The following is a 144,179-nucleotide window of genomic DNA, read 5'->3' on the forward strand; positions in this document are numbered from 1 at the left end:
AATTCGAGTTTAGTATGCCTGAACTCAGAATGATAAAATGCATCTTTTAGAGAAGTTGGTTTTAACATTCTGTGTTTGAAAATACCACTTTTAGAAAGTGGTTATTTTCTTGTCTAACTATCCAAGCCTGCCTCTGCTAGGTTGTGTATTCCTTGTCTGGAGTTTGAGTGACAGGGGCTAGGGGATTCCAGGAGACAGGGTGAGTCACCACAGGGCTGAACAGAGAGATCTGCATGTAGATTGGTGGGAGGAGTTGCACCTGGGACCTGAATAGGGCTGTGCCTTCCCTCCACAATGCTGGCTCCACCTCCTGTGGTGCGTCTGATGTCCCTGCCCTGCACTGTGAAAGGAAAGAAGGAGTCAGGTAAACAGAGTGCTCCAGGACTGACCAGCACTTGTTTGGACTAGGCCAAGGCCTCTCTGCTTTCAGAGAACAAAGATAAACTGTTTATAAAAAGGGGGACCCAGACCCCAGAACTTTAGATCACTTTTGGGAAACAAGAAGAAACCAGAGAGGAACCAGAGAGACTGAGTAGAGACTATCCCTAAGCTGAAGTGCTGCTTGGGGGATTGGCCTGCAGTGGTTGCCTGACTGCCGAAGAAAGGAGAGAGGAACTTTGTGTGTATGTTCATCAACTTTTGAAGAATCTCCAAGGGCTTGGGAAAGAGCTTGCCTCCTGCTGAATCTCAGGGACAACAGACTTCATTCACCAGCTCCCCAAGAGTTCTTTGGAAGTGCCTGCAGTTGTGTGGGGCTTTCCGAGGGACTGTGTGTCGCAAGGAGCTGGAAGCGCAACGCACGAAGAAGAAGCGTGTCAGCGATCTGCCGCTGTCGCTCCACAAAGCGAAAGCGCAGCGCCGGAGAAGAGGATCGACGTCACACCAGACGCTGCCGCATCATCAGAGAAGCGTGTCGCAGCCACAGCCACTGTCGTTGCTAAGAAGAATCGTTGAGTCGCCGCACGGCCATAAGGCATGCACGCATCGTGTCGCATCAAGAAGAAGACGCCATCTTTGTTTCATTGCACCGGATCTTCATCGCATCACGGCATTGCGGGTCGCATCGCCACGGAAGCGCAGTAACAAAAAAAATGCATCATCTCCCCTCGCAGAGAAGAACCAACACATCCCCTACGCATCAGTAGGGACCCAACGCATCACCGTTCTTGCGTGTAAGGAACCGACGCATCACCTTCCCTACAACACTTTTGTTTTAATAGCGTTACGCATCCTAAGGTACATTGAACTCAAAGTGTCGCATTTAACATCTTAAGAGAACTAAGCTATTTCTACCATTTTTAAAGTACAGTATTGTGGATTTTTGTCGTTTGTGGTCTTGTGTTAAGTCTATATAAAAATACTTATTTTTATACTACAACTTGTGTGGTGTCCATCTGTAGTGTTGTCACTGGGTTACTGTATGTGTTCACAAATGCTTTACACACTGCCTCTGAGATAAGACTGTCTGCTCGTGCAAAGCTACCAAGGGGGTGAGCAGGGGTTATTTTAGGAGTGTACCCCCTTACCCTGACTAGAAGCAAGGGTCCCTATTTGGTCAAAGGTACCTACCTCTGCCAACTAGAGACCCCCAGTTCTAACACTCTTTCACTAGACATGCTCTTTATGATTTGTGGATCAGAAAATGTGTTGTTTGTTTAAAACCTTTACCTTCTTTTATAGTCAGCTTTTACATATATTCTGCTACTCACTTCTTCAAACAGAAACACTAGCAGGAGAACTCACTGGACAGGTGAGCAGTGATGCCAGAGGATTGCCTACCTGGAAGGAGAACCCACCTGGCTCCACTCCAAGGATGAACTTAAGTACTTTGAATCCATGTTCAATTTGCACTCAGGACCTGGGAGTTTTCTCCAGAGCCAGTGCCCCCTCATACTTCCTGAGGGATAGAAGAGGGATTTACCTCCTTGAGGAAACCCTGAAGTGTTCCCCTGGATCTTTCGTGGACTGGTCATGGAGATGGTAACCCCATCGAAATGAGACACTGACTCTGCTGCTGACACACAGATACCTTGAAAAATGGCAAGAGCCTTCGGGCCTGGGGAGAGTGGAGATTAGAGTACCTCAATGGTAGGGTGCTAAGGAGCTGTTAAATAGGTCACTGGGCAATGGTAGGTATCGGATAACCGAGAAAAAGGCAACGCTCTGAAAGTAGGAAAACGATGCTCCAAGAAGAACAGACCAATTTAGAGGCCAGGAGGCCTGAAGAAAATGCTTACCCCCTCCTCCCCAGGAGCAAAATGACACTTTTCTTGAGATCCCTACCCATGGTGGGACCAGTGTACCCAAACAAGAGAAAACAAAAAGAATAGGTAGCAGTAGCATCATTAGAAAAGCAAAATTGCAGCACAAGGCCCCTTATTTATTATTGAAGCTACCGGATATCCATTTTCACTGATTTTTACAGATTACTACAGACATAAATTATTTTCCTTTCTCTATTTTATTTTAATGTAGATAAAATCTGAAATCAGGTTGTTTTTTGAGTGATTCTAAATGCTGTCGGTCATGACTGGCAGGCCAATAACTGTGCGGTTTCACAGGTATGGGGGTTAAAAAGAAAGGAATTTTAGTAATGCGGCTTAACCAGCAGTAGAAATGCACGTGGTTGATACTAAAATGTTCATGTTTTCATATAAGTTCATTGGTTTAACATTTGAGGGTGTTCATATCTGTGAAACCTGTCAGGCATTCAAGTATGATTGCACGTTTATTGGTTAAATAATAAATGTGGAAATATACTATTTTCAGCTTCATTTTTTCACAAAACCCAAAATAAATATGGATACATTCAGATAAAAATTGCAAAAAAATAATATGAATAAATACAGATGGAAATGTAAACAAATAAATACCATAAAACCGAAATACCTTTTTATTATTCACAGCCCTGGGCTAGTGAGTGCTCCATAAGCCCTTAGAAGGGCTTTAAATTATCATATTTTCATTTTGTGGTGTCCTAAAAAAAACGAGAAGGGGCACCACCAATGGTTCTAAAGTGTATTTGGGGGACTGCAGGAGGTGCAGCAGCCTTCCCAAAAGGTTGCTCTAAGTTTACCTGGGATGTACTTTATTGCCTCTGGCAGAAGTGGTCAATGTTTGCATGCAGTTCTGCAGTATGTGATTTTACATGTAGGATCTGGAGTGTGGGGATCTCTGTCGTTGGGCCTATGGCTTCAGAGGAAGCCTTTTTAAAAATAGAAATATGTCTTTTGCACATATTTTATTAAATGTATATGTTTTTCATTGAGAATGAGAGGTAGATGTTTCAAGGAATATTACTGAAAGTTGGCACACCCCCATTGACTTCAGTGATGTTGTATTGGTTGTTTCTAACATGGTTTTCCCTTTTCAATAATGTGTTGACACTCTGACAAAGCCAGTAGGCCTCTCTTTTTGATAATGGTGTATATTGTGTGTAGCATGGATGAGGGTATTTTGGCTACAGGGTTCAGGGCTTGCTGGGGGTGTGAACTGCCCTGATGGTGTCACCAAAGGTATTTCCATCCTCCTAAATGTACATATTTTCAACATAATGTGCAGCATTTATAAATATGTGCGTGATTAAGTACCTTTCCTTTTTATGGATTAGACAATGATTTATTGAGTGTTTTTGCATACTTGCAAGTTGCAGGCACTAGCCCACACCTCCTCCCGTGAGTAGGCCTTAAACTGCTCAGTTTCGCTGCCCTGGGAGGGCCAATCGCTAAAATGGGACACTTGCTTCTCAGTATGGAGAAGGCTGCGAACTGATTACTTGTGAGGATGAGCATCCTTTCTAACTAATGACCCTGGGCAGATTTACAAGCCTCTTGCGCCGTCATTGCATCACTTTTTTGACGCAAGGACGGCACAAACAATGCGGCCTACTTACAACAAAAATGCATCTAGGGAGATGAGTCACGTTGGAAAGCCCTGCATCACATTATACCTGTGTCAGGTATAATGTATACAGGGTGGGCGTTCCCACGCAGGTAGGCCTCGTAAAAGTGACGCAGTGAAATCTACAAGATTTCACTGCACCACTTTTAGGACTCTACTGCGTCAAAACCTTACGCCTGCTTGAAGCAGGCGTAAGGAGTGACCCAGTACCGTAAGTATAGGCATTAAAAACACATTGCTGGAGTTGCGTTCTCCTTCCGACACAACTCAAACCATTTGTGACTTTTGGGCCAAAAGAAGTGTCAGAATTTCTGACGCATCTGTTAATCATTGCGCCATGGAGCACTGTATTGTAAATACAGCGCATCCATGGTGGCGCAAAGACATTTGACGCTGGCGCAAGGAAACTGACGCATACATGCAGATGCCTCAGTTCCTTGTAAATCTGCCACCATGTTCTTACAATCGGGTTAACCGCGCACAATTCCCACCGTTATTCCCCATTTCTAAGTATTTCACCCAGACATTTTGCCTGCGTTCATCAACTGAAGTATTTGACTGATACTTTTCTGACCTATAGTGTTCTCGCAGGGCTTGTAACCCCATTGAGGTTGGTAACACTCGTTACCAGCCCCATCAGGGTTATCTTCCTACACCCCGGAATTTGAAAAACGGGTCGGAAGCCTCATTCTGCACCTGCTTCTGTTTATGACATAGCCTCCAACATTCCTTTATATTCTACGGCTGCTGTTTGGAGCTGTTGGGGAAAAAAAAGTTTGATGAAAAGGTGGCTTTTCTTTAACCCACTCACTTTCAAAGTTTGGCCTTTTCAAGTCAGCGTTTACAGAGCTTCAGTCCCATGGAATCAAGCACGGCACATCCGTTTGGCTTTAAAAAGAGCACATCCAGGCCTCACAGCCGTTCAATGCCGAGGTCTAAAAGTCTTTATTCATAATCAAGCGGTAGGAGAGCCCTGACTCCAAAGGCGCGGCCGCCACCGAGCTGTCCTGAGATGGCAGGCTGCTTTAGCTTTCAACATGAACACAGGGGCTCTAAACTCGGGGCTGGCGGATCAGCGCTGGCGGTGTGCGGCGCGCGCACAAGTGAACCCGCCGCTGCTTAAAATGTTCCGCTCCGCAGGGAGGAGGTGTCAAGATGACGAGCCGCGGAGAGGATGCTGGCGCCCGTCCAAGACCCGCTCCAGGAGGGAGCTGCTCCCGGCGACAGCATCGTGACGCACTTCCTTCGGATTTATCGTGAACTTAAAGTCTTTTTTGTTCCTCTGGAGAGATGAAAGCGAGCACATAAACTTAACACAAATGAGGTATACCGTCCAAAAAAGTTTAAACGCACCCGGGACTGACAAGAACAAAACACCACGTGAATAGCAATGCGTTTCTTATTTTAGCGATCTCTGTCAGTGTGCCGCTTGCTACCTTGCCATTGGAACTGCGATGTTCTCTTTATTTTTTAATGCCCTTTGAATTTATTAAAAATGATATCATTAATTAATTTGGGGTTTTGCATGAGTAGACTTCTGTCATTTATCATTCCATCAATCGCAGTCGATATATTTCCCGCGTCTCACCTCTCTGAGACCCGGCTAGTTTACATGCTAGGCCTGCCACTCTCCAGACTCACCTCCCTTGCACCTTGTTATATCACTTTGAAGAGTTACTTAAACCTAAAATCCCATTGGGCTGCTGTTTCTGTGTGATGCAGTGTGGGTTGGCATTGGCGTATTGTGTGCAGGATAATGTTTCGTAATGGAAACATCCTATTTTAGAATGAATATGTGTGTAGGTTCTATTATTTCTCTAGTAAACCAACCTGAGTTTGTTTATGTTACATTGCGTTACGTTGTGTTATGTTACATTATGTTATGTTATGAGTATTTATATTGAACATGACTCATCAGGTAGGGTATCCTGGTGCTGAAGCTGTAGCGGCCGAGCCAGCAGGGTTGGGTGAAGAAACAGGTCTGCCGTGGCTTGTGGAATTCAAGAACGGAGGAGGTGGCTCTGATGTCCAGGGGCACAGGGCCAGCTTTAGTGCTGGTGGCGCCCTGCGCGACAATGTTTGTTGGCGCCCCTCCAACGACCATCATCACTATGGATTCCTTCACTACCACCCTTTAACAATGCCCCTCGTGTCTCCATAACCACTCATTGGCTTAGATGCATTTATTTAGGTTTATAGCGCCGCTCATACCAGTATAGGGTGTCAGAGCACTTTAAACCAGACACAAAACCCTTCGTCAGGGAACATCAAGGGGAGTGATCGCGCCTCGACGTGTTCCGTTTTAATGATACTCCACGAACCAATGGAGTACCATTAAAACGGAGCACGCCGAGGCGCGATCACTCCCCTTGTTGTTCTCTGACGAAGAGTTTCATACCTGAAATGCATTGGAGCAAGAGGAGAATGTATTAACCAATAGAAATGAATATTGTGTTTGAAATCACAAAAGGAACTAATTCATATGAAGAAAATAAATATGAAGAAGTGAACTAAGATTTGAGTATTGACGTTTATACGAAGATTACAAACTCTCACAACCCCTTTTGGGGCTCAGTTGTGCCTGCGGGGACGTCCCCTGTATAAATAGTTAACACAGTGCTTCTAAGTTAAGCTTGACTGCTTGTGTGGCATGCTACCATGGGGTTAAACAAAGTTTAATTTAGTGACTTGGTGGCACACCCTGACAAGGATTGTGGTTGTTGCTTGAACAAGATTTTCACCTCTCTCAACCAATAACCCAATTTCTTACACCTACCATCCACTAAAGTATGGTGCAACCCTGCATTCTGAAAGTTTAGGTTAAATTTGTATTTGTTTTAGCACATTACAGCACAATCAGACCCTTAACATTCACTCACACTTACCAGACAGATTGCTCCTTCAGAAAATGTGCCATAGCAACCGATAAAAAGGACACCCTCAAGTCACCGGTTTTCTGATTCTACATGACCCGGTATAAAAACTTCAGGTTTAGGATATAACCCTTCAGGTCCAGTTTGCAGATTAATTGTGCCGCTCTCAGTATCCACCATAAGGAGTATACATGAGCCATTGACATCTCTAGCCGGGGCCCTGCTCACCATCCTGTTCTGAATGACTCCCTCCCCAGCAGCCACCCTGTGCTTGCATCCAGTGTTTCTCTGTTGTTTTTCGACCTCTACATTCCTTTCTATGCCTTACCATTTTACTGATGGAGCTAGGGGCGCAACAGCTTCTGTGGTGCAGAGGGGACCGCAAGCCTTCAGGGACCCCACCCTTCAGGCAGGACCCCATACAGACCAAGGCCAATAAAGATCTATGAGAATTGAGAAACTGAGGGGCCCCTCTTCACATTCCTCAGGAGGGCCCCATCATTTTTTTTGCTTCTATGACCCGGCCATATTATAGGGCAGGGAGCACGCAGCCCCCTTCCCTTGGCTGGTTTTGACCCTGGGCACCCCATCTCCCGGGGCCTGGCCTTATTGTAAATGGGGAGAGGGAAATGCAAACCCCCTCCTGGACCAATTTCTGTCCCCAGAGACCCCATATAGCAGGGCCCGTCCATATTACAAAAGGGGAGGGGGGTCACGAGGCCCCCTCCCTGGGCTGATTTTGTCCCTGGAGACCCCATATCCAGAGGCCCAGTCATATTATGAAGTGGGAAGAGGGCATGCCGCCCACTCCCAAGGCCAATTTTGGCCCCAGGCATCCATCACTCGGGGCCATCCCACATTATCAAGTGGGATGGTGCACGCAGCCCCTCTCTCCAGGCCAATTTTGGCCCCGGGGACCCAATCCCACGTGGCCCGGCCGGTAAAGAGTGGGTGCTGTGAAGTTCACCCAGGGCACCCACTACCTTATTGTTGGAGGCCGCAGGGGGATTCCCAATGCCCCCCCGGTCCCAGCCATCTCCCAGGGTTTACTGGAATCATGGCCCCTTCCCAATTTTTTAAAATCACTGGTTCCTAGGGGGTGGCAGTCCCCGGGGTCGATATTGGCCCGGGAAGGGGGCCACATGCCCCCCTCCCAATATTATAAAAGGCTGGGCCCCAGGGGATTGGATCCTCGGTGCCAAAATTGGCCTGTGGAGGACCTGGCCTATCTAGGGGGCAAAAAACAACTAGCATGGAAAATCAATCTTTTTAAAAAAATTATTTTCCTGCAGATCAGCCACAAATTTGGGGGAATTTTTTCTTTTTCAATCCGTTTTTGGCCCCTGGCTGCATCCCTGTGGGACTCCACCACCAGATCTAGGGAGTCGGGGTATTGCTATCCTGCCCCCTTGCCTCTTTTGTAACATTTTGTTCTTGGGACTTGGGCGTGTATATATATATACATATCTTTATATATAAGATTTTTTTTTTAAATCACTAATATCCGTTGTTGCGTTATTGTTCTTACTCAGGTGGAGATGTCTGGAGGACGATAACTCACCACACTTGGGATGTCCTACCAATTGCCTTCATCCATGGATGTGACTTCTGGACCTCATCCATTTTGGGAATTCATTTTACTCATTTTTAATTATCATCAGTCTCTGCAGCAATGAACGCACAATCTGAAAATACACTACATACCAGACATGGTAGATACTTTATTGCCAGCCTACTTAGTTATTGCCAATTCCTTCTTCCCATGCCAATAGGTCATTCATCAAACTGGTTCAAATTAATTTTGACAAAACACAGAATCCGCGGGTCTCGTGAAGAGCACAGACAGTACACAAAGTACAGCAACAGGGAAAAGAAACAAAATAGGGAAGTCCTATTTTGGAGGACAGAATCCCATCACCCACCGACGTGGCATGCTTCATCATCTGGGATCTCCTCTTGGCTGCAAGCCTAGTGCAGCCAAGGAGCTACAACTCCTTACACGTGTTAGGAGGAGCTCACGGATGTTTTAATGCGATCCAGTGGCTAGATCTCCTAAGATCAATGGAGCATGAAATCAGTGTGAGTGAATAAACGTTATGCAGTGTGTGAAGTGAAAGGTTAAAATTGGCTACCAAGAGAGGAAAAGTTTATTAGATATCTCGTGGTGTCAAGGGTTAAAAAACAGTGTAAGCGCAGTCTGATAACATTTACGAGCGCGCTGGTCAGAAAATAGGAGGGTCTACATGTTTCAGCCAATCGTGATCATGTATTGATCATGGCCTTCCTCAGGACCTAGTTATTACTACTACTGCAAATAATTATACGTGAGTAAATAATTTCACAAAAAATACAAATATTATTAGAACGATACAACTAACTTTCACCTGTGTAATACTTATTGGTAGACCCTACAGAGATATTTGGTAGACAACTGTTGAAAAAGAGAAAGAAAAGAAAAAGTCATATACCTTGAACAATGCAAAGTAGACTCAAATACTCGTGCACATGTAGTGTCTGTACTTGCAAAAACATCTTCAATCAATGAAATGTTCTACGCATTCTAATATGTTTTGCTAAAAATCTAAATTTCAAATCCCTTACCCGTAAGCATTCGGGAGGACAGCTCACCGCTTCTGGTAACAACTCAGGGCGTGAGGCAACGCTTTGTAAACAAAAACAAAATAGGAATAAAACAGAATCAAGGGCTAACAATGGTGGACCCGTTTGGACCCACCACTAATGCTTAGATAGCATCACTGGGTTTGGACAGACCCTTCGCATTGACATAGTGTGTGGAGGATGGCGAAGTGACTCACTAACATAAAGGCCAGGAGTGTGTCTATCAAGATAATATTTTTCCATTCCATTAACACAAAAAATAACTGTTAACAGGAAAGATTTGCACATGTATTAGTGAGGGTAAAAAAGTGCTCAACGTGTCACAAGGGGCTATAGATAGTTGATGTTTTCCGCTTGTATACAAAGATTGGCCACAGAGAGCAATTGAGTACTCAGAATTTTATATAAAGCAGAAAGTCTGCAGATAGCTGTTAATTTCTGCTAAGTATCCAATAGCCTAAAACACACACCCAACTCGAGTGTTCACAGAGAATAAACCCCAAACATCCCGCTGCACTGACGTATCCGTCGCTACCTCGGACTGGCATCCGGTTGTCATGAGTGGTAGCTGACGGTGGAGTGGGCGGTAATTTAATTGTGTGTTTAATTCGTGTAAAAAGCCAATCACCTGTGTCCCTTTGTTTGAGTCGCGCTCTAAGCACGTAATGGGATGTGTGATTCGGCTTTGTCTTGATGGGAGACGTAGTTCTAACAGGTCTCTCCCACTTATAACCATGTAAACGACGCTCACGCAGAGAACGTGCTCGACGTGCCGTCAATGGACTACAAAGGCTTGCTAAGCTGCACAAGAGATGTAGTTCGGTGCAGTAGTCCCTCGTTTCTATAGTCTCTAATGGGGGAAAAAAACAGTTTGTGTGTGTTACCCCAAACATGCCTTTTTATAAATGCAGGCCAGCCAGGAGAAACGTAAAGTTACAAGGGAGATGTAATTCTAATACTAGTCTACATATAACCATAACGGCTGTGTAGCGGCTGTGGTGGTTCATCGTTTCAATGATCTGTAGCATAGAAATGATCGCGCGATATTAGTGTGCTTTATGTGAATGTACAACAGCCAAACAGACCCGCTGGGCTACAAATACGCGTTTGATTACTGAAAAATAATAGCACAATATGTATGCATTATTAAAATTTCCACATACCCATAAGGTGAAAGGGAAGTTGTGGTCCCAGACTGTTATTCGTATAGCGTGGAAGCATTGCAAAGGAAACAAAACCAATATCGTGGTCACATTAACATTATATTCCTTAGCTTCCAATTGTCTGATATTTATTGTGAGCAGGACCTCAAACCAGAGATATGGTATAGCCCTATAGGAGCTTGAAAACTGCCCACATTATATAAGGATAGTATCCTTAGACCCATATTCTGAGGTTGTCGCTGGACACATGGTGACTGAGCAGAAGGTGTAAAGATATCAACAGCATAATTTTACACCAAGGTCCACGAAATGTCATCGTTGAGACCCTCAGAATAACTACGGAGTTTAAAAACCCAACTTAGTTCTTTCCTAAACAGGAATTTGAAGATGTCAGTGATATGTGCCGGTATATGAGGCTGTTCAAGAATGATCCAAACCATTTCTTCTGGATTGTGTTTCATCTCGAGGAAATGGTTGGTCAGTCTTGTTGATTGTTTTTTGCACCAAATGGTGCTCTTGTGCCTGATAGTTCTCTGTTTAACCTTTCTGTTTGTCATGACCACATATTTCTTAAGGCATGGGCATGTTTTTAAATAAATCACCTTCTCACTGTTACAGTTTGTATGTTTCATTTGTCTCCAAGGCCTGTTAGTACCAATGTCCAGCTCAGTGGTGTGTCTATTTTGTGGACAAACCACACATGTCCCGCATGGAAAATGTCACTGGACCGCGGGCATATTCCAGAGCGTTTCTTGTCTTGGGGCTGTTCCACCTCTTGGTCTCGTATGTACCAGACAATTGCGCAAGTTCGTGCCTCTTTTGAATGAAGAAAGGGGGAAAGTATTTTATATCGTCCAACATTCAAAATGCGCCAGTGTTTGCGCACAATCTTTTGACTGTGTACTGAATGTGTTCACACATGTGAGCCTTGTGAGTGGTGGTTTAGGAGCCGCAGGTTCTATCAATGCTTCACGATTGTTATTTGAAGCTCTTTTGTAAGACTGGCATATAAATGTTTTGGGGTACTTCCTGACCTGAAGATTCCGGGATAGCACAGTAGCGTGTCGTTTGTAGACTTCTGTAGTCGAACAGTTCCTTCTAATTCGAAGGAACTGGCCAAACGGCAACCATTCATGCAATGATTTAGAATGAAAACTGTCAAATGTTAGAAGCAAATTTCTTGCCATGGGTTTGGTGTATAGTTCACTTTCTAGAACCCTTGCTGAAGGAAATATGCGCAGGTCCAGAAAGGGCAAACTTCCTCTACTTCCTCTAGGCTCATGAACAGAGGGATGGGTGTCAGCCCAAGAAGCGAACTTTCTTATAACGACTCTGTCAGGTTAGGCTGCGCAGGATCCAGTCACAGCAGCAAAAAAAGGTCCATCTCCTGATATCACCAACACTCCGATATGTATATATATACCTGGTGTTCGAGTGATCAGGCGAGGGAAAGGAGAGGGAAGGCTCTGCAGGGGAATAGAAACTGTAACAACAAGAACACAGCTATAAACAGGGTCAAATTTCATCTACTCTCAGTAATATCTCACTAGATGTAGTATATACCTGATTATATTTACAGTTGTTCATACAATCCTTAGGAACCATGAGGTCTCTATACCGATGAAGCATCAGACCTGAAACAGAGAACTGCCAAATGTTAGCATTTGTACCTTCACACTTACTTCCAAACCGATAAGCGTCAATTCATTCCACATACATACCCAGAGGTTTACCATGAACACAGAAAAGGAGACTACTCTGAAGAATCACAGTCTCAACTCCTCGCTCTGTACCAGTAGTCTCAATAGTCCAAAGCCAATGGGCGGCAGAATGTTCCCCAAAGGATGTAAGCAACAGTAATTCCAACACTTCCATGGTCCTACGTGGTTTCCTCACCTCCATATCCCGTTACGTGTAGCAATGCATACAATCAGGCTAACAGCATGTCTCAGAGTTTGCACACACTGTAATACGTGGTAACTTGCCGCCGTATTCCACTGCGTCAGAAGAGAGTTCCCTTCCTCTTCTCCAAAACCAAAACAAAAGGACAACATACACGGTAATACGCGGTTAAAATCACTGCTGTATTCCGCTATGTCTAAACAAAGTTCGGTTACCTCACCAACTGTTCCTTAATGCCATACATGACAATACGCGGTGTAATGCCGCAGTATTCTGCTATGGGTCCAGTAATCCTTTACCCGGAAAGGATGCTGATAACGAGCCCAATGTCGGCTCCCTGAATAATGCTCCCCAGCTTATTCACACTTCCGCTGAGTATGGTCCAGGATTCCGTGAGCCCACAAGAAGCTATCCAGCTTCAGTTTCAAACGGCAACGTCCTCTTCTACCTGCCTGGTTGTGGTAAATTAATTAATTACCAGATCTGAATTTCTATAAATTATCAATATAAATGAAATAATGAACCGAGGAGTCCGTGGTGTGAGAGTTAAAATGGGCCTTTATTCAGTAACCCGGGTTAATGGAGAACAAACACCATCACCATGAAAGGATCAGGAGTGGTCTGAGGCTTTATTCACAGAGTACAGTTTTTATACATATCACAGTACACTTTCAACTCATGGGGAGGGGCCCTCCTGGTTGCGTCAAAGGAAAAAAAAAAACGTTACAAGTTAGCATTGCTCAAGACGTATATGCAAAAAACACACAGATCAGCACATTTTTCAAGAAAGCAACTCGGGTGGATGCTGTCAGAGGGAGAGGGGGCTTGTGTGACTGAAAGATAAGGATGTGGTGAGCGAGTCATGAACAGATAACCTTGGAGAGAACTGAGTTACGTGACATTCTACGAGGCCCCAGTGGGCCCTTGGCCAGCCGGCCTTGAAGAGATACGAGATAAACTTGCTTTTCTTAGAAAAGAGGAAGATGGTGGGCCCATTTGTTTTAGAATCGGCTTAACCACAAAAATGCGTGAAGGTTACTGTCTGAAAACTAGCTGCAGTATGAGGAGATACTTGAACTGGCTGACCCTCGGCAAGCTGACATGAATTCTTAAAATGGATGCTGTGTCCAAAATGGATGCTGTATAGAATTGTTTTAGAGCACAATGAGAAAGGGAAGTTTGTGAGGGGACAGAGCCGGGAGCGGTCTTTTAATTTTGATTTCCTCATTCCCTCCTTGTCCCCAAGCTAAACTTATCCCTTTCTTTCAGATTACATCCATAGCCATGAGGCCATCCACATGGGCCTGCAACATAATTTTCTCATTTTCTCTCGCTCTATTAATTGGCTTAGGCACCAGGCATGTGGCACAGAGCCCGCATAAAGCGGGGCCACATTGGACACAGAGACAGCAGGACAATATCACCATCAACACGAGACCTAGTCCAGAAAGCACCTTCCAACCCCATGCTGACAATATGCCCCACAACCATCCCATTAGTGTCCATGAGCCAGGTTCTTGGTGTAAGTCTGAAGCCATTTTGTGCAATTTGGAAATTGCTGCATAAACTGACGGCGAGTTATCAGGTATATATACACAGCAGGAAGAACCTATCAATCTGCATGCTCCACCCCGGTCAGCCAGTATGACGTCAAGAATAAGACGATTTTGCAAAGTTACCATCCTTATGGCTGTCTGCTCCGCAGTCAGGTTTCCAAGGGCAGATATGGTCTGATTGATGACAGCCTCCAGAGTGCTGGTAAGCCTACGTATTAATTTACTATTTTGTACAGGGCCTATGAAAAAGAAGAATCCCCTATTAAAATCAGTATATTGTTCCCAAGTTGTTTCAGTCTGGTCAACCCCTGAGGTATCAATTGTTCTTTTCCTTCGCTTGTGCTGATATAGCTGGAGGTCCCTATGATATGAAGGAGGGGCTAAGGCAGAGGACTTACCCCTATCCTCAAAATCCAGTATTGTGGAGCAATCACTGTGTCCTAGTTTTAGGGACCCATTATGCCTGATGCACAGATGGCCTTTAGTTGGTGTTACCAATATAGAGGGAGGGCCATTATTCCTTTTGGGTCTTATGTTCAGGATCTGGAATGGGAATGTCTTAGTCTTGTTATCTATTTGGTATTCTTCTTGTTCTAACTTGGACCCTCTTGATTGCGGGTCGCCGTTCTCATCAGGGTAACAGGCTTTGTTCATGACAACATTCAGATCTCCCCATGGCCATCCGTTTTTACAAGACTTCTTTCCATCAGGACAAATTAAGGAAATATTCAGGCTCACTCTCAGGGCAGCCCAGGCCTGGCATGACCCATTATAGGAGAAGGGAAAGGGAGAAAGAGGCATTCCTCCTTTACTCATATCCCGTTAATCGGGCTACTGTAAGATGCTGTGTTTGTGTTCTGTTGAGTAGGAGTTCCACTGCGTGTGGTACAAGTACCGTCAGGGGGTGTCCTAGGACAATGGCATCACTTTGTCTGATGGCTAAAGCTGTAGCAGCTACAGATTTCAGGCAGGCAGGTAGGGCCTGTGCTACTGGGTCTAATGTACTTGAAAAGTAGGCACAGGGCCTATTCCTTCCTGCTTGGTCCTGTGTGAGCACTGGCAGTGCTGTGCCACCTCGTTCTGTTACAAATAGTGTGAAGGATTTGGTGTAATCTGGAGTGGCCAGGACTGGGGCCTGGCACAGTGCTTGCTTTAGTTGCTCAAAGGCGTCTGTATGCTCAGTTGTCCATGGCAAAGATGCCAATAAACCGGCCTCCAAAGTGGTCAGTTGTATCAAAGGTTTGGCCAAATGAGCATACTGAGGAATCCACTGCCTACAATATGATGTTAAGCCAATGAAGGCACGTACTTCTTTCTGTGTTGTTGGTCGTGGAATAGTGGCAATTAACTGTATTCGTTCCTGTGTAAGTTGTCTACCATTCTTGGACAGCAAGTGCCCAAGGTAGGCCACTTGCTGTGCACAGAACTGTAATTTAGAGGGAGATACTTTGTGTCCCTTGTCTGCAAGAAACAGTAAAACCTGGAGGGAGGCTTTCTCGCACTCTGTTTCTGACTGGCCTGTAACCAGGATGTCGTCAACATATTGGATGAGCGTGGTATTTTCAGGCATCTGGATGCTGTCCAGCTGCCTCTTCAGGGCTTGACTATAGATACTGGGACTTTCTGTAAAGCCCTGTGGAGCTCTCGTAAATCTGAAGCTCCGCCCATTTAACGAGAATCCAAAAAGATATTGGCTATCCTCGTGAATGGGAATACTGAAGAAAGCATTTTTCAGATCTATGACAGTGAAAAAAACAGCTTTGGGGTCTATTGCTGTCAAAAGTGATGTTATGTCAGGTACCACAGGGTATTGTGGCACAACACACTTGTTTAATTCTCGCAGGTCCACTACCAAACGATATACAGGTTCGGCACTTGGGTCTGTTCGTTTATGAACTGGAAGAACAGGCGAGTTGCAAGTATTGGAATCTGTCTCTATTACTACCTTGTGTTCAATCAAGTCATTTATTATTTGCAGTAATGCTCGCTCAGCCTGAGGTGGTATTTTATACTGTCTGATTCGTGGCAAAACCACACCTTCCTTTAGTGTAATTTTGTGAGGTGTGATGTCCATACAGCCTACGTCTGTGGGGCTAGTTGCCCACAACGTTGGCGGAATGACTTTAAGTCTGGCATCCAGTTCCTTTTCCAGGAAATGGCCCTTGAAATCTCGCAGGTATTACCTGACACCTTCTGGGGAGCAACATATCACGGCACCCAGTTCTTTCAGTGTCTTAATGCCTAATAGATTTTCGGGGCAGGTCCTTGTTAACACTAGATCTGTAGTACGTGTTAGGGGACCTACTCCTATGGAAACATTTTGTGAGACCTTATTTATTACTGTTTTTCCCGAAAAACCCAAGGAAATACTATGTGAGCCGGAGAGAGGTATCCCTGGGACCTCATCATGGTTTATTGTTGTCCTACTGGCCCCTGTGTCAAGGAGGAATTTTCTGTCTTGCCCCAGAATGTGTGCTTGTACATAGGGGCCACGTTGGTCCACCGTGACAGGAAGCAGGGGCAAGTCTTTTTCTCTCTCTAGGCCCTTTCACGAGTATTCAGGATATTCGGGGTATATTTCATCATTGCGCTGGTACATTTGAGTTTGTGCGGGGGCGTTAGTAGGGGGGGGTCTGGCGTGCACTGCAGGGGCTGCGGTCTCAGTGTTCCGTGGGGCATAAGGACGGGCTTGTGTTTTTCCTGTTGCTATATTGTGTTTTAATACGGGACGCTCCCTGACAAAGTGGCCAGGTTTTTTGCAATAATTACATGACCCTTTTTCAGTGGATTTGCTATTTTTCCCCGCATGTGATACAGTTGTTGTCTGGGCTACCAAGGCTTTCATTTTGGTGTCCTTCACGCGCCTTTTATCTTGTTCATCTTCCTCCTTAATTCTATTGTGGAGATACTGTAGCATTTGTAGCATCTTTTGGGAATTATTTGCTTGCCAAGTACTCTCAACTTTCTGAAGTCTGTTCTTTATTGGGGGAAGGGCATTTTCTACCAATTTTGCTATGAAGAGACGTTGGTAACCATCACTGCCTGAGGAGAGGCCGCTATTAATGGCGAAACATTTCTGTAATCTTACAAAATAATCTCCTATTTCTTCATCTAACTTTTGTTTACACGCTGATATCGCGTCCCAATCCTCTTTCTTTGTTGTTAGCAATTTAGGTAATACTTGCATAAGGGCATCGGGGAACGCACGTATTAATTCTCCCAACCCATCCCCTGGTTTGCGGGCCTGTTCCTCATTTCTCAGCGCCGTCCAATTTATAACTGCTCCCCCATCTAAGTTCCAATCTTTTTCCATCAACTTTTCGTATATCCCCTCAGGAAGGGGAACCTTCAGTAATATCTTTATATCCTTAAAAGTATAATTCCCTAGACTCAGAATGTCCCTTATTTCTTTATGGAATCCTGCAGGGTCTTTTTCGTGTGGTGGGACTATCTTTTTCATTTCTAATATCTCTAACTTGGTAAGAGGGGTGTATACATGCACCCGCTCATACTCACCGTCATTACGCAGCCTTGGGTGTACCTCTCTCAGGGGAAATTGTCCCTTGTCATAGGTACCTATACCGGACATTTCAGTTTCAAACTGTACATAACGTTGCCTTAGATCCAGAACTTTAGTAATGAATTCTTCATCCCTTGTGGACCAAAACCCGTCTGCGCAGTCACGCAGTAAATGATATATTTTCTTAGGTGGGGGACATGTTTTTTCATATAGTGTTGCCAAATGCTGTAACATGAACATACCTGCTATTCTTTGATCAGACAGGGAGAGGGAGAGGAAGATCTGTCCTACCATATCAAGGTCATAAAGTTGGTGCTGGGCAATCCAATCAGTGGCTGATTGGGCTATTTCTTTTTCATGTGGGGTGAAAGCCGGGTCGTCCTTGAGCCAGTGCTCCAACGACTGGCCAGTGCACGGGAACAGCTTAGTGGAAGCGGTATCCGTTCTAGTATTTTTGTACTCAGTTGAGATATGAGGGGGAAGGGGAGGGAATCCGTGACGGCGATGGCTACGGGCTAGTCCCATAACAGGAGTTTTCCCTCCCTCTTCTTCCTCACCACTCGTCTCTTCCAAGACGTTTTCCTGTCTGTCCCAATCCTGATGGATGGTATGGATGCCCGATATCAATTGTACTAGTAATTTTTCTATCTGTCCGTGTTTAGCGAACTTGGACCATTCAAGTGAGTTACTTAGGTCCAACAAATGGTTGGGCGCCTCGCGATTACTGCAGTCCAATATCCTTAAGAAACAGGTCACTGTAAACTGTAATATGGTCTGTTTGGTCGCGACCTTTCTACCTGTTATCATTGTTAACAAGGCCTGTTCATTTTTACCCGTTCGGACGAAATAGTGAACTGCGTCCAATTGGGATTTGCTGTTGGGAAGATTCTGGAGCGTGTCCAGGACCTGTCTCAATCTATGAGATATTCTGGCCATTCTACCCTCCCCGGGGCATTCATCATAAGGGCATTCCAAAGGCGGGATATCACTTTTATCCTCTGCCCCGTCTTTAACATCGTCTAGGGGAGGAGCGGTGGCCTCTTGGCCACCCATCGGTGCTGGTGATATTCGTTGCAGGGCTTGCGGTTGAACCACGTAAGGCGGAGGACTTTCTATTAAGTAAGAGGACACGAAATCCTCTGAAGGAGTTATTTTTACCTTCGCCATATGTTCTTGGATGGACATCTCCTCTCCAGTTGTTTCAGTAGGCAGAACGGGATAAATTCCCTCAATAAGTGCATTTGTTTCTCTTTCTCTTTGTTCAGTAACAACTCTCTCTCCCTCTTCCTGTAATTTCTTTTCTTTAGCCTGTTCTGACATTTTCCTACCTTTTTCAGCCTTCGTCTGTTCCTTCTGGTCCCTCCTATGCACTTCCTTGCGCCACAATTCAATTGTTTTTGCTTGTGAAGGCCTTACTTTCTTTGTCCACAACTGTTCCTCTACCGCCATAATACATTCCATGTCCCACGTACCTGTAGGGGGCCATCTAAGTCTGGGTTCTAGATGTTTTGTATAATCTGACCACAGGTCCAAAAACATTACCCCTTCAATACCATGTTTAGTATACATGAAAGGTCCAGGTGTGTCTCTAGGTGGGACCGGAATGGCCTGTTCTAATAACTTTTTCTTGGTATTTAATCCTCGTAATTTGGAAAATAAAGGCATTTTTAAAATATCTTGCCTAAGCCTTGTAAATATCGAATCACAAAAACAATATACTTGATATCTTTATACACTGGGGAACCAGTGCAACTTTACCGTGTTCTATCACAGAACCCGTCTTTATACATTCCCAGTAGTACTCACCGAGAAGCAGAACTTGAAGACCTGGTCATCGGACTGGAGCGCTGCGCAGTGGAATGAGGAATAACGGGACTCTGGAAACCTCAGACTCGACAAGTTCACTGGTCGGGCTCTGGGCTGGAACGCTCCGCCGCCTTCCTCACAGCCTCGTGTGGATGTTCAGTCTCAGTCTGTCTCCTCCTCACCGCGAGGGAGTCAGCAGGAATACCCCGCCTCTTGTGCACGTGAGAATCCGTCGAGGGTGTGGAAGGGACAAAGACCGGACCTAGATCTCCGGCGCGTGGGGAAGAGAGGGGCGTCCCTGTTCGGGCGCCATTAAATGTGGTAAATTAATTAATTACCAGGTCTGAATTTCTATAAATTATCAATATAAATGAAATAATGAACCGAGGAGTCCGTGGTGTAAGAGTTAAAATGGGCCTTTATTCAGTAACCCGGGTTAATGGAGAACAAACACCATCACCATGAAAGGATCAGGAGTGGTCTGAGGCTTTATTCACAGAGTACAGTTTTTATACATATCACAGTACACTTTCAACTCATGGGGAGGGGCCCTCATGGTTGCGTCAAAGGAAAAAAAAACGTTACGAGTTAGCATTGCTCAAGACGTATATGCAAAAACACACAGATCAGCACATTTTTCAAGAAAGCAACTCGGGTGGATGCTGTCAGGCTTGTGTGACTGAAAGATAAGGATGTGGTGAGCTAGTCATGAACAGACAACCTTGGAGAGAACTGAGTTACGTGACATTCTGTGAGGCCCCAGTGAGCCCTTGGCCAGCCGGCCTTGAAGAGATACGAGATAAACTTGCTTTTCTTAGAAAAGAGAAAGATGGTGGGCCCATTTTTTTTAGAATCGGCTTAACCACAAAAATGCGTGAAGGTTACTGTCTGAAAACCAGCTGCAGTATGAGGAGATACTTGAACTGGCTGACCCTGGGCAAGCTGACATGAATTCATAAAATGGATGCTGTGTCCAAAATGGATGCTGTATAGAATTGTTTTAGAGCACAATGAGAAAGGGAAGTTTGTGAGGGGACAGAGCCGGGAGCAGTCTTTTAATTTTGATTTCCTCATTGTGAAAGAATCGAAACCCAGAACAAAACTACGCGCAACTTCCTGCACGTCCGTCGCGACTACATCCCCTCCCAACAGTAGGCATCATGGGAGTTGTAGTCCAGACGATGACGTGGCAGGCGCGGAACAGATCATTCCCTGACAGTAGGTCTCCCTCACCTAGCGCCTCCTAGGCCCAGGTTTCAGCGGAAATCGCCTGTGGAAAGAGCGGACCGCAGCTGGAGCATGCACGTTCTGCCATGGTTCCCAAGAGTCATCTTCTGCAGCATAACCCTTCTATGACACCAGATACCACAACACCCCTCTCTTCAACTTGGAATCCCGAATGCTTCTAACCTCGTATTCCAACCCACCATCACAGAACACGGGCGGAGGGGCACACCTGCGCGCCCCCAATGCAGGTTTCAGCAGATTACAAGGAAACACCGGGTGCATCCGAAGGGTGCCAGGCCGTTTCAACTTGTATGTCACAGGATTGATTTGTTTAATAATGGCGTAAGGACCAATGAACCTAGGATGAAATATACTACGGAGCTTGAAACGTATGTTCTTGGTGGACAGCCACACCTTGTCTCCTACCTGATACTGTGTTCCATCAATTATGTGACGGTCTTCCCACCTCTTATAGGTCCATTTAGCCTGTAGCAGATGGTTTCCAACCTTACGATGTACTGTGTGTAGTTTCCGTACTTGAGACAGCACCATGGGCTGATTGGACACCTCCACAGGAATGTCGATAGGTAATATTCGAGCATCATATCCGAAATTAGCACGGAAAGGGGATACACCAACGGAGCTATGCCACGCATTGTGGTATGCTAATTCCGACATCCACAACAGCTCAACCCAGAATTCTTCGGCCTCCTTCGTTTAACACCGGAGGTACTTCTTGAGGGTCTGGTTTAGTCGTTCTATCTGCCCATCAGTCTGCGGATGTAAACTTGTAGACAATGTAGAGTCGATGTGCAAGGCCTTGCACCATAATCTCCAAAATCTAGCTATGAACTGAAGCCCCCTATCGGACACAATTACTTCAGGGATCGCATGTACTCTGATGATGTTAGTTAGCAATAACTGTGCTGTCTGACTGCCCATAGGGAGATTCACATAAGGAATGAAATGTCCCATCTTTGTGAGTCCATCCACCACAACCAAGATTGCTGAACTCCCTTTCTCTAAGGGTAGTCCTGTGATAAAATTCAGACTGATGTTCTGCCATGGACGATGCGGTGTGGGCATGGGTATGAGTTTTCCCTTCTTCCTAACGTTTTCATTCTTTGCTCTGGCACATTCTTCACACTTCGCCACCCATGACAAGACATCTTTGCTTAATGTCCTCCACCAGAAATGAAGTTGTGTCAGCTGAATGGTCTTGCGTGATCCTGAATGACCAGCCAATGGAGACACATGACACCACAGGAAAGCCTTCTTTTGCAGCTCTGGAGTGGGGAGATACAGCCGGTCTTCATAGAAAGGTAATCCCTGTTTTACTGTGCGCTCTGTTTCCTCTGTAGCCCATGCGTCCCATACTGGGGCAGATTTATAGTTTCTTATTTCATCCAAGAAGTTCTTCACTCGGATGGCACACAGCACCTTAGATGGTTCAATAATGGCCTCTATGTTCTTGTATTGTATGGTGTTTTCCACCGTTTCCTGTCTCGACAAAGAATCTGCTCCACTCCTGGTCTAAAGGTAACAAAAAAATTATATTCCGCGAAAAACAACATCCATCTCATTTGTCTTTGAGATAGATGTCGTGCGGACCTCATGTACTGCAGATTTCTATGGTCAGTGTATACCATAATAGGGTGACTAGCCCCCCCCACAGATATTGCCTCCATTCCTGGAACGCCATTTTTATCGCCAGCAATTCCTTTTCGGCGATAGTATAATTTCTTTCTGCAGGGTTCAGTTTTTTGGACAAATATGCCACAGGATGCAGTTGTCCGTGCTCTAATTTTTTGAGACAGGATGGCTCCGATGGCCTCGTCTGAGGCATCAGCCTCCACCACAAAAGGATGCTCAGGTCTGGGATGTGCAAGTACAGGAGCCGTGGTGAATGCTCTCTTCAGAAAGGTAAAGGCTTCCTCTGCTTCACTGGACCAATGAAAGCTAACACCCTTTCTAACTAACCCAGATATTAGGACGGCTACCTGGGAGAAATGGAGGATAAATCTACGGTAGTAGTTCGCGAAGCTCAGGAAGCACTTCACATCTTGTACGTTTTTAGGAGTTGGCCATTCTTGCACTGCCAACACCTTTCTCTCTGCCATGTGTAAATCCTCTGGGCAAAGCATAACACCAAGAAATTCCATTTGTTTCACCCCAAACTCACACTTTTTCAATTTACAGAATAATTTGTGTGCACGTAACTTGGTCAACACTTTGATAACTTGACTTGCACGCCCCTCCATGGTGTCAGAATAGATGAGGATGTCGTCAATATACACCACAACAAACAGGTCCACAAATTCCTTCAAGACATCGTTAAGGAAATACTGAAATGCCACGGGGCGTTGCAAGGGCCGAACGACATAACAGCATATTTAAACAAGCCATAACGAGTCTTAAAAGCCGTTTTCCACTCATCACCATCCTGGACACGCACCAAATGTTACGCACCCCTCAAGCCCAACCTTGTGGATATTTTGGCCTCTCTCACCTGATCGAGCAGCTCAGAAATGAGAGGCAAAGGATATCTGTTTATTATGGTGTTTTTGTTCAATACACGATAATCATCACATGCCCTCAAATCGCCATTAGCCTTAGTTATAAAAAAAAGTGGTGAGGCAGCCGGTGACCGTGAAGGTCTAATGAACCCAATCTCCAGATAGTGATCCAGGTATTCTCGTAAGTGTTTGGTCTCTGGCACAGATAACACATACACTCTGCATGCAGGAACCGTGGCCCACTCTACCAGGTCTATCCTGCAATCATACTCCCTGTGAGGGGGAACTGTTCCGCCTGGGTCTCACTAAACACGTCCTTGAAATGTGTGTACTCTAAAGGTAATGTTGTCTCCTTCTCAGCGGCAGTTGCTACCACATAAGGATGCATCAAAGCTACTGCCTGTGAGAGTACTATCGTAACTAAGTGACTATGACAGTCCTCGGAGAGGAATTGTATCATTTTGTGTCTCCAATCAATGGAGGGGTTATGGTGACATAACCTGAAGAACCAGAACCTTTTGGGCCTGGCGGCGCAGGGTACGCCTTAATCTCCTAGATTCTCCTGCTTAGTTAAACAGAGACACGGGAACACTCTGTCGGCGTAAAAGATCAGATTTATTAGCTGCAGCTAGTACAGTTGTCCCAGAAGTACACGAGGTAGGTTCTCAGGAGACTGCCCCTTCACTCCGTGGTGCACAATCTTATATACCACATATGAAAAATATACATTAACTAAATGCACACCCAGAACATATAGAAAAGAGCCAATAAGAAAAGTTGGAAAACAGGACAGCACCAATAGGAAAGATTTGAAAACAAAGTATCAGATGACTCGAAGAAGCCTTTCCTCCAACTGTTTGTCAACCTCCCCACGAGCTAATTCATTAACTGATCTGCAACTAACTTGCAGGTGGCGAGATACGTTTGTGTGTGTTGGAGGACAGTTGTGAAACAAGAGAATACTAGCAGAGGACAGCGAAGGCCAGACGATAAGATAAAGTCAGAGGAGAATAGTGTGAACCAACAGATAGTTGAGACGGGGATTAGAAAAACCAGACAGGGATTAGTGTACTCGGCCAATCCTAACACCAGCTTTGCAAATAGAGGCAGAAGGCTTATTTTGACACGAAGCTGCAGAAAAAGCAGAAAATGACTTCGATCGTCGTGCTGCCTGAGTGAGGGCAACACAAAATGACGGCGGAGCACAAAATGGCGGGTCGATACGATCACGATCGAAAATCGAAGTTCCTCAGACCCTCCTTTTGCCAGAACTCAGGCAAGATACTCAGACTCACATTAATCTGAGTCAATGTCGATAGCCATAAGGTCATCGAGATGTTGCTGTAGCATCATTCTGATATTCTCGGCTCTTTGTGACTTGGGTTTAGGGATGCACATAGTAGCACAGAGGTCGCAGATGGTGGGGCCACAGTGCAGACAAAGGCAACAAGAGAATACAATAGCTAAAACTACTCCAAGGAATGTCAATACCTTCCAACCCCATTTGGACAGTAGTCCCCAAGACCACTCCAATAATGACCAATCTCCTTCGTCTTGATAAATCGACTCAGAGATTATATGTAACTTAAAGATAGCTTGGTATACCGGCGGAGCGTCATTAGGTATGAAAATACAGCAACTTGACCCGATCAATTTGCATACTCCACCACGGTTTGCAAGAACAAAGTCTAAGGCAACTCGGTTTTGTAAAGTCATAAGACGATCTGCCTGTAGTTCTGCCGTGATATTACTTAAGGCTCCTACAGTGATGTCTATGGTGGTTTCTACGACACAAACCAATTGCCTTATATTTCTGCTGTTGGCCATTGGACCCCAAAAAGGAAGAAATCCTTTGAGGAAATCTCCTCCCTCTTGTCCTGCTGTGTCCTTGGAATTAATAATTCCTCTGCCATACCTGTTTCAATGATGATTTGCAGAAGCGGTGTATGTAGGGGGAAGAAGGAAAGCTATATAGCAAGTACCGGAAAAAACCAGTTGGTAACCATGTGTAAGCCTTATTATAACAAATGAAATACGTGCCTTGAGACGGCACTAGAGGAGGCGAGTTTTGAGAGGAGTAAACGTATGTGTGGGAACAGCTGTTTCTTTGTACAGTGTCAGCAGACTGACCATTTATCTGTAGACAGAAATTGCCCTGATGTGGTATAGTCCAAATCGGTGAAGATTTTCCTTGTTTAACTTTATCACCAAGGCTAGTGACATAATGGGTGACGTTCCAGTTAGTGTACGCTTTTCTTTCGTCAACGGAGATTTTACTATTTTCCATGATTTTAGCCATAGCTACCATTCCCTTTATCAACGAACTATGACTAAAATCCGGACCACTAATACGTGAACTAACGGATCGTCTGAATTTGCTTTGATAGGCATTGGAGAAGATAACAAAATAAGCCCAAGCAGAACCTTCATAGGAGAACGGAAGGACTAAATACGGCATTCCTTTTTCTACGGTATGTGGCATGAGTCCACACACCCAACAGTCAGTTGTATTGATCACTAATTGATGTTGATGTAACAACTGGACAAATGAATTATTATAATATTCAGTTCTCCTAGTGAGTTCATGTTGAGGAAGTGTATGAAACAGATGTGGAGAGACAGTAGAAGGAGACGAAGAAGTAGAAGGAGAGACAACTTTTTGCTGCAGAGCAATGACAATCCAATTTATACACGCCAAAAGAATACACAATAATATAATAATACATAAAGCAATACTACAATGACTATACATTTCTTTACAATGATTCTTTTTATCTTTACTTTCTCTTTTGCCTAATGTAGTCTCCATCTTTCTAAGTGGATGCTCACGGCAATCTTCCTCAATCACTTAATCACGATTGTCTGCCGTCCTATGAAACTGCAAGTCCTGCAGGCCTATTGCCACTACTCAGGTCACAACTAAGACTCCTACCGTGACCTTGCAACCGGGACAGAATACTACATAGGAGAGAGAAAATCTTAAGTGTTCTTCAGTCTAGGTCTTAGGTTATAGTGTTCTTTATCAGGTACAGTTTGGTCTTGGAACAATGTTCGCGGATTGGTCGTATTCAAGCGACGATGTGGTGGTATTGCTTCCTGAAGAATGTCGTTGTCCTCTTTTTCAGACAATGTTCCATTCAGGCGTGCATCACTGAAAGGTACGAATCGTGGAACTTTTTCACTTTCAGAGTCACCAACACCCCTATGAACCCACTGATCGAAGGGTAGAGGCAAAGGCACTTTCTTACAATGCACACCGTGAATCCAATTTTTCTTTCCTTCGACTTTGACTGCTGTTCTCGTTGTTAAGAGTACTAAACGAGGCTCCTTCCACCTGGGCTCCAAATTTTTTCGTCCTTTGGAAATTATTTGTACAGACCCAGTCACCTGGTCGGATGGAATGACCTGGGTCTGTGGAAACCTCCGGTAAAGCACTCTGAACCTGTTGATGGAGAACACGCAATTTAGTCGTAAGGTCATGCAAATAGTCAATCAACATTGGATATGGTAAGTCTGAGTATTTTTTAGGGCGAGGGACTCCCCATACATTAGCCGGGCGTCCAAAAACCACTTCGTAAGGGCTAAGTCCCAAACGAGAGTATACTGCAGTTCTGGTGGACAGAAGAGCCAATGGTAAAGCATCGGGCCAATTGAGTCCTGTACTAGCCTGAACTTTCGCTAGTTTTAACTTTAGTGTACCATTGTAACATTCTACTAAACCCGCTGACTGTGGATGATTTGCCGCATGGAATTTTTGCTTGATACCAAGACCCGCACAAATTTTTTGCATGACTTGGCCCACAAATTCGCTCCCATTGTCACTCCAGACAACGCGCGGCAAACCAAACCTGGGGAAAAATTATTTTAGTAGAACTTTAGCTGTGGATAAGGCTGTGTTGTCTTTTAGAGGGTCTGCTTCTATCCATCTTGAAAAGACGCATACAACCACCAGAACGTATTTGAGGTTGTTGCATCGCTCCATATGAATATAATCGATCTGCAACACCTCAAATGGATATGTCGGAGGAGCAAAGTGACCTGCCGGAGTTGGGGTTCCCTTTCCCGGATTGTACATCAAACAAACAATACAATGTTTCACTACATTGTCTGCGCATTTTGGGATTCCTTCATTTTGCCACACTGGAGCCAGAAGCTTGCATATACCTTTTGCACTTAGGTGTGCTGGACCATGTGCCATAGTGACTACTGGCAGCACATAGGCGTCTGGTAACAGCCAACGTTGGTGCTCAGACAATTCCACCCAACATCCCATCTCATCCAACATTCCTGTACTTTCTTTCTACTTGCTCAATTCTTTCTCTGTAGCCTCTTTCTGAATCGATCTTACACTTTCTACTGTATCCTCATACATTCCTCTCTCTCTAACCCAATTCGCAGGACCCGCCACATACATTCGACTCGTAGCATCTCTCGCTGTCTTCTTCGCTACTTCATCCGCAAATGCATTTCCTCGACCAACATCGTCTGTAATCTTTTTGTGTGCACTACACTTCACAATTGCTATTTGGGCAGGTAAAGAAAGTGACTCAAGAAGATCAGTCACTAATTGACCATGTTGTATTTTAGTGCCATGTGAAGTGAGGAAACCCCTCTCTTTCCAAAGACGCACAAAATTAAATGCTACACCAAAGGCGTATTGGCTGTCAGTGTATACGTTCACTCTCTTTCCTTTTGACAACACACATGCTCTCGTTAAAGCTATCAATTCTGCTGCTTGAGCTGAATTGTGTCTGATACGTGCGGTTTCCACAACTGTATGTAAAGAAGTAACAGCATAGGCCGAAACTGTATCTCCATTAGGAAGCTTGAAACAAGAACCATCCACCCATAGAATTCCATCCGGATTTTCTATCGGCGTATCTTTCAGATCAATTCTTCCTTTCGTCTCTTCCTCGGTACGGAGGAAACAATCATGTTGTTCTTGGTCATCTTTGTCTACTGGAAGAGGCAACAAAGTAGCTGGATTTAAAGTATGACATCGTTTGATGTGCACGTGACTAGCCAAAAGTGTCAACTTATATCCAGACAAATGAGCACTCGTAAGATGCTGCGTTTTTGTTCGGTTTAGTGAGGTATCCACTGCATGTGGTACCATAACAATAAGTGTGTTATCTAACACTATTCCAGCAGACTGTCGAATAGAAATCGCTGCTGCTGCTGTTGCTTTGAGACAACTAGGCAATGCTTTAGCTACTGGGTCTAACGTAGCCGAATAATATGCACATGGCCGCTGTTTGTCTCCAAATCGCTGCGTTAAAACTGACAACGCACACCCTTCTCTTTCATAAGCGTAGAGCGTGAAGGGTTTATTGTAATCAGGAGTACCCAATACAGGAGCAGAACACAGCGCAGTACGCAATTCAGTGAAACTCCTCTGACATTCGTCAGTCCATGGAAGGGGCTGTGGCGTATCTTTCAAAGTGAGTGCCAACAAAGGCTTGGTCAATAGAGAGAAGTTAGGGATCCACTGCCTACAATAAGATGTAATACCCAGAAAGGCATGTACCTCTCTTTGTGTGGATGGCACAGACATTTGCGCAATCGCCTGAATTCGTTCTGGGGTTAATCGTCGTCCCTCCTTTGATAGGAGATGACCCAAGTAGGTAACCTCTCAACGAACATATTGTAGTTTTGAAGGTGAAACCTTATGATTCAGATCAAACAGATGGCGTAACAATGCAACAGGGGATTTACCTTTGCCTTGTGATCGACGTGGGACTACAGCGTGACTCTTTCTGCCCTTCCTGCTCCAGCATCTCACCGGACCCGCTGCGCGGGTCCCGCAGCGTCCACCGAACACAGTAAGGGCGGTTTGGAATGGGGTTGCCTCAATCGGGGTGAGCGTTATTGGACAGGGCTGCGAGCAGCAGGGGACTCCATTGTCCAGGAGTCCCTGCGTGCCCAATTGCCTACACCTGGGCTGCTCTCCCTGGACGACACGCCCCCCTGCGCAGCTGTCAGTAAAAGCGGAGTGCTAAGCATCTATCCTTGGGATTTACCTTTGCCTTGTGATTGACGTGGGACTACAGCGGGACTCTTTCTTCCCTTCCTGCTCCAGCATCTGGCCGGACCCGCTGCACGGGTCCTGCAGCGTCCACCGAACACCGTAAGGGCAGTTTGGAACGGGGTTGCCTCAATCGGGGTGAGCGTTATTGGACAGGGCTGCGAGCAGCAGGGGACTCCATTGTCCAGGAGTCCATGCGTGCCCAATTGCCTACACCTGGGCTGCTCTCCCTGGACGACACGCCCCCCTGCACAGCTGTCAGTAAAAGCGGAGTGCTAAGCCTCTATCCTTGGGATTTACCTTTGCCTTGTGATCGACGTGGGACTACAGCGTGACTCTTTCTGCCCTTCCTGCTCCAGCATCTCGCCGGACCCGCTGCGCGGGTCCCGCAGCGTCCACCGAACACCGTAATGGCGGTTTGGAACGGGGTTCCCTCAATCGGGGTGAGCGTTATTGGACAGGGCTGCGAGCAGCAGGGGACTCCATTGTCCAGGAGTCCCTGCGTGCCCAATTGCCTACACCTGGGCTGCTCTCCCTGGACGACACGCCCCCCTGCACAGCTGTCAGTAAAAGCGGAGTGCTAAGCCTCTATCCTTGGGATTTACCTTTGCCTTGTGATCGACGTGGGACTACAGCGTGACTCTTTCTGCCCTTCCTGCTCCAGCATCTCGCCGGACCCGCTGTGCGGGTCCCGCAGCGTCCACCGAACACCGTAAGGGCGGTTTGGAACGGGGTTGCCTCAATCGGGGTGAGCGTTATTGGACCGGGCTGTGAGCAGCAGGGGACTCCATTGTCCAGGAGTCCCTGCGTGCCCAATTGCCTACACCTGGGCTGCTCTCCCTGGACGACACGCACCCGTGCCTACGTACTTCCCAAATATAAGGCCCACCCTTCCGCAGCGCGGGAGCACGTGGGAGCGCGCGGGAGCACGCGGGAGCGCCCGGGGCTAAGCCTGGGCAAAGGGCGGGCCGTCTGAGGCTGTCAGAGAACGGAAGAGACCGGACCGGGCCCCGTCCCTAAGACGAACCTGCTATACGTAGTGGTCTGCGTTCTGAAAACTAGCAACATCGCCAGGCTACCATCTTTGTGTGTGAACGCCCCCTAATTGACTGCATTTGTTTGATTCCATTCACATAAGCTGTCAAGTAATTGTATTGGGTTTTAGTAACTATGGTTGTAACGAGAGGAAACAAAACTAAAGTAAAGGGGGGTGGGGGAAAGTCTCTAGGCCCTATAGACGATTTTTTCATGAAGGCAAATACTTTTATAGACCAAAGCATTAGTCTAATTGAAGGCAGGGTGTCTTTGGATCTTGCGTTGGCAAAAAGGTCATCTATAGGAAATTTAAGTGACGCAAAAACCCTGGATATGCCGGATAATAGTGGGCGTGGGCCGATTTGTAAGGGCAGGAGAAGCCTTCCAAACAATGTAGACCTGTCGGCCTCCCAACTTTCCGATTTTCAACTAAGCCTAGATCTAGAAAGGACACCAGAATTGATTCCCGAACTAACACCAGATGAAATAAGGCATACTAGAGGTAGGAGGGAGGGAGCGATAAGGAAACGAAAGAAAAATTTAAAAAATCCTATCCACCATGACATTAGCATCCAACATGAAGGAAAAGTTACAGCACCTCCAGATGTTGATTACTTTCCTGACTCCTCGGCCATTAACCAGTCCATACATGAGAATTTAGATCCTATCAGTGTGGAAAACTCCACCCATTCTCCATCTAGTAACACGCGAAGGGACAATGAAAATTCACAACTGATAAATAACATCGCAGAGCTTCTAAAAACCTTCATTGCTCCACTTGAAGTAAGACTGTCCCAGATGGAGCACCAGTTACTGCACCTTGTTAATATCATGAAACGTAAGCAAGTACAGGGGGATAAAAAAAAAGAGGGGAACTAAGCCACCTCCTCAAAAGACGCCACACATGCAAAACAAAAAACACGAAACTGCACCCTTAGAAATTCCATCTAAATTACTACCTTCTGAAGCACGAAATATAGATAGAGCAGAAGAACCTTCCGTTAACACTACTATAAACTCTCTCCAGGGTAATGTCCCGATAGTAAAAACCTCAGGTCATAAAACTTCTCCCCCCAAAAAATCGCTGTCTAAAACTAATACTCTGTCCTTAAATAAACTGGCTCCTAAAATAGCAACAACTGAAACCAACAGAGCCGATACGGGGGGATTTCCTGAAAGTAGACTGGCGGTCGACTTGCCACCGGAAGCAAGTTCATTTGTTGTAGTTATGACAGGAGTGCCTGAGCTAGAAGACCATGTCGCGGAACCCACATGGTCGCTGAAAAATAAGGTTCAATACTGGCTAAACAACAATCACCCCATCTCAGAACCTGGGTCATCTAGGATTCTGATGGTTGCAGAACCCCTTGGGTGGGAAATAGTAGGAAAACGATACCGGGAGACTGTATCTTGATTTCATTTGAACATCCTTGGGTGGCGGATTACATATGCTCATGGGAGTTTCCGAACGTATTTGGTGAAATAGGAACCAGGCGACTCTCGTTTTTTTATCCCTCTAGGTCTCTTAGGGAGTTTCCCAATAACTATGCTCCTCCTTGGGAAACAGCAGCTCCAGCTCACGGCAAATATTCCAACCAACGGCGAGCAGTGGGCCCCCGTTTCCGCGAGCATGGTGGTCCTCGGTATATACCGGGACCACGATATTGGGGCGGAGGACGAGATGAATGGGGTGCCCACTCACAGCGGACGGCAAACAGAGAGCCACCCCAAAGGGAAGCCTGGTCCAGTATTCCAACGGACAATAGATTCAGTGTCCTTGAAATGGTTGACTGACCACTAATTCCATCTAAAGTTACCAACTATAGCATATTGCATCCAACGCCTAATTCTATAACGATTTGACCAATACATGAAGTTGTGACAAATGCAGAACCGCAGCCGTTATCTATTCTCTTTTGGAACATAGCGGGTCTTCGCTCCAAAATTGAAGATGGCTCGGCTGCAAATTTCTTAGAGCAGGCTAAAATTATATGTCTACAGGAGACTTGGTCTTTGATGGAGCTTCATCTCCCGGGTTTCCAAACATACTTTACTCCAGCTTCGGGAGGTGGCATTGGAAGACCCAAGGGGGGGTTGACCACCTATATTGCTAATACAGTAAATTATTTCAAAACATCTTTAGTTGCATCTGACCCAAATTTCCAACTATTTAAGCTTGTTTTCAATAAAACCGAGTCTATCCTCTTGCTTAACTTTTATAACAATTTAGAGGATGATCAATTTTTGACTCTTCTCTCCAATATTAAGGAGAAATTAATAAATAATTCTACGGCTGGTAAAGGGCCAGTCCACCTTATATGCGGTGGAGATTTGAATCTACATCCATGCCCACACGTTGGAAAAAACAGATGTGGGATCGTGGATGAAGATAATGCTCCCATTATGCACTTTACCCATAGCAAAGTGGGGACCGCCATGAACAATGTTTTATTAGACTTGGAACTTGAAATAGCAAATAAATCAATTCTAGGGTCAAATCTCTTGCAACGAACTTATGTGGGTAGGGGCCATAGTACGACAGTAGATTATATTTTCTTCTCGTCAGGTTTTTCCCCCCGAGTGAGGTCTTTTAAGGTTTTGTTAAACACTTTAAGTGATCACTCTGCTCTTAGATTAGAGCTATATCGAACCAAGTGTCATCCTGCAACTGTTGCTATAGCGACAACTCTCGCACAGAACAACCTGGAGCTAGGCAGGATAAACGGTTATACACTGAAATGGGGGGGCGATAAATCCGGAAGTAATTACTGGAAACTGGTAAAAGAGGCATATATAAATATAATTAAATGCCTTGATTTATTGCAATCTGATGAAGAAATTTTAACTAATTTCATACAAATATTAGAGAAGATCAAGGTACTTCTTACCACAACTTCAAGGAGGTCACATTCAACTAACAAAGGGTGGTTCAATCATTGCTGTACCACGGCCCTAACTAATCTAAAGAAGGAATTGAAGAAAACAGATAGAGTTCCGGCCAAGATCCAACTTTTGAGATGGCAATATGTTTGTGCACGTAAGCAAACAATCCATGAATTAAAAAAGAAATTATGGGATGACTTACACTCTAGTGCCGTCTCAAAGAATAGTCTGGTTTTTTGGCGAACTGTTAAAACACCATATTTCTTGGATTTAGATAGTCCCAAGATAGAAGTGGCTATTGATGAAGATACTTGGGTGGCACACTTTTCTAAGATCTTTAAAGAGACAGCAACAGCAATAACAGGATCAGAACTCTCTCTCCCAAAAGTTGACTATCCTATTTCCCTGCACTTTGACATTACCGAGGTCCTAGCGACCTTGAAAGCAAGTAAAAGTGGGAAAGCCCCAGGCCCTGATGGGGTCCCAGTAGACTTGTTTAAATTCAATCTGGATCTCTGGTCCCCCATCCTTACCAGAGTATGCACCGCAGCGGCAAAGGTGGGTCTGATTAAATCATGGACTAATTCAATTATGGTCCCAATCTTTAAAAAAGGAGATCGTCAGGACGTTAAATGTTATCGTCCTATCTCCCTACTGGACTCTCTAGGCAAGGTCGTTGGTAGAGTCGTGCTTGAACGACTCCAGCAGTGGGCTGAGGAGGGAGATATTATCTCAGATCTTCAATTTGGATTTCGGGAGGGGTTTGGAACGGTGGAGCAGGCTATTAATCTTAGCCTGATCATGGGAAAATATTGCCAAGCAAAATAGGAAATGGTATACATGGCCTACGTAGATTTATCTGCCGCTTTTGACTGTGTTTCACACACAAAACTTTGGAAAATTTTGACATATATGGGAGTGGACCCCCCTCTTTTAGATTTTATGAGAGAGCTATATTCAGGGGCTTCTGCAAGGGTGCGCTTTGGCACGAAGGGGGAGTTGACCGCGCCCTTCGGCGTGGAGCGAGGAGTTAGGCAGGCGTGTGTCCTCACTCCCTTCCTCTTCTCTCTGTACACAAATGGCTTGGAGGTGGAGATGTTGAGGGGGGCTTTGGACCTACCTCGGGTAAAACGGCGTTTGATACCCGCTTTGCTCTATGCGGATGACGCGGTCATCTTGGCATGCACTCCATGTGAACTGCAGAAGTCCCTGAATAGATATGTTGAGTTTATGGGTGGCCTGGACCTACAAGTCAATGTCAAAAAAACATTCGTCATGGTAGCTGGTCGAGCTAAAAAACGAGTAAAGAACATCTACCTTAAAGAACAAAAACTGGAGGTGACCACTAAGTATTGCTACCTGGGAATAATGATTGACGATAGACTTAATTGGAGACCAGCAGTTGAGGCTAGATGCCATCTGTTCAAAAGAGCCATAATGTCCTTGACGAGTTTCTCACAGAGATTAGGGAAAAGGCCTCCAGTGGAGCTATTAAAAATCTACATAGCCAAATGCCAGGCGATTGCCCTCTATGGAGCTGGAGTTTGGGGATTTGTAGATGTTGGCGCTCTTCAGGTCGCTGAAAACAATTTTCTTAGATTTCTCTTAGCTGTACCAACGAGTACCTCAGTCTATGCTCTCCATCTGGAACTTGGAATCTCCTATCTCGAGGATCTGATAAGAATTCAGCCATTATTGCTCTGGCGGCGTATTTGGACCTCTGATAATAATGCCTTATCCCAGGAAATTTTGATAGACTCAATGACCATCGACCATTCTTTAAAAATAAATTGGCTTCGGTAAGAAATTTCTTCAAGGATCTCGGCCTGGAGAAATATTATTCCGAACCCAAAAAAATCATTGAACTACCCAAGAGAGAGCTGAAAAAACTGGCTCTAACTCATTTAGAGTCCCTGAGGTTGACATCTGAGGCAACAAAATCATCGGTCCTCCACGCCAATTTGATTCAGACCACTCATTCTATCCAACCATATTTAATATTACAGATTAGCACCTATCACAGAATGTTACTGAGAAGATTCAGACTAGATTTTTTCTATAGACTAGTATCTTTCCCTGAGAGAAATAGATGGGATCTAATTCCCACCACTTGTCCTTGTGATGAAGTATCAATGCAGTCAAATTTACATAAAATTTTGTTTTGTAAATTCTATCATCCACATAGGAAGGTTTGGTTACTACCTGTATTAAAGCGATGGGGACTAAGACAATGTCGTCCGGCGATGCTACGTCTTCAAATGTTAGAATCCGAATTGATCTGTTATCATGTCCTTAACTTTTTAAGATGTATCGTGAAACATAGGAATAATTTGTAAAATTGATTTTGATTTTAGTCCCTGTTGACGAAATGAAATTATGTGAATCCTTGGTCGAAGGTTATATGATATCTGTTTGGTTTAAATACCATTTTTCTGTTTTAATATGTGTTTTCAATATGTATTCTACTGTTTAAAATGTTCTTTTATGGTTTTTACATCTGAAAAAAACCGAATAAAGAAGATATTATTATTATTATTAATGCAACAGTCACATCTTTGCAAATATCTTCTGAATCAGCAGCAATCAACAAGTCATCCATGTATTGGATAAGAGCAGCACCCAACGGCAAGTGAAAAGCATCAAGATGACATTTTAAAGCTTGACTGTAAATAGAGGGACTTTCACAATAGCCCTGAGGTGCGCGCGTAAACAGGAAGCTTCGGCCTCCAAGAGAGAAGCCAAGAATATCTCTACTCTCTTCAGCAATGGGAATACTAAAGAAGGCATTCTTTAGATCGATAACAGAAAACCAAGTCGCTGTGGAAGGTATCATCGTCAACAGAGCAGTGATATCTGGGACTACGGGAAATTGTGGTACAACAATTTTGTTTACCTCCCGAAGATCAAATATGAAACGATATACAGGAGGCTGAGAAGGATCAGTGCGTTTAAGAACAGGAAGAATAGGACTGTTGCATATGTAACCTCTCGTTTCCTCAACCACATCCTTCTGAATCAAATCATGAATGATTTCCAAAAGCTCTTTTTCACCTTCAGTAGAAATTCTATATTGCGGAATACGTGGCAATTCAACATTAGGCTTAAGAGTGACAACATAAGGTGGAATCTCCAGACAACCCACATCATTCGGACCCGTGGCCCAAAGCGTTGCCGGAAGAGAAAGCAATTCAGGTGGAAACTGATCTTTGGACAAATACATTGGAGAGATCAGTTTTTGTCCTAAAGTAAGATATACACCAGAAGGAGAACAATATATCGTAGCATGCATCCTTTTCAATAAGTCCAAACCCAACAGATTCTCACCACAACCATTCGTAAAAAGAAGTGAAGCTTCCAGATCATAAGGGCCAATTGAAATAGGCAAAGGGCAGGAAACCGGATTGCGAACAGGGGCACCAGAAAATCCTACAGTAACATTGGTTAAGCCAGACAAAGGTGCCCCAGGGAGTTTAGAATGAATGATAGAACTTCTCATCGCCCCAGTATCTAGGAGAAATGGCTCTGAAACACCCATTGTAGTGACATTAACATAGGGTCCATTCTGATCTACTGTAATCGACACAACTCCCTTACTTTGTCCATGGCTGTCCTAGTTAGTATGAAGACTTTCATTCTCGCCTTCAACATAACAATCCTCATTGTAATACTGTGTAGTCCTAACATTTTGCTGATCAAAATAATTCACAGAATTGGGAAGAGGAAGGGAACGTTGTTCTTGAGTTGACATACCTCGACCTCTACCTCTGTTTGCGGACTGGAGGCCAGCACGACCTCATGGAGCAGATAATGCTCCATTGCGCTGTAATAAAACCGGACAACTACTTTTAAAATGACCTTCTTCTCTACAATAGGCACATTGATTAGGTCCTAACAAAGGTCGCGGAATATATTACTCAGGTTTTTGATACAACCTCTGAAACTGTGGGGGCTGTTGAAACTGAGGCTGAACATAGCGAGGAGGATAAGCTTGTTGCAAGAGAACCTTTGTTTTTAATTCTTTCGTCTTTTTCTCTTGCTTTTCTCTTTCTTCTTTATCCCTATTTTCATAATATTGTGCAGTAGCCAATATCTGAGCAGAGGAAGAAACAGCCCATGAACTTTCAGAATCTTTCAATTTGTGTGACAACTCAGGAAGCAAATTAAATACGAATTTGTCCACAAATAATTGCTGAGCACCCTCTGTAGCCATATCTTGACCACTGTGGTCAATAAATGTCTCCTCGAAACGAGTAAAGAAATCAGAGACACTCTCATCTTTCTTCTGTTTGCATGCTGCTAATTTATCCCAATTAACTCTCAATGCAGGCATCATCGTTTTCATTAATGTAATAATCCTACCAGGGAGTTCCGAAATCAAAGCATCAGGCTTTGCACCACCCACTTGGTCTCTATCTGTGGCAGTTATAACATCCCAATTAGCACCTAATACCTGTGCGTGATTCTCCTTACGAATCCTAGCCCATATTGTCTGTGGGACTACATTTCCCATCAACATATCGATATCAGCTAGGATCATGATGCAAGCGTCAACTGTCTGTGATAATTCTTTATAATAACCTGCAGGGTTTTTACGAGGATCCGGTAGAGTCTGCTTAAGAGCCAAAACTTCAGATCGTTTCCATGGAATATGTACCCATATACGTTGAAAATGAGCAGGAATAGCTGGATTAGCACCTACTGCTGCGACCTCTTCCTTCCATACTGGAGGATCCTCTCTCATGGGGTAATTTCTCAGTGTCAGTCTAACCGACGGATCGGAATCAAGGAAAGTCTGAGAGGATAATAAATTTCTAAAGGAAATAAGTATCCTTACAGCGTTTTCAACTTGGGAACCCACAATAAGTCCTTTGTCGAAATCAGTCTGAACATCTAACAGATCTTGTGGAATCGGACTCAAATTCACATCCTCCCATTCTTTAATGAGAGTATCGCACATTACATTAAAAACATACCTTTGCGTAGGCGCATTCCATTGTGAGAAAGTGGACATAATATCATGCACACTATACTGAGGACCCCTCTTGATCCATTTTCGTGCGAGAGAGTCCAACCTTTCTCGTTCTTCAGAATCTGGGAACTGACTACGAGATTGTCTTCGAGCAAAAGCCGGAGACACATTTAAAGCTTCAAAGAAAGGAGATAGAATACCAGTGATGGTGTCCGTGAGATGCTTACGCACAGACGGAGAATTGGACATAAGAATAGGGGACAAGGTATTAGGCGAACTAATGGAAGGAGAACTGGTAATTGCAGGAGGAGCAGAAGGCAAAGGAGATCGAAGATCAGGAGATGAGGGCAAAGAAGTTGAAGTTAAAGGCAAAACTGGTAGAGGCCGAGATACTAAAAGGGGCAAAGGCGGAAGAGCCGGAACAGGCGGAGGTACTGCTGGCAGCTGAACAGGCTGTAACAACTGGGGTGCATTAGTACCTTGTGCATAGGGCGGAGGCAACCTCAATAAATGGGACATTAGGGGATCTTCTTCTAAATCTTTCTTGTTATTGGAAGGGGAAACAGGCAATACCGGATAACATTTATCTATCGCCATACGATGCTGTCTTTCTGAAATTTCCATCGCATTATTAATTTCATCATCTTTGAATTGTTGGGCAGCCTGTATAATTGTCATACCCTGTGTTTTCCTATCCCGTTTTGCTTGCTTAATTTCTCTCTGTTTGGCTTCCTTGCGCCAAAGGCGGAAAGTGTCAAACATTGCCGGCCGGGCTTTTCTTTTGAATAAAACTGCTTCCAAATTATCTAGCACATCAGAATCGAAACTACCATTTTCTGGCCATTTTAAAACACCATCTTTCTTCGTGTATCGGGTCCATGCCTCGTTAAAGGCAATGGGGCCAATACCATGTTTTGAATAGAGCTCATATGTGGGAGTTCCAACCGAAGGAATCGGACAAGAGTCCTCAAGCCGGGAATCCCTATTACAACCAAAGCAACAAAGTTTTCCAAACTTAGTCAGACCAGGCATCTCGTGATTTCACCTGACTGTTCACAAACTTCAAGGGGGTAAAACTCAGTTTACGCTGCACAAATGCACTTACCCTCGGCTTCGGCTATTGCAATAGTCGAATCTAAGAACCAGAGGAACTAAGGACAAAAAAATTGTGGGCGCAACCCACGAAATACTTAACTAAGGACGTCTTCTTACACCAACAGAGGCCCGTCTATCATCTCGCCTTACCATACATCACCAAAGGAAGGGCCAAGGCAGGGCGGCAGTCAGGACAGCAGTCGTCAGTAGCCGTCAGGAAGGAGTAACCGTGCTGAAAAAGACCTTCAGACCACTTTCGACATACAGGGGTCGCTTGACGTGGCTCGCGATTCCTCCAGAATTTTCTTGCGGGGTTCCTCACGACCTTCGGGCAGAACCGGTACCACTGAAGCCGCCCTACATTGGGCGCCAGTTGAAGAACCAGAACCTTTTGGGCCTGGCGGCGCAGGGTACGCCTTAATCTCCTGGGTTCTCCTGCTTAGTTACACAGAGACACGGGAACACTCTGTCGGCATAAAAGATCAGATTTATTAGCTGCAGCTAGTACAGTTGTCCCAGAAGTACACGAGGTAGGTTCTCAGGAGACTGCCACTTCACTCCGTGGCGCACAATCTTATATACCACATATGAAAAATATACATTAACTAAATACACACCCAGAACATATAGAAAAGAGCCAATAAGAAAAGTTGGAAAACAGGACAGCACCAATAGGAAAGGTTTGAAAACAAAGTATCAGATGACTCGAAGAAGCCTTTCCTCCAACTGTGTTTGTCAACCTCCCCACGAGCAAATTCATTAACTGATCTGAAACTAACTTGCAGGTGGCGAGATACGTTTGTGTGTGTTGGAGGACAGTTGTGAAACAAGAGAATACTAGCAGAGGACAGCAAAGGCCAGACGATAAGATAAAGTCAGAGGAGAATAGTGAGAACCAACAGATAGTTGAGATGGGGATTAGAAAAACCATCAAAAATCAACAAGAGAGGAAGGGATCAACACGGCTAGTCCCCTCAGTAGATTAACCAGAATCAACAAAGCCAGTGTACAGTAATTCAAAACAAGGGGCACTGTAGTCAGTACAATACTGTAATCAAAAGAGCACAGAGCCACAGATTCCATATGAACCGTTATGTTCATGGAAAGAGAGTGGGCCACTATGGAACCATACCCAATAGGTATAAAAAGCCCTCACTCGCCAACCTGGTTGGTGACATGCTTCATCATTGGGCTTCCACTGGGACGACCGAATGTCATCCCAGTGTGCTGCGACGCCAGGTTACTGCGGAGCGGGGTTTTGTTGTGTGGGGAAAGTGAATTTAAAATATCCAATTGAGTCAAAAATAAAACTTTAATGATTTTGCTTAATTGGAAAGGAGTAAAAAGGAGTGAGGGTCAAAAAAATAAAAGACCTGGTTCACTCCGCGGCGGTCAACATGTTTCTGCCTCTAAGAGTGTTAATCGGGCATTCTTCAGGACCAGAGTGGGATGTGCGGAGCCCCGGTGGTGTGAACTCACTAAGGTCCACCCTACCGTGGGCTGCTTATGTGAAAATCAAAAAAACACTAAATAGTGTAAACTCCGCCAGTTAAAGTAATTAATTAAGGGGAGAGGAACGAGTTTACTAGAGAGGCCAGTCCGTTAGATGCCTCATGGATCCCATGAGGGGGGTGGGAGCAAATTGGCACACCGCCCTTGCTGCTCTGCACCCGTGAAAAGCCTACACAGCCTCTTTCTGCCGGGTCCGGATGGTCCGGACCCGGTGTGCCACTATTTAGTGTTTTTTTGATTTTCACATAAGCAGCCCACGGTAGGGTGGACCTTAGTGAGTTCACACCACCGGGGCTCCGCACATCCCACTCTGGTCCTGAAGAATGCCCGATTAACACTCTTAGAGGCAGAAACATGTTGACCGCCGCGGAGTGAACCAGGTCTTTTATTTTTTTGACCCTCACTCCTTTTTACTCCTTTCCAATTAAGCAAAATCATTAAAGTTTTATTTTTGACTCAATTGGATATTTTAAATTCACTTTCCCCACACAACAAAACCCCGCTCCGCAGTAACCTGGCGTCGCAGCACACTGGGATGACATTCGGTCGTCCCAGTGGAAGCCCAATGATGAAGCATGTCACCAACCAGGTTGGCGAGTGAGGGCTTTTTATACCTATTGGGTATGGTTCCATAGTGGCCCACTCTCTTTCCATGAACATAACGGTTCATATGGAATCTGTGGCTCTGTGCTCTTTTGATTACAGTATTGTACTGACTACAGTGCCCCTTGTTTTGAATTACTGTACACTGGCTTTGTTGATTCTGATTAGAAAAACCAGACAGGGATTATTGTACTCGGCCAATCCTAACACCAGTTTTGCAAATAGAGGCAGAAGGCTTATTTTGACATGAAGCTGCAGAAAAAGCAGAAAATGACTTCGATCGTCATGCTGCCTGAGTGAGGACATCACAAAATGGCGGCGGAGCACAAAATGGCGGGTCGATACGATCACGATCGAAAATCGAAGTTCCTCAAACCATGGCATACCCAAAATAACCTTATACTGTGGGGCCTCTAAGATATTCAGGGACAACTCATCCACATGTCTTCCATTATCCACAGCTAAGGTCAATAGGACTAACTCCGTTTGTATCACAATTAACCCAGATTTCAAAGGTTTGCCGTCTACAGCCAATACCTCTTCAGGAATCTCCCTAGGTACCCTCGGCAAACCCAGATTCATTACCAATCTGCTGTCTATGAAGTTTCCTGTGGCACCAGAATCTATCATGACCCTTACTTGATGGAACTGTTTGTTGCACTCAAGGTTCATAGGAAGCACTATGTGCGACTCAGTGTCGTGCAGATCTGTGGTAGATAATGAGGGGAGTTGCCAACCCTTGTCGACCTCACTAACTCCCGTGGGGTCTCCTGAAAGCAGAACAGGAGACAATGTAGATGTTGCCACTCTTTTATTCCTTAAACCTGCCTCGGAGGACGTAATGTCCTTTTTTCCCATAGTACATGCACAGACCATGTACCCTTCTGCTCTCTCATTCTTCTCTTGACAAAGGCCACAATTTCCATGGGTTCTGCTACCATTTCTGTGTTAGGCGCAGTCCGGCGTGGGGGTCCACCAGATCGATAGTACCCTCATTTCTTCTTATCGCCCCCTCTCTCGGACATTCTACCATCCAGACGTAAGGTTAAAATAATCATTTCAGTACAAGTAGTGGTTTGCGGATCTATCTGTGCTAAAACGTCTTTCATTTCTTCCCTCAATTCCTGATAAAACAAAGACATCCGTTTCTCTTCTGGCCAAGCAGTTTCTGCCACTAATCTATTGAATGTAGTTAAGTATGTTACTAAGTCATTTCTCCCCTGCTTAAGATCTAGCAGTTCCTTATCTGCACTAAATGTAGTGGCCCTTCGATCAAAAACCCTCTCAAACTCTGCTCGGAAAGCCGACCAATCAGACAATACAGCATCATTATTTCGAACTAAAGGAACAGCCCAATTGGCTGCATTCCCTATCAAGTAAGAAATCGCAAATGCCACTCTAGAATGGTTATTGGGGAAAGAGGCAGACTTGCAGGAGAAATGCAGCATTATCTGTGTCAAAAACACTTGTATTTTCAAGGGGTCCCCGGCATATCTTTGAGGACTTGCTAACGGAATGGGAGGAGGCACCGTAACCTGTATCTGTGAAGCAAGAGGGGAAGCATCAAAAGGGTTCCTAGATAACTTGTCTACCTTTTCTCTTAATGCGGCTGTTGCAGCCTTTGAGGATGCCAATTCCTGCTGTACCGGGACCAGTGCCTGAAGGACATCCTCCATAGTGGCCATTCCCTACTACGCCTGGATCGGGCAGAGCAAAATACTTGGCCGTGTAATTCTGTCAGGTTACGCTCCGCAGGATCCAGTCACAGCAGCGAAAAAAGGTCCACCTCCTGATATCACCAACACTCCGATATATATATATATATTCAGGGTGTTCGAGTGATCAGGTGAGGGAAAGGAGAGGGAAGGGTCTGCAGGGGAATAGAACCTGTAACAACAAGAACACAGCTATAAACAGGGTCAAATTTCATCTACTCTCAGTAATATCTCACTAGATGTATTATATACTTGATTATGTTTACAGTTGTTGATACAATCCTTAGGAACCATGAGGTCTCTATACCGATCAAGCATCAGACCTGAAACAGAGAACTGCCAAATGTTAGCATATGCACCTTCACACTAACTCCCAAACCAATAAGCTTCAATTCATTCCACATACATACCCAGAGGTTTACCATGAACACAGAAAAGGAGACTACTCTGAAGAAGCACAGTCTCAACTCCTCGCTCTGTACCAGTAGTCTCAATAATCCAGAGCCAATGGGTGGCAGAATGTTCCCCAAAGGATGTAAGCAACAGTAATTCCAACACTTCCACGGTCCTACGTGGTTTCCTCACCTCCGTATCCCGTTACGTGTAGCAATGCATACAATCAGGCTTACAGCATGTCTCAGAGTTTGCACACACGGTAATACGCGGTAACTCGCCGCCGTATTCCGCTGCGTCAGAAGAGAGTTCCCTTCCCCTTCTCCAAAACCAAAACAAAAGGACAACATATACGGTAATACGCGGTTAAAACCACCGCTGTATTCCGCTATGTCAAAACAAAGTTCGGTTACCTCAGCAACTGTTCCTTAAATCCATACACGGCAATACGCGGTGCAATACCGCAGTATTCCGCTATGGCTCCAGTAATCCTTTACCCGGAAAGGATGCCGATAACGAGCCCAATGTCGGCTCCTTGAATAATGCTCCCCAGCTTACTCACGCTTCCACCGAGTATGGTCCAGGATTCCGTGAGCCCACAAGAAGCTATCCAGCTTCAGTTTCAAACAGCAACGTCCTCTTCTACCTGCACTTCCACCGTCTGGTGACAGAATCAAAACCCAGAACAAAATTATGTGCAACTTCCTGCGCGTCCATCGCAACTACATCCCCTCCCAACAGTAGGCATCATGGGAGGTGTAGTCCAGACGATGACGTGGCAGGCGCGCATCAGATCGTTCCCTGACAGACTCACCCGGTGATGCCATATTTTTATGTGTTACCCAAGGTGCATAAGCCTTAGCGTCCGCCACTGGGGAGACCCATCATTTCTGGACTGGGATCTCTTTTAGAACCTTTATCCACGTTTGTGGATCATTTCTTGAGACCCTTAGTGAAAGCGATGCCCACGTACCTTAAAGACACGAAGGATGTTTTACAACTGCACCCTGAGATTGACTTTAACATTGAGACGGATTTCCTCATCAGTTTTGACGTTGAATCCCTATACACCTGTATCCCTCAGGTTGAGACTATGGATGCTGTTAGATCACTCCTAGACCAGAGTCCCAGAGAAATGAGCACACCTTTCATCATGGAATGTGCCAGGCTGGTAATGACTGAAAACGATGGGGAGCGTTTTTGCCCCCAGCCTGGCGAATCTGTATGTACACCTATTCGAGCAACAGCTTGTACTTACTGAGAACAATCCATTCCACGGACATATTATGGAGTGGAGACGCTACATAGACGATATTCTTGTCATATGGAGAGGCGAAGCTGAGACGCTAAGTGAATTCCAGACATGGTTGAACATACAGAATAACTTTCTCAACTCCACTATGGATTTTAATAGAGGAAGTTTGCCCTTTCTGGACCTGCGCATATTTCCTTCAGAAAGGGGTCTAGAAAGCGAACTATACACCAAACCCATGGCAAGAGATTCGGTTCTAACATTGACAGTTTTCATCCTAAATCATTGCTCGAAGGGTTGCTGTTTGGCCAGTTCCTTCGAATTAGAAGGAACTGTTCGACTACAGAAGACTACAAACGACACGCTACTGTGCTATCCTGGAATCTTCTGGTCAGGAAGTACCCCAAAAAATTGATACGCCAGTATTACAAAAGAGCTTCAAATAACAATCGTGAAGCATTGATAGAACCTGCGGCTCCTAAACCACCGCTCACAAGGCTCACATGTGTGAAAACATTCAGTACACAGTCAAATCAGATCCAAAAGATTGTGCGTAAACACTGGCGCATTTTGAATGTTGGACGAGATAAAATACCTTCCCCCCTTTTTTCATTCAAAAGAGGCACGAACTTGCTTGATTGCCTGGTACATACGAGACCAAGAGGTGGAACAGCCCCGAGACAAGAAACGTTCTGGAATATGCCCGCGGTCCAGGGACATTCTCCATGCGGGACATGTGTGGTTTGTCCACAATCTAGACACAGCACTGAGCTGGACATTGGTACTAACAGGCCTTGGAGACATGTGAAACATACAAACTGTAACAGCAAGAAGGTGATTTATTTAATAACATGCCCATGCCTTAAGAAATATGTGGGCATGACAACCAGAAAGGTTAAAAAGAGAATTATGGAGCACAAGAGCACCATTCGATGCAAAAAACAATCAACGAGACTGACCAATCATTTCCTCGAGATGAAACACAAACCAGAAGAAATGGTTTGGACCACTCTTTAACAGCTTCATATACCGGTACATATCACTGACATCACTGACATCTCCAAATTCCTGTTTAGGAAAGAACAACATTGGGTTTTTAAACTCCGTAGTGATTCCTTGGACCTTGGTGTATAATTATGTTGTTGATATCTTTACACCTTCTGCCCAGTCACCATGGGCCCGATTCACAGAACAAACTTAAGACTAAATCCTAAACTTAGTACCATTCTGGTATTCACAGAATGCACATAGTACTTCTGCTATTCACAGAAGGAACTTACTACTTTTGCTATTCACAGAATGAACTTAGTACTTTTGCTATTCACAGAATGGATTTACGACTCCTAAACTTACGTCCGCACTCGGGCCGGAAATTCCGGCCCGGAGGCGGAGCTTCCGGCCCGGAGGCGGGGCTTCCGAGCCGGAGGCGGAGCTTCCGGGCCGGAGGCGGAGCTTCCGGCCCGGAGGCGGAGATTTCGGCCATGGCTAAATCGGCCGGAATCCCCACCTCCGGGCCGGAAGCTCCGCCTCCGGCCCGGAAGCCCCGCCTCCGGCTCGGAAGCCCCGCCTCCGGGCCGGAAGCTCCGCCTCCGGGCCGGAATTTCCGGCCCGAGTGCGGACGTAAGTTTAGGAGTCGTAAATCCATTCTGTGAATAGCAAAAGTACTAAGTTCATTCTGTGAATAGCAAAAGTAGTAAGTTCATTCTGTGAATAGCAGAAGTACTATGTGCATTCTGTGAATACCAGAATGGTACTAAGTTTAGGATTTAGTCTTAAGTTTGTTCTGTGAATCGGGCCCCATGTGTCCAGCGACAACCTCAGAATATGTGTCTAAGGATATTATCCTTATATAATGTGGCCAGTTTTCAAACTCCTATAGGGCTATACCATATCTCTGGTTTGAGGTCCTGCTCACAATAGATATCAGACAATTGGAAGCTAAGCAATAGAATGTTAATGTGACCACGATATTGGTTTCGTTTCCTTTGCAATGCTTCCATGCTATACGAATAACAGTCTGGGACCACAACTTCCCTTTAACCTTATGAGTATGTGGAAATTTCAAGAATGCATATATTTTGTGCTATTATTTTTCGGTAATCATACGCGTATTTGTAGCCCAGTTGGTCTGTTTGGATGTTGTACATTCAAATAAAGCGCACTAATATCGCGCGATCACCGTTTCTATGTTACAGATCATTGAAATGATGAATCACCACAGCTGCTACACAGCCGTTACGGTTATATGTAGACTAGTATTAGAATTACATCTCCATTGTAACTCTACGTTTTTCCTGGCTGGCCTGCATTTATAAAATGGCATGTTTGGTGTAACACACACAAACTGTTGTTGTTCTTTCCCCCGTTAGAGACTATAGAAACGAGGGACTACTACGCCGAACTACATCTCTTGTGCAGCTTAGCAAGCCTTTGTAGTCCATTGACGGCACGACGAGCACGTTCTCTGCGTGAGCGTCGTTTACATGGCTCACACTACGGGATAAGTGGGAGAGACCTGTTAGAACTACGTCTCCCATTAAGACAAAGCCGAATCACACATCCCATTACGCGCTTAGAGCGCGACTCAAACAGCGGGACACAGGTGATTGACTTTTTACACTAATTAAACACCCAATAAAATACCGCGCACGCCACCGTCAGCTACCGCTCATGACAACCGGATGCCGGTCCGAAGTAGCGACGGATAGGTAAGTGCAGCGGGATGTTTGGGGTTTGTTCTCTGTGAACACTCGAGTTGGGTGTGTGTTTTATACTATTGGATACTTAGCAGAAATTAACAGCTATCTGCAGACTTTCTGCTTTATAGAAAATTCTGAGTAATCTATTGTTCTCTGTGTCCAATCTTTGTATACAAGCAGAAAACATCAGCTATCTACAGCCCTTTGTGACACGTTGAGCGCTTTTGTACCCTCACTAATACATGTACAAATCTTTCCTGTTAACAATAATTTTTTGTGTTATGGGAATGGCAAAATATTATCTTGATATACACACTCCTGGCCTTTATGTTAGTGAGTCACCTCGCCATCCTCCACACACTATGTCAATGCGGGGGTCTGTCCAAACCCAGTGATGATATCTAAGCATTAGTGGTGGGTCCAAACGGGTCCACCATTTTTGCCCTTGATTTTATTTTATTCCTATTTTGTTTTTGTTTACCGAGCGTTGCCTCACGCCCTGAGTTGTTACCAGGAGCGGTGAGCTGTCCTCCCGAATGCTTACAGGTAAGGGATTTGAAATTTCGATTTCTAGCACAATATATTAGAATGCGTAGAACATTTAATTGATTGAAGATGTTTTTGCAAGTACAGAAAGTACATGTGCACGAGTATTTGAGGCTACTTTGTATTGTTCAAGGTATACAACTTTTTCTTTTCTTTCTCTTTTTCAACAGGTGTCTACCAAATATCCCCGTAGTGTCTACCAATAAGTATTACACAGGTGAAAGTTGGTTGTATCATTCTAATAATATATGTATTTTTTGTGAAATTATTTACTCACGTATAATTATTTGCAGTATTAGTAATGACTAGGTCCTGAGGAAGGCCCTGATCAATACATGATCACGATTGGCTGAAACATGTAAACCCTCCTAATTTCTGACCAGCGCGCTCGTAAATTTTATCAGACCGCGCTTACACTGTTTTTTAACCCTTGACACCACGAGATATCTAATAAAGCTTTCCTCTCTTCGTAGCCAATTTTAACCTTTCACTTCACACACTGCATAACGTTTATTCACTCACACTGATTTCATGCTCCATTGATCTTAGGAGATATAGCCACTGGATCGCATTAAAACATCCGCGAGCTCCTCCTAACATGTTTAAGGAGTTGCAGCTCCTTGGCTGCACTAGGCTTGCAGCCAAGAGGAGATCCCATATACTGAAGCATGCCACTTTGGTGGGTGATGGGATTCCGTCCTCTTAAATAGGACTTCCTTATTTAGTTTCTTTTCCCTGTTGCTGTGCTTTGTGTACTGTCTGTGCTCTTCACGAGACCCGCGGATTCTGTGTTTTGTCATATATAGAGTGGGGATTTATCCGTGCAGGTCTTTAAAGAGCTTCCTTTAGACCTTTTTCTTACCCGGTGTTTGTATTATTCAAATTAAATGTGTCCAATATGTTGGCAGCTGTATACAATTTTTCCATGGTGAACATCTCAACTACTACAGGTTGCTGAATGCCTCATAAGGCATTATCAGTGATGAAGCCAGTGGCTAGCTACTGCTTCGCTCTCATGAAGAAGATCCAGTATGCTGTGACGCACATGTAATCTGTTGCTGGAGAACTGGTTCACAAGTCTGGTATGAGTTGGATGGAGTGAACAGCTCTCTCCTTCATAACTTCTGCAATCAATTGCAGCACTTGAGAGTGCAGCGTTGACACAGCAACAGTGGAAAAATGGCTCCAGACGGAAACCTTCCGTTTTTGACAGCGGGTTCTCCACAAATCCCAGAATCCCCTCTCATTCCACAAAAGTAGTTGACGAGGTTGCTGCAGGTATTTTGGGATCTTCAAAAGATAGAAATAGGTGATGTTGGTGCAATACAAAGGGCCTCATTTGAGAACTGATGCATCAATGCAGCATGGCAGCAATGCGTCAGAAAAAGTTGCGCTTCAGTACGACAGTTCCTAATGCCATGGATGCATCGTATTTATGATACGGCACACCATGGCGTAAGGTCACACTGAGCTTTAAAAAAAATGACGCATCCATGAACTGGCTGCCACAGAGAATACTGACACAGGTCCAACCAAAGTAAGGTGAGGCTGGCTTGTGGTATGTAAAGCAACGCAAACCATCTGTGCCTCACTTCTGGGTGCGTCATGCGGCACAAATACAATGAAAATGGACTCATCTGAGAAAAAAAGCTCCCCAACTCACAGAAGGCAAAGATGGAGCAGGGAGCAGACAACAGCAGCCAGGACAAAAACCCCAATAACCCCAGCACCAGCCAGGATATCCAGACAAACTTCCAGGGTAAGAGAAAGTGTAATATTAGTCAGGAGGAGAATGACATTTTGATCACAGAGGTGACAAAGTACAAGGTTCAGCTCGTTGTCACCTCCAAATTGCCATTAGCGAAGAAAGAGGCCATTTGGCAGTCCATAGTGGCCAAGATCAACCGTGCTGGACAAGCTAAGAGGACAGTGCCAGACTGCAAGAAGCGTTGGCACCATTATAAGCCTCAGACCAAGGACAAACTGGCCAATAACCAAAAGTCACCCATGCAGGCCGGAGGAGGACCTAATGTCCCGGAAGAGCTGAAACCCCCGGAGGCGTGGACCGCATCAGTCTTCCCAGCAGAGTTGGTGGCAGGCGTGGTCGGACCAGACAGTGCAGCCTTTGAAAACCAGCCTTGGCAACAAGGGGTAATATGGGCAATGGTTTGGTTTAAGTACAGTCTGTGGGCTGTCTTTTGTTTCTGTCTTAAGTGTTGATCTGTGGGTTAAATGTGTGTTTAAATGTTATGGTGTGGTAAATTGTGTTTTGGATGTTGCTAGCACTGGAAAAAACGTGTGATTGAATGACTGTGAATATGTGAAAGAATTTTGAGAAGTGAAATTGTTAAGGAGTAAATTTAATTTGGTCTCATCACCATCAATAAGTCGCAAAAGGAAATTGAGAGGGGTGTAGCTAGAGAAAGAGCAACCCCTGTGATTTGATGACACCCTTAATGTACAAAAGTATTAATGAAGAGTAATTAGGGACCGGTTAAAAGTTTAGCTTGAAAAAATTGTGGGTATTTCGAATTTGCAAATTGTTCCTATGCAGCTTTGTGTTGTTGGTGGTTCAGTGAGCCAATGTGCTGGGTCCACAGGGTTGTAGGTTCTAATTTAAGCTGAACCTGCTAATCTGAGAATTGAACCTAAACTTATGACCCTTTAAAAGAAATTGTATATTAAAATACATTTTTCCATAGGGCAAATTATTGCAGTTTAGATAAAATTAGGAAGGCTTTTTGTCTTTGACAGCTTCAGGGCTGTGCAAGGCAGATTTTGACCTTGCAGCCTGTAAGGTGGGGGGCTAGAAATAGGAGAGTGAACCAGGAGGTGAAATCACTGCTTAGAAAGCTTCTCTGACATGAAAATGTGTAATGCTTACAGCAGGACAGCCTTGGAGAGAGGTGGGGGCCAGGAGCACTCGCTGTGGCCCGGTTCTGCGCTGAGGGGCACAGCTTCTCTGATGAGACAGGGCAGCTGAGGAACAAAACTCAAGGAGCCTTCCTTGGCCCTATTTTGTGCAAAGACCAGTTAGACTTTCCATAGAAAACTGTTTTTATTTTTTTTAAAACTGTTGCATTAATCCTAGACAAAAAGTAAAATGATGCTCTTGCTTGAAATTTTAAGGGCTATATGCCTATATAAAAACGATTTTCCAATTGAGAATTAATTTTCTCAGTGGAAATTGTGGCGCAAAGCTAACATGGACTTTCAGATAAGAGTTTTACCTTTAGAAAGTTAAAATTAAGATGACCTGTGTAAAGAGAAAAACGAAATTGTGTGTTTTACAATAGACTAAATTCAGATACAAAATGTCACAGCATTTATCTTTTGTATAGGGTATTCAAAGGCATTCACATTATACAGAACGACAGAGTTGTGTTGGCTTGAAAGGTTGACTTGAAAGGTGTGTGAATTCGACGCCTTTACGTGTCAAACAGCTGTGTCAGCAAGACTATTTCTATTCTCTGCGGACTCCGGCCACAGAGAACAACTAAAGTCAAACACGTTGTAAAATGCGGCATTTCAGACTGCTGTTTTAAAAGTTAGAAATATAATTTCATTATTTTTGATAAACAGAGGACAGATTGACAGTAGGGATTTCTTTTGTTAATGCCTTTTTAGATAAGGATAAGAGTGGTTCTTGATGTTAAATAATAATGACCGTCTTTTAACAGTGGCGCAGACTTAAGTTAAGTTTCTGTTCTTAGGGCTGTGAATGATTGCGTTTCCATATGATAGGCAAGGGATGCAGCTCGCTTTTCATATGTGGACTCATCAAAATGATTAGACTTATTAAAAAATATATATATATATTTTGATTATATAAAAAAATGTTCTTTCAAATAGGTGCAAAAACAATTCGTTTTTTACTATTCATAATGCCTGAATCATGATGCTGTGACCTCCTAGCATCCAAATTGAATTTAAGCTGTGCTATACAGCAATAGGGGGTCAATTACATGTGAAAATGTCACTTTATCCAGGCGTACAAAACTCATTTTTATAAGGGCATACATTATACATTTCTGATGCCACATCTCTGGGATATGTAGAGGACATTCTGGGGATGACTATTATGCAAAAACATTGTAGGATATTAATTTTTAAGTGCCCTAGAAATTCACTATTTAAATGAGATTTCTCCAGTCAGAGCAGCTTTTAAACTGCCTTAGACTCAAGTAAATGCACATATGTAAGCATAAAACTTCATAGCTGACATTTATATTGCTCAAGCACTCAGCACCCTGATTCTAAATATACCTGTGTACAAAGACTGGCAGAAGTTATTAAGCTTACCTCTGAAATTGCTGGTAGGCACACATTAGAGTGGGTTTTGCTGCTCTGCCTTCGGTATCTAGGGTCACTTTGACTTGGGAGCACCGCATGACAACCTTGCATACAAGATGGAACAGCTGCATAGGTTAAAGGCCGAACTCCTACATTTAGAAGCCTGGCAGGGCTCGGCTTTACATGAGCTTTGACATTTCGACATTTGAAAGACGAAATGGCAGGGGAAGAAAGAGGTTTTTGCTTACCTTTTTTTTTGGCAAAAGCAAGTTTTGGTGTGCACTCAATGAACATAGTATATGTGACCTCTCTTTAAAAGACAATGGCTCTGCCATATATATATAGTATAAATGTTTTTAGGGTTGAATTCAGGAAGCAATGGGATTCAGTTTGAATTCATGCGGCCTCATGTTGCACTAGTACATTTGCTAAAGGAATATGGGGCAGATTTATGTTTCCTGGCGTTTTCCTGCAAATCAGCAAGGATGCGCCAGGAATGATGCGTCACGCAAGTTTACCCTTGCGCCACACATGATGCGCCATATTTACAATGCGGCGCATCATGGCGCAGGAATAAACAGATGCGTGACGCATCCGATGGCGTAAGGTTGGCGCAGTGCTTCAGTTGCATCGCAAGCACGACGCAACTCCAGCACTGTTCCAACCTACCCTATCCCTAACATGGTGCGTCAAGCCTTACGCCTGCTTCAAGCAGGCGCAGGGTTTTGGCGCATCAGCGTTGGGAAAGTGACTCAGTCAAATCTTATAGATTTGACTGAGTCACTTTTCAGGGGCGTTCCTGCGACGGAACGCCCCCCCCCCTCTGTCGACATTCCCACGTGAAACCTGACGCAGGTTTTACGTGGCGCAGGGCTTTACATTGTGACGCATCTCCATAGATGCGTCATGATGTAAATATGGCGCAACGTGGCGCAGGGTTTACACCGCCGCTGCGTCACAAAAGTGACGCAACGGCGGCGTAAAAGTGGCGCATCTCCAATATAGATCTGCCCCTATGTTCTTTGGATAGCTGAAATGTGCTATTTAGCTCCTCAGTTTGTTTATGCCCAGTTGCTACAAATTGGGGTTGATAGTGTTGACAGAATGAAACCTGGTACAGGTTTCTTACTGTCAAAACTGGGGAGAGGAGGCTAGCTCCTCTACAAATTAAGGGTAGGCAAATTTATGGTTTCTCTCTCTTTTTCTTAATTTTTTTCGAGCCTGTCTAAACTGCCTGTGAAATAACCATGAGACATTTAATTGGCTATTCAGTAATACTGTTTTAAACATTATTAGCATTAATAAAACGAATAAATATATTTTGCTATGTTACTACCCATCCTCTCTGATGGAATTATGAGAGGATGAGTAGTCTAGATTGCTGCTTCCTTATTTGATCTTTAAGGGGAACTAGCTGTGGGTAGTTTTTGTTTGAAAATTCTCAGGTGACAACACCACTATTGTTTGTTATGTTATGTTATGTTATGTTATGTTGATTTATTATGCGCACAGCTACTCCAGCAAAGGAGCGTCCCGGCGCAGAAACAAGGAGAAACATAACACAGCCAGAGAAAAGAAACCTAAAATAGAGAGCTAAAACAAAAAGGTCTTGATGGCTCTCCGGAAAGACAACAGATCGTCTAACTGACGGACTTCAACTGGGAGGGTGTTCCAAATCAGTGCAGCTTTCACGCTGAAGGAGCGACCCCCCATCCGACTAAGTCTAAATCTAGGAACCACAGCAAGGGCCTGGCCCTGAGAACGGAGGCTACGGGTGGGGACATAGAAAGAAATGAAGTTGGACAGAATTTCAGGGCCTATACCTCTTAATATTTTAAAAGCCAAGCAAAGGACCTTGAAAAGAATACGCTTCCTGACAGGGAGCCAATGCAAGGAGCGAAGGACATTCGCCACCAGGCAGAATCTAGGTAGGCCAACAATGGCTCGAGCCACAGCATTTTGGACCCGCTGCAAGCGGGTTAATTCAGCCTGATTAGCCCCAGCCAGAAGAGAACTAGCGTAGTCCAGGCGAGAGATGATAGTAGCCTGGACTACGAGCTGTCTGGTTGGGGCATCAAAATATTTAAGAACAGGTCTAAGTCCTCTTAACAGACCGAAACAACAGGCTGCCGTTTTTTTGGTATGTCCTATAAAGGTAAGGCCAGCGTCCAACCAGACCCCCAGATTTTTCACCTCCGACACTGGGGTCAGAGTAGGGCCCAACTCAGCAGGCCACCACTGATCGTCCCAGAGCTCCACTCCCTTCCCGACAACCATTACCTCCGTTTTTGTGGCATTAAGCTGAAGACAGTTATCTGTCAACCAGCTAGCCACCGCCTTCAGTCCGGACTGAAACCTGGGGGCATCTTGTTGAACATCTCCGCTAAGAGTAACCGCCAGCTGAGTGTCATCGGCATACGAGACCAAAGTGAGGCGCCACTGCCTCGCAACATCAGCCAGCGGTCTCACGTAAAGATTGAACAACGTGGGACTTAGCGAAGACCCTTGCGGAACCCCCATGGCCAGAGGCTGGAAACTGGACGAAAAGGGAGGAATAGCCACACAGAAGGAACGGTTATCCAGGAAGGAGCGGAACCACTGCAGCGCCAGGCCACTGACACCGATCTCCTCAAGCCGATGCAGGAGGATGCCGTGAGATACAGTATCGAAGGCGGCGCTGAGATCTAACAATATCAGCGCCGCCGTCTGACCCGCATCCAACCTTGCACGCAGATATTCCACCATTGCGAGGAGAGCGGTCTCCGTGCTGTGCCCAGCACGGAACCCATTCTGTGTAGGATCAAGAGCATTGGTCCGGGCTAGATGTTCTGACAGGGCCAGATTGACATGGGCCTCTGTCAACTTTGCCGGCCAAGGTAGCAGCGAGATGGGGCGAAAGCTTTCAGGCTTAGATGGATCTAAGGAAGGTTTTTTAATGATCGGAGACACTACCGCCTGCTTCCATTTAGTAGGAACCACCCCAGATTCCAGGGAGAGGTTGACAAGGGAACGCACAATGGGGCGTCCCATAAAGGTCTGGTCACGAAAGAGAGCAGGCCTTACTGGATCAGATGGAGATCCAGATTTAACTTGCAAAGCAAGTTTATCAAACCCGTCCAAGATGAGAGGGGGAAATGAAGGCAGGGTGATCTGACATGGTGTCTCATTAACACTTCCCAGCGGAACCCCAATGCTAGGGAAAGCCCGATAGATTGCTTGGACATTTCCCAAAAAGTACGAGGCAAGAGATTCACAATGGGAGACTGAACTCTCGGCTAAAGAAGTAGTCCGCTTGGCCATAAGATCTTTAACCGCCTTGAAGATGGCCTTCGACGGGTTGATGCTGTTCCGGAATTCATCGGCATAGAAGGCCGCACGAGCACGACATATTGCCCGATGATAGAGCTTAACTGACGCAGAATATGCGGCTTTTAAATCGGCCCCATATGTCTTACGCCAGGCCCTCTCTGCCCGTCTACTGGCTCCCTTCAAGGCGCGCAATGCCCTGTCATACCAGGGACTCGACTCGCGAGGATTGATCTTAGTCGATACAATAGGTATCAGAGCGTCCAGAGCCCTGGTAAGCCAGGAGCAGAAGAGGTCGTATCTTTCATCAACATTGTTCAATGGGCCCAAGGGCTCCGCCAACAAAAGATGATGAAAGTCTTCCAGCCTAAGTTTGTTCCACGATCTCCTGAGTACCCGTCTAGCTGAAGGAGAGGGAGTAGTCACTGATACAGGACACTGGATAGACACCAGGAAATGGTCAGACCATTCTACTGGGGTAATCGCAGTGACTTTGGCCTCAATCAAGTTGGTAAAGAAAGGATCCAAAGTATGTCCCCCAGTGTGCGTAGGCTGGGAAACCAGCTGAATCAGTTGAAAAGCCTCTAAGTCCAGAGAGATGGCACGAGCTGTCAGACTGGACAGTGTGTCGAAATGCAGATTTAAATCGCCCAGTATGGAAAAGTTAGCGCAGTCGGTAATCAAAGTACCGACGGTATCTGAGAAAGCATTTCTAAACAATACGTCACTGCCCGGAGGGCGATATACCACCATCCCAGAGAGTGTAAACTCTGGGTTGACAGAGACTTTAAAAGAGGCGCTTTCACAGCCAGTGATCTTAAGGCTGTTCCACACACAGGGAAGACAGGACCTGACTATCAACGCTATTCCACCCCCTCTAGATGCTCTATTCAAGGTGTACATCGAATAGTCAGAGGGGCATGCCAGATTGAAAATGGCAGTGTCAGCTTCCTGAAGCCAAGTTTCAGTGATAGCCAGGATATCCGGAGCTTCATCCTCAATGAGATCATACAGATTCTGCTGATGTTTCAGGATCGACCTCACATTTAGGTTCATAATCCGCAGAAAAGGAAAAGAAACCCTGCCATGATGGACAACAGAGGGAGATCTCCGAAGGAGAGGCATCGAGGGGTCAAGTATCAGACCATTGCAAGGACAATAATACGGACCACAGAGAGGATGGACAGGCGGTAGAGCGCAGCAGCGGCTCACCTGGTTAATGGACATCAAGCTCTCCCTAGAGTAAATCAGCATGGCAACGGCCCACTAGCGATGCCTGTCACGAACCAGAGCCAGAGCCCGCACGTCCCTAGCGCTGACGAGCGCAGACGGGCAGGACTCTGGCACGACTCCGGCTAAGCGACGGCGTCCCACTGCGCGGAACCGCTGCGCGGGAGGAAGCAGCTTTAAATAGGCTTCCAGCGATGCAAACCCGAGCGCTGTATCGCTCAAAATGGCGCCCGCCACAGAGATCGACTGCCCAATCCAAAATGGCGTCCACCCCGGGAATCCCCGTGACCCGGACCCACCAAAGCGGCGGTGAACAACAAGATTATATGCGGTGAGAGGGGGGGGGGAAGTTGGCAGCCCACTAGCACCCAAGCACAATTTAAAAACAGGGAAAACGAAGAAAATAACAAAACGAGTACAAACAGGGTCGTTTTAAAAAGATAACGCTGGCAGCAATGCGAGCGTCAAGATGCTGAGTAGAGTGCCTTGTCTAATGATTCCAAGGAGAAATCCGCCTTAAATAGGCTTCCAGCGATGCAAACCCGAGCGCTGTATCGCTCAAAATGGCGCCCGCCACAGAGATCAACTGCCCAATCCAAATTGGCGTCCACCCCGGGAATCCCCGTGACCCGGACCCACCAAAGCGGCGGTGAACAACAAGATTATATGCGGTGAGAGGGGGGGGCGGGAAGTTGGCAGCCCACTAGCACCCAAGCACAATTTAAAAACAGGGAAAACGAAGAAAATAACAAAACGAGTACAAACAGGGTCGTTTTAAAAAGATAACGCTGGCAGCAATGCGAGCGTCAAGATGCTGAGTAGAGTGCCTTGTCTAATGATTCCAAGGAGAAATCCGCCTTAAATAGGCTTCCAGCGATGCAAACCCGAGCGCTGTATCGCTCAAAATGGCGCCCGCCACAGAGATCGACTGCCCAATCCAAAATGGCGTCCACCCCGGGAATCCCCGTGATCCGGACCCACCAAAGCGGCGGTGAACAACAAGATTATATGCGGTGAGAGGGGGGGGGGGGGAAGTTGGCAGCCGACTAGCACCCAAGCACAATTTAAAAACAGGGAAAACGAAGAAAATAACAAAACGAGTACAAACAGGGTCGTTTTAAAAAGGTAACGCTGGCAGCAATGCGAGCGTCAAGATGCTGGGTAGAGTGCCTTGTCTCTGACTGTTGCTTTAGCGCTTAGGCACAAGCGACATACATATTCTCATGCTACATACAGTTTTGCAAGGGCATTGCTAGTTTTTATTAGCTAGTCTGTGTAAATAAACTGACAGTCCTTACTAGAACTGATGTTGCATAGTTTGGATTGTGAAAAAGTAGAATACAGGGAAGAGGTCTATGCGATCCTTAGCAAATATCATTGAGGAAAATATGTGTTTGCCCCATTAGACAATGCTACCATATGTTAAGACATCCATTTAGATAGAATTCTCGTGTAGTTATCTACCCTTAGATGATGAAGGCTCTCACACGGAAACCCAATTGAAAAGCTTAGAGGCACTGTTTTGCCTACTGCCTTTATATTTGTATTGCTTTTTGAGAATGACAGTGTATTCTAGACCAAAATTGTCCCATGGCGTGTGGCCACTCCTTTGAAGATTGCAGGCCACCTGTTTGCAGTCCCCTTGTTATACAATGAACTGTTTAAAGCATCGCACTTGCTTCATCAGAAGGCGTTCAACATCAGGAAAGAAGGAGGAGCTGCTTTTGCCACAGAACCAGATTTTCAGTACAAAAGAGCGCCTGTGCTGGCAACCTCTGACAGTGTGCAGTCCCTTGAGCCCCTTGGCCTGAGTTATTGGCCACACACACACACACACCTTTTTTCCTTTGCTCCAATGGAAGTGCAGTGCACCGGCGGATCCAAGATTGACAAAAGGCACTACATTCTGGTGCCCATGAAAGAGCAGCCTGAGCGTCCTCTGACACTGAATGATGAGTGTTGGAGCCTGAGAAAGGTCCCGGGTCTGCACGAGATGACCTGTGCCCTTGATCAATGGAGAGCACACTACCTGTAGTGCCTGCCGCAAAGGAGAGATACTGGTGCACTGCCTTGAGACATTGAGACTTTCGAGTGAGCTGTGGGTGTTTGCCAGGAGGGCACTCCAACTAAGCAGTACTTTTCTCATGAAGAGGCCTGAATCGAGAGGCCCATGCGAAAGAAAACAACAAAAGAAGATTTGATGGACAATAGAAGCCTGCCAGAGAGGCTTTTTGAACGGACTCTGGGCATAGTTGATTTCACAAGAGGTTTCCGTGTGATTGTATAGACTAGGTGTTAGGAGACTGATTGTTTTGCTGGCATTGTTTTAAAGTACTATTCTGTTTAGTAAAAGCAGAACAAAGTCCATTTTCTGTGGAAAGAGTACCCCATTGATTGTCCCATTTTTGAGGAGGAGCAACCCTTTGCAGCTCTTCGTCCTAATGCTCATGGTCCTGTGTAGTTCTCCTGGTCCTCTGGATCCAGGATCATTTTTGAAAATAATATGTCTGACTGCTTTAATGTTTGTATTGGGTATAATGATAGATACTCTAGCCCTCATAAAGGAAACACTGGAAAAGTCTAGCGAAAATGTTTTTGAAGTTGAAATTGATGGTAACTGAAATGCATAGGAGCCTTAAAAATGTTTTTACTGGATGGTTCTAGGATTTGCTTAGGACTAGAAAGCTAATAATTCTGTTTCTGATAATAGTAATTACTCTCTCCTGCTATCTGTATGAACCAATTCTCTGTTCCCTTTGTACTTCTGTTTATACCTCATACATACCCGCTTAACAATATTTAGAATGAGAAATGCCCACCTAGCAATGAATTAGGATATTTATGAGAAAAAAAAATTATTAAAAATTAATTTGCATATTTTTCATTTTCCTACTGGATTATGGGAGACGTCTTCAGCTAACGCTAAAAGGGCCGTCTGTCGTAAATTGGCTGCGGTTAAATTAGCGTTAGCAGAATCCATCTGGTATTTAGAGGCTATCCTGTACATTTTGTGGAATCCATTTTGTATTTCTGGCAGCCATTTTGTCTTCCCTTGTGCTCTGTTTAAAGGACTGGCTATACTTAGACTCTGCTACCCTGCACATGCGCAGGAATATCTAACTGTCCATGCATCTGTCTTTAGTCTGTAACTATCAGGTTGTTTCTACCAGAGTCAGCAACTGCTAGCTCCTCCTTTACTGTTGATTGTGCATTTCTGTATGACCATCTATGTATGTAACTCTTCTCATGTATGCTTGCACCGCCCTTTTTCTGAGCCCCTGTGTGGGTATAAAAGACCCATGGTTCTTCTACTCTGTGTGCTACCTTCATTCAGCACCACAGGGTGCTGGGTGAATGTGGTTCCACCTCATGAGGTATTAAACTCTGTATTTTCTATTCCAGTTTCTGTGCCAACTTCTTTCTAATTGTCTGAGGACTCTGTGCAGAGAAGGGCAAACCCCTTGCGCTGGTAGGCCTAGCTGAGGCCCACTTCTACACATGAACACTGCCCAAGATGACGGTGACAATGCAGGTCCCTTTGCATCATGAGGCTACCCTGTCTTACTTGGGCACATGCAGTAAAATCAGGACTGTAAAGCAATGGAATGGGGTTGTTAGAGGATAAGCTCCTCATTTAAGAGGGGGGGTCAGGTGTGGGGAATGTGAAGTATCACCACATAGGAACATGGAAAGAGCCACATGTATAGTCACGAGCATGAAACTATGAAACTACATTGCACGCATCTGTCTCGACATGCGGGGTGAGAGCCCACAGTTGTTGCCTTCCATGGAAGAGAACAACTTAACTCCTATCATGTACAAATTCATACTGGGGGTGAATGCAAGGGATCCACACCAGAGGACCATGAGGCTCATTCATGGGATTTTGGCGTACGGCAGCCTAGCTAGGCACCTTGCTGCACTTCCCCACGTCAAAGTGAAAGGGCAGAAATGCGCACTATTATTCTCCATTACCTTCCAGTCCTATCTTCATGTCTAACCTCCTTTACGTATTTTTACCTCGCTAATCCTGGTCCTTTGTCACTTTCTTCACTCTATGGTGTAACGGAAGACTGCTGTACACTTGGTAAGTGGCACTCCCCTTCTTTACCCCTCGTTTTGGAATTTCATTTATGTTTTCCGTTAGAATGGCTCTCACCAATTTCATATATATTTGACCCCGATAGATTCGGCTACTCTGAATAAGATTATTGTATCGTCACAAATTTCTTCGTTTGATTTAAGGTAACGAGTTCATCCTTTAGCTTCACGTCCTTTAAGCGTTCCGTAGCACACACGTTGATGACTTTTTTTTTTTAGCATGATCACCACCGTTCACCTCTTCCGTGTCTCGCACCTTCTTCACCATTAATTCTTCGGGCACCTTCACTTGGTCAAATCAAATTTCAAAGCTTTATTCGACAGCATGTCATAAAAGCATGTTTACATCCTAACAATAAATATAAATACTATATTTAAAAACAATGTACAATTTTTAAAATTACATTAAACCATAATGCTGGCGAATAGTTCCGATGAATTAATACCATCAATTTAAAGCAAACCTTTGTAATAAAAGTAGAACAATGACCTTAGTGTCAGATACTCATTATCCATCTTCTAGCATTTTTAGGGTGCATGAACGTATTACCCAGGCCCACCCCAAGAATTTTGCTACAGCAATAACCAAGTATGGAGTGCAATCAGATTCGAGTATCCTTAGGGCATCCTTGTATCTACGTATTCCCAAATTTAAACATACTGGTTTTATCCACCTACGACGTGGAATAACATACAATGGACAGACAAACAATAGATGGCCAGCATCTTCGATCAAATCTCGACAGTGAGGACAACAATTATCATGATTAGGTGACCAATTTTGGGTAAATGCTTTAACAGGGAGAGACCCAATTCTAAACTGAAAATACAGTTTTCTATCAAAAGGCCTCTCTATGTAATCCCAAAATGCCTCACAAGATGGAATACATTTAATGTCGAGGTATCGTCCTGTTAGATTGGCATTCTGGCCAGTGTTAAAAGCAGATGTTATAATCATGTCCCAGTACATTTTTTTGAGTGCAGACTTTGGAGGAAATTTTAACCCATTTGGATCATTCCATAGATGCCCCAGGTCTAGTTTTATTAATAAGTCTCTGATTTCTTTAAGCCATGCTATAGAATGAAAATGGTCAGCCCTAATAATGTCTTTTAGGGCGGTAGCATAGTGGGCAAGTTCCGGTGTGACCATGATGCGTCGCCAATAAAGGAGTGGGCGCAATCGTGCCAAATCCTCAACTCTTTTCCTACCAAGATCATATGCTAATGGAATCATTGGGGTACTTCGGGGAACTCCCGTTAAGCAACGTAAGAACTTATTTTCAGCTAGACTTAGTTGTTTCAGGTTGCCAAAGCCCCATAATTCCGATCCATATAATACAGCACTAATAGCCTTCATACTGTAAATCTCTAAGGCTGGAGTGATAGGTTTAGTCAAGGATAATTTATATTTTGAAACAATTGCTCCCGCTAACTGGTGAAATTTTAGGGCAGCCATATCAATATGGTTTGTCCACTTCATATTGTTCTGGAGGGATATCCCTAGGTATGTGAATGCCTCTACTTGTTCCAGCGGGGTGTCGTTGAATTTAATAACACCTCTAAAAATTTTTCTCTTATTTAAGCACATAAACTTTGTTTTGGAGGTGTTTATTTCAAGACCACGTTCTCGACAAAAATCACTGAATGCATTTAGCGCCTTCTGCAGGCCACTAGGTGTCCGTGAGACTATCAGTGTGTCGTCCGCGAACATGAGGACAGGCACGCGGGTCCCAGCCAATACAGGAGCGTCTGTGGGGGAACGGCTCAGATATTCTACAATGCCATTAATAAACAGGGAGAACAACGTGGGTGCCAAGACACATCCCTGCCGAACACCACGCTCTACAGGGAATGTGTCAGTGACCTCCCCCTGCGTTCCCCACCTAATTCGTGCATAATTGTTCTCATGCAAGCGGACGAGTAATGTTAGCAGTTCTGGAGCTATCCCTGCTTCGTCGAGAACCCTCCATAGTTTGGTGCGAGGCACTAAATCAAATGCGGATTTTAAGTCTATAAAATCCGCATAAAGGGTCCCATTAGTTAGCTTTACATTCCTCCAATAGAGTGCTAGAAAGTAAAATACCTGGTCAACCGAACTAGTACATGGTCTAAACCCAGCCTGAAAAGGGGACAAAATGTTGTTTTCTTCAATCCAGGTATGTAGTTTATTTTGTACTAATCGACCTATCAGTTTCTGGGCAGAATCTATGAGACTGATAGGTCTATAGTTACTGGGTAACGATTTGTCCCCTTTTTTAAAAACTGGGAATATTTCAGCCCCTTTCCAAGAGGGGGGTACGGGCGCCCCCATAGCTATAGAATTTGCTAAGTATTGAAAGTACTGACACCAGGATGATCTATCAGTTAAAAATACATCCGCAGGTATTCCGTCCATCCCGGGGGCACGGCCCCTGGTTATACAATCTAATGCTAGATTTACATCTTTGATCGTGAACACCTGCGTATGAAAATAAATGGCCGGAGGGGGTGAGTGCTCACCTTCTCGCAAAACTGAAGCATATTGTGGTTTGAAAAAATCAACCCATTGGTTTATTGCCACATTATTTTGGGGAGATGGTGCAACCCCGCCTCTATCCCACTTCACTATCGCCCAAAACTTCTTTTGGTCCTTGGACAGACAAGCAGTTTTCAAATCCTGCCAGTGATCCTCGTCCCATTCCTTCTTTGCCACTAGCTGTGTGTGCTTGTATAGCTTTCTAGCAGATCTCACATTATCCATATTTTTCGATCTAAGGGCCAAACTTAAACTCTGGCGAGCTGTTCTACAAGATTTGTTGAACCATCCCGCCGTAAGTTGTTTGTCCTTATTAGATTTCTCACCCACTAGGGGCTTTTTAAAATTTTTGGGGAGATTTAGGAAGAAAGTGGTGTGGACCTCGTCCATTGATGATAAAAATTTATTTCCAGTCGCTTGTGTATTCAATTTAGCCACTTCATTAGTTACCACTTTTTTAAGATCTTCTAATTCCTCAGGCTTCTCTATGAATCTGTCCCGTTTAACATGCCTCATGTTGTTTGATACAACGACATCCAGGCTGATTTTCCCACCATTGGTTTCAGGTTCTATGGGCTCGTTGAAGGTTTGTAGTTCCAAGCACAGGGCGTTATGATCACTATCTTCTCGTGCGATTATGGTCATATCGTTCAATCTAGCCCAAATCCTTATATCCACTAGAAAATAATCAATGCGACTAGTGGATCTGCCATTGTCAAACGTATTTGCGCCCTGGCGATCTGACCGAGTACGTCCATTAGCAGCCCTAAGCCCTCTCTCTAAACAGAGTGCTTTCAATTGAATGGCCGCGGCTGTCCACCTCTTAACCGGGGGTAGATCCAGCTGGGGAACCCCCCACCTACTATCCTCTTCTTCTGCTAGAAACTGATCCTCCGAGCCAAGAGGTTCGAACGTCGTGTTAAAATCTCCACCCACTACAATAGGCTTCTCCGATGGTAATACAGAAAGGTGATGGTCTAAGGCAGATATTACATCTGATGAGGAGCCTCCAACCGTCCCTCTAGCATAAATATTTGCTATGGCCAATCCCTGGTCATTAGGCCAGGTGATATTTATTTATTTATTTATTTATTTATTTCTTTTTCTTTTTTTTTTTAAACCGTTTATTGCAATCTCAAAAATATACAAGTATGGGCCTACAACCTTTCGGCCGGCCGCTAGAATGACAGGAGAATATGACATACGTACAAAAACACTTGGCGTTGCAAAGGAGCAAAATAGGAGGTACAAGCGTCGTGGGCCACATCACTCTGACCCCACAATACGGTTTCATTTTATACAAACAACACAAAAACCACACCCGCAAGGCAACCTGCAATCGAAAGTAACAGCACGTGCTCCCCGAATGGGGGACCCCAACCATCCACAGGAGTCTAAAGAGGTGAAGGGGAACAAATCGAGGACTGGGGGAATTCCGTGCTCAGGGCTAGGGAAAGGAGTCAACTAAGGGGACGGGGCTGGTGAGGCCGCAGGCAGCAGTGGTGGCGCGCAGATACCCCCGCGGTAGGCGTTCCAAGGGCCCCATACTTTCACCCATGCCCCAGGCTTACCCCTCGCCACATACACCACCTTTTCTCGGAACATGCACCAATCCATGTGTTCTTTCCAGGCCGACACCGCCGGGGGCCTCTGGGATCCCCACAGTTGAGCAATGTCACGCTTAGCTATCATATATCCCAGAGTCACCCATCGCGTCTGCGGAACCGAGTAGTCAGTTGGTTCCCACACATTCAGCAGGCATCTCCTCGCTTCAGGCAGCAGCTCGACATGCGTAACCACTCGCAGGACCTCATGCACACCACGCCAGAATCGCTCCACCTTCGGGCATTCCCACAAAATATGCAAAAAAGTCGCCAAAGCACCACACCCGCGCTTGCACAACCCATCCTCAGCATAGCCCATACGCAGAAGCCTTGGCCCCGTCATGTAAACCCGATGGAGTATCTTAAGCTGGACGAAGCGAAGGCGAGCCGGTATGGCCACCTCCTTCGGAGAGGCCACCGCGGAAATCCAGTCTTCGTCGTCCAACTCCAGCCCGTCGGCAACCCAAGCCTCTCGGAGGCCAGTCAGCAGGCCCGAGCGGTCATTAATCAATTTTTTGTAAATAAGGGAGATCGTGCTGTCCGGAACGTGGCCATCCAGCACTCTATCCTCCAGGGGGGAAGACTCCGGGATGGAGGCGACGTCCGGGAAGACTGAGCCCAGTGCGTGACGGACCTGCAAGTACCGAAAGTATTCACTGCCCTGCAGCTGAAACTCCGTCTGCAGCGCCTCGAATGTTTTAAATCCCCCTCTCGTCCAGAGGTCCCCCACTTTACTGATGCCGATCGTGTCCCACTTCTCGAAGCCCTTCGAGGTCCACAGGGAGCCCAATCTCTCAGACGCGTACAACGGTGATGCCCGGGTCAAACGGTCCTTCCACCCCATAGCTGCGTTAGCCGCGTGCCATACTCGTACCATGACACGCGTAGGTCCCGTCAGGCGGGGGCCAGGCCAGGTGATATTTAATGACAGGATGTCGCTAGATTGAAGACTATATTGGTCAATCTTACAGCGTAGGGATTGGCGAATCCAAATTATCAAGCCTCCTGAGGGACGACCTTTAGTTTTTTTAGTAGCAGGTACGTAGAAGTTAAGGAAACCCAAACGATAAACCGGGTCCGTTGACCATGACTCTTGAAATAATATTATGTCGAACTGGTCGACAAAGGTGTGCCACTCAGGACAGTGCATTTTATTGCCAATTCCTGCAAGATTCCAGGATAAGACGGACAGACGAGGCTTGGGTTTAATAGGACTAGTGAACTCATCTAACGTTGGTGAGCTTTGGGTCTCATCTCCAATCCTATTCACATAATCAACCCTACTGCTACCTAATGATTCATTTATTGGTGCCTGGGGTTCAATATCTCCAAATCCTAGATGGATGGGTAATGCTGATCTATAAAGTTCCTTTACAATGGACTGGGTAAAGCTGGGGTTGCTTATTTCAATACTGTCTTTGCAACTGGCTGACCCTATGGGGATAGATAAAGTATCGTGCAGAGTTGATGCAACATCCTCAAATCTAGCATTCCCATCAAGTCAATCACAGTCGTTCAGATCTGACAGAACCCCAAATCTGTTTTCTATGTTGATGTTCCACATCCTATTGAGGTCACTCCCACCCCCTATACTAGGCAATGGGGTCCGCCCTTTCCTCACCGTCGCTTGATTTACCTCCCATTTCTTTCTACAGTAGAAAAATTTAAGTGTTAAGGGAATGATAGTGCCATATCTCTGTTGTGGGGGAAATATATTATGCAGGATGTTAGGGAGGACAGCTGGGTTAGAAAAATTGATAACCACACAATCCCCAGCATACTTTTTAGGATCATGGCCTAACCATGAGACCCTTCTTGCCATAATGATTTCGCCAGCTAGTTGTCTCTCTCCCCAGGGAGACATTCTCATATTTTTTGTTAACCAGTGTAATGATTTGCTAATGAGGGAAGATGTAGTTTCTATTTTATCAGATGATAAAATAGGTACATTGACAAGAACCAATGTGGTAGGAAGAGCCTCAACAATACATTGGAACTGATCATTCGCTGGGCGTTGAGCAAGTCGGTCAATAGGAGGGCCTGGTTTGAATGCCTTCTGGGAATTCTCGTCAGTTGTAAGTTGCAAGAGTGGGGGATTCACTATCTCTTTTTGTGTAACCCTTCCCTCCCCTCTATCAGGTAGTGCTGTCAGAGTACGGCGACTTGGTGCCGAAGGCTCAACTCTAGGTGCTTCTTCTACAGGTCTGTTTAGCAAGGAATTTAATCTGACTACCTCTGTCATTAATTTATCAATTCTGGCTACCAGAGGAGTAATAACACTCTCAATTTTAGTATCAATCATGTTTGCTATTTTCTTGGACAATTCATTCTCAGAATATTTAGCAAAGTGAAACTCTGGTGCCTCAGCTTTCCTCGCAATTTTAGGTGCAGAGGTAGCCTTTTTTTTCCCTGGACGGGAACCATTACTTTTAGCCTGAATTTTCCTACAGGCTCTAACTTGCCTGGTTCTGGGGGGAGGGATGGAAGAATCGGAATCAACTAATTCGGTGGCCGTGTGCAAATCTACATCAAGAATAGGTTGTGAGGTGACTGTTGGATGGACACTTAGTTCAAGAATATCACTCTCTAACACATCAATTTCAATTGGGGTGCTAGTGTTAACCAATAAAGGGGAAGCCAACAGCGAATCAGACAAAGGTGCTGGCAAAGGAGAATTTTCAGGAGGATTTTGAGAACAGTTTAACCCCAATGAAGCCCTCCTGTCGTTATTAATTTTACTAACGATCTGCACCATATAATTGTCCATAATGTTCACACTTGCTGCCTTTTTCGATTTTGGCATTTCACCACACAGCTATGACAGATATACTAGTAGTTCACTGCCGCTTGATATCAGCTGTAGTTAGATCAATTAGCAATGGAGCCCAACAAGGCAGAGATCAGTAAAACACTCACTCAGTCACTTTCATGGGAGAAAAGGTCCGTCCCGTCCTCTGTCGGCCTCAGACGGCCCGCCCTTTGCCCGGGCTTGGCCCGGCGCCGACCCGCGCGCGATCCCGCGTCGCGGGGGCTCCCGCTGGCTTTATGCGCCTACAAGCGCGCTTCTGATGACGTGGGCGGGCTCGTCCCGCAAGGGTTGCTGGGAGCAGTAGTTTCCCTGCGCACAGCGGCCGCGTGGGTGGTGGATGCGGCAGCGGCAGGGAAACGCTAAGGTGCTCTGGTGTGGGCGTCCTCCGGTGTGGAAAAGACAGTGTAACACAGGGAGCAGGCAGGCTGTGGGACAGCTTCAACAAAGGTCAGGAAAAGTCACCCCCGCTCTGCCGGGGCTCCCGCTGGCTTTATGCGCCTACAAGCGCGCTTCTGATGACGTGGGCGGGCTCATCCCGCAAGGGTTGCTGGGAGCAGTAGTTTCCCTGCGCACAGCGACCACGTGGGTGGTGGATGCGGCAGCGGCAGGGAAACGCTAAGGTGCTCTGGTGTGGGCGTCCTCCGGTGTGGAAAAGACAGCGTAACACAGGGAGCAGGCAGGCTGTGGGACAGCTTCAACAAAGGTCAGGAAAAGTCACCCCCGCTCTGCCGGGGCTCCCGCTGGCTTTATGCGCCTACAAGCGCGCTTCTGATGACGTGGGCGGGCTCGTCCCGCAAGGGTTGCTGGGAGCAGTAGTTTCCCTGCGCACAGCGGCCGCGTGGGTGGTGGATGCGGCAGCGGCAGGGAAACGCTAAGGTGCTCTGGTGTGGGCGTCCTCCGGTGTGGAAAAGACAGCGTAACACAGGGAGCAGGCAGGCTGTGGGACAGCTTCAACAAAGGTCAGGAAAAGTTCACTTGGTCATTGTAACCTCTTTTTTTAACTGGCACCAACATTTTTTCTCGGTAGACCGTTTCTTCACTACGTGCTTGTGCACTCTTAACTCCCCTAGGGAATTAATCCTTTAACCTACAATGCACCGATTTAAGGCAACGAGTTCATCCTTTAGCTTCACGTCCTTTAAGCGTTCCGCAGCGCACACGTTGACGACCTTTTCTATTAGCATGACCACCATCGTTTCGTATCTTGCACCTTCCTCACCATTATTTCCTCGGATACCTTCACTTGGTCATTTTAACCTCTTTTATCTTTAGAAACCTACGATGTACCGATTTCTTTTTGGCTACGCCTATGGCATGATTTTCTCTCCTTTAACCATACCCATTGAACACATCACCTTACATCACCCCTTGACACGCTCTGATTTCTTCTGGGATTAGACACTTAATATAGTGATTCTCCTTTTATATCACCTAAGTTTCATTACATACTGCACCATTTACGCAATGTTTTGGTCCTGTGTCTTGGTATTGACTATTACATTTATTCCTAGGACCTTTATCCCCTGACGAAGAGTCAGAACGACTCGAAATGCATCGGGATTACCATGCCACCTTAAACAATTGATTGATTTATTGTTTATTTCCTATGAAGAATGGAATTTACTCCAATGCTATAGCGAATAAAAGACTTTCATTACTTTCTAAACACTCCGTGTAGTATATATTCTCAAGAATTTGCTAAATTTATTTAGACGACCTTTTGATTCCTTCGCGGACCTACTGGGAGTGCACCTGAGGGACGCCAGGTAATTTACCCTGCTGCTTCATAATCATATATATAATAACAATACCCATGCTACCATGCCAAAGCCAACGTCAGGCCACTATTGTTTATCTTATTAGATGGCTTTGTTGCCATTCCGATCAACAACAAGAAACAACGTTTGTATAATGAACATTGTCCCTTGTACGGAATGTTCAAGGTGTCCTGATAGTGTTCCCATGTAGTGAAAATGTAAGAAAATGCAGTTTCAGAGAATATTATCCAGCACAGACACACAATCAAGTCTATGCCAAATGTCACAGTGTAAGGAAGAAGGCATCTTAAGAAACATGAGCATGTAAAATGGTGGTGTTTCTACCCGGGCCTATCCTAACGGATCACTGACAAAATATTGAAGGTCAAAATATCGACCTACAAAAATATCAGAGCAAGAATATCGATGTCAAGAATATTGACATCCTATCTACAACATGGTAAGTACAAAAATATCGAGAAAAAAAATATTGATGTCAAAAATATCGTTATTAAAAATATCGTTTTTTTTGTTAAAAAAATATGTAAAGTAAACTAAATAATACTTATAAATAAAATGAACATAGTTAAAAATATTTTGTAATGTTTAAAATTAATGAGTAATATATATAATTTAATAAAACCATAAACACATACATAGAGGGGTGCCGATTCTGATCCAGGATTTTTATTTTACATACAAATCGGATCCGTATTTTTTTCCATACAAATCATACAAGTCCCTTCCAACCCGTGTAGTATGATTCGTACGGGAAAAATACATACAGATCGGCCCGATTCTTACAAATCGGATCGGGAAAAGCTGTATGACACGGACTTGTAAAAAAGACCATACAATTTGTAAAAAGACTGTACAACCCGTCAAGTACGATTCGTACCGGGTTGTCAGCATGCGATTTGTGTGGAAAATGGCCTGTATACGGGGAACGACTCGTACCGGGCTACGAAGCGAACCCCTATACGCCTCGTACCCTGGTATGACTCGTTCTGGGGGTACGACTCTTACCGGGGTACGGGTCGTATAGGGGTATGAGGCGTACAGGGGTCCCCCCACATGCGAGGTGTGTGTATGGAGCGTACCCCAACATCGCGCATGTACGCACCGTACATACGCGATTTTGGGGTCCGCACTGTACATACGCAATTTTGGGGTACGGTGCGTACACAAGCGATTTTGGGGTACGGTGCTTGTACGGTGCGTACACGACCAGTACCCCTTCAGCGCGTATATACGCACCGTACACCACTTTCCGTGTCATCGGTACGCACCGCACATACGCACTTTACCCTTGTATTCATGGGGTGTACGACGCATACATGGGTGGTCCGTCTCGTACTGTTTTCGGGGCGTACAATGTTTTTGGCTCCTGTAAAAAAAGAGCCGTACGAATCGTACTTGACGGGTTGTAAACTGCTGCCGGGAATACATGTGAACGTCGCGTACAGGGCAATCCGAATCGGAATCGCTTGTATATACGAGTTGTATGGTCTTTTTTACAATTTGTATGGAGAGCGTCTATTTGTACGGATCGTACTTCCTAGGTTGTAGGGGAATCCTTACAAGTACGAGTTGTATGGAGAAAACGCTCCATACCACGATTTGCTCAGCGTTTTTCCAGGATCGGAATCGGCCCCATAATAATTACTAAGGTGCCGATTCCGATCGGGTAAAAAAAATTCCCGTATGACTCGTATCCGTATATTTTTACGTACGAATCGTACATGTTCCGTCCCACCGGTGAAGGGCCCACACACACAAACCATGAGCCTTTGCAACAGACTCACTGCAGCTACAGAGCACCCCCCAACAACTGCACCCATACACTTTAACATATACACCTTCACACAAACTCCTTCACACATACCCCCTCTTCACATTCCCACAAACACCTTCACATTCACACCCACACACCCACAACCATCCACCCCCTCACCCCACATCATGCCCACAGACAAGAATCCAAAGTTCACAAGGGAGGAGCTGGACATCATTGTCAATGAAGTCATCAGAGTCAAGCCACAGTTCTTTGGAACATTGGTCAGACAGACCAGCATAGCCAAAAAATCACGCCTCTGGCAGAGGATCATCGATAGGGTGAATGCTGTTGCACCCCTCAGAAGGACCAGGAATGAATGCCAAGCCAGGTGGTACGATCTGCGGAAGGCAGTCAAGTGGAAAATGAACGAGGACTACGCCCAGAGCAACATCACTGGAGACGGGCTGCCCCGCAGACCGGTACATTACCATCCCTGGGAGGAGAAGGTGATGGCCATGCTTCCGCCGGCGGGAGTACACGGACTTCAAGGACTTCCAGAGCCTGGTGAGTACACAAACAACTCATGGAACATAGGGGGAATGGCATCCACACCCCAACTACACAAAATGCATGCAACTACCCCCAAGCCCTCACCGGACACAACCACACTCAAAAACAATGCTCATGCCACTAACAAGTGTATGCCCCATTCACAAAGCAAGGCCATGCCATGTCCCAGGCTACACGAAGCACTAACCCAAGACTGGATGTCCGGGATGCTGGGAGGGTTGGTCTCACAAAACACATTGTTCAACTCTGAATCAGACACCATTGCCCTCAGCCCATATGGCCCACGTACATACCCATGCACCATGCTCAATGCACAGGGACTGGGAAAGTACTGACAAGGTAGCTGACACTTGGCCCTGCTGTAGGCAGCACAAGGCCTTCCTGTGACCACTGCAAACTCAAACACCAACACAACAAGCTCAGATATCTAGGACAGGAACTCACACTCACTGTCATGGCAGCATGCTCCATGTGGGGACAGATACATCACCTGGGAGACCCACTGCCAAATCACACTACACCCACCAGCAGGCCCTGTCACACACACCCCTTACACAAGCACACACCCCCGGGGAAGGCAATGGAGTTACCCACTCTCACAATGGACATGTGACACAACAAGATCAATCCATAGCCAAAGAAGCATCCAAGCCAAAAATCTACATGTCAAACACTCAGGAGAACATATCAATCTGTCTCCCGCAACATACCCATCCACAAGTGAACATTGAGGAGAATGCTAGGCACATACAACTACCTGGAGGAACTGTGCCAACTTGAATATGTATGAAACATGGATGTCGCATGAAACAGCATTAACATTGTCTCTCTCTCTCACACACAGGGCAACCTCATAGATCTCCCCCCAACAATGGGGGTAAAGAATCACAGTCCCAGCTTCGGGAGGAACCTGAGCCCACCGGCAGCGACGCCTCTCAACACTCCGCGGATGACCCCAACCCACCTGGACCCTCTGGTGTCCAAGCCCCTGCAGCACCTGCTTCAGGAACATCTGTGCCAACCACCACCCCCATTCCTGCCACATCCCAGGAGACACCCAGGAGCCCTGCCCGCACTGAACAACTGAGCCAGTCTGACCTGGAGGGACAAGGTTCGCCGGGCACCCAGGAGGAGGCAGACAACCGCGCAACTGCCATCCCTCAGGGGTCCCGTAGACCCGATGTGCCCACAACGGCAGGCCAGGCCCGTGAGGGCAGGGGTGGTGGGAGTGGAGGCAGGCGGAGGAGAGAACCTGACCAGCTAGTTGAAGGGACCGGTATGTCACACATACGCAACATCATGGACGCATACCGGCGTGATGCCAGGGCCATCAGCCAGGTAGTGGAGACCCTCACAGAGATTAAGAACCAGCAGGCCGAGCAACACGCCAGTCAACAAGAACACCAAGGACGGATGGAGGCAAGACTGGCTGAGCTCCTGGCGGTGCAAACGGACATAAGCCGTTCACTCCATTGGATCGCCGACAACATGGGCAACCCTCCCTGTGCCACCAGGCGAAGACCACCACCAGCCACAGGGAAGGAGGAGGAGGAGGATTCGTCCGACGGAGCATCCCAAACATCGTCAAGGCCTGCATTTGAGGGTCCCGCGAGGAAGGTGGGTCGTCCACGGAAAAGACCGTAAGAGGCAGCGGACCATCCACATCTCCCAGGTCACCTGGCCTGGCACCTGGCCTTCATGCGCAACAGCATCACCTCATTCACTGACATTCTCTGCCACATGGACTTGCTGGTCACAGTCTGACCAATGATGACAAACACTGTGTTCTGGACTCTGATGACTTCAAATGCCAAGGATCCCATCTCCCCCTGTGAACTTTGGATTCTAGGCACACTGTATAGCACCTATTTTTTCCTACAAAACACGCCCCCGAGAATAAAACGAAATTTCTTTAATTAGATGTTGTAGTCATTTTGCATGAGTCCACAACATACGTGTGGGAAAATGTCAAACTATGCCTGAGTGTTGAACTAACTCCAGCCATCCATACCCTGGGATCTGAGTCCGGTACAGGACACACATGGGTCACAATGTATCATCCAATACAGACAATACTCACCCGTGATGGCCTCAAGCTGCTGAAGGGGGGCTTGCAAGTTGCAATACTGTGCGGACAGACCAATTTGGAAGAGTATCATTAAGGCGTAGAGGTCATGGCTCATGTGGAGGTTCCCGGGGAGAGAGTCCCAGGTATGTTTGGCCAGGTGGGAGAACTATCTCCTGCATGCTGGAGTTCGGTGGATGTGAAGAATGGTGGCCAGGGCAAGGTTGGATGCACGGAGTTGGCCCAACGGGGTCTTGGATGACAGACGTCAAAGGTTGGTTTGGGGTCTGGGGTTGTGGACTGCCTCCTGAGTGTGGGTGAGGAGTGTGAAGGTCATCCTGCAGCAGAGAGTGATCCATTGCAGCTATCTCAGGTGGACGGTGATGTGGCTGGGGCGCGGGATGTTGAAGCTGAGGTGTGCAGATGCACCCTGGATGTGGACAAGTTTTCCGGGAGTTTGGCTGTTCTTGCTCCATAGAGGGCGGGGCTGTAGTTGACACGGCTGGTGTCGTGGACCTGGGGGACGGTCTGTCTTGCCTTGGAGTGGATCTATCTGTGGATCATGTGCATCACGCGGAGGGTGTTGCAGCATGATGTACAGATGCTGGTGAGTTGCATGGCAATTGTGAGCGACGAGTCCATGATGCACACCATCTTGTGTGCGTGGCCACTGGGTGCTGGTGCAGTGCCCTGGCGGGTGGGACACAAGGAGTTGACCCAGCTGTAAGGGGACAATCCTCAGATGATTACCTCAGTCCTGGACAAGTCCAGCCTCAGGTGGCTGATGTTCAGCCATTCATCAACGGACCTAATGCCTTCTTTAAGGTTGGAACTGGCAATGGCTGTGTCTTTGGTGAGGGTGAGGAGCAGCTGGCTGTCAATGGCATACGAGATGATGATGAGGTTGTGTGCGCATGTGATGGTGGAGAGGGGTGTCATGGACACATTGAAGATTTACACGCTGAGAGATGAGCCCTGGGCCATGTGCCAGATGACGCCACTGTACTACATGCTTAAGGCTTGAGTCCCACTCCCATGGCCTTGCTGGTGAGCTACTTGGTGATTTCATCCTGGTCCATCCCCTGGATACCAGTGTTGGAGATGTGTGAGCTGACAGTGTGTGAGCACGTCGTGTATAATGCTGTGGAGAGGTCAAGGGGGGTGGCCTCACCATTTTTGAGCAGGGCAAAGTTGTCGGTGTTGGTGGCAATGATGACGGTTGCAGTGGGGTGATTACTGTGGAAGATGGTCTTGTGCAGGTTGCCTGGAGCTCTTTGCGTGGAGGAAGTTTGTCAGTTGCTCGTTGACTGTCTTCCTGATGACATTTGCTGGCTAGGGAAGCACGGTGATGTTCCTTGAGAGCCTGCGTTCCTGCCGTCCGTTGTCTAAGAAGGGCCTGGGTCACTGCATGCCTCTATCTACCATGGAATGTGGCTAACTCCAATGATACATACATGACGTTCTGGACGGGGGCTACAAGGATGGGGAATGATGTGGTTGAGATGTTGTGTGGGAAGGGGCCTGATGAAGATCCCCAGGGGATGTTTCACATGAGCCGGGAGTTGTATCTCCTGATGATGGAAGTCCAAAACCTGAGGGGGGTTAGTCCCGCGTATAATAGTGCGTTCTGCCTCTGTGTGCCAAGGCTTGCGTGTATGTCCATGAGCTTGCAGTGGTAGAAAGTTGCAAGGGATTGACTCAGCCTTGCAAGGGTGGGGTGTCTTTTGGATGGAGAGCTGATGTCAGTGCACTCACAATGCTGATGAGCTCCTTGATGTCATGCGTTTTTTTGCCTCGGCCCCATCTGAAGGATCTCCAATTGTCCTTGCTGATGATATGGTGATGGCTGTGTGTGCCGTTTTCCAGGGTTGTAAGGCCACTGATGGTTATTTGTGTTGCAAGCTGTGCCCAAGAGTCCTGCTAGACGTGTATGACTCCAGTAGGTGTGCCTTGTCCCAGGTGGCTTAATAGTTGTTGTGCGTCACAGGAAAGTCCGTCAACGTGGCTAGATTGTTGGATCAGTTGCTGATCCAGTGTGTGAGGTTGCAGGGTGTGGCAGTGGTGTTGGTTCCAGTATCCCACACAGCATGTCTGTGTTGACTTACATCAAGCATCTTTGGGGGATTGGTAGCGGGGTGTGTGGCAGTGTGTTGCTTGTCGGAGACGTGGATGCTAATGTGGATGGACCAATGATGGATGCTGGTGCGGTTCTCATCCAGCCAGAAGTTCCTGGCCCACAGCCACATGTATCCTGTGGATATGTGGGTGTGCGTGAAGATGGACGTGTTGATGGCTTTGCGGAATTGTGGATGTAGGCCTGGAGATCTGTAGATGAGTGTTACCAAACCGGATTTGTGACCCTGAGTGCGTACTTGGGAATAGATCTCAATTCATCCTCCGGGATTGTTAGTGCCGTCCCTGTGGCTGCTCTTGTATCCATCTGAGATGGCAATGAAGAAGTTGTGTGCTGAGGAGGCTTTTATCCAGGTCACTGTCATGAAGGTGATGTGTGGGCCTGTTGTGTTGAGGAGGTAACAGAGTCCAATGGCGTGCTGTTGGACGGAGCCGGTGTGGAGTAGGAGGGACATGACCTGGTTGGTGTGACAGGGCCTGGAAGGCAGGGCAGTGCTGTGTAGGCAGTTGGAGTTGCACACTCAGCATGCGAAGGTGTCGTGTGTGCGCTTAGGGTATGCCTGAGAGCAGGCGGTTGATTTTCAATTGGACATTGCTTGGCGGGTGACTGCAACATGAGACTATTGTGTGATGTGGGTCATGCAAGGACATGAGGGTCGTGCAATGTGCACGTTGCATGCGCTGACGGTCCTGCCTTTGGCACGGCGTGGCCGCAACAGTGGCACAGACAAGCTGATGACAGCCTAATGAATGGGTGGAGGGAGGAAGGGAGGAGCATCTTAGAGGCGTGTGGGTTGCAGAATCCGGGAACTTGGTGGGCCCTTGCCGCAAGGGCCGCAGCAGCAGGCGGCATGTACTAGAAACTATGCTGAAAGTAGCAAACAAAGACAAGGATGTCAGAAAGGACAACTGCAACAAGCATACATAAAGGAAGGAGTGTCAGGTTACTCATGGCTCACCCAGAGAAAATGGATGAACAATCACCAAAGATGACTGACACAGGATCAGGAAACAGAAGGTCGAGCTGCGCACAGGAGACACACCCTCAGCAGGCGTTGACGGCCGTTGGGGGGAGCAACCTTCCCAAATACATACACAACCAGCTTAGGGGTTGCCTGATAGCAGGCGGTTGATTGTCTGGAGGACATTGCTTGGACGGTGGCTGCAGCATGAGCCTGTTGTGTGACGTGGGTCATGCAAAGACCAGAGGGTCGTGCACTGTGCACGTTGCAGGTGCAGACGGTCCTGCCTTTGGCACGGCGTTGGCGCGACAGTGGCACAGACAAGCTGCTGGCTGCATTTAGAATGGGTGGAGGGGGAAGGGAGGAGAATTTTGGAGGCATGTGGGTTGCAGAATCAGGGCACTCGGTGGGGCGGTGCCGCAGGTGAGGCAGCAGCAGGCGGAAGGGGTGAGAAACTAGGCAAAAATTAGCACACAAAGACAAGGAGGTCAGAAAGGCACAGTGCAACAGGTGTATGTAAAGGAAGGAGTGTCAGGTTACACATGGGTCACTCTGAGAAAATGTATGAACAATCAGCAAAAATGACGGCCACAGGATCAGGCAACAAAATACGGAGCTGCGCACAGGAGACACACCGTCAGCAGGCGTTCACGTCCCGTTGTGGGGAGCAACCTGCACAAATACATACACAACCAGGTACTTCATGCACAATAGAGAATATTAGCCATGAAGAACTGCATGCATGTTGCCGAACTACACATACACTCATATGCACAATCTTTGACAACTATGCCAGAGATGACGCATGCAAAGTGGCAAGAGACCTGCATTGACAGAGATGAGGCACTTTCGAGGGTGAGGAACACCTTTATTACTCAAACTCACACTAAGGGAAATGCATCAATATGAACAGACTCACAGGTCATTTGTCTGAACATGTGGGACCTACGCTGGACACCCCCTTCACAACACGGATGTTGTAATCCAAATGAACTGGCACACAAGTTAAGGGGAAGAGCCAAACACCTCCTGCTGCACACGGAGAGGCTGCAATTCCCCATTGAGCCTGTTATGGGGATGTCCCACACTATGTCCACCCGTAGCATCCCGTATGTTTCAGAGGGAAGTTTTACACACATTGATGACTTCATCAGCATCCAAAATCCATTACAGATGACTGTCACGAAGGGTGACTATCAATTCATGGGAGTCATGCTACATGTTATGTGCCCCATGGTGAGTAGACATGTATGCATGGTAACACAACATGCACAGAAGCAGTCCCCACACATTCCAACCATGTACCACCCCCAAAATGCCTTGCTGTAATCCTTACCCAAAATGACATTTCTCCATGTCCGTGCATGGAACGCTGATTCAGCACACATTGCAATACTCATGAGGAATAGCAGGAGGACAACGATGACATGAGCAGACAACATGCGCAAGAACCTAGGAATGACACACACACAAGAAGTCAGCTAAAAGATTTTTCTCCGCATTCATGGTCATTTACTAAACATGAACTATGTTGTCCCCATGCTATTTTAAAAGAACGTGTCTCTGCTAAAATGTGTGGAATGACATCATCACTCGAGTGACACATCAGAACACACATCTAAGTCACTTAGCATACAGTCAGCTGGACACACACATTGCAACACATGCCACCCAAGGCTACAAGCGTGCACACTCAGACCCAGTGACTCACCATTATGAGAAGAAGTTGTGTATGAGCTGACTCCGGATAGCCTCCTCCTCCTCCTCCTCCTCCTCACTTGCCTCATGACCAAGCTCTTCATCCTCCACGGGTGGATGTTCCTGCTCATCCTGCTCCAGGATGAATGGCACTGCCTTCTCCACTGCCATGTTGGGCAGCATGCAGCACACGAGGAAGATTTTGCAGACCTTCGCCGGTGCATATGGGAGGGACCCGCCTGTCTTGTGAAGACACCGGAATCGGCTCTTCAGGAGGCCACACGTCCTCTCAATCACTCGCCTGGTCTGCCCGTGTGCATTGTTGTACCGATGATCTGCAGCTGATCTTGGGTTGCGGATAGGTGTCATCAGCCATGGCATGTTGGGATAGCCAGAGTCCCCTACATGGAAACATCATGTAAATAAGTGGGTCAGGAGATGCCGTAAGAGCCAAAGATACCGCAACACACAGGACAAACAGAGTATACCCACCATCAAGACATGCTCGTTCGTTGTGCAGCCGCAGCATCATATGTGGCACCCTGCTACGCCTCATGATGTAGGCATCGTGTGCTGACCCTGGAAAACATGCACAGGCATGGGAAATCAGCATGTTAGCAAGACACACCACAAGGGCATTTATAGAGTGGTAATGTTTACGGTTGCGATAGGCTACCTCCTGTGCCAGTGGTGGTACCAAAGCCACATGTGTCCCATCAATGGACCCAATGACATGGGGCATCCCTCCCAGGGCATAGAAATCACCCTTGACACCTGTCAACTCCTCAGGAGTAGGAAAATGGATGAATTCATCAAGGTGCTCCAACATGGCTGCCAAAACATCACGTAGGACACGGCTGAACATTGTCTGTGACATCCCACCAACATCAGCTACGGTGAATTGAAATGTACCTGTGGCAAAAAAATGTATGGCTGCCATCACCTTCATCTTGGAGGTCAGCGCAGTAGGATACCTGTGTCGCGGTTGGAGGTGTGGTGCCAGCTTGTTGGTCAAGTCCTCAATCAACTGTTGAGTGAATCTGTAATGTCGGATGCAGGCACGTTCCCTCATGGCACCCAAGTCTGGCATTGGTCGGGGGACAGGCGGTGCCCTGCAGAAAATTGTATTGAATAACGAAGATTGAGAGCATAACAACATCAATGTCAATGAACAGAGCACATGCTAAACTGCTACTACACATCAGCTAAATACAGATTCTGGTCTGTGCAATACATCCAGGAAACGTATGCCAGCTTGGTGATACTCCTACGAAAAGCCAGATACACCCGTTGATTGGCAAGTCTACGACATGCTCTGAAACGAGCTGGGGGCCAGTCTGAGTGAACAGCCAGAGACATCACAGGAGTGACATAAATCCACATAGCTGCATTTAAAGGATGTCATCTCATACAGACAGCTGACGGCAAGCTAGACGCACAGGTCACATGGAATGTCAAATGTACAGATCAAACACATTGCGAAGAAGGGGTACACGTGAAAACAGAAAACACAGACATTGAGACGACGCAGATATGTCCTCATGTGAAAATATCATGTCCGATGCATACAGACCCTGCTTACGTGGGAATCCACATGTGGCATGGTGTGCGTAGATGTGTGCCATGCCCATCTCCACACAGACACATGTTGGATGCAGCAACAGCAGATGTAGTTGACGGAACACTAACAGCAAGCTCATGGGAACACATGACACACACATGACATAGTCACATCGGGGCATGCTGATCGTGAAATGTCAGTTGTTAGTGTCCCTGTCCCTGGCATCAGGGGACAGTTGCGGATGGTGGTGACTGTGCCATACCAGTGATGCTGTGCTTGACACGTTTGTACTACATGCACACATGTGCAAAGTGTGAAGGGGAAGTGTGCCACATAGTGCCCCATCACACATGACATGTGTACACAGGTCATCACACATCAATTGTGTAACTAAATGAGAAGACATGTGCAATATCACTGCCTGACACACCTAGGCCCGCACATGAAAGTCTGCAATGACAATTACTTGATGTACAGCCTTGTGCGAGTCGGAGACCTCCATTCCTTTCGTGTGCGCCTCCTATCACCAGTGTAAGCATGTGAAATGCCCCGTACACACACTCTGAGAGCGTGTGTACGACCCGTATCACTATAGTAGTGGTGCCGTAGGAGTGCGCGTGGTACGGACTGTACACACGCTCTCAGAGCGTGTGTACGGTCTGTATCACTATAGTAGTGGTGCCGTAGGAGTGCACGTGGTACAGACCGTACACACGGTCTTAGAGCGTGTGTACGGTCCGTATCACTATAGTAGTGGTGCCGTAGGAGTGTGCGTGGTACGGGCTGTACACACGCTTTCACCACACGTACACCTACAGCACCACTACTATAGTGATACGCACCGTACCCATGCTATGGATGTGTGAGTACGGTGCGTATCACTATTGTAGTGGTGCCGTAGGTGTACGGGTACGTGTGAAACGCACCGTACATGTTTTTTGGAATCAAAAATTACATAGGGGACAAGTATTAGGCCCTAAATGCATGCTGGTTGTCATGGACACAGAGATTTCAGTTGCAATGTGGCCACCATGTGGGCTTGAAAAGTCAGTTGGCCCAAAAATTACAATGTTGCAAAGTGATGTTTGCCTTGCTATGATGCTCAAAATTTGAACCATGCTAATTTGTGTCATTGGTGTATGTTTAAAGGGATTGGAGGAAACGTAGGATGCAAATGAGTCTGACCAATCACTCTGTACTCCTGTAAATGAAAGCCCCCAGCAAGACAGATATAAGTCAGCCAGAACCCATGAGAGGGCACTTGCCTGCACAACTTTTCTGTCGACCAACCTGCTGCTGTCTGTGCTTCCTCTGGCACCCTGTTGCGTACTGTGGAGAGGGCCCAGCCATTCACACTTGAGGAGAATGAGGCATTGCTGGATGTCCTCCTCCCACAGTACCCCAAGCTGTATGAGAGACCAGGGGTGCAGGTGAGTGCTGACTCCACTACCTTTGACTGTGCACATTTTTTGTGACTGTCACTTCTGGCATTGTGTCCAGGTGTGACAGAAATGCAATGTTGTTTAGAGTGGGTCCCAGGGGGGAAATGGCTTTTGTCTCTCATGCAGAGCATGATGTAGTTCCTGTGTGCACTCCTCACTTGCATTGTGCTTACTGTGACATTCACTGCATAGTGCATGACACATTCAGCCTGGCAAATCCTTGGTGGCATTTTTTGGCTATTGTCCTGAGGTGATTCAGTGGTCCCCCGGTGTGACAGGTGACTGTACCCACAGATGTGTATGAGTTGAGTGGACCTGTGGTGAGAGTGTCCAAGTGATGTGCACGCCCTCCTGGGCATTGATGTGTGTTAATGTTCCTTGTCATGTGGGTAAGTGTCTATGTGAAGTGTTGCACCACAGCTGCATGGAGGAGGCAACAGCTCTACCCATCTGATGTGAGAAGTAAGCCGTGCTGTGTGTCTGACTTGCTGAGCTAGCCCAACACCTGTGACACCCCACAGGCAAGTGGCACATGTGCAGAGTGAGGTTTGTATCCACTGTTGCCAATGGCAGGTGATTGATCTGTGCCTCTGTGTGTCTGTGTACTTTGCTGAAGTTGCGTCAGTGGCCTGGGGCATGTAACTGCTTTGAGGTGCTGTCCATCAGCCTGGTGTTGCATGTGATGCACAGTGTGTGCCATGATCAGGGAGTGTGTTGCACCCCTCCTGCCACCTGTGTACTTTCAATGCCATGTAGTGCATTGGGACTTCCACAGAGGCCAATGTCTATATGAGAAAGATGCAATTCCTTGGCAGCATCCTATGCCCTGTTCAACATATCACAGATGTTCAAATGTGTGTCTCTGTGACATGGAGCAGGTGTAGTGATGTTGTCTCACTTTGTCATCCTCACAGGTAACTGCCTACGAGAAGAAGGGGAACTGGAAGGAGATCGTCAGGGCCGTGAGATCGGCAGGGGGTCGCAGTCGGTGCCTAGCCCAAGTCCGAAAAGAGTGGCAGGACATCCGGTGCTGGACCCGGCGGATCGCCCGGGTCCAGCTGGGGCTCTTGCCTCCACGCCCCCACGGCGGGCACCGACGCCTGACCACCTACATGACGCGTGTCCTGGCGGTGGTCTTCCCTGAACTGGATAGGCAGTTACAGGAGAGACAGCAGCAAGGAGGGGGTAGGTACATGTCTGTTTGTTGTGTTGTGTGTCACCAGCTTTTGGAAGTGCTCTGTAGCCTGGATACACTGCCAGGGTTTATATGTGCAGTGCATATTCTGTTCCCCAAAGTCAACCGGTGCTCTTATTCATCCCTTCCCCTCCTTGACATGTGTCCCCTGGTCTGTGTGTAATCACAATTGCACATGGTCATCTAGGCTGCCAGTTAATCCAAGTGCACATTGCTTTCTGCATCATGTGCGAGGGTGGTCTGTGACATGTGTTGGTACCTTGCCTGTGCCCTGTCCTGTTCACTCTGTTGGGGGTCCATATTTGTTGGCACTGATGATGAGTCTCAACATAGGTGTGAGGTTTCAAATGAACACACTTGCAGCATGCATGACCAATGTTGTGGCCTCAGACATGATGTGCATGAGTGGGAGATATGCATAGTGCCTGGACAGTTGCTCATGTTACAGTCAGATCATTCTAGAAACAAGGAGCAGTGTGCCCACTACAGTTCCCTGAGACACCCTTGCCTCGTAATCATGTGTGTCATCCAACACTGTGCCTATTCTCAGTGTGTTCAGCATATGTTTGCCTCTGTGGCATTGTTCCCTGGCCTCATTTGTATTTATCCAAAGTGTGCTACATGTGTCCACTGGACAGGGAGACCCCATTTGCTTGTGCATACTCACACTGGGCAGTGCCTGTTTGTCTATTCACAACTATCTGTTGATGGTTGTTTGTCACAAATATGTGTTGCCAGCCTCATAAGGTGATGTGGAGTACATTTGAGAATTCTTGCAGCACATTTTTGTAAATCCTGATTAAGAGGTGTCACTTCTTGATCTGTCTCAATCACATTGTCTCAGGTATGGGGGATTTGTGCAGGCGAGGCCTACATGGCCAAACCTTATGTCTCCTTGCCAGGTCTGACCTGTGTGTGATAATTGGCTGGACAGAGACTCAACGTGCAGTGACCCAGTGATGTTGTGCAGGGTTTAATGTTTGTGCTTTGCAGCATGTGTCAATTGTTTAAATACATGATTCCTGCTCATACATTTTTTGCACCAGTGTGTGGTCCAGATGCTACGTAGTTTGGTCTTTGTGTGCTGACATCTGTGTGGACATTCTGGCTTGCCATGAGGGTGTCTCCTCAGTGCAGGTATGCCTTTTTACAACACAATTGTAGGCCCATTAGCTTATGCATTGTCCTGGGTTTGGACATGTATGCCACTCCACATGACAGGCAGTGGGTCAGATGTGTTGCCAACTGTGTCATCAGGTAACGAATGGCCATGTGACAACTGACATAATTCAAGTTGTTAGTCAAAAGGTATTGTACCTTGGCACTCACAACACTTGTCAACAGGTCTTCATGTTTTAAATGCTTTAGTTTGATGTTTTGTTGTTAAGAACAATGATGTGCCTGCATGACAGATGTCTCCCAAGGAAGTGCACAACAAACCACCTTTACACTTTCAGGGAACACGCTGGCACATTTTAAAAGAAGGCACTGTTCTAATTAGACTGTTTTTCAGATTATACATATACATTGTTGGAAAGGCGTTCGCCGGAGGGGGGTTCGATACACGTCTTGCCCACCCCTTTGACCCACCTCTCCCAAGTAGGCCGAACCAGGTGCACACACCCTGAGATACACTACGAACAGAGTGACACCACACGTGCTCTTTGTAGGACGATAGGTTCTTTTATCGATGATTTCAAGGGATCTTTATGATCCAAGATGCAAGCAGTACAGCAGTGGCACAACGTACCACAAATCGGTCAGGGGGAATGGGGGTAGCGGGACAGTCTTTCAAGATAGTGTCTCTGTGAAATACCCTGCGGAAAGCTCACAATCCTCGAGCTGGAGGGTGTCGTGTCTCTGGGAGATCTCTTACCGAGTCGTCCTCAAGGGGGAGCGCCGCGAGTCTCTCAGCAGGCACAGGTGGTCGGAGTTCGGGAGCCGCGATTACGTCAGCAGGCTCAGATGGTTCAATAGCTGGGGGCCGCGAGTCATTCAGCAGGCCTCGATGGTTCAATAGCTGGGGGCCGCGAGTCACTCAGCAGGCCTAGGTGGTTCAGTGTTCGGGAGCCGCGACCTCGTCCGCAGGGCTCAGACGGTTCAATAGCAAGAGGCCGCGAGTCACTCAGCAGGCCCAGGTAACTTCAGCATTCAGGAGCCGCGACAGCGTCTGCAGGCTCGGATGGTTCCAGGTCTTCTTTGCACTCGTTTCTCCGGCACCCCTTGTTATACTCCGCTGGTTCTTTGAAGTCCGGAGTGCTCGCAGAGGGGGGACTGGGGTGACGGAGGGGGTTCGGCGGGGTTTCCTGCCGCTCACTTCTTTGGTCTTTTCAGGTGGGTCTGGGAGGGACCCCAGACGCTCGGCAGGGGAGGCGCCTGCTCCCCAGGGGCCTGGTGGCCGATCAAGTCCTCCCAGGGAAGGCGACCCGAGGTGTGACTGGGCTGGCGCCTCTGGGTCTGGCTCGAGGGTTCCCGCTCCCTCGGTTGGACATGCGTGGTAGGGTGTTGAGTCTGTCAGGCCTCTGGCCGGCCCGTGGATCGGGGGTGGCTGAGGCGGCCGGAGTTGGAGATGTCGTGTCTTGAGGGTGGTTGCAGGTTGGCTGGGTGATGGAGAGGGCAACGCTGTGAGGCCGGTCTCACACGCGTCCCCCCCAGCTGAAAGGCGTGGAGAACTACCCATCCACTGGGGGGTTCTCCTCGCCGAAGCGGAAGAACCGGGACAGGTCGTCGGCGTTGGCATGATCCGTCCCGGGGCGATGTTCGACAGTGAAGTCCATCCCTTGGAGGGAGATGGACCATCGTAGTAGCTTGGGGTTCTCCCCCCTCATCTGCATTAGCCACCGCAAGGGCCGGTGGTCTGTCTGTACTCGGAAATGGGTTCCGAACAAGTAGGGCCGTAGTTTCTTGAGGGCCCAGACTACGTCAAAGGTCTCTCGTTCTATAGTACTCCAACGCTGCTCTCGCGGCAGCAGCCTTCGGCTGATGAAGGCTATGGGCTGATCAATGCCCTTGTCGTCGAACTGCGAGAGCACGGCCCCGATGCCGTGTTCGGATGCGTCGGTCTGGACCACAAACTCTTGGGAGTAGTCGGGGGCCTTGAGTACGGGGGCGGTGCACATGGCGGTTTTCAAGGCGTCGAACGCCTGCTGGCACGGGGTGGTCCACTGCACCTTCTTCGGGAGCTTTTTGGAGGTCAACTCCGTGAGGGGCCCCGCGATACTACCATAATTTTTAATGAACCTCCGGTAGTACCCTGTAAGGCCCAGGAAGGCCCGGACCTCCGTCTGCGTGGTGGGGGGCTCCCAGGACTTGATGGCGTCGATCTTCGGCTGGAGGGGGGCGACCTGGCCGCTGCCCACCTGATGCCCCAGGTAGACCACGGAGCCTTGCCCGAGCTGGCATTTGCTGGCTTTCACTGTTAGGCCTGCTTGGCGCAGGGCCATTAGTACTTGTCGGAGGTGCTGGAGATGCTCGTGCCATTGAGAGCTGAATACGGCGATGTCGTCAAGGTACGCTGCGCTGAACTCCTCGAGTCCGGCCAGGACCTTGTTCACCAACCGCTGGAACGTGGCTGGGGCGTTTTTCATCCCGAACGGCATGACCCTGATGCGGTAGTGGCCATCTGGCGTGGAGAAGGCCGAGCGTTCTTTCGCTCCCTCCGTGAGAGCAATCTGCCAGTATCCGCAGGTCAGGTCGAAAGTGCTGAGGAACCGGGCGGCCCCCAGGCGGTCGATGAGCGCGTCGGCGCGGGGAATAGGGTGAGCGTCTGCTCGGGTGACCGCATTGAGCCCCCGATAGTCCACACAGAATCTTAGTTCGGGGGCGACCCCTGGGGAAGCCGCCTTCGGTACCAGAACCACCGGGCTGGCCCAGGGGCTGTCGGAGGGTTCGATTACTCCCAGGGTGAGCATCTTCTGTACCTCGGTCTTGATGCAGGTGCGGACCCGGTCAGGCACCCGGTAGGCTCGGTGTCTCACAGGCGGGCTGTCGCCGGTGACCACGTCGTGGATACACCAGTCGGTGACTCTTGGAATGAGGGAGAAGAGGTCTGCGAATTGTCTGAGCAGCTGGCGGCAGTCGTCGGACTGCTGGGGAGTGAGGGTGGTCGAAAGTCTCACTCCCTCCACGGAACCATCCAGGTCTTTAGCGCACAGGGGGTCGGGCAGGGGCTCGGTGTCTTCTTTCGCCCCATCATCGGTGGCCAGTAGCAAACTTAATTCCGTCCTCACAAAGTGGGGCTTGAGACGGTTCACGTGGAGGACCCGGAGGGGGTTCCGTGGGGACTGTACGTCGACCAGATACGTGACCTGGCTCTTCCGCTCGCCCACCTTGAAGGGACCAGTCCATTTGTCTTGTAGGGCGCAGGGTTTCACCGGGGCCATGACCCAAACCTGCTGGCCCGGCTGGAACTCAACCAGGGTTGCGTTCTGGTCATACCAGCGCTTCATTTCTTCTTGGCTGGCCTCGAGGTTAGCCTCTGCGAGTTCTCTGAACTTCCTCGTCTGGTTGCGGAGCGCCAGGATGTAGCGGAACACATCAGGGGGTGTCCCCCGGGGGCTTGTCTCCCAGCCCTCTTTGACCAGGCTCAGGGGCCCTCGGACGGGATGTCCGTACAGCAGTTCGAAGGGGCTGAACCCCAGAGACTTTTGGGGGACTTCTCGGTATGCGAACAGGAGGCAAGGGAGGAGGACGTCCCATTTCCGGCGCAGGGGCTCTTCGAGGCCCAGGATCATTCCCTTCAGGGTTCGGTTGAAGCGCTCCACTAGGCCGTTGCCCTGGGGGTGGTAGGGGGTCGTGAACTTATACGTGACTCCGCACTGCTGCCACAGGGACTTCATGTAGCGGGATATAAAGTTAGTGCCGCGATCACTCACAACCTCGCGGGGAAATCCGACACGGGAGAAGATCCCCATGAGAGCCCGGCCCACCACGGGAGCCGTCACGGTGCGGAGGGGGATGGCCTCGGGGTAGCGGGTGGCATGGTCCACCAGGACAAGGATGAATCTGTGGCCCTGGGCGGTCTTCGGATCCAGGGGTCCCACGATGTCGATGCCGACCCGCTCGAACGGGGTACTCACAACGGGAAACGGTTGTAAGGGGGCTTTGCGTTTTCCGCCACTCTTCCCACTGCCCTGGCACGTGAGGCAGGATTTGCAGTGTACTTCTACATTCGCTCGCATCTTGGGCCAATAGAAGTGGGTAACCAATCGCTGATATGTCTTGTCTTGGCCTAAGTGTCCTGCCAAGGGTACATCGTGGGCCAGGCCCAGGAGGAGGCTCCGGAACCGCAGGGGTACCACCAGTACCCATGCTGCGCCTAGCTCGGCGGACTTTTGCTCGCTGTATAAGAGGCCATTGTCCCAATAGATCCAATGGGTTCCGGTTCGGTCACCGGCGGCCTGGGCTTCGGCTTGTTGTCTAAGTCCCCCGAGGGAGGGGAAGGTGGCCTGTTCCTGGCAGAACTCTTCACGGGAGGGCCCCCCGGAGGGCCCCCCCTCACAGCGCCACTGGGCCATCTCGGGCAGTTCTTCGAGCTCCGTCAGGGCCTCTGGGGCGGAAGGTTCCGGTCCTTCCCCCAGGTTAGTGTCTTCTTCTCCCTCTGAAGGAGGGTTGTCTGCTTCTGGTAGGGTGTCCCGGCTCTCGGGGATAGTGTTCGGTAAGAGGGCTTCACCGCCCTCGGAGAGAGGCAATCGTGCGGTCATGGAGCGCGTGGTGGCGCAGACCCCTTCTGGTAGGCCCATCATCTCCAGGTGGGCTCTTCGTTCTACTTGCCCCCACGGGGAACTCTCCAGGCCGTTGCCCAGGAGGCAGTCTACGGGCTGCGACGTCCGGACCGCTACCTTCAGTTCTCCGGAGACCCCTCCCCACTCGAAGGGCACCAGCGCCATCTGGCAGAGGCTCTCAGAATTGTCGGAGGATACGACCGGACAGAGGGCCCCGGTTAGGATCTGGTCTTCTGAAATTAGGCTGCGGTGGACTGCGGTGACACTCGCCCCGGTGTCGCGAAGGCCCTCGACTCGGTGGCCGTTGATGGTCACCTGCTGTCGGTATTTTTCTGTGTTGGCGGGCAAGGGTGTCCCGGGGACCATTTCTCGATCACCAAGGGAGACCAGGGCCATGGCCGCCGGTTCCCATTCCTCGGAGTCTTCCATCTCTTCCCCCAGAGCCACGGAGGCCATCTGCCAGGCCGTGGGGTTGGTCGTTGTGGTTCGCTGATACTGGGGACACTGTGGGTCATTGGCGTAGTGTCCGGGCTGTTGGCAGCAGAAGCAGGTGATCCTAGCTCGTGGACCTGGTCGTCCTGGGGCTCCGGTGCTTGCTGGGGACGGTGCCGAACCCGCCGCTGGTGGGCTGCTGGGGGGGCTGGTTGAGGACCCCCCGGGGAAGTCTCTTGGTCGGCCGTGGTTCCCTCCGCCCCTCTGGCGGGGGGGGCCTTGACTGTGGAGGCCGTAGTCCCCCACGGGGCCCCGGGTGGCCCGGGTGTTCACCCAACGATCAGCCTCAGCGGCCAGCTTCCGAGGGTCGGTGAGTTTACTGTCCATGAGATGCTGGCGCAGTTCTATAAAGCAATTGGCCGCTAAATGTTCCCAGGCAATCAGATCGAACAGTTCTTCGAAGGTGGAGACCTTGCTGCCCTTGATCCACCCGTCCAAGGCTCGGCTGTAAAAGTTCACGTATTCTACCCACGTGGTGCCCGGTATCTTCTTGCAATCTCGGAACCGTTGTCGGTACATTTCGGGGGTGAGTCCGTACCGGCCCACGAGGGCTTCCTTCATGTGGCTGTAGGAGTTCATGACCGTGGAGGGCAGATCTAGCAGAGTGTCTCTTCCTTCGCTTAAGAACCGGCCCCATAGGCCAGCCCCCCAATCCTTCTGCGGGACTCGGTGAGAGGTCATGGCGACTTCGTAGGCCTTAAACCACTGCTGGATATCATCGTTCTTGTAATACTCCTTTACCACATCCTTGGGGATGTGAACTTTGGTTTCCCCGGTGGGAGCGGACGGTGGATTCCCGGGTGGCTGTGACTTTTCGCTTCTAGCCCGCCACTCAATCTCCTTCAGGCCGCGTTCATGTTCTAGCTGGAGTTTCTTTTCGTCGTGCTCCCTTTGGAGTCTCTTCTCTTCGAGTTCCCCTTGTAGCCGTAACTGCTCGACGGCCAATTTCTTCTCTGCCAGTTTTATTTCTCCCTCGATTTTTAGTTTTGCCAGTTCAAGTTCGTGGTTGCGGCTTCTCTCTCGGTCCGCTAGTTCCTCGGGGGACAGGTTCCCCTCTGGCCCGTTGTTTCTCGCCGGGATGCTTGGTGGTTCATGGGTAGGGTCTCCTTCCGTTTGGGTCGGGGGCGCCCCCGTCTCGACCCAGGTTTTCAGTACTTTCTGGAAGTCTTCCTATGTGCTTAGTCCGGTGGTAGCGATGCCAAGGTCTTTGCAAAACTGTTTTAATTCTCTATGCGTGTAATAGTCCAATTGATCCTCTCGGAACGGTGAGCTTATTTCGGTACCTGCGGCACCCAGGGAGGTTTCTCCTTCCATCTCTGTTTGGTAGTGCGTCAGTCGTTCACTGCACGCTCTCTTTCGGTGTCGGCTCGGATCCCGTCGTCTGCCACCAAATGTTGGAAAGGCGTTCGCCGGAGGGGGGTTCGATACACGTCTTGCCCACCCCTTTGACCCACCTCTCCCAAGTAGGCCGAACCAGGCGCGCACACCCTGAGATACACTACGAACAGAGTGACACCACACGTGCTCTTTGTAGGACGATAGGTTCTTTTATCGATGATTTCAAGGGATCTTTATGATCCAAGATGCAAGCAGTACAGCAGTGGCACAACGTACCACAAATCGGTCAGGGGGAATGGGGGTAGCGGGACAGTCTTTCAAGATAGTGTCTCTGTGAAATACCCTGCGGAAAGCTCACAATCCTCGAGCTGGAGGGTGTCGTGTCTCTGGGCGATCTCTTACCGAGTCGTCCTCAAGGGGGAGCGCCGCGAGTCTCTCAGCAGGCACAGGTGGTCGGAGTTCGGGAGCCGCGATTCCGTCAGCAGGCTCAGATGGTTCAATAGCTGGGGGCCGCGAGTCACTCAGCAGGCCTCGATGGTTCAATAGCTGGGGGCCGCGAGTCACGCAGCAGGCCTAGGTGGTTCAGTGTTCGGGAGCCGCGACCTCGTCCGCAGGGCTCAGATGGTTCAATAGCAAGAGGCCGTGAGTCACTCAGCAGGCCCAGGTAACTTCAGCATTCAGGAGCCGCGACAGCGTCTGCAGGCTCGGATGGTTCCAGGTCTTCTTTGCACTCGTTTCTCCGGCACCCCTTGTTATACTCCGCTGGTTCTTTGAAGTCCGGAGTGCTCGCAGAGGGGGGCTGGGGTGACGGAGGGGGTTCGGCGGGGTTTCCTGCCGCTCACTTCTTTGGTCTTTTCAGGTGGGTCTGGGAGGGACCCCAGACGCTCGGCAGGGGAGGCGCCTGCTCCCCAGGGGCCTGGTGGCCGATCAAGTCCTCCCGGGGAAGGCGACCCGAGGTGTGACTGGGCTGGCGCCTCTGGGTCTGGCTCGAGGGTTCCCGCTCCCTCGGTTGGACATGCGTGGTAGGGTGTTGAGTCTGTCAGGCCTCTGGCCGGCCCGTGGATCGGGGGTGGCTGGGGCGGCCGGAGTCGGAGATGTTGTGTCTTGAGGGTGGTTGCAGGTTGGCTGGGTGATGGAGAGGGCAACGCCGTGAGGCCGGTCTCACATACATGTTCCCACAGTGTTGTGGAATTTGGGTAAGTCCTTGGTTGTTGGTGATACCAACTTACGAGTGTCAAGTCATCAAGACCTCAGTGGGCCCATGTATATGTACTTTCTGCAACACCATTTCTTTCTAACAGTGGCTTCTTTAAATAAGGCTGCCAGCTTCTTCAATGACTGGGTAAATGTAGTTTTGTGTGCACCTCCTTGGGAGCCATCTTTTAAGAAGGCACATGTGTGTTCTGTTCACAAAATGGCACATTGCCACATTCTGAACATGTCGATTGTGTAAAGTATTGTGATTCCCAATGGACCAAAATGTTTTCGTTTTGTGTTCCAAAGTACTTACAGGTCTCTGAGTGTTGGGACACCTTTAGTATGGAGGTGTGTTAGTTTGCCTTGGGTGCACCACTACTGTTTCTTTCAGGGTAAACAAGAGGTGACATGACTTCATTGTATTGCTGTGCTCACCTGTTCCCAGACACTAGCTTCTCAGTGTATTTCTCATTCAAGTTTTGGGTTGGTGTGTCCTATTTTTCCTTGTGTCCAAGTGGCATGGTGGGTCTACCAACTGGGGAGTACAGGGCTTACATATGTGCGGAGTAATCTAGCTGTTACTCATGATGCATTGCCTGATATGCACTGTGACCTATTGGTTTTGTACTCATGTGTCAGATGTATACAGGTGACTGATGTTTTTCTGTATCTTCACCTTGCCCACAGCATCATCATTGGAAACAGAGGGAGACACCTGCACGGACCTGGAGGAGGGACCCAGCACCAGTGCCACCAGTGCTGGCGAGTCTGCGGGAGCCAGTGGCACGGAGGGCGAGGGGAGTCAGTCGGAGGATCTGTCTGGTGGCGAGCCCAACTACGACGCAGATGGGTCCGAGGCTGACCTCATCGAGGGGGCGGAGGCTGCTACAACACCTGGCAGCAGCCCAACATCTGTCCCCGCCTCCTCCATTCCCATCACTGCCCTCCCAGTTGCTCCGGTCCCTTCTGCCCGTGCAGAGCCCCACCATGTCTCCTTCGGGACAGGCACAGCACCCCCTGCCCCTGTCACCCCTGCTGCCCTCAGTCCAGAGTCTGTGGACTTACTGCAGCAGTTGCAGGTTGGGCAGGCATCGGTGCTGACTGTCCTCCATGGCCAAACCACACTGCTGACACAGATGGTGTCGTTCATGTCAGCAACGATATCTGAACAACGCAGGTTTCTGCGGTCCATGGACTCTTCCCTGACGGCAGCAGTGACTCTCCTGCAGCGCTTCGTCCCCCCCACCCCAGCCCCATCCACACTTCCCTCTCCCATACCTTTCCCATGCACACCCAGACATTCCCAAGCATGCACCCCACCAGACACAGGCAGCACACCAGTAAGGGCAAGTGCACACCTCCTGGCACGCACACTCAGGCGGATGTAGGCACACCCACTGGGTCTGGGGCAAAAAGACATACACGCAGCCACAGTCTGAGTCCGCAGGCCTCACAACCCAGTCCCTCCAAAAGCACTCCCCTTGGCTCCCCTGCCAAACTGTCAACCAAAGAGGTCGACATGGGTGAGCTGGCCCTCACCCCCACTGTGACACCACCCCGCAAGCGGGCGAGGAAGTCCCCGGGCAGGGCAGTTGAGTCCCCCCCTGTCCACCCCCAAGAGCACTGCACCCCATCCCTCGGCCACCCCCCCTCCGTTGGCCCTGGGGTTTCTTCCGGTGCAGGGGTTACTCTGGACGCCCTGGCAGCAGTGTGCAGCCCCAAGCTCACCTCCACCTTTGGCGCTGCCCCACCCCCTGTGGTGGAGACGTCCACCCCTGCACCCACCACACCTACCCTTCCCCCTCCTGTCCCTGTGGTGCCTGGTCCTTCCCCACATGATGCCCCCCCCCAGCAGACGAACCTGAGGGTTCCACTGTGCAGGCAAGCTAGGGGAGACGCGTGCCCATGTGTCCCCCCAAGGACTTCTATTATGGACTGGCCATTGGCCTTTGTATATAGTGTGATTTCATAATTTGTTTTTTATGCTGAATAAAGCATTTTATTTTTACTTTGAACACTATTGCATTTCAGGTATGATGTTGGTGCTGAGGCTCCAGGAGTTGGTGTTGTGGTAATGTGTTATGGTTCTGAGAAATGTTCAAGTCTGATGGTCATGAGGTGGACCATGGTATCGGCGTGCCATCACAAGGTCTCTGCAAAGAATCATTAGTAGTGTGTGTTATTTTGGTTTTGAGACATTGTCCCAAGGAGTGTTCCTTCCTCTGTGGCACTTGACATCTTTCCTGCAAAGAGTTGCACAATTGTTGTGCTGACCTGTGTCTACATTTCCTTTGTTGGTGACGGATCCCTTCAACTATGGCCATGCCTGTTCAGCAATGTCTCCGGCTGCATCGTCTGTGCCATCTTTGCTAGTCACTGTACTTGTGTATTGAGTATGTTGAAATGCCTTCATGGAGAAATTCTCCCTTTTCAGCACTATGCATGTGTGTACTCCCGGCCTAGCACACATACGGTACTTGTTCTGCAGGGTATTTGGGCACCTGACTCACAATTGTGGGCATTGTATCTGTGGGAACTCCACCCTATTCCTTCCATGAGAGACAACATCTTGGTGGCTGGCCCAGTACCTGTACATTCCTATCATTCCTGGGATGTGCGTGACAGTGTGCGTTCCCTTTGGCTCTCTTAGTTTAGTAGGCAGTGACATGACTATACAGTCTTGTGGCATGATCTCAGTGTGTGTATTGTGCTGCATCCGCCAGGGGTGGGTATGCATGTGTTATTTGTCCTCACACCCACATGTGGTGTGTCATGCAGTGGGGGAAAGACATCTATCTTCCTGGGAGTGGGACACTGCTGTCAGTGATGCGTTGTTATAGCACTATCATCATTGTCCAAAGTTAGGGATGCGTACATACACCCAAGGAGTTGTGGTCATCTGATAATGATGTACATCCCCCCATGTCTCTGTCCACTGCTGGGAGTCCTCTGCACCCACCCATATATTTCTGTCCACTGCTGGGTGTCCTCTGCACCCACCCCTCACATGTCTGTCCACTGCTGGGAGTGATATGCACCCACCCCCATGTCTCTGTCCACTGCTGGTAGTGATATGCACCCACCCCCATGTCTCTGTCCACTGCTGGGAGTCCTCTGCACCCACACACATATGTCTGTCCACTGCTGGGAGTCATATACACCCATCCCTCACATGTCTGTCCACTGCTGGGAGTGATATGCACCCACCCCTCATATTGCAGGCCACTGCTGGTAGTCATTTACACCCACCCCTCACACGTTTGTCCACTGCTGGGAGTGATATGCACCCACCCGATGTCTCTGTCCACTGCTGGTAGTGATATGCACCCACCCCCATGTCTCTGTCCACTGCTGGGAGTCCTCTGCACCCACACACATGTCTGTCCACTGCTGGGAGTCATATACACCCACCCCTCACATGTCTGTCCACTGCTGGAAGTGATATGCACCCACCCCTCATATTGCAGGCCACTGCTGGTAGTCATTTACACCCACCCCTCACATGCCTGTCCACTGCTGGGAGTGATATGCACCCACCCCCATGTCTCTGTCCACTGCTGGGAGTCCTGTGCACCCACCCCTCACATGTCTCTGTCCACTGCTGAGAGTGATAGGCACCCACCCCTCACATGTATCTGTCCACTGCTGGTATTCCTCTGCACCCACCCCTCACATGTCTGTGTCCACTGCTGGGAGTGATAGGCACCCACCCCTCACATGTCTCTGTCCACTGCTGGGAGTGATAGGCACCCACCCCTCACATGTCTCTGTCCACTGCTGGGAGTCCTCTGCACCCACACACATATGTCTGTCCACTGCTGGGAGTCATATACACCCACCCCTCACATGTCTGTGTGATGGTGCACTATGTGGCACACATCACCTTGACACTTGCCACATGTGTGTCTGTAGTCCAACTGTGCAAAAACCAAAGGAAATGATGGACGGAGTGTTGAACATTGCAAGCACTCACCCCCAGTCAAATGATCTGGGTTTAATCCATCACTGTTCTTTAGCCCACTCTGCCACCCCAGTTCAGACATGGCCATATGCAAATCAGTCTGACCCTGTGCCTCATGGGAAGAGTCCAGCCCGAACTGCCAAGCCATGTCTTCCCTGGACCGGAAACAAGCTTCCTAGGACCGGTTTCTGGCATTTCAGCCGTCTTCAGCTAGGCTTGCTTGAATCCAGTGGCAAAGTGAGCAAGGGACTCACGTCTGAGCATACCCTGCCAACTTATGGCGAACAAAGCAAAAACCAAAGGAAATGATGGACGGAGTGTTGAACATTGCAAGCACTCACCCCCAGTCAACTGATCTGGGTTTAATCCATCACCGATCTTTAGCCCACTCTGCCACGCCAGTTCAGACATGGCCATATGCAAATCAGTCTGACCCTGTGCTTCATGGGAACAGTCCAGCCAGAACTGTAGTCCAACTGTGTCATGGCACAGTCATCACTACCCGCACCTGTCTCCTGATGCCAGGGACACTCTATCAACTGACATGTCACGATGAGCGTGCCCCTATGTGACTATGTCAGGTGTGTGTCATGTGTTCCCATGAGCTTGCTGTTAGTATTCTGTCAACTGAATCTGCTGTTGGTGCATCCAACATGGGTCTGTGTGGAGATGGGCATGGCACACATCTACACACACCATGACATGTGGATTCCCACGGCTGTAGGGTCTGTGTGCATTGGACATCATATTTTCCCAGGCATACATGTCTGCGTCGTCTGAATGGCTGTGTTTAATTGTTGTCACGTGTACCCCTTCATCACAATGTGTGTCATATGTACATTTGACATTCCATGTGACCTGTGCATGTGCCTTGCAATAAACTGTCTGGATGAGATGACATCCTTCCAATGCAGCTATGTGGATGTGTGTCACTCCGGTGATATCTCTGGCTGTTCACTCAGACTTGCCCCCAGCTCATTTCAGGGCATGTCATGTAGACTTGACAATCAACAGTTGTATCTGGCTTTTCGTAGGAGTGCCAACAAGCTGGCATATGTGTCCTGGATGTATTGCACACACCAGACTCCATAGTTACCTGATGTTTTGTAGCAGTTTAGCATGTGCTATGTTCATTGACATTGATGTTTGCAGATTCTCAATCTTCATTATTCCAAACAATGTCTTGCAGGGCACCGCCTGTCCCAAGACCAATGCCAGACTTGGCTGCCATTAGGGAACGTGCCTGCATCCGACGTTACTGATTCACTCGACAGTTGATTGAGGACTTGAACAACAAGCTGGCACCACACCTCCTACCGCGACACAGGTATCCTACTGCGCTGACCCCCAAGATGAAGGTGATGGCAGCCCTACATTTTTTTGCCACAGGTACGTTTCAATTGACCATAGCTGATGTTGGTGGGATGTCACAGACAATGTTCAGCCGTGTCCTGCGTGATGTTTTGGCAGCCATGTTGGAGCACCTTGATGAATTCATCAAATTTCCAACTCCTGAGGAGTTGACAGATGTCAAGGGTGATTTCTATGCCCTGGGAGGGATGCCCCATGTCATTGGGTCCATTGATGGGACACATGTGGCTTTGGTACCACCACAGGCACAGGAGCAAGCCTATCGCAATAGAAAACATTACCACTCGATAAATGCCCTTGTGGTGTGTCTTGCTAACATGCTGATTTCCCATGTCTGTGCACGTTTTCCAGGATCAGCACACGATGCCTACATCATGAGGCGTAACAGGGTGCCACAAATGATGCTGCGGCTGCACAACGAATGAACATGTCTTGTTGGTGGGTATACTCTGTTTGTCCTGTGTGTTGCGGTATCTTTGGCTCTTATGGCATCTCATGACCCACTTATTTACATGATGTTTCCATGTAGGGGACTCTGGATATCCCAACATGCCATGGCTAATGACACCTCTCCGCAACCCGAGAACAGCTGCAGATCACCGGTACAACAATGCACAAGGGCAGACCAGGCGAGTGATTGAGAGGACGTTTGGACTCCTTAGGAGCCGATTCCAGTGCCTTGAGATGACAGGTGGGTCCCTCCCATATGCACCGGAGAAGGTGTGCAAAATCTTCATTGTGTGCTGCATGCTGCACAACATGGCAGTGGAGAAGGCAGTGCCACTCATCCTTGATCCTGATGAGCAGGAACATCTACCCGTGGAGGATCCAGGGCTTGGTCACGAGGCAAGTGATGAGGAGGATGATATCCGAAGTCAGCTCATACGCAACTTCTTCTCATAATGCTGAGTCACTGGGTATGAGTGTGCAAGCCTGTAGCATTGAGTGGCATGTGTTGCAATGTGTGTGTCCAGCTGACTGAATGCAAAGTGACTTTGACGTGTGTACTGATGTGTCACTCGAGTGATGATGTCATGCCACACAGTTTTGCGGAGAGACTTTCTTTGAAATTTGCATGTGTCCAACATTGTTCATGTTTCGTAACTGACCATGTGTGCGGCGAGATTTGTTTTAGGTGACTTCTTGTGTGTCTGTCATTCCCAGGTTTTTGCACCTGTTGTCTGCTCGTGTCATCTTTGTCCTCCTGCTATTCCTCATGAGGATTGCAATGTGCGCTGAATCGGCGTTCCATGCACGGACATTTGAAAATGTCAGTTTGGGTAAGGATAGCAGCAAGGCTTTTTGGTGGTGGTATGGGTTGGTAATGTGTTGGGACTGCTTCTGTGCATGTTGTGGTACCATGCATGCATGTCTTCTAACCATGGAGCATAAAACATATAGCATCACTTCCATGACATGATATTCACCCTTCTTGACAGTCATCTGTAGTGGAGTGTGGAGTCTGATGTAGGCATCAATGTGCGTAAACCTTGCCTCTGAAACATTGCGGATGCTACTGGTGGACATAGTGTGGGACATCACAACAACAGGCTCTATGGTGAATTGCAGCCTCTCCGTGTGCAGCAGGATGTGTTTGGCTCATCCCCTTAACTTGTGTGCCACTTCATTGGGATTTACAACATCCGTGTTGTGAAGGGGGGGTCCAGCGTATGTCCCACATGTTCTGTCAACTGACCTGTGAGTCTGTTTGTATGGATGCATTTCCCTTAGTGTGAGTTTGTGTAATAAAGGTGTTCAGCACAATCTGAAGTGCCTCATCTCTGTCACTGCAGATCTCTTGCCAGTTTGCATGCGTCATCTATGGCATAATTGTCAAAGATTGAGCATATGGGTGTATGTGTACTTCGGCAACATGCATGCAGTTCTTCATGGCTACTAATATGTATTGTGCATGAAGTACCTGGTTGTGTATGTATTTGTGCAGGTTGCTCCCCACAACGAGACGTGAACGCCTGCTGATGGTGTGTCTCCTGTGCGCAGCTCCGCATTTTGTTGCCTGATCCTGTGGCCGTCATTTTTGCTGATTGTTCATACATTTTCTCAGGGTGACCCATGAGTAACCTGACACTCCTTCCTTTACATACACCTGTTGCACTGTGCCTTTCTGACCTCCTTGTCTTTGTGTGCTAATTTTTGCTTAGTTTCTCACCCCTTCCGCCTGCTGCTGCCTCACCTGCGGCACCGCCCCACCGAGTGCCCTGATTCTGCAACCCACATGCCTCCAAAATGCTCCTCCCTTCCCCCCCACCCATTCTAAATGCAGCCAGCAGCTTGTCTGTGCCACTGTCGTGCCAACGCCGTGCCAAAGGCAGGACCGTCTGCACCTGCAACGTGCACAGTGCACGACCCTCTGGTCTTTGCATGACCCACGACACATAACAGGCTCATGCTGCAGCCACCCTCCAAGCAATGTCCTCCAGACAATCAACCGCCTGCTATCAGGCAACCCCTAAGCGCACACACGACACCTTTGCATGCTGAGTGTGCAACTCCAACTGCCTACACAGCACTGCCCCGCCTACCAGACCCTGTCAGAACAACCAGGTCATGTGCCTCCTAAACGACACCCGCTCCGTCCATAAGCACGCCATGGACTCTGTTACCTCCTCAACACAGCACCACACATCACGTTCATGACAGTAACCTGGACAAAAGCATCCTCAGCACACAACTTCTTCATTGCCATCTCAGACGGATACAAGATCACCCGCAGGGACGGCACCAACAATCCCGGAGGATCAATTGCAATTTATTCCCAAGTACACCCTCAGAGTCACAAATCCGGTTTTGCTCCAACCCCTGGCAACCCTCCGAGTAACACTCATCTACATATCTCCAGGCCTACATCCACAATTCCACAAAGCCATCAACACGTACATCTGCACGCACACCCTCACCTCCACAGGCTACATGTGACTGGGGGCCAGTAACTTCTTGCTGTAGGAGAACCACACCACCATCCATCATTGGTCCATCAACATTTGCATCCACGTCTCCGACAAGCAACACACTGCCCCACACCCCGCTACCGATCCCACAAAGATGCTTGATATAAGTCACCACAGACAAGCTGTGTGGGACACTCGAGCCAACACCACCGCCACACCCTGCAACCTCACACACTGGATCAGCTACTGATCCAACAATCTTGCCACATTGACGGACTTTCCTGTGAAGCACAACAACAGTTAAGACACCAGGGACAAGGCAGACCTACTGGACTCATGCAGATCTAGCCGGACTCTTGTGCAAACCTTGCAACACAAAGAACCTTCATTTACCTTACAGCCCTGGAAACGCCACACACAGCCATCACCATATTATCAGCAAGGACAAGTGGAGATCCTTCAGATAAGGCAGAGGCACCAAAACATACGACATCAAGGAGCTCATCAGCATTGTGAGTGAACTGACAGCAGATCTCCATCCAAAAGACCCCACCCTTGCAAGGCAGATTATATCCCTTGCAACTTTCTACCACTGCAAGCTCATGGCCGTACACGACAGCCTTGGCACACAGAGGCAGACAGCACTATTATCCGCGGGACAAACCCCCCTCAGGTTCTGGACTCCCGTCAGCAGCAAATACACCACCTGGCTCATGTGCACCATCCACTCTGGCTCTCCACCAGGCCCCTTCCCACACAACATTTCAACCACATCATTCCCCATCCTTGAAGCCCACGTCCAGCGCGTCCTGAGTGTCTCCTTTCAGTTTGCCACATTCCAGGCTGGAGGCATGAAGAGACCCAGGCCCTTCTTAAACAAAGGACGGCAGAACTGCAGGATCTCCTGGAACATCACCCTGCTTCCCTACCCAGCAAATGTCATCAGGAAGCTCCAGGCCACCGGCACCAGAACATCTTCCACAGTAATCACACCACTGCAACCGTCATCATTGCCAGCACCGACAACTTTGCCCTGCTCAACAATGGTGAGACCACCCCCCTTGACCTCTCAATGGCATTCTACACCATGTGCTACCACACTGTCAGCTCACACTTCTCCAACACTGGTATCCAGAGGAGGGCCCAGGATTAAATCAACAAGTAGCTCACCAGCAAGGCCCAGGGAGTCGACATCCACCCTGCAGCATGTAGTACACTGGGGTCATGTGGCCCATGCCCCAGGGCTAATCTCTCAGCGTGACAATCTTCAATGTCTCCATGACCCCCCTCTCCACCATCACATGCGCACATGACCTCATCATCATCTCGTATGCCATTGACACCCAGCTGCTCCTCAACCTCACCAAAGACCCAGCCATTGCCAGATCCAACCTTCAAGAAGGCATGAGATCCGTTGATGAATGGCTGAACATCAGCCACCTGAGGCTGGACTTGGACAGGACTGAGGTCATCATCGGAGGATTGTCCCCTTACGGCTGGGTCAACACCTTGTGTCCCACCGGCCTGGGCACTGCACCAGCACCCAGTGGCCACGCACGCAAGCTGGTGTTCATCATGGACTCATCGCTCACAATTACCATGCAACTCAACACCATTTGTACCTCATGCTGCAACACCCTCCGCATGCTGCAAATGATCCACAGATAGATCCACTCCAAGGCAAGACAGACCGTCCTCCAGGTCCACAACACCAGCCGGGTCAACTACAGCACCGCCCTCTATGGAGGAACAACAGCAAAACTGCAGGAGAAGTTGTCCACATCCAGGGTGCATCCGCACACCTCATCTTCAACATCCCCCGCCCCAGCCACATCACCGTCCACCTGAGATAGCTACAATGGCTCACTGTCTGCTGCAGGATCACCTTCAGACTCCTCAACCACACTCAGGAGGCAGTCCACAACCCCAGACCCAAAACTGACCTTGGACGTCTGTCATCCAACACCCCGTTGGCCCAACTCCGTGCAGCCCACCTTGCCCTGGCCACCATTCATCACATCCACAGAAAAACTGCATGCAGGAGATAGTTCTGCCACCTCGCCAAACAGACCTGGGACTCCGTCCCTGGGCACCTCAACATGACCCATGACCTCTACACCTTCATGATACTCTGCCAAATTGGTCTGTCTGAGCAGTATTGCAAGCCCCCCCTCAGCAACTTGAGGCCCTCATGGGTGAGTATTGGGCTCCATGTCTGTATTTGGTGATACATTGTAACCCATGTGTGTCCTCGACCGGACTCAGATCCAAGTGTATGGATGGCTGAAGTTATTTCCACACTCAGGCATAATTTGACATATCCCCACACGTATGTTGTGGACTCATGCGAAATGACTGCAACATAAAATTACAATTATACATTTTTTTATTATAGGTCTGGGGCATGATTTGTGCACAGAAAAAGGTGCAATACAGGGACCATAGAATCCAAAGTTCACAGGCGGAGATGGGATCCTTGGCATTTGAATTCATCAGAGTCCAGGCCACAGTGTTTAGCATCATTGTTCAGACTGTGACCAGCAAGTCCATGTGGCAGATGATGTCAGTCAATGAGGTGATGCTGTCGCACATGGCGGCCAGGTGCCAGGCCAGGTGACCTGGGAGATGTGGATGGTCCGCTGCCTCTCACAGTCTTTTCCGTGGACGACCCACCTTCCTCCGGGGACCCTCAGATGCAGGCCTTGACGATGCTTGGGACGCTCCATCGGACGAATCCTCCTCCTCCTCCCTCCATGTGGCTGGTGGTGGTCTTCGCCTGGTGGCACAGGGAGGGTTGCTCATGTTGTCGACGAACTGACGGAGTGAATGGCTTATGTCCCTTTGCACCGCCAGGAGCTCAACCAGTCTTGCCTCCATCCGTCCTTGGTGTTGTTGTTGACTGGCGTGTTGCTCGGCCTGCTGGTTCTTCATCTCTGTGAGGGTCACCACTACCTGGCTGAACTTCCTGGTGTCACGCCGGTATGCGTCCATGATGTTGTCTATGTGTGACATACCGGTCCCTTCAGCTGGCTAGTCAGGTTCTCGCCTCCGCCTGCTTCCACTCCCACCACCCCTGCCCACACGAGCCTCGGATGCCGTTGTGGGCACATCGGGTCTACGGGACCCCTGAGGGATGGCAGTGGCGGTGTTGTCTGCCTCCTCCTGGATGCCCGGCGTACCTTGTCCCTCCTGGTCAGACTGACTCAGTTGTTCACTGCGGGCAGGGCTCCTCGGTGTCTCCTTTGATGTGGCAGGAATGGGGGTGGTGTTTGGCACAGATGTTCCTGAACCAGGTGCTGCAGGGGCTTGGACAGCAGAGGGTCCAGGTCAGTCGGGGTCATCCGCGGAGTGTTGAGAGGCGTCGCTGCCGGTGGGATCAGGTTCCTTCCGAGCCTGGGACTGTGATTCTTCACCCCCATTGTTGGGGGGAGATTCATCACGTTGCCCTGTGTGTGAGAGACAGACAATGTTAATGCTGTTTCATGCAACAATCATGTTCCATACACATTTAATTTGGCACTGTTCCTCCAGGTAGTTGTATGTGCCTAGCATTCTCCTCAATGTTCACTTGTGGATGGGTATGTTGCAGGGGACAGATTGATATGTTCTCCTGAGTCTTTGACATGTTGATTTTTTGCTTGGATGCTTCTTCGGCTATGTATTGCTGTTGTTGTGTTACATGTCCATTGTGACAGTGGGTAAATCCATTGCCTGTCCCGGGGGTGTCTGCTTGTGTAAGGGGTGTGTGTGACAGGGCCTGATGGTGGGTGTAGTGCGATTTTGCACTGGGGCTCCCAGGTGATGTAACTGACCCCCCATGGAGCATGCTGCCATGACAGTGAGTGTGAGTTCCTGTCCTTGCTATCTAACCTTGTTGTCTTGGTGTTTGTGTTTGCACTGGTCACAGGAGGGCCGTGTGCTGCCTACACCCGGGCCAAGTGTCATCTATCTTGTTAGTACTTTCCCAATCCCTGTGCATTGCGCATGGTGCATGGGTATGTACCTGGGCCATATAGGATGAGGGCAATTGTGTCTGATTTGGAGTTCAAGAATGCGTTTTGTGACACCCACCCTCCCAGCATACCGGACATCCATTCTTGGGTTGGTGCTTCGTGTAGCATGGGACATAGCATGGCCTTGCTTTCTCAATGGGGCATACACATGTTATTGGCGTTATTTTTGACTGTGGTTCTGGGCGGTGAGGGCTTGAGGGTAGTTGCGTGCATTTTGTGTAGTTGGTGTGTGGATGCCATTACCCCCATGTTACGTAAGTTGTTTGTGTACTCACCAGGCTCTGGAACTCCTTGAAGTCCATGTACTCCAACCGACGGAAGCAGGGCCATCACCTTCTCCTCCCAGGTATGATAATGTACTGGTCTGAGCGGAGTCGTCATTAATTTTTCGCTTGACCGCCCTCCGCAGATCGTACCACCTGGCTTGGCATTCATTCCTGGTCCTTCTGATGGGTGCAACAGCATTCACCCTATCGACGATCCTCTGCCACAGGTGTGATTTTTCGGCTATGCTGGTCTGTCTGACCAATGTTCCAAACAGCTGTGGCTCAACTCTGATGACTTCCTTGACAAGGATCTCCAGCTCCTCCCTTGTGAACTTTGGATTCTTGTCCATGGGCATGGTGTGGGGTGAGGGCGTGGATGGTTGTGGGTGTGTGGGTCTGAATCTGAAGGTGTGGGTCGGAATGTGAAGAGGGGGTATGTGTGAAGGAGGTTGTGTGAAGGTGTATATGTTAAGGTGGATGGGTGCAGCTGTGGTGTGTGCTCTCTAGCTGCAGAGAGTCTGTTGCAAAGGCTCATGGTTTGTGTGTGTGGGCCCTTTTTATTGGTCCATTTGTGGGTGGGCCTCAGTTTGAATTTTTGGTGGGTGTGTTATAAGGGGTGGTTGTGAGTTTGCCCCTCTGTTTGCCTGTTTGGATGTGGCCAAGTCAGTCATTTCTATTTTTTGTGCACTGTAGACGTGTTTTGTGGTGTTGTGCGAGTCGAATAGACCCTCCTTGTGCTGTTTTACAGTGTCCGTGGTTCAGTATGGTACAGGGGTACGACTCGTACAGGCACACACACCCATGCGTTGTGTATGTACGGTGCGTACACCGACATTGCGTATGTACAGTGTGTACACCGACATTGCGTATGTAGGGTGCGTACACCGACATTGCGTATGTACAGTGCGTACACCGACATTGCGTATGTACGGTGCGTACACTGACATTGCATATGTATGGTGCGTACAACAACATTGGCGCGTACAACAACATTGCGTATGTAAGGTGCATACACCGACATTGTGTATGTAGGGTGAGTACATCAACATTGCGTATGTATGGTGCGCACACCGACATTGTGTATGTACGGTGCGTACACAGATATTGCGTATGTACGGTGCGTACATACGCAATGTTGTAAGGTGCGTACATTTTCATGGGGGGCCTGTACGACTCATACCCGGAAACAAATTTTCCCGGGATAAGTGTCGTACGAAGTTTGCTTCGTAGCGGGTAAAGTCATTCCCCTTGTACAGGACGTTTTCTGTACAATTCGTAAATCAGAAAGCCGGTCCGGATCGCACTTGTACTGTCGGACTGTTTTTTTAGGCTTCGTACGGAAAAGTGTCCGGATCCGTCTCATTCAACTTGTCCAGGTCTGATTCGTACGGATAAGGCAGATCCGTATGTATTTTTCCAATACGAATCGTACTTCATGGGTCAGATGGGATCTCTCCGCCCTTAATTGCAGGAGGTGTCTCCCCTCCTGTTTCCTACCTGCTCCACCACTGAAGAGCGCCTGAAGACCCCCTTCCACCACCTGACTACGCCAGACAGCTGGACTGGACCAGCCCAAACTGAAATTCCTAGAAGCCCCGGAGCAGGGCCAGCTGCTAGTCATTGTTTGGCGCCTCCCGGCACAGGATAAACACCGTCTACGGCTCCCGCATTGCAGAAAGCCTCCTTCCACCCTTTGTTGCAGGAGGTGTCTCTCCTCTTGTTTCCTGCCTGCTCAAGTGCTAGAGAGCCTGAAGACCCCTCCCACCACCCAACTACACCAGCCAGCTGGACCTGACCAGACCAGACTACAATACCCAGCATCCCTGGAGGTGGGGCCAGCTACTGTTTTGCAACTCTTGGTGCAGGATAAAGGTTGTGCCCGTCCATGCCCATCAGAGCCCAGAGGAGGCTTGGCAGGGCCACCCCTCTTTTGCCTGTTCCTCTGGCTTAAGGTACTCTACCCCCCTGCCCCTGTCCATGCCTGATACCTGCTGCCCCTGCACAGCCTGCTTCGGTGCAGAAAAAGCACCTGAAGGACCCCTCCCACCACCTAACTATGCCAGCCGGCTGGACCTGACTGGATCAAACTGCAATTACCAGCAGCCCCGGAGACAGGGCCAGCTGCTAGTCACTGTTTCGCACCTCCTGACACAGAATAAGGATCGTCTGTGCCCCTATTTCTGCATACTGTCCAGCACCAGATTTCCTCCCACCGCAGCTGGAGCACTGTCACCGAAATCAGGCCGTCCAGAACTTCTCCGCCTGGATCACCAACAGCACAGAGAGAGTTGTCTCACTAAAACCTACAAAATCCAACAAGAGCCCCTAACATGCCAGATGGTGCACCAGAACTCAGAACCACCAAGTGTATCTACCACCAACAGGAGAAATGATGGCACGCCACCAAGTACCCCGCCGACAGAGCAGCTCACAAAACAGCTCTCAGCAACTATCACTGGCAAATTGAAGAAGACAAGAAAGATGCAATCACCAGCTGCATCGACTCTGCAGCCAACAATACAAAGGAACTGTTCAAAGGAGTAAAAGATTTCTCCAACCCGACAGCCACCCAGAACATCATTCTTAGAACAAAACCATCTACTAGACGCCTCCCAATGACGATTCCATGCCAACCACAGTACTGAGACCACTCTGATTGCCGCCACAGATGACATCAGACCACTCCTTGAACATGGAGAAATCGTGGCCCTGACCCTCCTCGACATCTCCGTGGCATTCAACACAGTCTCCCACAATACCCTCATCAACAGACTCCACAACATAGGTGTTGGAGTTGGCCCTTTTTTGCATGGTCATCCCAGAACTTTTTGCCTTCCTCATACATTTTTCTGACCTGTTGTTGGTGGTTTTAGGACATCAGTGCTAAAGTGCATGTGCTCTCTATGGTAAACTTGGAAGGATTGGTCTACACCTGTTTGGCCTTTTCAATTTACCTGTCAGTCCCTTGTACAGTGGTATCCCATATACCCAGGGCCTTTAAATTAAATGCTACTGGTGGGGTTGCAACGCTGCTTGCGCCACCCACCAAAATAGCCTTTCTAACCTTTCTCAGGCCTCTGCCACCACAGGCTTCTAGGAATTTCGGTCCAGTCCAGCTGTCTGGCCTAGTCAGGTGGTGGAAATGGGTCTTCAGGCGCTCTTCAGTGGTGGAGCAGGTAGGAAACAGGAGGGGAGACACCTCCTGCATTTAAAGGCAGAGAGAGGAGAATAAAAGGAGATTGTGGTTTGGCATCTAATCTGCAGGAGAGAAGAGTGCGCGTGAGTCTGGAAAAGAGCAGGCAAGGCGGCCGCAAGGGGAAATAGCAACCAGAAGCAAAAAACATTCAAAAAATACCTCACAACCAAATATGCCTCTCCATTGTACATTTCCCTTTCCCCGCATGTTGTTTGTTACTTTTATTTTTCTACATAGTGTAGGGTAGGATTTAGTATAGGAATATGTAGGTTAGTGTAAGTATTTTAACATGCTTCATTAGGTAGTTGTTTTTAAGTGTGTTACTGGGTAGAGGGTTGATGTGTAATGTATGTTTAAGGAAAACAAAAACAAAAAAAATAAAACTTTTAAAATTCCCCCCAAAAAATGTTTGTTTAGATTTCTATGTTTTAGTAGTGTATGTTTAGGATGTGGTTGTCTTTTGTGTTGTGCATAGATATGTGTTTTAGGGTGGGTGGGGGTTGATGTTTAACATGTCTGTTTGGGTACACAGATTAGGTTGTGTTAACACAGGATAAGATAGTATTAATATAAGTTAGTGTAGGATAGGTAGGGTAGGGTAAGTTAGTTTAGAGTTAGTTTAGATAGTGATAGTAAGTTAGTGTAATGCCATGTCGTTGAACTTGCTTAAACTTACAAATTCGTACATAAAATATATTTTTCTACTTTCACAACTGCGTAATAATTTAGGAGTTGTCATATTTGCTTAGATAGAATTTTACACATGATGTTGGGATTCACTGCAGTGTTTGTAGATATGTACAACTTCGTGAGACACCTATGGACAAGAGTCTGTCAATTTTGCAATGTCGTAACTAAATGGATCTTCAACAGTCTTTGGGCACTGTAAGTGGCCCCGTTTGTGTGAATAAACACACTGAACTATAATAATCAAAGAGGAGGGAGAAAGAAGAACATATGATCCACTCAGTTTCTTTACTCAGGTATCAAAAATATCAAGTGGAGAGTGAATCACTGGTCCTGAAAAAACCAGGGTATAGGGTGCCTCCACCTGGCTGGAAACTTCAGTCATCCTTATCATTGTCTACTTTCTAAGTGTGGAACTTCTTGCTTGTGATTTTGTGCAATTACTTGATAGTTCACATGAGCATTGCTGTCACCCTTCGCCTTGGCATGTGTAGCTTGTTTCATGTTGCTTTATGACCTGGCTCCTATTAATTGATATTTTTGTGTATAGTACAATTGTTGTGATGTGTGCTTAAACTCACACTAAATGAATGTGAGGGCTCTCAGGGGTAGATGAACACATTGACCCTACATATACTACTGTGCCTTACTACACGATTTACCATTAGAAACAGGAATCACATTACTTAGTAGTTGCAGTTCATGCTTACTGAGATCCAATGTGTAGCACTGAGCTTCTACATCCTTCAGTAGCATGGGTATGGCACAAATAGGGAACAGTCTTGGTATTGGTATCTGCTTGTTCTCAGAACATGCATTGATATTGCACTCATGATATCTTTAATGTACACATTGAGGATGACGTGTGCATGATTACATATCTGTGCATGTATGTGAATGTTTTAGTAGCTCACGTGCCTCACAGGTCCCAATTTGCACATGTATGCAAATGTGTGATTGGTTGGGATTATTCACTGAGTGCCACTCTAGATACTGATGTTTATTGTAACACCATGAAGTTCAATAGTTCAAAGAGACTTTACACATGAAGCCATAGCAGTGGAGGTACATGATGCTTGGCCATGTCCTTCTTGAGCATGTGATAGTGACTGTAGCGCAATTGCCTTGAGATGGTAAGAAGTGTATTTTGTATATACTTATCTACCATGGTCTAGTCAATCTTACCTGCAAAAGATGTACAACACACTCACGTGGTTAGGATGGTGGGCAGTCAAAATATCGAAAATTAAATATCGACCCACACTAATATCGAGTTGATAATATCGAAGGGACAGAATATCGATGTTAAGCATAACGATGGACAGAATATCGACCTAAGGTAAGTAATATCGTTTTTTTTATATCGATGTAAGTAATATCGAAGTTAGTAATATCGATATCAAATATATCGATGTTACTAATATCGATGTTACTAATATCGATATTTATATTATTGTTATGTATTTTATTATGTATTTAATATGTATGTGTTATATGTTTTTTGTTAAGTGTTCTACTGGTTTTAAAATATATGCAAGTCCTGGCCCCAGACACACCAGACTGTAGGTAGGAGGTAGGATATATGCCTTAACTCTGTGGCATGCCCTGGTTGTGACAAACAGCCTATTTGGTTTCTCACAGTTGTGAAGCTGCCCTCTCAATGGGAATGCTTTGGGGATTCCCTGATATGTGCTTCAGTGGTAAATCTTGATCTGAGAGGGGTAGTGTGATCAAATTTGGTATGTTTGGAATAGTAGTAATAAATCCTTATTGGTGAAAGCGGATTTATTGTTACTATTTTAAAAATGCCACTTTTAGAAGTAGGCATTTCTGTGTGCTATGTGTCTTTGGTCCTCTGCTAAGATGTGTATTGACTGTCTGGCTTTGGAGTGACGTGTGGATCCATAGAGTCTGGATGAGTCAGCGCTCAGCTGAATAGGCCTATCTGCATTTGGAGTGGTAGGAGGAGTAGCACCTGCACCTGAATAGGGCTGTGCCTGCCTTCTACGATGATGGCTCCGCCCCTCTATGGTGTGTCTGGGGCCAGGGCTTACACTTTGAATGGGGAGTGTTGTGCACATGTAAAGAGATTTTAAAGTGCCCGCAGAACTAGTCTGGTTTGGCCTTAAAGCCCTGTACCAGAAGGGAACGAAGACTGTTAGTACTATAAATATTGGGGCTGTGACCCCATGTTTGTTGAGCATGCTTGGAACTAGGACACTGCCTGGACTGCAGTGCGCCAGGAGGAACCACCACTGGGGGACTGACCTGTCACCCCTGGGTGGTCCAGTGTGCTGGCCTGCCTGTGTCCAGCTCTGCCCATGATGATTCGTGGAGAAAAGTACTGCATGCTCCCTGTTTGTGTCTTCAGGTGGGAGACAAGCTTAGTGTTAATTTGTTTTTGCCCTCTGGCAAACAGTGCGTGGTGGGCGCTTCCAACTTTTGTAGTTCCTGAACCCTAGGTGAGGGCTCATACCATTGTACAGCATGTGAGGCGCTTCTGATTTAATTGCCCGGAGCCCGAGAAGTGGGTTGAATGTGGCCGGCACTGTTGTGCAGTGGCAGAGAAGCCACAGCACCCGGAAGCCAGGCAGAGGCCGAGCCTGGTTGTGGGCGGGGCCTGCAGCCATGAGTGGTAAAGAGAGAAAGAGTAAAGCCGACAGAGGCTTCGCTCCGCGGAGAAGGGAGTAGCCCCACCTCCCTAGTGAAGGAAGACCCTGCAGTGGAGACTCCGCCCGTGCCTTGCCGCTTGCTTTCTACATCTCCGGGCTGTAGCGGCTGCACTGCGTGATTGCGGACAGCTGCGGTTTGAGAAATCCTAAATATTGCCCCCGGGCCACTGTCACCAGCTCAGTGGGACCAGGGAGGACCTTCCCCGGAAGGGGGGTGTTGCTCCGGCATTGGGCCTGCCTGCTCTGGGCCGCTTTTTGGTTGCTCTGCATTTGGGGAGCGGGAGAGCGGTGTCTGCAGCTGCTGCATCTGATAACGGGCAGCTGCTTGAGTGACACACGCATTTGTGGAAGTCCCTAGTCTGGAAGGGGGCAATAGAGGGGAAAGTCCAGGACGGGGCCCAGAGGACATCGCCAGTAGGGATTTCACGTAACTACGTGACAGTGACGGGGCAACACCCTAAGTATAGTATTGGGGATCCACATATGCCCAAGAGGGGCAGAGCGTGTTTTGGAAGCTGCACTCTAATAAGTACTCACTATGGTCCACTGCTGATGAGGTTTATGAGTAATGTGCTCTGCTTAGTACCAATATTGAGGTTATGCCTCATATTGTGCCCTGCCTATGGTACATGTACCATACTGTGATGTGTTATGCCCTGATGTGATTTTGTTTTAGATATTACATTGCCAGGGTTGCACCACCTGTATAGTGAGGGGATGTGTTAATAATGTGTACACGCTGCAAGTGTTTACCATGGTGCACTGCTAACTATGTTTTGCCTGTGCTAAGTGTACTCCTACCAGTAGCTACTGGTCCCTAACTGTACTGTTTATGACAGTGGCCCGATTGGCCTAAGTGATTTATGTAATCCCTGTGAAGTCCTGACGAGTGCCAGTGGTACTGTGTAATTTGTAGGGGTGGGCGGAATTGCGTTACGCAAATCTCCGCGAAACGGTAAAAAATCTCCGCGAACACGCAGAAATTGCGCGAACACGCGGAATTGCTTGTTCGCGATGCTTTTTTCCTGTTCACAATTGCTGTTTGCGTGCTCGGGGAGAAATATCTCGCGAACACGCATTTTGAGATCGCGAACAAGCAAAAATTTCGCGAAATCGCGGAAAGCAGACTTTTTAGCAATTTCGCGTTCTCCGCGGAACGCGAAATTACGCAAATTCCGCGAGCGGAACGGAATTTGCCACCCAGGCCTAGTAATTTGTGATTATGTTCTAATATTTATTTTTTTATAACTTTTTATTAAACAGAGATAAACAGCATTTCTTGTTACAGCTTGATTAGACAACATCTCAGACATATATAGATATCAGTCCAGTGAATATCACCACAACAGAACCGGGAGGTAAGACCTCAATATGTGGGAGGTTCGTCCAGGGGATGCATAGTAGGTGGGACACAGGTATTCCCCCTGTACACATTCCATTTATCCTAAATTGCAGACCATTTTTTGGGGCATCCCCTCGCAACATATACTGTCATTTCTCTAAGCATGCACCAAACCATGTCTGCCTTCCAGGTAGTCAATACAGGCAACACTCCAGAACCCCACAGTCGGGCAATGTTTCTCTTAGCCACCATCAGGCTCAATGTGACCCAGGTTGTCCCCCTGCTATTCAGGTCAGTAGGCTCCCAGACATTTAGCAGACATCGCTTGGCTTCAGACAGGAGTCTCACCCGAGCACCTCTTTTATACACTTGTGTATCTCCTTCCAGTACCTCTGGATAGTTGCACACTCCCATATTATATGCATGAAAGTGCCCTCCTGTCCACGCAGCCTCCTGTACCTCCCATCAGACACTCTTCCCATGCTAACGAGCCTGGCCCCCAACACATAGACCCTATGTAGGATCTTCAGCTGAACCAGGTGGAGTCTGGAAGAGACTGCGACCTCTCTCGGGGACGCCAATGCCTCCTGCCACTCCGTCTCTCTCCCACCGCCCCCTGGTCAGAACAAGAGGATCAGAAGCGTTATTTATTCGTTTTTTGTATGTGAGGGAGATTGCTTTTGTGGGCATGTAGTCATCCAACAACCTGTCTTCCAGAGATGATGACTCCAGGGGAGATTCCCATTTGGGTAGGTTTGATATTAGTGCATGCTGTACCTGTAGATACCGGAAGTACTCTAAATCGGCTAAATCATATTCTTTTTGTAGGGCGGCAAATGACACCATCTCCCCCTTTGCCACAAATCTCCAATTCTCGAGATCCCAAGCAGATCCCAGTTTTCAAACCCTTTTGAGGTCTGCAGAGTTCCCAGTTGCTCGGCATCCCACAATGGAGTGGCCTGCGTAAACCTCCGTCCCCACCCCGGACTCTTGTGCACCACCTTCCAAACATGTACCGCGTGTTGGGTAGGCCCAGTGAGTGGGAGCCTTTTAGCATGGGAATAGATGGCCGGGTGATTCTGTAAGGCGTACAGGAAGCGGGGCAAGGCCATCATTTTAAAAAACGCTGCTCGTCCCAGTAGAGATAGCGGGAGCGTCCTCCAATGCGCGACATCCCATTTCCACCTCTGGAGGGGAGGGGAGGGGAGGGGGAGCAGGTTCCGCTCATGCCACATCTTTGGGTCTGCTGTGATAAAAACACCCAGGTACCGGAAACCATCCCGGGCCACCTGGAGTGGGCACTTCTTTAGTGGGGGCGGGGGCTCACCGCTGAGGACATAGATTTCTGACTTGGTCCAGTTGATCCTGTAAACCAGAGTTCTTCCTGAAATTCGTAAATATATGAATGACATTATGGCGTGAGGCCTTCGGGGAGGCATGATATAGGAGAATGTGGTCCGCATATAAGGAGATACGGTCTTCCCAAGTGTCCGCCCACTTGAGGTCTCGGATTGTTGGATCCTGATAGATCCATGCTGCTAGCGGCTCGAGGGGGAGCACAAATAATAGTGGGGACAGCGGACAGCCCTGACGTGTCCCACGGCTCAATTCAAACACCTCCGACTTCTTGTTGTTGACCACTACCTGAGCCAGAGGTTCACTATACAGCAGCCACACCAACCCGATAAACCCGGATCCGAAACCTAACTTTTTCAGGACTGCAAAGAGATAAAAACATTCGACTGTGTCAAATGCCATAGTGGCATCAAGTGTCACCACCACCGCCTCTTCCTAGATCGTGCCGAGCCTTCCCAGCACACCGTGGAGTAGCCGCATATTCAGGGCTGTATTGCAATGAGCCATAAAGCCCGATTGGTCTGGGTGTACCAGCTTACTGAGAACTGGGGTTAAGCGAGCCGCCAACAGTTTGGCCAAGATCTTGGGTTCTGCATTTAGCAGGGAGATAGGTCTGTACGACGAACACCCGTCCCTGGGTTTCCCCTCCTTATGGATTGTCACTAGTGTAGCCACCCGCTGGTCATAAGGAAGTCTCCCTTCCTCCCTACTTTCAGCAAACATTGATCGCCGGTGTGGGGTAATGGAGTCAGGTTTTAGCTTGTACAATTCTATCGGCAGGCCATTTGGGCCCGACGCCCTACCGGACTGGAGGTTCCTTATCTCCTGTGCGATCTCATCAGTCGTGAAAGCGCTATCTAAGGACTCCCGTTCCTCGTCTGTCAGGGCAGGAAGCAGTATGTCCGCAAGCAGTGCCTCTGAATCCTCTTCCGGCAGATCAGTGCTTGATCGATATACTTGGTGGTAATGGTGGGCGAACATCCTTAGCAGTTGCCTGTGTGTCTGTTATGACTCCTCCCTGCACATCTACAAGTTCTGGGACTAGGCGGTTCGCCAGGTCCCTCCTATCATTCATTCAAAATCCTTTATTCGATATTTAAAAAATATATTAAAAGTACAATTTTACAGTTAAAAACATTTCAATACAGTTCATTTTATACTGACAGTAAGGGGGCCATTTACATCAAGGCATTCAAAGTAACCCTCTAGTGTGTCTCAGTCTTATTGCAACTCTAATAAAATTCATAATACAAGCTAACGTCAATGGATTCTCAACCTTTTGTAAATATAAAAGAGCAACTTTGGCATGTCTAAACTTCATTTGTTTTAAAAACCATACTAAAAAACGGCGTCTGGGTACTGAATAAAAAGGGCAAAGAAATACAAAATGAAGGGTATCCTGCGGAGACCTATTGTCGCAGCCGCAGGTACCCTTCTGCTCAACCGTGGCCGTAAAACCAGGCGGGTCAGCCAAAAGGTGATGTAAAAGGTTGACCCTAAAACGGGTGATTAAAAATCTGTCTTGTGCATTGTATAGTAAGGCAAGATAGGGTTCCATACCTTCTACTGACTTAACTGAGCTAAAAATACGGACTGTAGACTTACTTTCTTCTGAGGCGGCTCTGTGTGCAGACTCCTTTGCCAGAAAAGTTCTTTTAATACTAGTTTTATCCTCAGGAGTGATTGTTGTGGGTTCAGTAAAGAGGTTCTTACAGTTTAATCTAGTCAAAGCACCCTTTACATAACTCAGCCATGGGATATCCATCCCCTTGTCTCTACCCATACAATCACAGGCCATAAGTGGTCTAACTTTAATCAGGTCCTCCATGTATACCCTTCCCAATTCAGCGTGTGTGATATAAGCTGACGTACTTTGTGGGATTTGTAAGACCTTCCTCAAGAATTTATTTTCCTCAGTTTGAATTTGTGAGGGGTTTGCAAAACCCCAAACTTCTGCCCCATACGTTATTTTGGGGCAACAAACTGAGCCATAAAGGTGCATGACCTGTTCAGGCGACCACCTACCCAGCCTATGCCTATGTCCATAGTTCATTATGGCCCCTGTTGAGGCCACTACTTTTGCACTTCTCCCTTCCATTAAAAACTTAAAATTTAAAAGCCCGTCAAATAAAACGCCCAGATAGGAAAAGGTTTTAACCTGTTCCATTATGTGTGAGCCGATTTTGTAACAAAACTTTTTACATGGTTTGGACCCTGCCAGCAGTACATATGACTTGGCTAAATTAGCCGATAGATCTAGACTGGCCATAAAGCTAACAAACCCATCCAGCAAGGTCTGGAGGCCTTTCGGTGTTCGGGCTAAGAGTACCGCGTCGTCGGCATATAACAACACCGGTACTGCTCGTGCACCTACTCTAGGGGTATCTGCATTTAATTTGCATAGTGCCTGTTCTAGCCCATTTATATATGATGAAAACAAAAACGGGGCCAGGATACATCCCTGGCGCACCCCGCTGGTGCAAGGGAAGGGAGCTGTAGTATCACCCTCCAAATTATAACGCACTTTAGCAGAGGTGTTCCAGTGGAGTGCTCTTAAAATAACTACCAGGCCTTCTTCTACCCCTAGTTTAATCATCCGGTTCCAGAGCTTTTCTCTGTTGACGTGGTCAAAAGCCGATGAGAGGTCCATAAACCCCATATAAATCGACTGGTTACTTGCAATAGTATATTTGGCTGTTAGTAGGTAAAGGTTCAGACACTGGTCTGTAGTTGACCTTCCTGTTCTGAAACCATATTGCAAGTCTGTTATTATATGGTGTTCCTCTGCCCAATCCAGAAGACGGTTCAGGACAACTCTCCCCAATACTTTAGCCGTTACATCAATTAGGGAAATCGGACGGTAACACCGGGGGTCATCCTTTTTCCCTTTTTTAAAAATTGGGACTATCGTGGCTGCAGCCCAGGATCTTGGCATACCTGTAGAGACTGCCGTGTTTATTACTCTAGTGAGGATGGGTGCCCAAAGATCAACTTTACTTAGGTAGAGATCCGGGGGGATACCATCCGGACCAGGGGCCTTATTCTGTGTCAGCCCCTTGATCCCCACTACCAGTTCATCCACCGTGAATTCTACATTTGTCATCCATGGGCAAATTACCTCACCCCCCCCCCCCCCGGGTGATCGTTAGCATGATTGTACAGTACTTTAAAGTGGTCAAACCATTGTTCCGGGAGAATGGTTGTACCAATTACCGGTGCAGCCGCATCCTGGAAACAAGGGTTGTTTATTATTTCCCAAAATGCCCTAGATTCTTTTCTATCTGCAGCCTCCCGTAGGTTTTCCCATGTCTGTGATTGAAGAGCCAGTTTCCTTAATTTGATGGCTTTTTTATATGCTATCCTACATTGTGCAATGCGCCCCTTGTCTCTAGGGACCTTTTTTAAGCTTTCTTTCAATTCATTATGGGCCCTAGAGCAATCTCTATTAAACCATCTGGGGGAGCATTTCATCGGCCCTGACACGGGGGATTTTAGTAGTCCATCAATGAGGTGTGCCATTGCCTCAAAGGCTTTAACCACCATGGGTCCCTCAAATGAGGGATCTAAGCATGCCCCAATCATTTCCTTACCATCCTCCTTTAGGGATCTGTAAAAGGCGTCCCCGTCCACCCGGGCCCATCTGAGCCTTCTCCCCTGGTCCATAGCCCTCAGTGTACTATTTGCATTGTCACTTTTCTTATTTTTACAAGGGGCCCAGTTCTTAATCCACAAAACTAGAGGGTTATGGTCACTGAATATGCTCCATTCAATGATAGCCTTATTTAACCAATTCACAAAGGGGATAGAAACTGCTATGTAATCTATGATAGAGCAATACCCTCTTCCCTTGAATGTTGGTATGATTTTATGGCCGACTTTAGGCCCCATCAGGTCTATTGTGTGCCTAAGTGCGTGATTATTCAAGACCCTTTCTAGCTCCAGTCCCTCAGGGGTGTGTTCGAGGTGTGGGCCTTTTTCCACTGTACAACCAGTCCAGGCCCTCTCCATCCATCTTAGGTTAGGACACAGATGACAGTTTAGATCCCCCGCTAGAATCACATATGGGGCTACTGCTCTCTTTCTCGGCGCTAGCTCATCAGTCAGTAAATTATCTAGATTTTGAATTGTTGAGCTCTTCCCGTTCCCTAAAACAACATTATATACGTTAATCAAAACAATGTTCATCTTCCTAACTTCAAATTCAATGGCTTGTATATTAACTGAGTTCCATTGCAAGTCGACCCACACACCTTCAAGCTGTAAATCCACATATATAATTAACCCTCCCATTGGTCTTCCCGGTGCCATTTTCCTTGCGGGCACAGAAAAGCACTTATACCCATCAAGATGAAATGGATTATGGTCCACCATCCAGGTTTCCTGTAGGCAGATTACGCGGAATTTGCTAACGTACTGTCTCCACTCCTGGTTGTGGAATTTGGAAGCCAGCCCCGCAATGTTCCAGGAGATCATTTCAATCCCCTCTTTCCTTTCCACTCCTGGTGGATCTATTTGGGTAGTGGGCGAGTGAGCCTTTGCATCAAGGGTGGCTTTCTTTAATGCACTCTCAGTTTGTGCCACTTGTGCGTAATATGATTGAGCGGACACCTGTGCTTCTAGCTTGCTGGTTTTATCCTCTTGCACGCCTACCTTGTTCCTTGCCAGTGTGAGTTTAGTTACCGTAATATTATCCCGGGGTCTCTACCCCGCCAGATAACCAAGGCCTAGTTTACCCCCTGTGGGGTGGACTTGATCATTGCCTGTAGGGGGGATTGGACAAAAGACAATTCCTGTACAGTTTGCTCCACTTGGTCTTCCACCCTTTGCAGTCAGTCCCACTCTTCCGTGAGCAAAAGGGGATCAAACCTGTTTGAAAGGGCTATTCTGCCGTAGTTTCTAAGTGGAACATATGATTTTGTGCCATAGCCCTTCTTACAAGTTTGATAACCCTCCTCGCTGTCTTGGATTGGCCAATTCCTAGACAGGGGACTTAAATCATTGGCATAAAAAGACCATAAGGGTGCGAGGCTAATGCTACTATCCGTAACTACCGGGCCCCAGCTTAATATGTAGTCTACTGTTCTACTGGCCCTAAAATTTATCACCACGCAGTCACCCACTTTGTTTTCTACCTTGTTTCCGATCCACCTGACCATTCTTACGTGCAGAATTTCTCCCTGTTCATCCCTTGGCAACGGCCTATTTCTATTCAGCCAATGCGTGACTTTGTTTTTAAGCTCGTCATGCATCTCTATTTGGCCGAATTTTAGCTCTGGGACCCCTGTAAGGATGATGACATAAGGGGCTGCTTCTGGGGGTAAATTCAAACATGGCCCCCTATTACCTATTTTGGTATAAGGTACCTCTCTAATGCTCTGACTAGGGTCTTTATTTCGTCCGCCGGTGGGGAGGGGATTGTGAGTGGCCAAAGGTGGGGGTCCTGTGTGACCACTTGATGGCCCTGCTACGGGGTAATCTAGTGGGATAGTGGGTGAGTTCTTGTTTGTTAATGGCTCAGCCTCACTAAGGTTCTCCCTCTGAATGGATACTGAATTTGTGAGAGCTGTATTGCCAATTGGAATACAGGGCAATGATGTTACAGGCGTATTGCTGCCCCCTCCCTTTTGTTTTACTAGCGATACTACTTTGTCCAGCCTACTCAAAATTTGTTTTGTCTGGGCATCAATCAATTGCTCAAAATGTAACTTCAAGTCGCTAATAATATTTGACGCCCAGACCGGGGGGAACCTGTACGCCCATTGCTTGGTCCCTTATTTCTTCCGCCATAGTAATTGCTATCTCATTACTGTTGATGGCCGGGCAGCCTCTACATTTCTTAGGTCTAGATTTCTTTTTGCTGTTCACTTTCCTATTGCCAACTTGCGTATTAACCCCTTTGCCCCTAGTACTTAAGCACTTATCCGCGGATATCTGTGCGGGGGAGCTAACAGTCTCTGGGGATTCCAAAGCCGAGTCCTGAATTGTCAGTGGAAGAATAGGGGAGGGCGAAATCAATTGACTCAGTTGAGGTGTTAATGAAAGTCGCCTCTCCGTGCGTGCAATTTCGCAGGAGACTTCACCAATAGCTTTAAGCAACATTCGATCGATTGCTGTCTGTGGCGCTGGAACATGTGGAGGGGTCTTTAATGTTCTACTCGTTTTTCTAGTATCTGATTGGTCCATAGTATTAGCTTTTGCTAAACGTGTTCGAGTTTTAGAAGGCATGTCGCCACTACTATAGTACCAATGTTTTTATAATTTTTAACAATGGTTAGTCCTTATCCTGATGGTGCCAGGTCAGATGTTACATGACTCCCCTCCTAAATTATGAATCGCGCAGCCCGTTACCTTGGTGGACCTTCAGCAGCCTCTTTCCAGGCGTTAGAGTACTGGCCCAGCCCAGCCTCTTGTGGCCTCTGACGGCCACAGACGGTCCCGCCCTTGTCCCGGGCTTCTCCCGGCGCCACCCGCGCGCGTCCCGCGACGCGGAGGGAGCCTCTCGGTTTTCAGCGCCTCCGGGCGCGCCGGCGGGTGGAAGTGCCCCAGTGCCGCTCAGCAGGCTGTGAACTGAAGTCCTACACTGCCGCCGTGGATGTCAGGGCGGTGGCAGGGAAACAAACAGCGTCGGTGATCCTGGTCATCTCCTGAGGCGGAAGCCGGGAGACCACCTAATTTTTAAAATTGTATTCTGTGTCACAATTTTGCTAAATAACTGTATTTTAAGCTCACTCACCCGTCTGCCACCACTGGAGCGGGCGCTAGAAACGCCGAACAGCGATCCCTTCGCTGCAACATAGTAATTGGAAACAAACAATTTTGCTGCCATTGACGGCGAGGGAGAGAGGCCACGCCTACTCCTAGGCCACGCCCACCCGCCGACTAGAGTATAAAACGCTGCCTTCAGCGCCACGAAGCCAGAACCTCGTCATCTCTTGAGGCGGAAGCCGGGAGACCACCTAATTTTTAAAATTGTATTCTGTGTCACAATTTTGCTAAATAACTGTATTTTAAGCTCACTCACCTGTCTGCCACCACTGGAGCGGGCGCTAGAAACGCCGAACAGCGATCCCTTCGCTGCAACATAGTAATTGGAAACAAACAATTTTGCCGCCATTGACGGCGAGGGAGAGAGGCCACGCCTACTCCTAGGCCACGCCCACCCGCCGACTAGAGTATAAAACGCTGCCTTCAGCGCCACGAAGCCAGAACCTCGTCATCTCCTGAGGCGGAAGCCGGGAGACCACCTAATTTTTAAAATTGTATTCTGTGTCACAATTTTGCTAAATAACTGTATTTTAAGCTCACTCACCCGTCTGCCACCACTGGAGCGGGCGCTAGAAACGCCGAACAGCGATCCCTTCGCTGCAACATAGTAATTGGAAACAAACAATTTTGCCGCCATTGACGGCGAGGGAGAGAGGCCACGCCTACTCCTAGGCCACGCCCACCCGCCCCTTTTCCTTCCCATAAAAGATGTGCAATTACCGGACGCGCAGCGGACGGGCGCAGCGGACGCGCCGTCAGCGCGCCGAAGGCGCGCCAAAGGCAAGCCCGTCTGGGCCCGTCCGGGCCCAGACGGCCTCAGGCCCAGACACTATGCCCAACTCACAGAATCGCATATCCTACACCTCGGATACACTCCGAATCTGGAACACTAAAAAACATCCTCAGTGTGAATTCATCCTTAAGGATGATACCCCGTTCACAGGATGCACCCTCTGTGACCCCCCTGAAGCCACGGAACTCAGCCAAACGCTTCGACTCGGCCTCCTGAACTGCAGGTCCCTGGTAAAACACTCCCACGAGATAAACCTCCTCACCCAAACCCTCTCGCTAGACGCCCTGTTTCTGACCGAAACATGGCTGACCCCCAACAACGACTTTGACTTGGTCAATGCAACCCCCCCCCGGCTACCAAATCTGCTGCCTGAACAGACCGGTCGGAAGAGGTGGCGGGCTCGCCATACTCTATAAAGATCATCTCAGCTGTAGAATCGACGGCGGCACGGTCAAGGACTGTGAAAACTGTAATTTCACCCTCCAGATCTCCCCAACCACTTCAATATCGGGACTGCTGGTATACCGACCACCAGGCTCGCTAGGAGATTTTTCAAGCACCCTGATGGACCACATCCTTCTAAAAACAATATCAACCCCCAACTTCCTCCTCTTAGGGGACCTGAACCTACACTTCCTAGACCCGGCGGATAACACTGCCGCCAGCCTACTAGCAGACCTTATGTCAGCTGACCTCCTGCTTCTGAATTCTAAAGCCACCCACGAGAAAGGACAGCTCCTAGACCCAGTCTTCACCAACATTAGGAACCTCCAAACCCAAGACCCCACTCCTCTCCCATGGACTGAACATTTACTGGTCCCTATGTACTGGTCCCTCCAGTCCACCCCTGTTCCCAAACAGAAAACTAGGATACAAACTAGACGATGGCACAAGTTAATACCAGAAGAATGGGAAGCGAAGCTACGGGAATCCGCTGGCCCCCTCTCAACCGACCCTAACACCGCCGATAGAGAATTCAACAGCTGGCTCACCAACCCCCTAGACAGCCTTGTCCCACTAACCACCTCCCTTAAGCATGTAAAAAGGATCAATCATGCTCCTTGGTACACTCCGCCCCTGAACATGTTAAGGAAGGAGTGCAAAAAGACAGAACGTACATGGAGAAAAAACAAATCGGCGATGGAGAAAAACGCTTATCAAACAGCCATGAAAGCTTATAAACAAGCCCTCCATAATGCAAAAAGCTCTTTCTATGAGGAAAAAATAAAGAACTCCTCTTGCTCAGCCAAAGAGACTTTCTCTATCCTCAAAGAGCTTCTCCATGTTCCAGCCCCCCCGCAGATACCCATGGACCCCAAAGCAGCCGTAGAAAAATGTGTCAACCTGGCCAATTTTTTCGACGATAAGATCAAAAAAAAATTTTCCTCCCTTCCTGCTACCAATTCTGCCACCTCAGAAAAAGCCAAGGATTCATCCCCTTCGTTAGGGAACTCCCCTGATAAACCCGATTCACCTCATTTAGCGTCATTCGGACCAGTCACCGAAGAGGAAGTGGCAGCAACTCTAGCATCTACTAAGAGTGGCGCCCCCAGTGACTCAGTTCCCATACGGTTCGCTAAAGACATCACTCGGACCATCATAGCTAAACTTACTGCCCTTATTAACACCTCGCTTGTCCAAGGAGAAGTCCCACAAAGCTGGAAGGAGGCTGTCGTCAAAGGACTACTCAAGAAGCCTTCGCTAGACCCCGCGGACCTATCCAACTACAGACCCATCTCGCTCCTCCCTTGGATAGGTAAGGTCGCGGAGAAGCTTGCAAATAAAAAGCTATCTCACTTCCTAGAAGCAAACCATCTCCTTAAAAACTCCCAGACAGGCTTTAGACCAGGCCAGGGCACTGACACCGCCCTCCTTGCTGCCGTAGAGAGGGCAAGAGAAATCATCGACACTGGAGGATCAGTGGCAGTGGTCCTCCTAGACCTAAGCGCGGCATTCGACACTGTCAGCCACCAGGTCCTAGCCCAGCGCCTGGATAACATCGGCGTGAAAGACAGCGCGTTGAAATGGCTCACATCCTTTCTCTCCCGACGCTCCTTCCAAGTCTGGGAAGGAGAAAGCCGCTCCCCCTCTATCCCCCTCCGGTGTGGAGTGCCTCAGGGCTCTTCACTGAGCCCCACGCTTTTCAACGTGTATATGGCCCCACTGGAGGAGCTGGTCTCACCATTCGGAGTCACTATCGTCAGCTATGCTGACGACACTCAGCTGGTGGTGACACTCTCCCACCCCAAGCTAGAGCCCTCCAATCTTCGAGACTGCCTCTCCAACGTCCATCAATGGATGAGTGACTCAGACCTCAAACTAAACGGGTCAAAAACAGAGATCCTGCTCCTAGGTCACAAAACTATGAGCCTTCCCTCCAACCTCTGGCCCGCCTGTATGGGTGAACCCCCTACTCCCAAGACAGAGGTTAAGAGTCTGGGAGTATGGCTGGAGACAGATCTCACCTTCAGGACACAGGCTAGGAAAACAGCTGGCATCTGCTATGGCCTACTCAGATCATGCAGAAAGGTGCTCCCTTTACTACCATCCCAGTCCCGTCTTCTGCTGATTCAAGGCTTAGTTCTATCCAGGCTGGACTATAGCAATGCCATTTACCTCGGAGCACCGGAAGCCACTCTCCAAATACTGCAAAAGACCCAGAATGCCGCAGCTCGCCTACTCACGAACACCCCAGCAAGAACATCAGCCAAACCAGCTCTGAGGAAACTTTATTGGCTCCCCGTGAGGGAAAGAGTCGTTTTCAAAGCCCTTTGCCTGGCCCACAAGGTTCTGCACAACGCCGGCCCCCCTATTCTGAATAATTGGATCACTCCATACAGACCGACGAGAGCGCTCCGGTCAGAACAGGGAAACCTTATTATTGTCCCCAGGGTGAAGAAGGCCCGCATAGGTGGCCGCCGCTTCTCAGTCAACACAGCTAAAAAATGGAACGCGCTCCCCCCGAGTCTCAGAGCTGAACCAAACCTCCTACGATTCAGGAAGTCCCTCAAAACCCTTCTTTTTCCCTGATTCGTCAGCAGCTTCTCTTTGCCCCCTCCTTAGGAGTCCGAGGTTTCAGCGCTGGGATACTCGAGGGTGACTACGCGCTCTATAAAAACCTAAAATAAAATAAAATAAATAAATGGTGCTGCAGGCGGGACCCCAGGTACGTGCTGGCTCTTAGCTGTCTCTGCTAGTAGTATGTGCAATGTGCCCCCCTATCAAGCCAGGCAAGTAGTTTACCGGTCATAGAGCCTACCCTCCTTTTCTCTGCCCTCAGTTTTGGCCATATCTGTGGCAAGGGCCCTATATTCCTCCCTCTTAAGCTTGAGTTCATGTTGCATATCCTCTGTGGCCTCTCTGTCCCACTCGTCCTCCAGCCGGAGAATGTCTACTTCCACTTGGACCAGGTCCTTAGCCTTTTCTTTCCTGACACCTGCTATAAGCAAAAGAGCCTGTCCCCTCACTACTGTCTTAAAGGCCTCCCGGGGAGTCTGGTACGATGTGACCGAGCCTACATTCTCCAGGAAGTATGGATCCAAGATCTGAAGGAGAGCCCCTCTGACCGATGGATTGCGCACATTCCAGGGTTTAATTGGTGCAATTCTACCCACCCTTTTTTCATTCAAGACTACTTCAACCCATATGGTGGAGTGATCTGATATACCCCTTACAAATGTCGCATCTCGCGAACGCAACTAATCTGGGACGCCGGCACAAGGAGGAAGTCGATACGGGAGAGACTGTTGTGCGCCCCGAGTGGAAAGTGTATTGGTTGTTAGTGGGGTGAAACGACCTCCAGACATCCGCAAAGCCCATCGCGTCAATAAAGTCTGGGTGCCATCTTTGTGACGGTCCGATGTCACATGGCGGATGGCGGTCTGCCGTTCCTGCTACTACTGAATTGAAGTCCCCACCTGCTATGAGGTGGCCCTCTGGGAACGACAACATTATGGCCCCCAAGTCTTTATAAGTACGGCTCTGAAGGCCCGGTGGGACATATACTGTCATCAGTGTTAACAATCTACCCTCCCACTGCCCGGAGACAGCAGCGTGTCTACCCAGTTCATCCATCCATGTGTGCTGTACTGAGAGTGGAAAAGACTTTTTGAGCATGATACCCACCCCCCTGGAGCCTGAAGTGAAACCTGAGTGTACCATCAGTTTGTACCCCCATCTATTCATGGCCTGGCAGGAATTACCCACAAGATGTGACTCCTGGAGGAACACTATGTCCGGGGAATGCCTTTTAATATGCTGTAAAACAATGCAACGCTTCACTTTATCCCCCAGACCGTTAACATTCCAGCTCAGCAGCCTAAGGCCTTTATCCCAGTGCGTGGGCATCTGCGTACCTATGGACCAGTAGCTCCCCCTCCTGTACATGAATATTCAATGCCTTCATCTGTGAACATCTATAAACCAACAACACCCCCCCAACCCAACTCCCCCCCTCCCTGCTTCCCTACCCTCTGGGCTTCAACTGCCCGGCAAACAAACCATGCGGAGTGCCTGTCACCCATACATTTAACTAAAAGAAGTAAACTGTGGGTGTAAAGGTTCCGCCACCCCGATCTCTTTATGAGCGGTCAGCCATATTCACCCGGTGAAGGGAAGCACATCAGAAATGGGAAACAGACGGACAATAAGTGCTGCAACTTAGTGCTAGCATGAGACAAACTTCCTCCCTATACATCCCTCATTTACAGCTTGCATACAGTTAGGCTAGATAGGCCCATCAAGAGGCTCCCGCATTCCAGAGTTGGATGGGTGAGAAACTTAGCCCAGGACGTCACTCATCTGGCATTATGTTCTTTCATACCTCTCCAGCGCTCCAACCGGTCCACAGCCACCTCATGACATTCAAAAAACCATGCCCTACCCTCTGCCTCAACTCCCAACCTGGCAGGGAAAAGCATGGCATACTTCAGCCCTTTGTCACGTAGCTCTCTCGTCACCTCACGAAATGACCTCTGTTGTTTTTGCACTCGTTGGGTGAAGTCCTAAAAAAGGGAAATCTCTGTGTTCTGGTAGCGGAGCGGTAGAGCGACCCTGGCAGTTTGGAGTATGACATCTCTGTCTCTAAAGTTGAGCAATCTGGCCAGTATGGACACGCGGAGGCGCGCCCGGGCGCGGTCGGCCCCGGTACTCTTTGTGCTCTTTCCACCACGAAGATTTTGAAGAGGCCGTTGGGCTGCAAGTGATTAAGAACAAGGTCCTCTACGAAGAGGTCCACTGCCGGCCCCTCCGCCTTCTCGAGCACCCCAATTATGCGGATGTTGTTTCTCCAGGAGCGTCCTTTGTAGTCGTGGAGTTTATCTTCGGCATATTTCCGAAAATCTTGAAGTTCCTTGATGTCCTGCTGCAATTGCGTGGTGTCTCCCTGGAGTCTAGAGGTGACAATGTCCATTTGTTTAACTTTCTTGCTGATTTACGACATATCCGCTCTAATAAGAGTTACATCAGTGGAGATTGTATCCATTCGCTGTTCAAGAGATGCACGGTCCCCCGAGATAGCCTCCATTATGTCCAGTAAGATCAATTCAGGGCGTTCAGTTTCAGGCCCCACTGCCTCAATGCTCCTATTGTGGGACTCTGTGATCGCGGGCTACGGCAGGGAGAATTTATCCAGCCACGTCTGTTGGGTCCCCTTCGAGCCCTTGGGGTCCGATATGGATGCGGTCTCTATGTCTCTGACTTTTCCGCACCCCAAGGTACCTGTCCCTGATGGTGGATTCGCTGGACCAGGGTACCGCCTCGGTGTACAGAGATCACAATGCAGCGGGCCCCAAGCACCTCCAACCGTTTTGCTGGGTACTTGTCGGTGCCTAACACAAAAGCCCCTCTCACTGCACCAACCGAAATGGCCACTCACATTGCCGCTCACATTGCTTCAAGTCTCCAAGCCCCACCAACAGCCCAGCAGAGTGACCGTGTAGAAGGCCGTTAGCCGAATGTACCTGGCAGTGACAGGCAGAATGAGAATCAGGAGTGGGACCCACAAGTCTTACAATTCTGGGCCCGCTTTCAATGCCACGGCCGGTGGTCAGACTCCACTCCTAGATCACCAATGTTTTAGGTATTACATTGCCAAGGTTGCACCACCTGTACAGTGAGGGGATGTGTTGATAATGTGTACACGCTGCAAGTGTTTACTATGGTGCACTGCTAATTATGTTTTGCCTATGCTAAGTGTACTCCTACCAGTAGCTACTGGTCCCTAACTGTACTGTTTATGACAGTGGCCGATTGGTCTACGTGATTTATGTAATCCCTGTCAAGTCCTGATTAGTGTCAGTGGCACCGTGTAATATGTGATTGTGTTCTAATGTGTTTTTATGGATAATACAAAGGCTATTTTTATATAACCTTGTGTGGAGTTTCTTTTGTGGTGTGCCTAGTGTGTCACTGCAGTATGAGTGTGTTGTGCAAACGCTTTACACATTGCCTCTGGGATAAGCCTGACTGCTCTGCCAAGCTACCAAGGGGGTGAGCAGTCGTTATCTTCAGAGTGTAACTCCCTTGCCCTGACTAGAGTGATGGATTCTGCCTGGCTTAGTTGCATTCCCTAGCCAACCACAAACTCAATTTCTAACAATAGGCTTACAACAGGATGCCCTCAATTCGATCACCTCCTTTCTTAAAGGATGCACACAAAGCATCTGACTGCCTCTCTTCACCTCCGCACCCAAAGACATCATATGCGGAATGCCACAAGGATCATCCCTCAGCCCCACCCTGTTCAACATCTACCTAACCCTCCTCAAAGATGTCATCAGATACCATGGACTCAACATAATCTCCTATGCAGATGACACTCAACTGATCGTCTTGCTCACCGAAGACCCTTCCAACGCCAAAACCAACTTCTGCAATGCCATGATCAACATAGCTGAGTGGATGATAGACACCTGCCTCAAACTCAATTCCGACAAAGCTGAAGTACCGATCTTGGGAAAGAATACTTCTGCATGGGACCTCAGGTGGTGGCCTGCAAAACTCAAACCCACACTCACACCAACCAATCACACACGCAACCTCAGCATCATCCTTGATAGCCAACTGATTATGAAATGACAAGTTAACTTGGTTGCCTCCTCTTGCTTCCACACACTTCATATGCTCCGAAGAATCTTCAGATGGATCCCAACCAACACCATAAAGACCGTCACTCAGGCCCTTGTCACCAGCCTCCATGACAACTGCAACATGCTGTTAGCCCACATCTCCACGCAGCTCTTCAGAAGACTTCAGACCGTACAGAATGCTGCAGCCCAGACTCATTCTGGACCTCTCCAAAGAAACCCACATTGCCCCCACCTTAAAGACCTCCACTGGCTCTACACACAGAAAATATGCCAGTTACAGTCCCTCACACATTCCTACAAAGCCCTCCATGACCTAGGATCTGCCTACCACAACCATCAACTGAACTTCCACCAACACCTACGCTCCTCTTCACTCACCCTTGCACACACCCCCTGCATCTGTCATAGCCTCAGCAGTGGTGACTCCTTCTCCTACATCACTGCCAAAACCTGGAATGAGCTAACCCTCCAGCTCGGCACAGCCCCCTTACTGGAAGACTTCAGAAAGAGATTTAAGACCTGGCTCTTCGATGGAGACACAGTGCCCAGATATCCCTAGGGCTGACAGTGTTGCACTTTACAAATTCTGTTTGATTGATTGACCATAGATAGACCATATCAATGATTTGGTTGCAATCGTGTCTCCCACGCTGGCTTTACCAGGGGATCCAGTGGCACGGTGATCCTCCTCCATAAGACCTTTCCTTTAGTTGTCACTCATATCATCCTTGACCCTCTAGGCAGATACGTCGGGGTGGTTGGTAAGTTAGAGGGGAAACAATATGACATTTTCAGCGTGTATATCCCTCCACACTTGCACACACAATCCTTCCACACCCTGACTCAGCTTGTGTCGGACCTGTGTGGTGGCTCCCTGCTCCTGGTGGGCGATTTCAATGTGGCTGCTGACCCGCTCTTTGACATATGTGGTGTGGGCTCACACGATGGACAAACCCACTCCCACTCTTTAAATGTATGGCTGAACTCATTAGGACTCTGTGACAGCTGGTGGACAGGGAACACCAGCGAGAGCGGTTATTCCCACTTGTCATCAGCCGCCAAATCGTTGTAGCAAATTGAATAAGTCTTCTTCTCAGTGCTGGACCTTCCTGGCATGACAGGAAGGCTGATGCTCCCTCGAGCCATTTCTGACCACTCTCTGCATCTCCTATGACTGGGCAATTCACCTTCCTTCATTCACATGTTGTGGCGTCTTGACGCATAGATTTTCGTGGATGAGAGCCTTTTAAAACACTTGTCTGGTGACCTCACCTCCTATTCTGTCCTTGTACTCTCTGGGCAACCAGCAAACCAGTAATCTGAGGCCAGGTGAGTAACTACCTTAAGCATCAGATGAGGGATAAACAACAAGACATTGTGGAATTAGAAGCCTGTATAGTTGATAACAAGTCAAGGTTGACCTGTAACTCCACTGAGGCACTTACCTGACAGCTTGGCATAGACAGAACCACATTATGACAACTACTCTTGTGTGAGGCCCACAGTTGCTGGAGAGCAACCGCTCCACGTCTATGAACATGGTGACAAGAATGGGGCCCTTTTGTATCAGCTGACAATGTTGCCTCCTGATTTATTACCAAGATTCTTGCCAACTAAGGACCTGTAGTTAATACAGCCTCTGAGATCGCAGACAAATGTACAACTTATTATAGGCAGCTTTATGCATGCAACTCCTGGTCCCCAGTGGATACCACTCAGCCGCTGCTTAATGACATCCCCCTTCCCTCTCTGACTCAGACCCAACACAAGGGTCTAGAGGATCTGATCATTATTGAGGAAATACAATCCGCCATCACTGGCCTGAAGCCCGTGAAGACCCCCGGCCCGGACCGTTTTCCCCTGGAGTATTACTCCAAATTTCACAATACTGTGGTCCCCCATCTCCTGCAATTCTACCAGGAGGCCATCAGTAAAGGCTTGTTTACTAGTGATGTAGATCTGGCTACTATTGCTGTAATTCCAAAAACTATTCCGCCCTCGCTCGACCGGGGATCATATCGGCCTATCACCCTCATCAAAGTAGACGTTAAAATCTATACCAAGATCCTAGCATCGAGACTCCTCCCGGTTCTTAGCTCCCTAATTCATCCTGATCAATGAGGCTTTATGTCAAATTGTAGTACCCAAAATTGCATTAGTTACTTACACTGCCCTAACTCATTTGGAGAAATAGTCCATTGAACAAGCATTATTTCTTGTCGACTTCAAAAAAGCATTCAACACCGTTGACTGAACTTACTTGGAGTCGGTGTTGCGCCATATGGGTTTCGGGCCCTGGTTTCGCACGGTGATATCAGTGCTTTACTCACACCCAACAGCCTGCGTCCGAGTCAACTGAACATTATCTGCTGAATCCCAATTGAAAGGGGAACCAGGCAGGAATGTCCTCTCTCCTATTTGCTTTTTGCCGTTCCCCTGGAGCCTTCGGTAAGACTGGTTCTGTGCAATGCGCAGCTCAGGGTTTGATGTTGGCCATCCCTCTCTGAAAGCAAGATCGCTATATATGCTGACAACATTCTTCTTTATCTGGTGAACGTAACACTTTTAGCTCTCGTGCCATTGAACTCCTCTCTCTCTTTGAAGAGGCCTCTGGCTTATGCTTCAATAGAACCAATACCAACAACAGGAGCAGCCCAACACACCTGAACCAGGGGCAATAATATCTATTCCTAACAAAGGTTCAAGTAGCAATTTGCTTGAAAATACAGAACATAAATATACAAATCAAGCATTAAGCAATTAATACATTAGTGAAAGGAAAAGAAAAAGAAAAAAGTAAAAATACCCATTGTACAAGAACAATCCCTGTAAATATATTACAAAATCTAAAACAATTAAGACAATAACGCTCAAAGCAATATGCTGGTGTACAAACAATATAAATCACAAACCAAACAAATGGCAAACGACAAAATACACGTTACAATGAGGGTACAACATATACAAAAGTGAATGTGTCCATCATAGATTTAGGCCACAAAGGCGTCGACGGCGTTTCGACCACTGTAGAATTACACGGTAATCCTCAGGACTAAAAGTTCCATTGAGCGTCACAAACAATTCAATATCTATTAAAAAAGGGACTGCAACCTTGGTTACTTCAGTAGGTCCAAAAACAGTTTCAGAACATCAATAACATGGGCGGATATAGCTTCAACAAGCCTCAAAGAGTCAAGAATTCGGAAATTCAGCCCATTTCAAAGAATCCAAATTTATTTAAGTTTAATGGCATCAATCCTTGTAATTAAGGGGATGGTGTCATAGGTTGGTGAACAAAACAGCAATGTGCTTGCACAGATCAATCAACTTGAAGCGGCAGTAAGTTCAAAAAGTCCACATACTTGACTCCTTTTATGATCGCCGGCTTTCCTTCTCCTACTCTGTCTCATAACTTCTACTATTTTTGCACAGGGCGTTATCTCTTCACGTGCTTGTTTGTAAATAGAGAAAATCTCACCTCACAAGCACCCTTTTTCTTTTAACTGAGGATTTCTGCTTTTCCTTTTCTTCCACCCTCCTTTTTTAGATCTCGTCTGACCCAGCGCATGCGCTGGTCTGGCAAGACTTTTTGTGAGGGCTCAAAAAATGCTACCATGGCCAGCCAAGAGCTACAGTGCATGTGCGCGGGCGCGCGCTTAAAAGCAGAGGCTGGCAAACCTCGTCATGCTCATTAAGCGTCCGCGATCACTTTCACTTTCGCCCACGATCACTTTCGCGGCGCCCCTTTGATGTTCTCGTTCAAAGAACATCAAAAATCAAAGAACATGTTGTGTGAATGCTTTGCTGCGCCCGTTTGACTTACAATGTGCTTTCTCTTTCCACAAACTTGATGTTTGTGTTCCTTTATTTTGAGATGCTTTTAGTATTACTGTTTTGTGACTTAAAGAACATTAAGGAAATCTTACTGTGAAACTGGACAACGTTCGCAGTGTTAATTTCTGATCGCAGCGGCTGCTTCATGTCCGTTGCACCATTCAGGGAGTTCTTTCGTTGGCGCTTTCATGAGGACATGATGAGGAAGCTGGAAACTTTTGGCACATTCTCTTTAAAAGCACAGCATGTTGGCGACTGGTTAATTGATTAGACCTATGTAGCGCTTTAGATCTTAAAGCGCTATGGTGGGTGCAGCAGTTGCAACTCATGAAATATGGGGTGCAACTCACAAGGAGGTGGCAGGTTTGAGTGCACATTGGCTGCAATCGAACTCTTAAGATGATGGGCTGTGTGGGTAAACAACGTTTACCCCGAAACTTTTTCCCCGCTTGGAATCACAACGCGGTCGTTACAACGACTGCGTTGTAATTCCGCATACCATTACTCCGCAAGCCGGAAGAACGACTTGCGGAGGGGGGGAGGTGTTGGATTTAAAATCCAACACCTTCCCTAGTGTCCGCACACACTGGAGTTGGAATAGTGAATTATACTATTCCAACATCCAGCGCCCCCCTCCACAAGTCGTTGTTCCGACTTGCGGAGTAATGGTATGCAGAATCACAACGCGGTCGTTGTAACGACCGCGTTGTAATTCCAAGCGGGGAAAAAGGCGGCGGAATAACATCGTACATTCGACTGTGTGTATCTATTATCAGCACTCAGTCTTCGCTAAGTGATCTTGTTTGTTTTGTTGTTGTGTTAATGCTTTGCTGCGCCCGTTTGACTTACAACGTGCTTTCTCTTTCCACAAACTCGATGTTTGTGTTCCTTTATTTTGAGATGCTTTTAGTATTACTGTCACACACACAATAACACACACAACCACAACCACACACAAAACCACACAACCACACACACAACCACACACACAACCACAACCACACACACAACCACACATACAACCACACACACACAACCACACACATACACAAAACCACACATATACACACAACCGCACACACACAACCACACACACAACCACACACACAACAACCACACAACCACACACACAACCACACACACAACCACACACACACAACCACACACACAACCACACACAACTCCACACACAACCACACACACAACCACACACACAACCCCCCACACACAACCACAACCACACACACACATGTACAACCACACAACCACACCCACAACCACACACACAACCACACACACACACACAACCACACACCCAACCACACCCAACCACACAACCACACACGCAACCACAACCACACACACAACCACACACACACCCACAACCACACACACAACCACACACATCCACAACCACACACACAACACACAACCACACACACATACAACCACACACACACAATCACAACCACACACACACAACCACACACACAACCACACATGCAACCACAACCACACCCACAACCACACGCACACAACCACACACACACAAACACACACACACAATCACACACAACCACACACACAACCACACATCAACCACACAACCACACACACAACCACACACACACAACCACACAACCACACACACAACCATACAACCACACACACACAACTACAACCACACACACACAACTACAACCACACACACACAACCACACACAACCACACATACAACCACACACACACAACCACATACACAAACACAACCACACACACAACTACAACCACACACACAACCACAACCACACATACAGCCACACACACACACACAACACACACAACAACACACAACCACACACACACAACCACACACACACAACCATACACAACCACACACACAACCACACACAACCCCACACAACCCCACACACAACCACACACACAACCACGCCCACAACCACACACACACACAACCACACACACAACCACAACCTCACACACAACCATACACATCCACAACCACACACACAACACACACAACAACACACAACCCCACACACACACAACCACGCACACACAACCATACACAACCATACACACACAACCACACACAACCCCACACAACCCCACACACAACCACACACACAACCACACACACACAACCACAACCACACACACATACGTACAACCACACAACCACACCCACAACCACACACACAACCACACACACACAACCACACCCAACCACACAACCACACACCCAACCACAACCACACACACAACCACAAACAACCACACACACAACCACACCCAACCACACACACAAACACACACAACCACACACATAAGCACACACACAAGCACACAACCACACACACAACCACACAAACAACCACACACACACACAACCACACCCAACCACACTCACAACCACACACACACAACCACACACACACAACCACACACACAACCACAACCAGACACACAACCACAACCACACACACAACACACACAACCACACACACACAACCACACACACACAACCACAACCACACACACAACCACACACACAACCACACACACAACCACACACACAATCACAACCACACAAACAACCATACACACAACCACACACACACAACCACACACACAACCACACACGCAACCACACACAACCACACACACAACCACACATACAACCATACATACAACCACACATACAACAACACACACACAACCACACACACGCAACCACACACACAACCACACATACAACCACACACACACAACCACACACACACACAACCACACACACACAACCACACACACAACCACCCACTCAACCACCCAAACAAAAACCCACACAACCACCCACACAACCACACACACAACCACACACACAACCACACACACCCAACCACACACAACCACACACACAACCACACACACAACCACAACAACACAACCACACACACACACAACTACAACCACACAACCACAACCACTCAACCACACACATAACCACACACACACACAACCACACACACATAACCACAGACAACCACACAACCACACACACACACAACCACATACACAACCACACACACAACCACACACACAACCACACTACCACACACACAACCACACACACAACCACACATACAACCACAGACACAACCACACACAAACTCCCACATACACACACAACCACACACACAACCACCCACACAGCCACACACACAACCACCCACACAACCACACAACCACACACACAACCACACACACAACCACACACACCACACACACACACAACCACAAACACACACAACCACACACACAACCACACACACATAACCACACACACAACCACACACACACAACCACACACACACAACCACACACAACCACACATCCACACACACACAACCACACACACCCACAACCGTACCCACAACCACAGACACACCCACAAGCACACACACAAGCACACACAAGCACACACAACCACACACACACAACCACACACACACAAGCACACAAACACACAACCACACACACAACCACATACACACACACAACCACACACACAACCACACCAAGCATTGCCATAGACATAGGTCTCGCCTTTGGGACCTTATAAGTGTTTAGCCACGCAACAGTTGATGTGGTTGCACCAAGGATATTGTGCTGCATAACTAAATACTTAGAAGGTCTCAAAAGCGAGACCTATTGGCTATGCCAATGCTTGTTATTTTTCCTATGGTTCTAGTACTTCAGACTACAGGCTAGCATATTAAATTGTCCTGAAGATGATCCTACGTAAGGGATCGAAATGCCGTCGACACCCTGTACACCATATACACTTGTTTAAAATGCCCTAATTCTTGTGTAATGGTGTCTTCTGAATTTTGTGTTTGTTCTATGAGAATATTAACTAAAAACAAACATTTTCTTTGCCTGAACCTTTTTACTTTTTGTTGTATGTCTTTCTTGCTTGAGTTGGATGCAGGCTTGTGTCCCACTTAAATTGTTCCTTGTTTAAATTGTGTTTATACTGAATTAATTGTATATTAATAATCTGCCCGGCTGGACAGATGTCTACTACAATATAGTACAGATTGGGTCTATATTTATTGTTTCACACTTACCCTTTGACTAGGGACCACTGTCTTTAGAAAAAGTCTGATCACCCAAGGTCCCTGACCAATTACTAATTGGGTTCCCTTGTTTTTCTACAATATGCCCCTCGGTGGGGTCACTGGTTGATGCAGTTGGTGCACCTTGAGGGCTTTTACCCGCCGGTATCTAATTGGTATCACCACGTTGGCCAACATCTGGTGTTGGTCCACTATGTACTACTTCGCTAAACTTCCAACACAATTCTCTCTCTCCACCACTCAACTCCTCCACTATTTATAAGTTAGACAAGTCCTTACCCCTTACAAAGAGGACCAATGCAATCTTCCAGAAATTAACTTCTTGAATGCAGATTACTTTTGGGGAGGCTGGGCAAACTAAATCAGGCCCTGGTAGGAAACTATCTACGTTTCTAGGGGCCGCCCGAATGTATTTTCCAAGATTTGGGGCAAATAGTGGGACTATTATGGCTTATCCTCCACATTGGACTCCTTGGCGAGCCATGTGTGTTGAGTCTCTGGAGAGGATAGGTGGGGGAGTGTGGGAGGTGGAACATTATGACCTAAAGCAGCACTATTGTTGTTTTTTCTTTTCCTTGTCTTTTGTTATTATTGCTTTCTCTTTGAAAATCAATAAATTGTGTTTATAAAAAAAAGGGAGAGTCATATTTGGTCACTTATTCTCTCCATATCCTCCTGCAGAGTAAGCAATATGGCACAGAGGCTTGCAAGCTCAGTCTTAATGCCTGACACACGATCTTTCAGTTCCTTGAGATCCCACAAGACCTGTACCTCAAATGCCAAACCAGTGGCAGGGGCGTGCCATATATCCTGTGTTGTTGATACCTGTTTCACAGTTGGTGAGCCTTGAATGGCCTGACCCAGATCCTGCGGGTGTTGGACATTGTCCTGTGCCCTTATGACCTTTGATGATTCTTGCTGTCCATTGCTGCTTGCATACCATGTCTCTTCTGCCTTTCCCTCCTCATACCATACCTCCATCTTCATGTAGGCCTTGGCTACCTTGCGTATATGGTGGTAGCACATCCAACATGCTCTGAATTTTTTGGCCTCTTCATCCGTCATGCTGACTAGGGAGGTAAAGAAATAACTTATCAGCTACATATTGAAATGTATAGGATGTCTGCAAGAATAGGGTAACATTGTCAGACTATTACACCAGTAATTACAGGTACTGAGAATCTTTACCGGATACTTTGTTTCACTGGGGATACTTTGGTTCAGTTCTATTTCTCTGCATGCCCTCATTACTGTTTATAAAACCAGGAAGTGACGAGGCCTGTGAGTGACTTTAGGGATACTTCGGATATTTCCATTAGAAGCTTCATTCCTTTGCCTTACTAGGAGTTGTAATTGACTTATATATTGATTTGGAAATATACTTGTTAGTGTAGACCCTAATATCCACCTCGAGACATATGAATCAATATATCTGTGTGAGTCACATTAGTGGCGCTGCATCCATACTTTTTGCCAGGACCCATTTACTCTCTGCATGGGCAGAGATATTCAAGGACAGACTCAGTGCTGTGGGACCATAGATGCCCTTAAGGTGTAATTCATAATATTTTTCTTCGTCGACCCTGAATTCTGTCACACTGTGTATCACTTGGAAGCTCATCCAGGGTAAGTATTTGAGACATATTAGATCTCTAGCTCTTGGCATCCACCACGTAGTCTTTGAGTTCAGAGGATAACCTGTCTTGTATTTTTTTTTTATATACTCTCTTAGAAAAGTGTCATCTTCATCCCTTGGCCTTTGACCCTACATCCATACTTGGCCTATGCTGGCGTATCTTGCGCTCTTGATTCTTGACTGCTTCCCTGTTTTGAGGTTTCTTTTCAGTATATATACCATCCATCCATGTCTACAGTAGGTCTTATATAAATACTCTTTGTGTTTTGTAATATATATCTATATGAATTGGGGAAGTCTGTCACTTTGTATATAGGCTTCTGTTGAGCACATGATGGTTTCGTGTCACAATCGGCACTGCATGGAGGGGATGTTATGTTACTTGGATCTTTCTATTTGTGATTCTTGTGTTATCCACTGTGTGTGTCTTGTATGGGTTATTAGGTCTTGCCTATCTGTATCGTTGCCGGTCCACATCTCCTTTATTAAATATTTATATGCTGTACTACCTGTATGTATTTAATTTTTGCATGTACTTTTCATGTTTCAGACCCTAGCTATATTGGACTCGGGCTCCTTTAATATATCTGTGTTTATGTTGGATGGCTTCTGCCACCATTATCGTATTACATACGGCGCCCTGATGAAGGTGCCTCTTTCAGTCTGAGCTTTTTCTCACCAAAACGCGTCAGCGCATTTTTTTACCTTGTTTATGTTTGCCAAAATGTACTGAATATCATTGAGGTAGATCATTTTGTGATACATGCAATGAATGATTAGGTGTATATAATGATGTTAGAACGGAGCTTGAACAATGTTTTAATGTGTGGATTGGATGGGTTTTGTCTGAATGATTGTGCAGGAGTTGTATCGTGTATGAGTCTAAAGTTTGATATGGATTTTGATGATAGGGAGCCTGAAATTGTATTATTAAAATAAATATGTATTTAACAAAAAGAATATATGTTCTGAAAAGGTCTGTCTCATGAGAGTGACTATAGTTTGAGTTAATCTTATATAAGAATTGGAGAAGGCTGATTCTCTTTTTGATATATGATCAGTGATGTCACTGACCATGTTATGAATGATGTAATATGTGAGATCATAATAAGTGCATTGCAGGCATATAAGTTTTAGCTAGCTCAGGTAACTGCTGAATTCCACTGGTTTTGTATGAGTTAAACCCTGGGGCACCCCCAATACACATTCATCATGGGCCTGGGGAGATAGTGGTCTCCGGGGCCAGAGGGGGTCTGAGAGGCCTCCCATAACAATGAATTAGCTCTGGGGAGATGGTGGTGCAGGGCGCATGAGGGGGTCCAAGTGGCCTCCTATTTTTATTTTGGCATGTGGCCCCGGAGAGGTGATGGGCTCCAAGGCCTGGGGGGTCTCAAAAACGCCTCTGCGTTGAAAAACACAGTTGAGTTGAAACTTTAACCCAGACAGTGTTAATACGTTTAAAAATAACAAAATAATTAAGTAATTCATCCAGAAATGTGCACATAATGCTGCATCATTTGCCTTTTCCTGCCACATAATTTAGCCAACCCTACAGCACAAATTGTCCCTTTCCTATCCTATAATCCCAGAGGCCCTAAGTATACCCTGCCAAGTGATGCCACCTCAGTCCTGGACACTTGAAAGTGGGCCTAGAGAGCTTGCCAGCAGAACCGACGTATCTTCTCTGCTGAGCGATGCATCACCAAGCAGAACCGATGCATCTCCTAGGCTGAGTGGCGCATCCTAGAGCAGAACTGATGCATCTCCATGTGGGATCAGCTGCGCCGGCACACATTTCTCACCACCCAGCGTTCCCCGCAGTCTCCTGATAAAAATGATACCTCACTTGTGTGGGTGCCCAAAGCAGAGAACCTAAAACCTATAAACATATAAAATGAAACACTGGGGGGAACCAAAGTAGTCCAAAAGGGCAGTTTCTAAAATATATATTTTAGGCTGACTCTGCTTTGGGCACCCAGACGTGAGGAAAATGTGATTTTTTTTAGCAAAATTTGCGGTTTGCAGGGGATTCTGGATAGAAAAAATAGGGGATCCACGCATGCCACACCTCTCTGGACTGTCCCAGGTGTCTAGTTTTCAGAAATGTCTGGGTTTGGTAGGTTTCCCTAGATGGCTGTTGAGTCCAGGACCAAAAACACAGGTGCCCCCCTTGCAAAATCTGGTTGTTTTGTGATAGAAAATTTTGATGTCTCCGCAATCTGTTTTGGGCCCTTGCCTATCGCAGGCACTTGGCCCGCCCACACAAGTGAGGTACCATTTTTACTGGGACACCTGCGGGAACGCTGGGTGGTAGGAAATTTGTGTCAGGCAGGTGATCCCACAACTTTCCCACACAGAAATATGAGGAACATTAGATTTTTTGTAGCTACATTTGAGGTTTGCAGGGGATTCTGGGTAGAAAAGTGTTGGGGCTCCATGCAAGCCCCCCCTCCCTGGACTCCATCAGGTATCTAGTTTTCAGAAATGTCTGGGTTTCTTAGATTCCCGCTGAGACCGGGACCAAAAATGTAGGAGACTCCCTCGCAAAACCAAGTCTTTTTGTGATCAATAATTTTGAAGTCTCCACAGTACATTTTGGGCCACTTCCTGTAGCGGGCAATAGGTCTACCCACACAAGCGAGGCACCATTTTTATCAGGAGACTTGGGGGAACACTGAGTGGCAGCAGATTTGAGCAAGCTCGGTGATCTCACAACTTTCCCACACAGAAATGTGAGGAAAACGGGATTTTTGTTTAGCTAAATTTGAGGTTTGCAGGGGATTATGGGTAAAAAAACTTTGGGGGATCCACACGAGTCACCCCATTCTGGATTTCCCTGGGGTTCTAGTTTAAAAAAATGTACAGACTTGCTAGGTTTCTTCAGGTGCCACATTGCATTTTGGGCTGTTTCTTGCCGTGGGCACTAGGCCTACCCACATAAGTGAGGTATCATTGAAGTAGGAAGACTTGGGGGAATGCTGGGTGGGTGAAAGGTTGTGGCTCCCTACAGATTCTAGAAATTTCCATCACAGAAATGTGAGAAAAATGTGTGTTTTTTACAATGTTTAAGGTTAGCAAGGGATTCTGGGTAACAGAACTTGGTGAAAGTCACCCTATCCAGGATTCCCCTGGATGTCGATTTTTCTAAAATGTACAGGTTTTCTAGGTTTTCTGAGGTGTCGGCTTAGCTAGGGCCCAAAAGTCACTGCTGGGCACATTGCAAACAAGCATTTGCGATGCAATAGATCTTGCATTCACACGAGTTTGAGCTATTGGCATCATAAAATCAATGTGTTTTTTTATGTTTTGAGTTTTAAAACATAAATAAAAGGCATTGTCATTTACAATACTGATAGCTTAAACTCTTGCAAATGCGAGACCTATTGCATTTCAATAAAAGGCCTTCTCGGCCGCTTATTAGATTGTAAAAATTCAGAGGAACAGTCCGGCCTGCAGCATCTTCAAAGTAGTGATAAATTGTGCAGTGAAGTAGATGTGTAAGTTTTGTAAATTACACAGACACAAAGTGTGAAGTTAGAGTCACATATGTTCTTAGCTATAAACACTAACAAAGCACTCCAACACCCTTTCACTCTGTGATAACACTGTCTCGCGGCTCAGGAGGAAGAGCGGGAGTGCAGGGCTATTTCCTGCCCGCTCTGTGATTTGAGTGTGCTGTGTGGCTTTGTGCAATGTCATTGCTTCTTTGGCCTAATAAAAACACTCCAGCTGTAGTAGGGCCCTGGCTTCACCTCCTGGTGCAGGGCGGGCTGTGATTTATGGCAGGTGTGGAGGGAGGGAGGGATGGTATCGGCTATAGCTCCTGCCTTGTTCAGTGCCTCTTCTATTACTAGTGAGTGAGAGGCACTGAGGTGGTGGTATTGGTGGTGGTGTTATTGGTGGTGGTATTATTGGTGGTGCTGGTATTGGTGGTGGGGGCATTGATGGTATTGGTGGTGGTATTGGTGGTGGTTTTGGTATTGGTGGTGGTACTATTGGTGGTGGTATTGGTAATGGTGGTATTGGTGGTGGTGGTAATGGTGGTGGGGTATTGGTGGTGGTATTAGTGGTGGGGTATTGTTGGTGGAATTGGTGGTGGTGGTGGTTGTGGTATTGGTGGTGGTATTGGTGGTGGTGGTGGTATTGGTGGTGGTTGTATTGGTATTGGTGGTAGTATTGGTACTCGTGGTGGTATTAGTGGTAGTGGTATTGGTGGTGACATTGGTGATGGTGGTGGTAATGGTGGTGGTGGTGGTGGTGGTGGTACTGATGGTGGTGGAGATGGTATTGGTGGTGGAGGTGGTATTGGTGGTGGTGGTATTGGTGGTGGTTGTATTGATGGAACTGGTGGTGGTGTTGGTGGTGGTATTGGTGGTTGCTTTGGTGGTGGTGGTATTGGTGGTGGTAGTGGTATTGGTGGTATTGGTGGTGATGGTATTGGTAATAGTGGTGGTGGTAGTGGTATTGGTGGTGATGATATTGGTAGTGGTATAGGTGGTGGTGGTATTGGTGGTGGTACTGATGGTGGTATTGGTGGTTCTGGTGTTATTGGCTCTGTTATTGGTATTGATGATGGTATTGGTATTGGATTGGCGGTGGTGGTAGTATTGGTGGTATTGGTGGTGGTATTGGTTTTGGTGGTGGTGGTATTGGTGGTGGTGGTATTGGTGATGGTATTGGTTTTGGTGGTGGTGGTATTGGTGGTGGGATATTATTGGTGGAATTGGTGGTGGTGGTGGCATTAGTATTGGTGGTTGCGGTATTGGTGGTGGTATTGGTAGTGGTGGTATTGGAGGTGGCGTTGGTGGAGATGGTGGTATTGGTGGTGGTGGTGGTATTGGGGGTGGTATTGGTGGTGGTGGAGGTGGTATTGGTGGTGGTGGTGATGGTATTGGTGGTGCTGGTATTTGTGGTGGTATTGGTGGTGGTTGTATTGATGGTATTGGTGGTGGTGGTGGTATTGGTGGTGGTGGTGGTGGTGGTATTGGTGGAGGTAGTGGGGGTGGTAGTGGTATTGGTGGTGTTGGCGGTGGTGGTATTGTATTAGTGGTGGTGGAGGTGGTAGTGGTATTGGTGATGATATTGGTAGTGGTATAGGTGGTGGTGGTGGTATTGGTGGTGGTACTGATGGAGGTATTGGTTATGGTGGTATTGGTATTGGTGGTGGTGGTAGTGGTAGTATTGATATTGATGTGGTATTGGTTTTGGATTGGTGGTGGTGGTATTGGATTGGTGGTAGTATTGGTGGTGGTGGTGGTAGTATTGGTGGTGTTAGTGTTGGTGTTGGTATTGGTGGTGGTATTGGTGGTGGGGTATTGTTGGTGGAATAGGTGGTGGTGGTGTTAGTATTGGTGGTTATGGTATTAGTGGTGGTATTGGTGGTGGTGATGGTATTGGTGGGGGTGGTGGTATTGGTAGTGGTGGTATTGGTGGTGCTATTGGTATTGGTGGAGATGGTGGGGTTATTGGTGGTGGTGTTGGTATTGGGGGTGGTATTGGTGGTGGTGGAGATGGTATTGGTGGTGGGGGTGGTATTGGTGGTGGGGTATTGTTGGTGGAATTGGTGGTGGTGGTGTTAGTATTGGTGGTTGTGATATTGGTGGTGGTATTGGTGATAGTATTGGTATTGGTGGTGGTATTGGTAGTGGTGGTATTGGTGGTGCTATTGGTATTGGTGGCGATGGTGGTGGTATTGGTGGTGGTGGTGGTATTGGGGGTGGTATTGGTGGTGGTGGTGCTGGAATTTGTGGTGGTATTGGTAGTGGTGGTGGTTGTATTGATGGTATTGGTGGTATTGGTGGTGGTATTGGTGGTGGTGGTAGTGGTAGTATTGATATTGATGTGGTATTGGTTTTGGATTGGTGGTGATGGTATTGGATTGGTGGTAGTATTGGTGGTGGTGGTGGTAGTATTGGTGGTATTAGTGGTGTTGTTGGTATTGGTGGTGGTATTGGTGGTGGTATTGGTGGTGGGGTATTGTTGGTGGAATTGGTGGTGGTGGTGTTAGTATTGGTGGTTGTGGTATTGGTGGTGGTATTGGTGGTGGTGATGGTATTGGTGGTGGTGGTGGTATTGGTAGTGGTGGTATTGGTGGTGGTGGTGGTGGTTTTGGTATTGGTTGTGGTACTATTGGTGGTGGTATTGGTAATGGTGGTATTGGTGGTGGTGGTGTTAATGGTGGTGGGGTATTGGTGGTGGTATTGGTGGTGGGGTATTGTTGGTGGAATTGGTGGTGGTGGTGGTTGTGGTATTGCTGGTGGTATTGGTGGTGGTGGTGGTAGTGGTGGTGGTGGTGGTGGTGGTATTGGTATTGGTGGTAGTATTGGTACTCGTGGTGGTATTAGTGGTAGTGGTATTGGTGGTGATATTGGTGATGGTGGTGGTAATGGTGGTGGTAATGGTGGTGGTGGTGGTGGTGGTACTGGTGGTGGTGGAGATGGTATTGGTGGTGGAGGTGGTATTGGTGGTGGTGGTATTGGTGCTGGTTGTATTGATGGAACTGGTGGTAGTGTTGGTGGTGGTATTGGTGGTTGCTTTGGTGGTGGTGGTATTG

This window comes from Triturus cristatus, chromosome 2_1 (assembly GCF_964204655.1).
Source record: "Triturus cristatus chromosome 2_1, aTriCri1.1, whole genome shotgun sequence".
Taxonomy (NCBI): Eukaryota; Metazoa; Chordata; class Amphibia; order Caudata; family Salamandridae; genus Triturus; species Triturus cristatus.